Here is a 142217-nt window from a genome sequence, read left to right on the forward strand (position 1 = left end):
GCAAACTGGTAGGCGAATCCTTTTTGACCCATCATTAATTTGGTCCGATGAACTAATGAGATAGACGGACTAATGACTTGTCAATTTTTGACAAATCAAAATTTATTTTGTTATCCCTAATCAATGTGTACCTTAAAAACATTGTCAGAAATAGATAAAACACCAATAAAACTCTTTTAAAAAACAATTTTATATTTATGAATCAAACTTAAAATATAATTAAACTGAAATAATTTCATATTAGTAGAACCAATAAATAAAAAAAGAAAGAAGTAATATAAATCATTGCTAAATTATTAATCAGTGAATATTATTTATATTTAAAACAAAACTAATTAATAAATAAATTCATGCACTCCGTGAGAAATACTAATAATTTTTTAATATTTTTATTCTCATTGTAATATAATTTATACAATAAAAATATTTTTTCATATATTATAACTTTTAGTTATATATAAAATAAATATTTATATTTTGAATTGTTTAAGTTAAAATATTAATTATTTTTAATTTGATAAATAATAAAATAAATTGTCACAATGTAAGTCTAATAATAAATTAAGAAGCTATCAACCTCTAAATATGACTTATATTAAAAACATAAAAATGTCACAAACAATAATAACTATATTATAAATAAGAGTGAAACTAGGTCAAACTTTAAATACATAGGTTGAATATGTTCTATAAAATTAAGTTTTAAATCTAACTTATTATTTATCATAAGTTTTTTTTATAAACTTATTATGATTTTTTTAAAGTCTGATATGATCTATTAACATATTTAAAAATTTATTTTACATTAATAATTTTAAAGAGGCTAATAAGCTTAATTTAAAAAAAAATAACAAAATTATTTTTAAATATGTCATGGAGAATTATTTTTTTAATTTGTGCAATAAAATATAGTTTACTTAATATTATTAAAATTTAAATTTTGAAATATATACAATGTCACAAAGAGGAAAAAATGAATCATTTTCTATTATAGGCAATTAATGTGCAATCATGTATATTGATGTATACTCACGCATGAATTGTAACCCTAATCTATAATAAAAAGGATAATTGTATAAAAATATTTTAAATATTTCTTATATCTAATTTAGTATATTTTAAATAATCGACTCATATTTTAACAAATTAAAATTATTATGATAAAAATTTACAAACTAAAAAATACTTATTAAGCAAAAGGTGGTCTCAAAAGTACCAAATACATATACAATATCACAAAGAGAAAATAAATGATATTATTTTTTAAAATAAAATGACAAATTGCTTCTTTTCTACAATTCATATTTAAAGTCTAACTTATTATTATCCCTAATTACATATTTTTATAAGAATAAATAGATTAGACATCACTAGATAATTAATCTCTCCGTATCAATATCATTGATACTCATAATTCATTTTATAACTACAACATATAAGTAGTTATAGTTCATCATTAATAATATTTGTTCTTAACAGTACTAGTGATTCATAATTTAATATAATTAAATAATATTTAATATATATAAATATTATTATTATTGTTATTATTATATATTTGTTATGACTTACCATAAGATATTGAGATTTTATGCAAAAGGGTATAAAAAAAATTAATATAAGTATAAAATATCGTTCAATTTGATTTTAGTTTGGCTTTTATAACTAGAACCGAAATCTAGATATGCTCCAGGTAGTTTTAAGATTTTAAAAACTACAATTAAATTTACAATTTTATTTTATTGTTTTCTATCCATTTAAAATTAATTTAAATATTATAATGGGTTATTGTAATGGGTTCACTTCTACATCGGTTCTCCACATAACTAATGTAAATATACTTACATCTTCTATTTATTTACAAAATTGTCACTACGTTTTTTATTTACATCGATTCTATTAGAACCGATGTAAATATAGCGATGTTAAATAATCTTTTTCTAGTAGTGTAAGCACAAGTTTGTGTGGCAAGTAGCAACATGATAACCTCAATCAACAACCAGTCGAAAAATTTTTTACCATCTCATCTTTGTGGTCATTTACCATTTGGCGAGTTGACATATTCGGTCTATTTCTGTTAGTCAAAGGATAGTGTAAATTCCTCCTTATTGTGATTGATTTCTTCACAAAGTGGGTCGAGGCAGAAGAATCCTTAACAACCATCTCGATCCAAAATGTGAAAAATTCTTTTAGAAGAATATTATCACGTGGTTTAAAACTTATATGCCATCGTTATCGATAAGGGTCTCCAATTTGTCAATAAAAAATTCAATGAATTCTTGCAAGGTTTAGGAATGAAGCATCGATTTACATCTATAAAGTACCCTCAATCCAATGGATAGACCAAGTCAACGAATAAAGTCATTCTAAATGAACTTCAAAAATGTCTTAGCAACGCCAAATGAGCATGGGTTGAACAACTCCTAGGATACTACAGGTCTATAAGTGTAGCCCCTAATTAACCACACATGAAACACCTTTCTGCTTGACTTATAGAATCGATGTTATGCTTCCCATCGAGATTGGAGAACCATCTTTTCATTGACTTCACTTTTAATAAGAACAAAATGAAGATGTGTTAAGAGCTGAGTTAGATCAAACCGAAGAAAATTGTGAATGAGAACATATAATCATTGAAGCATGCAAACGACGGATGACTAAATGATTCAACTCCAAGTTAAAACCCCGAGAATTCTAGGAGGAAGATTTGGTGTGGAGAGCAAAGGAAGAAGCACCAAAGACTCAAAGGAAGGAAAACTAGCAGAAAACTAGGATTGTCTCTTCCATGTTTGGCAAAACCTAAACAACGGAGCCAATATGCTTGAAGAACTTTTGGGTATAATTAATCATTCCATGAAAATGGAATTTTACCCATCTAAAGGTGTATTACAACTAATTCATATATATATAGTGCATTGTTTTCCTCATTTGATCTTTTTTTCCTAAAAGAAAGTAAAGGGGTTTTGGTTTGGTGAGGTTTTTAATAAGGCATTTCAAACAATTTGCTAAAAATAATACAACTCTCATCTTTCCACTATTTTGTTGTTATGACTATTTTGATATTTTATTATCATAATAAGATTTCCTTACCGAATACCTACTCAGCCAAAGGCATAACTTCAAAAAATTTATAATAAGATTTTTCTCTTAAATACGTACTAAGCCAAGGACGTATTGTCAAACAAATTGTAACAAGATTTCCCTCTTAAGTATCCACTTAGTCAAGGACGTCTCTTCAAAAAATTCTTAACAAAGTTTCGCTCTTGAGTACCAACTTGGCCAAAGATGTACCTTCAAAAAATTTGTAACAAGGCTTTTCTCCCAATTTAACCAAGGTCGTACATTAGATAATCTTTCGCAAGGTTACGTTTGTTTTTGCAAGTCACCATTCGGTCAGCAATATGTCCTTGGTTTTCATTTTACCTAAATTAGTACAAAGTTCCATATCAAACTCTAGTCAACTACAAATCTTTATCTTCATCACCTTTGTTTGAAGGGGGCATCGACATCTAGCACAGCTTCTTTGGGTATATCGACAAATGACATAAAGGTTCCCTATAAAAGGCTTGTCCTAAGACAAACTCAAAGTCGTCTAACAAGTTGCAAAAATTATTCACTCAAAGTCCTCCCTTTCACATACTCCTTAAAAGTCACATAATCCACACGTAACCGGTTAGCCTCGCCCTCATTTTTCTTCTTATTCTCTTCACTGATCTACAAACTCAACTTTAGGTTGTCAACCTTTTGACGTAGCCTAGTCATTTCCCCCTTATATTTTTTATTTTCTTCCATAGAGGCATTATTTACAAATAAGGCCTCCATAACTTTTTCTGATTCCTCAAGCTTTTGGTGCACCTTGAACCCTTTAACAATTGGCTACAACACCATATTTTGTGCAAACACAATCAACCTAACTTGCAACACGTGGAAAATCTTCCACTTGGTCATCGAGTCAAGTTGATTAAGGTAGTCTTGACCTTGAGAGGACATCATCTCTTGTCAAATGATGTTCTTCGCATTAACCTCGATGTTGAGAAAGATATGACCACAGATGATCGGAGGAATGGTCAAGGTTCCTTAGGAGGCATCTTGGAGAGTTTGTTGCTTTAACCTTCTAGTTTTTTCCTCTTGACCTTATTCGTCATTTTTCCTCTTATGGTGGCCGTTTCGGTAGGACTCTTTTTCTTTGTGACCTTTTTTTCTCTCCTTGTGCTTTTTATGTGGCTTAGGAGATACCCTATTGTTTGTAATCAGCCTCAACACACTCACCACCCCCCAATTAGTAATAGTCCTCTGTTTTAGGCTTGTTGTGTTCATCCAACCAAGAAATTGTGAATATTTAGCTCATCTTCTCTACTTATTACCATTATTCCTATAAAGAAACAAAGTAAAAATCAATAGTATTTTCACTTAGCTAATACTAATGGAATGATACTTACATATCATATATCATATCATGTTCAATTTGCGATGATTCAAGCAAATTTATATGATGCCTTATAAGCAAGTGCCTAGGCAATTTCAGTAACAGATCGATGCCAATTTTTTCTTCAACTGAAAGGTCATCTCTCGGTAGTACGTCATAGCGCTGAGGAACACGCGTACAGTAAAATGGGAACAAACCCTTGTTGTTTTCCCTTAGAAGAATTGTCTCCCATTCAGCCTGATAGTTACTCTAAAAAACCTGACTTTAAGGTTCTTATATGTTGAAGTATAACTCATTGATAGACATTGTTCAAAAACATGTGCCAAACCCAAAGACACTCCATTTCGCCAACTCACTCAGTTGATAATAATAAAATAACAAACAGTTCTTCGAATAAATAAATATAGGTATTAGTACGTACATAATTTGTATCGGGCTTAGATCTGCAGAAGCATTAAACAATCAAAGCTTACTACTTATGCACCCTGTTACGAAGGTTTGACCAAATAATTAGAATTCATAATTATTACTTCTGATTACATAATCTTGAATCTTCCTTTTCTTTGAAAGAGCTATTCACTCAATTTCTAACATTTTTTTTATTATTATCGATAAAACTTATAATTTTGTAAGTTCTGCATTTTTAATGATTTTCTCTTTTGATTTAGCATAGAATTTATTAAAATTTATAATTTTAATTAATGATAAATAAAATACTAGTAAAAGAGTATTAGAGAAAATATTGTTAACATTTTTTTTATGTAATTACAAATTAGTTGATCGTAATTTACATTTTATTTCCTCATGTTACTACTTGCATTAAACATATGTTTAATGTTTCAGTCTTGAACGAATCAAGCATGTAGATATGTGTATCGATCTTTATAGGTATGTTATTTGGGATACTAAAAAATTTAGCAAGTTGTCGTGCGATATTTTAAAATTTAAATAGCTTATAAATAGAAATAATAGATATATAATACTACTATATCTACTATTATATTATAAATTTGAATCTTTGTTATTCTTAGCAATTTTAGCTTAGAATTTTTTTTAAAATGGAAGCGTTTTAAAGATTTACTACCTGCTGGCTCAAGGTTTTTATATTTGTGTTAGTTGGATAAACAAATAGGCAAGTCACATGGAAATCACAGAATACCATCTTCCACGATCTTCTAAGCACATCCAATAAAACAAAGCAGCAATAATATGCTCAAGTTGCCAAATAAACAATTATGTACATGCAGAATCCTACGCCAGATCAGTAAGTGAAATTAATAAATTTACGTGCACAATAATTATTGATGAATTGAGATTTTTTTTTTTTACATAGATGAGATAATTCTTTTTAAAAAATTTTTTAAATGAGTAAATCTTAAAAAATTTCTTACAAAAGTAATTCATGCATATTACTAAAAACACGATATATATATATATATATATATATATATATATATATATATATATATATATATATTAAGGTGTTGTTAAACATACTTGTGACTTCATAGATTTTAAAATTCAATTAATAGGAGTTGTGATTGAATTTTAGAAAAAATATAAAATCACAAGTCATGGTTTTAGATATGACTTCCTTTTACATATCTCATATTAAAATGTAACTTATTTCTTTTTCAATTTCTTTTAAGATTTATCTATATTGAATTTTTCTAAAAAAATCCTATTTGTGTAAGAGAAAGCCTTGAGAATAAATTATTACTTGATAATTGATGAATATATTTTTTTAATCAGTTATTGATTGATGTGCATGTTATTCATGGAAATTTTGATTGTAAAAATAGCTGATATGTTGTGATATAAGAAAAAAAAAATATATATATATATATATATATTTATATATATATATATATATATATATATATATATATATAATGGAAAGAAATATGAGAAGCATTTACTATTTTTACAGAAATCGCTTTTATCTTTTGTATTAAACAATTGGGTACAAATGCATGAACATATACGCTATTAGACATCTTGAGAGAGAAATATAGATATTACATGTTACAATATTATTTGATAGGAAAAGAAAAATAAAGAGGAAAAAAGTGTCATATAGGTGCTTGAGATATATGAGTTTCTATTGATCATTAACTGCACAATCATATCATAGTATAAAGAGAAAGATGAGGTTTTATTTTTAGAGACTTCCAAATTTTGAACCACTTATGATACCTAATATTTTTTTCTATATTTTGTTTTGCCATATCACACTGCCGATCATATCATCTCTTCTCTCTTTTTCTATCCTGCTCAAGATGTCTGCACCAAGTAGTGTTTAAAAATATTTTTATCGAGAAAGATGTACATATAAAAGAGTTACTCTAATTTTTTAATTACACACTACTCTTCCGTGGATACGAAAATGCCTAGTACAAAATGTACATATATGGTGAATAGTGAGGAATATTTAAATTTAAGCAAGAAAAGTGATTAAAAATATGTAAACCTTGTCCGCTTTGGCCGCAGCCCTCACGGTTTTGCTTCTGGCAATGGCACGCATGCCACCCCAAAACGCGTCTACACAAGGAAGGTCTACACAAGGAAGGTATCCACACCCATATATATGGCATGCTTCGTTCTCCTTCCTAACCGATGTGGGACTATATCCACCCCCCCTCAAGGGAGTCCAGCGCCCTCGCTGGCACACCGGCCCGGGAACCGGCTCTGATACCAATGTAACAGCCCAAGAACCCGCATGTAGATATTGTCCGCTTTGGCCGCAGCCCTCACGGATTTGTTTCTGGCAATGGCACGCATGCCACCCCAAAACGCGTCTACACAAGGAAGGTATCCACACCCATATATATGGCATGCTTCGTTCTCCTTCCTAACCGATGTGGAACTATATCAAATGTAACAGCCCGCGCAACCCGCATGAGGATATTGTCCGCTTTGGCCCACGGCCTCACGGCTTTGTTCTCGGGAATGGCCAACACCACCCCAAAACGCGTCCTCCAAGGCAAGTCCTGCCAACCCCATCAGAGTAGCACAGCGACCCCACATGGCCAGATATTGTCCCCTTTGCCCTAAGGCCTCAAGGTTTTGTTCTAGGCAATGCCCCACGGCATCCCTAAACGCGTCCTCAAGAGTAAGGTATCCACACCCATATATATGGCATGCTTCGTTCACCTTACTAGCCGATGTGGGACTTCACAATCCACCCCCCCTCGGGGAGCCCAGCGCCCTCGCTGGCACACCTGCCCGGGTCCCGGCTCTGATACCAAATGTAACAGCCCGCGCAACCCGCATGAGGATATTGTCCGCTTTGGCCCACGGCCTCACGGCTTTGTTCTCGGGAATGGCCAACACCACCCCAAAACGCGTCCTCAAGAGTAAGGTATCCACTTGGATGAATACAACTCGGTTTGTCAGGTAGATATATGCTATCATGATATTTTGAGTTGTTAGGCATAAAAATAGATTTAAACTAGATTGTCTAAGTATGAATTTGGATTGTATGAGGTGAGTATTTTAGACCATGAAATTTCTTGCGGAGGAAGATTTACCTAAGTTGTGCTTAAGTGAGAGATACTTGAGTCAATTAGTAAAATCAGGAGTCTTGTTTGATAGTTTATATGAAAATTCAGTGAGTAATTTTTTTTTAACAACTGTTCATGGTTTAAACTGCTCTCACTATAAAAATTGCTTTTGCCTTCGTTTCTTTGGTTATTAAGATGTTTCAGTTCACTAGGTTGTTTCTTGCCTACCCTTGGAATCAACCGTAAGGATAATCTATATCAGGAATTCTTGAACCTGTGTATATTTTTAACTACCCAAATCATTTTGTTGCTTACTTCTTTGAATTACTTACTATTACCTTTGACTGAATTGACTAGAAAGGAGTTACATTAGTATGGGATAACAATTGAGGAAGTAGTTTTCAAACTCTTAAGGAAAGATTGACTAGTGTTAATATTACTAGATTTTAGTAAGATTATTGTGATATATAAATATGTCTCTGAAAATAGGTTTAGGAAGAATATTGTGGCAAGAAGAAAAGATAGTAGCTTATGTTTCTAAGAAATTGAAAATTCATGAGAGAAATTGAAAAGATAGTGGCGCAAGGGAAGCGTGATGGTCTAATATGGAAAGCGAAGTAAAGAACTTGAATCAAGGTATGGAGAGTGAGTTTAAATTTGGAGTGGATGGAGTTTTGAGATTTAAGGATAAGTTGTGCATTCCTAGTGTGCTAGAATTTAATAAAGCAATCCTAGAAGAAGGTCATAAGAGTATCTTTAGTATCCATTCAGAAACTACTAAGATGTACCAAAATCTTAAGAAGATATTTTGTGACCTAAGATGAAGAGAGGAGTAAAGCAATTGTATATTTATGGCTAGCATACTAGAAGTTTTTAAGAATCTTGTAGCACTTAGATGCTCCATTTTGGAAGTAAGATGGTGAATAGATAGACCCTAGTGGAAGATTTGTCTAAGACGCTTAAGAAATTGATTTTGTTTGTGTTTAAGTGGATAAATTCGTCAAGATCTTTCCTTAAGCAAATCCTTTGAGGAAATTGATAAAAGTTGTACATCAACAAGGTAGTGATGTTGCATAAGAATTAGAAGTAAGAATGCAAAGAGTTTACCATTGCAAAAATTTCGGGGACGAAATTTCTAAAAGGAGGGGAGAATTGTAACATCCCAAATTTTATTTAATGAAAAGAAATATTTTTTTTTATGTATTTATTATGTGAATAAGTATTTTATTTATGTATTTTACTATTTACGTATACGTATTTTACTATTTATGTATACGTATTTTACTATTCATGAATAGTAATTTTGAAAAAAACGTAAGCACTTACGTCAAAACTCAAATTATTTGGATGAATAGTATTTTACTATTCATGAATAGTAATTTTGAAAAAAACGTAAGCACTTACGTCAAAACTCAAATTATTTGGATGAATAGTATTTTACTATTCATGAATAGTAATTATATTATTATTTTAATGAATAGTGCATAGTGCATAGTAACTTCAAAATTTCTATAAATAGGGACCTAAGGATTTTGAAAATTCATAACTAGAGAGAAGAAAAGTTTAGAGAGAAGGAATTCTAGAGAGATAGAAAGAGAAAATAAGAGAGAAGGTTCTGCCTAGGTTGTGAAAAGAGGAGGAGAATAGAGAAGGTTCTGCTCTAGTTCCGGTTCCGGTTTAAGGAGAAAGAGAGGAGATTCTGCCCAAATTCCTATTTATCCAGGTAAGGGGGGGAGTGGGAAACCTTGCTTGGGGGTATAGAAATAATTGTTAAATAGTCTGTTTGTTGGATTGGCTCCCGATCCCTTGCCTGTTGTTTATTTCTTTGAATATGTATTATTGATGTGTTTTGTTTTATATCTTATTTATTTACATATTAGAATCTGTTATTTGAATGGAAGGCTAAGCCTCCTAAGTATTTATAAATTTGTAATCTATTATTTAAATGGAAGGCTGAGCCTCTTTATTATCTTATATTACCTTTTAAGCTTCCTACTTTACTTAAAAGATCTTAATATATTATTATTGAAAAATATGATACCTAAGCAACCTCTGGACTGTTGGATTGTTGGACTGTTGGACTATTGGACTGTTTGGACTGTTGGACTGTTTGGACTGTTGGACTATTGGACTATTAAATTGGATTATTGAAATAATTCTTAATTATGAAATATGAATATGATATGTGTAACATGCTAAAGGTGGAGTCTGTGAATGTATGACATGCATCATATGCACATATTACTCCAGGTGTGTTGATTGTGAAGTCTCACATCGGCTAGTAAGGTGAACGAAGCATGCCATATATATGGGTGTGGATACCTTACTCTTGAGGACGCGTTTTGGGGTGGTGTTGGCCATTCCCGAGAACAAAGCCGTGAGGCCGTGGGCCAAAGCGGACAATATCCTCATGCGGGTTGCGCGGGCTGTTACATTTGGTATCAGAGCCGGGACCCGGGCAGGTGTGCCAGCGAGGGCGCTGGGCTCCCCGAGGGGGGGTGGATTGTGAAGTCTCACATCGGCTAGTAAGGTGAACGAAGCATGCCATATATATGGGTGTGGATACCTTACTCTTGAGGACGCGTTTTGGGGTGGTGTTGGCCATTCCCGAGAACAAAGCCGTGAGGCCGTGGGCCAAAGCGGACAATATCCTCATGCGGGTTGCGCGGGCTGTTACATTCACTAAATGTGACACCCTCTACCCCAACATCATTAATAAACATAAACTATATTTATAAAAGATTTTCTTAGAATGATATAAAATAATAAGTATCATAAGGTAGAAGATGCACATTCATAATTCATACACATAAATATTAAACTCAAGAAGTTATTATAAAACAAAGATTATAAATTAATCCCAGTAAAGGTGGCAGTGCCTCCTAGTTAGGAATCAACTTATAATTTATTAAATTACACAAGAAAAGAAAATATTTTTAGAACAAGAAAGACATAAGAGAAATCCTAGCTAAACCCGATGTCACATCCTATCAGAGCATGCCCCAAGAAGCCTTTAGGCCTCATCACCAACATCCTCATGATGATGATCACCTGCAACATAAATTTAAACATATACAAAAAAAATAACAAGGGAGTGAGAAACATCTCACTCAGTTGTAGATGAAGAAATAAAAGTTAAATAGCACACACACATAATCATTATCATATATAATAATTATTTATCATGCAATGATGTCATAGACTCAACTCATAAATATATGCATGTGGCGCCATACGGAAGTTCACATATCATCATTGGTGACCCTAAGGCACACCTAGTTAGCATATCGTGGGTGACCCAAAGGAACACCTGGTTACATCATTGGTGACCCAAAGGCACACCTTGTTAGCATATCATGGGTGACTCAAAGGTACACCTTGTTAGTCGTGGGTATGCGGCCTCAGCGGCACACCTGGAGTATATATGCATATGATGCATGTCATACAATCATAAACTTAACATTTAACATGTTACAGAATTTCCTATAATACACCATATCATAAGCATAATTCATACTTATATTATATTTTATTAATCCAATAGTCCAAAAGTCCAATAATTCAATAGTCCCATAGTCCAAAGGTTCAATAGTCCAATAGTTCATTGTCCATTGTCCAACAGTCCAACAGTTCAATTAAGTCAAGGGTCCAATAGTTCAAAGGTCTTTAGGGATCATATAATTTATATTTCATGGTATAATTAAATCCTTAAGTAAAATAGGAAGCTTAATGAAAATAAGGAGGCTCGGCCTTCCATTTAGATAATAAAGTCTAAATTTATAAGTTAATAGGAAGCTTAGTCTTCCATTCAATGAATATTTTAGAATAGTAAAAGTGAAGTTATCCATTAATTATAATTATTAATTACCGCAACAAGAAAATCAAGTAGTACAAACAAAACACAGTAACTTATAATATTATTTTAATGAATAGTGCATAGTGCATAGTAATTTATAATATTATTTTAATGAATAGTGCATAGTGCATAGTAACTTCAAAATTTCTATAAATAGGGACCTAAGGATTTTGAAAATTCATAACTACAGAGAAGAAAAGCCCAAGAGGAGTTTGGTTTCCAGCAAGAGGGTGTCCTCAAATTCCCATGCCAAGTCTGTGTTCGAGATAATATTGAACTTCATCATGCTCAAACGTGTACATAGATCTACACCACCCTTGCTTTCCTAGTTTTCTTTGTTTCTTAGAGGCTATGCATGCATCAATTACAAAGTAGTGCAAGTGCTAATTAGTTTTATAGCCAGACATTCAGATTTTGAGTTGAAGCTCAGCTAGCTTTTAATTATTTTGATAACATATATGTATATATGAACGTAAGTCATCGATTGATGTCTTCCCAACCGGAAACTATTCCGATTCTCAATGCTGCAATTTATCAATTAAAAAAACTTTTGTGATCGATCTAACCATTTCGATGCCTTATTTTCCTGTGGCAAATGGGGAATCAATTTTATTAATTTTGATTTGATTAATCCAACTTGCGTTAATTAACTAGTACGTAGCAGGTTTGGTCATATCATAATTGAAGATTTGATGACCAAGAATCCATGCATGAAAAAGAAAAGAAAAAAAATGGAAACTATAGATTATTGAATGTTGATGCTATGAATTAATATGTACATGTGAATGGGAAGTTATTAGGGAAAATGATCCGTTGTTTTTTTGTTTGAGAACAGGATGTCAAAATTTGCTGAAAATAATGTTCATCGCAGGGGATTTGAATGGCACCGTTGTGATCGCAACCATATTCATCAGCCACCGTTTCCATCAAAACCCTGAAGTCAGGCATGGCCAAGAAGCTTATTGGAATCACGAACCTCCGAAGGTGGGGGCCCACATAAACGGTTAGGAATCCTTTGGGAACCTTGATCCGTGTGTCGTCGGAAGATTCTCCTGCCACCAACAATGGCTTCTTTGCGCTTGACCTTGATGATGACTTTCTCGATACCAACTTCAGAGGGCTTGGAATCTTTTTTATGATTCTTGGAAGTTGTTTCATCTTGATCTCTTCACAACTCGATCATAAATCATAATCATGATGCCTATGCCATCTTTAATTAATCAATAATTATTTACAAGCGGAGACAAGAGAAGGAATAGTTTCTTTGGTCTAAGAAACTTTTCCTTTTTCCTCCAACTTAATTCATTATCGTTAACAAAGACTTTCAATTCCAAATTTGAATGCACTGTTTGAGCCATTAATTATCATCCTATATTGCACATTGCATTCTCTGCCTCACGATCTTACACTACCTCAATTTCAATAGTTCCCACGGAGATTAATTTACTTCACTATTACATATAACTATTTTTCTCATAACATATAATGAAATTGAAAATGATACAATTTAAAATAAACTAACACTTATATCTATAAAGAGATAATAGTATAAATAATATTTTCTTAATGAAAAGTTAACAACAAACTAAAAAATGAATAAAAGTGTCATCCACTATATATTAAGAGATGAGAGTGTATATTTTATCTTGAATGAAAACTATGATGTTCATACTTGGAATCAAAATTTGAATAACAATAAACATGTTATTAAAATACTTTAAAGTGAAAGAGAGTAATGTGGGTATGTACGCATAAAGAATTAGGGAAGAACAATTTGGGCAAAATCGATCCTCCCAAGAGATAAAAGAATGAAATAAGGAGGAACCTCAAAAATAATATTTATATGAACACAGTATTTAAAGTCAACATCATGATTTGCTTATCAAAGAATATCACAACATTGAACCTATTTGAGTGTAATTTTAACACATCCAATTTTTTTTATTAATTAAAAATTCATAAATTTATTAACTTTTTCTTATTTATAAAAAGTTTAAATGAGTTAAGTTTCATGACTCACCATCATTTTAAGGCTATGGCACAAATTAAAAAATACTCAATTGATATATTTAGATTAAAATACCCTTAGTTTCAACTATTTTATTATAGATTACCTATATTTCACATACTTTTAAACACCCACAATAATAGTGGGAGTAGAGTTGATTAGAATTATAATAATATGAAATTATTGAAGAGTAGAAGAAATTTATGGTTGGTGTCTCTGGTCAATACAACTATTAATTTAGATGGTCATTAACTTTTATCTTTTTCAATTTTTTAATTAAATTTATGAAAGTAGTAAAAATTCTGCAAATTATTCATTTTGTGACGGTTTCAATCTGTCATACATTAACTCTAAAAACTTAGTTATAAAAAATAGAATATAAAATATCTATTTACAATTATTTTTTATGGTGTATTTGGATGAGGAATTTTATAAATTCAAGGAATTTAAATTTTTTGGTATTTGAATTACTTTGATTTCAATTTCTATCATTTTTGAAATTTTGTTTGGATAAGTCAATTTTAAATTTTTTAAATTTTAAATTTTTAGTTTGAATATGAAATTTGATTTCACCATGGTAAAATTGATTTTAAAAATATATTTATTTATTGAGTTTTTAAAATTAAATTCTATAAAAAAAATATTAACCAATTTAAAAATATTTAATGATTTTAAAAATTAATATAAGATAATATTTAATAATTTAAAAATATTTTTAAATATTAAATAATAAAAAGGATGAAGAGATAAGACATAAGATAAAATACATAAGTAAAATAAGAAAACTAAATATGAGAAATTTTAAATTCTTATTTTTTTTTTGAAAATTTTTAAATTCTACTATTTTAAGAGATTTCACAAATTCTTGAATTTTAAATTCCTTGTAAATTCTCCATTTCACCTCAAGAAATTTGAAATTCATTTATTTTTAAATATAATAATGTATTAAATATATTCATCCTCTTAGTTATTGTACTACCTTGTAGGCCCAAAGCCAATTAAAATAAACTATTCTAATCAAACATATGCAAACGATTGTATTGGTAAGTGATTACCACTTACCAATTGACTTAGTCAAGATAAAAACCCTATAATTTAGCATCATAATTATATGTTTGGTAGTTAGGGTCAAAAGTATTATTTCAAGTTTGTTGGAAAATATCCCAAGAGAATATCATATATTAGTACACCCAAATACAACTATATAACCCCTCTCTTATGGTTAAGACCAAGCAGATTATTCACTTTAAATGCTATGATATTGAAAAATAATTATATCTTCTTTAGTGAATTTTTCATACTAGAACAATTATACTTTAGGGAGATAGTTGGAAAAAAATAACTTAAAAAAACTAAAATGACTAAACTTCTAAAAAAAATAATAAGTTAAAAAGACTGTTATGGAACAGAGAAGTTATAATTGAAGTTAATTTTTATATAATTTTTTACATCTTTGATAAAAAAAAATTATAAAAAAAAGAATCTCATTATAATCTGTCTAATAATAGATTTTAAGTAGTTTACATCAAATTTTGTATTTAGCTGCACACTCTTTAACACTTTATTTTTATTGTTCTCTCTATTATTAGTTGAAAAATTACAAAATTTGATAGGTCCTACTATTAAAGGGAGAGAGACTTATTAAATAAATTGTGAAATCCACAAGATTTATAATTTTTAATGAATTTCAACCAATAACAAAGGAAGTGTCAGAAATAAAGTGTTATATATCACTAACATTCATATATGTTCAAACATCATTGCCTTGTTAATCCAAAATAAATAAAGGGAAACCTTGCTTTAATTGTAAAACAACTCTAAAAAGTCTATAAAAAAAATGATCTTAAAGTTTTGTGCAATTGAGAAGTGCCTGGCCGTGTCAATGTACACCAAAAAAACGAGATTAAGGGTGTATTTTGAAACTAATTGAGCTCAACTGGAGTTAAAAAAAATTACATTTACAAATTTTTTATTTTTTTGTATTGGAACACATTATTTCCTTAAACTTAACTTTAAATTTTTATCTAATCATACACTAAATAATTATTCATTTGGCTCAAATGATAAATGAAAAAAAAAAACTTATCCACTTTTATTTTGGGTCTGATGAAGAATGCGATATGGTGCAGATGAAAGTCAACACTATAGATTAATGTTATATAGCATGCTTCACCTGCCGTTGCAGGACAGCTGCAGCAAGGAATTAGGATCATTGGAGTAAAATGAACGGTCATTTTGGGAATATGGTCTTACAATTACCAGGAAAATATATTATATTAAATTAAATTATGTACCGTTTGGCATTTCGAGATGAAATTAATGGCATAGCTGCTTCGTTTAATTCCTCATTAGCAATTACCAACAAGCAGCTCAATTTGGAAAAGTAAACGCAAAATGTGCATGTTATACGTGTTAGAATCAGAGTAGAAGATGGAAAGAAGATGTACCTTTCATTGAAAAAGCAAAAACCACCGAAAGGTGGCAGCTGTATGGCACCTAACAATACGTACCTTTCATTGAAAAAGAAACGTCAGAGAAGAAGATGCAAAGAAGATGTTTTAGTCAACTGAAAAGTATATGAATGCATTTCCTTCACTACTTAGTTTGTTTTCTTTTTTCTTTCACTTCATCTTCTAATGTGAGTACAAGCACGTTTAGCAACTGAAGTACGAAGCCATGCAAATGAAGACTGACTAAATGCATTTGTGAGAGATCCCTGCTTCTGGAAAATATAGATAAATATGCAGGATTCAACTCAACTGGGCATGTCGCAAACAAGGAAGATGGTGAGAAAAAATGACAAAAAAGAAGAGGTTCTAGGTAGAGGATTACTAGACCACGTGTTTTCTTGGTCTATCTCTGATATTCTTAATGAAAATCTCTATCAAAATCAGGTTCGATCACGGCACCCTTCAATACTTTCTTCTCCAGGCTTTGGAAATATTTTTAGATATATACAAGTGTACCTTTAGTGACATATAGCTATATATTGCAACGATCTCACAACCATACTATTTGATAGCATGCATGTGACTACATTTTAGTCAGTCACAATGCACATAAACTGTACAAGTAGCTAGACTTGTGAATGTGTTGGTTGTGAGATGCTTAACTTTTTATGGTGTATAGGCATACTACAAAAATGTTCTAAAATTGTGATTGTGCTTAACAAAGAACAGGGATTATATTAAAACCAGAATAAAGGGGGAATATTTTTTGTTGCTATCTTTTTTCGATCTTTCTTAGTAACTGCTTTGTACTCTTATTATGATATTTTAACTTAGATAGATGCCTATCTGCTCAAACACAAATCGTGATGTCCATAATAATAATTGCCTTACTTTTCTTGTTATATCTTCCAAACAATACTTTATAAATACCAAGTATCAAATAAAAAAATGTTTTAATATTTTAAAATTTATGTTTTCAATCCTTTAGTTTCTTCATTTAGTAATTAGGTGGGAAGATTTATAATTATTCATGGAAAAACTTGATCTTATCATAAGGCTTTTGAGTGTTTACTTAATAGGTGATGAAAATCCCGGAGACATATTCGTCGACGTCTATTTATTTGAGATCATTCATTTTACCGCTTGTTGAGGAAACGCATGCTGATTTGTTATCAAGCATAAGGACAGTGTCAAAGTCACCAATAAGTCAAATAAGCAGGATTAGAGAAACAAAGAATCATCAATCTCCGAGTGACCTTTTCTACCAAATTACTGTGTTGGAAAAGCGAGGAAGTGCATATGAGCCTGCAGTTGGAGACCTCATTGCTGTGACAAATGTACGACCAAAGCGAGCATGCGATCTTCTTCACTCTATCTCAACAACACTTCTCAGCTCGCAGAATGAGGGGATAAAACGAGAGTTGTATGGTTTTAAACATAATGAGAGGGAGGATGGATGCTTTTCAAGGCTGAGATTTGTAGGGCCCGCTAGTCCACCCGTTCCTCCACCATAGTATGATATTGTCCGCTTTTGGGCCCAAGCCCGCACGGTTTTGTTTTTGGGCTCCTTCCCAAAAGGCCTCATACTATGTGGAATGGTGGACACTTATAAACTAGCCAATGTTCATTCATTTTACCGATGTGGGACTTGGGATGAATCCCAACAAACCTCCCCTCAGACCAAGGACCACGTCTCGTGATCTCCTCCCCTCAAGCGATAATCCGTCACCATCTTGTACCGCCGTTAACTCTACGGGACACGCCGCCTGAACACCACAATATCAGGAAGACTTTCGACACAAGGCACCAAGTTCGAATCTCCATCGCGAGTCACCATCTTGTACCGCCGTTAACTCTACGGGACACGCCGCCTGAACACCACAATATCAGGAAGACTTTCGACACAAGGCACCAAGTTCGAATCTCCATCGCGAGGCACAACACTGAGGGTCTTCCCGCATCAAACCCAGACGAACCGTTGGCTCTGATACCACTTGTAGGGCCCGCTAGTCCACCCGTTCTCCACCTTCCCGCATCAAACCCAGACGAACCGTTGGCTCTGATACCACTTGTAGGGCCCGCTAGTCCACCCGTTCTCCACCTTCCCGCATCAAACCCAGACGAACCGTTGGCTCTGATACCACTTGTAGGGCCCGCTAGTCCACCCGTTCTCCACCATAGTATGATATTGTCCGCTTTTGGGCCCAAGCCCGCACGGTTTTGTTTTTGGGCTCCTTCCCAAAAGGCCTCATACTATGTGGAATGGTGGACACTTATAAACTAGCCAATGTTCCTTCATTTTACCGATGTGGGACTTGGGATGAATCCCAACAAGATTGGCTATAAAAGAGTGCCTTAATGTACTAAAGTTGCTTCCAAAGAAATTTTGTGTTGAAGGAACACTGAGAGACTTCTGCTTGGCAAATGCATGCTTGATCTTTTGTACTGTGTCAAGTTCAGCCAAGTTGCACTTAAAAGGAATGTCTCCAATTGAGTTATTGGTTATTGATGAAGCGGCACAGCTTAAAGAATGTGAAGCAACCATTCCTTTGCAGCTTCGTGGTGTACGCCACTCAATTCTCATAGGAGATGAAAGGCAACTTCCAGCAATGGTTCAAAGCAAGGTTTTAAATGTTATAAAGTACGCTGCGATTTTACTTTATTTAAATATTTTTTTATCATTGTTATTTATCACAAGTAGCTTTAACTTGTATAGATTTCTGAAAAAGCTGAATTTGGGAGAAGTCTGTTCGAAAGATTGGTACAGTTGGGCCTCCAGAAGCACCTTCTAAATGTGCAACACAGAATGCATCCATCAATTAGTTTGTTCCCTAATACGGAGTTTTATAATAGTGAAATTTTGGATGCTCAGAATGTGAAAGAGACAGGCTACGGCATAAGTTTGTTTCCTCAGATGATGTATAGTTCATATTCTTTCATAAATATGCCGCTCGGAAAAGAGGAATTCGATGACAATCATAGTCAGAGAAACATGATTGAGGCTTCCGTCGTGTCGGAAATAGTCAAACTCCTTCATGAAGGTACGTGAAATAGTTTATAGCATGAATGAAGTGTGGATACTTAATTATGTAACCTGCGTATACAAGATGGTGTGGTTTGATCACTGACTCGGTCATTTCTTGCTGTCTCAACCTTTGTTCTTTCATTTGATATTTAAAGAATATGTTAGGACAAATAAAAAGATAACGGTGGGTATTATATCGCCATACAAGGCCCAAGTATATGCCATTGAGGAAAAAGTGAAGAGACATATAGGAGTTTCACAGAATGGGGGCTTTGAAGTGAATGTTGGTTCAGTTGATGGGTTCCAAGGGGGCGAGGCAGATGTGATAATCATGTCAACAGTAAGGTGCAATAACAAGGGCTCTATTGGTTTTCTTTCCGACACACGGAGGGTGAATGTGGCATTGACACGTGCCAGGTACTTCAACCACTCAACCAACCAGTTTATGCAATTACCAACTGCTTCACTTTTGTCTTGTTTTACTCTGTAGGCATTGCCTTTGGATATTGGGGAGCGGAACAACGTTACTTAACAGTGAATCTGTTTGGAAGAAATTGGTCATAGATGCCAAAAAGCGCGGCTGTTTTTATAACGCTCAAGAAGACAAAAGCTTGGCAAAGGCTCTTTTATATTCTCTAATTGAGTTGAATGAAGTCAATGATTTGCAGAACGTGCATTCTTCATTGTTCAGCGATGCAATATGGAAGGTGAGCAGTGAGCTTGGATATCTATTTTCAATTAAATTAGAGAACTTCATGGCAATACCAAATAAGATGGGAATCATTTGATTTGTCAATGCTGATCAGCTGTGCCTTTATGACCGTAATGTCTATTATCGTGAAACACCTTTTTAGATTGTTTTCTGAATAACTACATTATTCATGTCCATGTTATAGTTTAACAAAACGTGATTTTCAATGGAGGGTGTATATATATATATATATTTAATTGATTTGTTGGCTGACTTAGATCTAGGATTCCCAGTCTTAAATTCCTTCCACGTTGCTCAGTACGTAGAAAGAATGTCAACATAGGTGTATTTTGGTAAAAAGACCTGCATTGCTATGATGGTTATCCAACCAAATTGCCTTTGTCTTAGTCTTTGTTTATTAAATTGTTGTTCTTTTGTTGTAGGTTCGTTTCAGTGATGAATTTTGGTACACCTTGAGAAGAGTTGGAAACAGGGAGACATGCGAACAAGTATTTTATATATTACAGAAGCTCTTGAATGGTTGGCGAGAGAATCACAAGAAGAAAATGTTTGTATATCAGGGGTTGTCCTCCCAACTTCTGGAGCAATATGAGGTTAATAGGTCGCTTAGTCTTTTCTGGACTGTGGATGTTATTCAGGAGAACTTGCACTGCATTCAGGTTATCATGGTCTGGGCTATTTTGCCTCATTCAGATATCTACAGTATAGCCAAACGCCTTGACATAGTGTATAGAAACTATACAACTCTTACAATAGACCAGTGCAAATACAAATGTGTCCAGGGGTAAGAAGCCATCGCATTTTGGTGTAAACTTGTTCTAGTAAATTGCGTAGAGTTAGGAAAAAATAATTGGTTCAGTTCTGTCATATATAGTCTCATTGTCGTCTACCATACAAATATAGATTCTACCTATGTCAGATATAGTCTCATTCTTAACTTTCAAATTGTTTATAGGAATGTTGTCATTCCAATGTGGTGGCCAGAGGAGGACTCATGCAAGTGTTCTGAAGTTGATGATGGGATGTTGTCCAAATCACTTGCTTGTCTCGAGATAGCAGATGACACCGAGGCAATGCCAAAAAATCCACTGTCGACGATGCAACAACTGAATCAATGGTTTCAGAAATTGTGGAGAGGCCGCAATTAAGGTTAATTTTTGAAGAATCGTGGAACACGAACAAAAGAAAGGGTCAAAGACTAACTTATTGCAGAGTTAAATATTAAACTATGAAATGTTCTATATGCTTAGTATTTTGTGAATTTCCCTAAATGTTTATGACTTCTTTAAAACATCAGAGAAATCATTGATTTTTTGCGTGAATCTGCAATATTTATTAAACAAGTGTTTTTGTCACCTAGTTAATTGCTTTGTTATATTTTCCTTACAGAACATACCTTCACGATTAATTTGGATACAAATTGTCATCTTGAATAACGGTCCACAAGTGCTTTTGCTTTATCTGGCGCAAAGAACCTAGCCTGCACAAAAAGGTGATCAGTGTTAAGAAATTGTGTACGATAAATCAATCATTGTTAACTAGTAATGATTCATAAACTTACTTGTATGAACATCCTTTCTGCATCACCAATATTTTTGTTTTCTTTCAGGATGATTCCCTTGAAAAATGAAAGGAAGTGTTATTTGATTAAGTAGCTTCTTTCATTACATGTCTTTTGTACCAAAATAGCATAATTGATGACAGAAATGTAATATCAAATTATCTGGGGGAAAAAATGGTAGAGAAGCATAAAAGTCATTGCGTTAACTGGCAAGTTCTAAAATAAGATTGTAATATATATTCAAAACAAATTTAAGTATAAAAATGGGATTTTGATTCAGAGCATAACTGACTTGAGACACTCAATTTAGGGGCCATCTAAATATACTGCCGAATTAAATCTTAGTGACAACGCAATATGAAATTCTTATCGCATTAGAATTCAGTTCACTAGGAGATTAAAGAAAGTTACATTAACTAGTCTTTTAAGTATAATTACACAATCAATTGATGGGTTTTAATTGGCCTTGTTTGGTCTTTTTTTTTTTCTTTTCAAAATTTATCCTATAAAACAAAATTCAAAACAATTTAGATTATTTATTAAAAAAAAAATCTGATTTTTGTTTTTCTTAATGCCTCCCCTAGATGAGCACAAGGATTTTTGAAAGATGCTTCCCTGTCTAACTAGAAGATTTGCGTATTTTAGTCTATTTGGCCCAATATCTTTAGAATTTAATTTATATGCTAGTGTAAATTTTTTTTACTAACACTCAATAATCATTTTACTTTTTACCATATCATTCTATTCATTAATATGATGTGGGCATAGGATGAATTCTTATTGAATGTTTGTGTAAAATCGTATATAAATTAAACTTAATTATGTATTAAAGATTTGTTAGGGTAAACTTCACCAAAAGTAATTCTAAGAGAGAAAAACAAGGAGAAAAATTAAATAAGTTTCTACGTTTGCTAAAATTAACTTAGAGCATCTAAAATGGAGTTGTTTATATGCAACTCTCATCCACTTTAAATGGATCTCACACTGTCATGTCACTCATAAGCAACTTAGATTACATTTTTATAATTTTTACTCTAATGAAAATTGCTTATAAGCACCTCCACTTTTTAATCACTCATACTTCATTTTTAATAAATTTTAAAATATTTAATTATTATAGTTGTTGGCATCATTGAAGGAAAGAAATATTAAATTATTTTTTTATTCTTAAGCAACCGTCTCTTATATAAGCAACGGTACTTAAATTTTAACAATTTGACCTGCCGTATTAGCATGCACGGTACTTAAATTTTAACAATTTGACCTGCCGTATTAGCATGCTCCAATGTAGATTTCTTATCAGCAATGAGAACTTAAACTTAAGAACCGGATAAGAACCTAACATTGGAGATGCTCTTATGCATACACTAATTTTAAAATTCCTCCCCTATTAGCTTCTCCAAAAAAAAAAATATTAACTCATGAATCAGCTAATTTTACTTATGGAGAAGCTTATATCTATTTTTTTTTTTCTTTCCCTATTTTTCTCTCCTAAAAGTGTGTCTAGAAAGATTTATCCAACGGGCCCTAGAACATATTTTATAAACATGTTTTTGAAAAACAAAATCCACATCACTTTTGCAATGTTAGCATTTGTTACCTATCATGATTTAATGGCCTAGTTAAAAGAAAGGAATTTGCTTGAACACAAATCCCAAAAAAAGGTAACAAATAGAAAAACTAAGAGTTCAGTAAATAATAAACTTGACAACCATATGTATTTTCCATAATGCTTGCTAATTATTTCTTCAATTAGATTTATAATGAACAAAAATGAGCATTTAGTAATTAAATGAGGGAAATTAGAAACCTTAGCCAAGTATCCACGAAAATCATTAGGGTGAGTAGATATGAGCTGATCATAAACAGCTACAGCATCACTGACATGGCCCCAATCTGAGTAGGCTTTCCCTAGAAGTAATTCAACCTGAGAATTGCATGAATAAATGTGGCTTAGGGTTCACAGAAGCGAAGTACCCAGGTGGGGGAGCTCTGATAAGTGTAATACCAACTTGAAATAAGTAAATAACTGAATATTAATTCTTATTACTTTTGTAAAGGGAGGGAGATTAGGAAAATACAGCCGACTAATTAATTCTAACATTTTAATTAGCTGAAAAAAATATGCTGAGTTGCTGTCCTAATTATAGAAATAAACTAATAAAGGAAACTAAATACAAGAAATACTTCTGAAATAAATCTGTAAAGAAATGGAAATAAGGAAATAAATATCTCAAGCTAGAACAGTGGAATTTACTTGGACCGGATCCAGATTCTGTGAATCTGAAGGTTTGCTATCAGAATTTTTGCTCAAGTTTTCAGAACTTGAATTCTCGCGATAGGCCAAAAGTAATTGAACAGCCTGTTGAATAAATAATAGAAAAATAAAATGTTAATTAATTCAACATACACCAGAACCACAAGGTGTCCAAATGAAAACCACCGTATTTTTGCACAATATAATGTTTGCTTTAAAGAAACATTTTTTGGTTCCATTTTATGATTTCTTTAATAATTAAAATATTGCACTATATTTTCTTTTTAAAGGTATGTACAGAAAATGGCAAAAACAACATTTGTGTAAATATAGTCCAACCGTGACTCAACAAAATTTTGTGTTGAGTTAGGGTTTCAAACGAATGGATTGGGTATATGTTGCATCGAATTATGATCCCTTAAAAATGCATTACAAAAAAAATCAATACATCATGACTCATTTTAAAACCATCCAACCCATCCATTAACCATTTTTATGGATATCCAACCCATTTAGAGTATGTTATATTTAATTTTAAAATTTTATAAAATAAAGTGCAAAATTCTTGTACACAAGGTCCCAAACATAATATAGTCCAAGATCCGTCCCTTAAAAAACCCATGCTCAACCAATGAACTTCAGACTACTTAACACAATGGATTACAAAATTATGTTGGATGGCCGTTATCAATGCAATAACAAATGGTGATTCAATCCAACCAATCCATTAATGATTATCTTTATAATCGGATGGATTGGTTGGATTTATATATGGATAGATAGGATGACTAGTGGATAAATGAATTGAGTTGTCGAATAAAAAGGAAAAACAAGATAGCACTTTTGTGATTATTAGGAAATACAAAAGTGAAAAAATAAAATGTTGTTTTGATAATCTTTTGTGCAAATCTTTGAAAAGAAGAAACAAAATGAAAATAAAGTGGTATATATGTCATTATTGGTGAAAACAAAATGAATCAAAAAAACATCTCCACAAACCCGAGGAACAAAAGGCATTTGAACCAGAATGGTCACATCATGAAACTGGGGCACTGTACACTAAAGCATAAGGTCAGATAAACAACTACACATTTTTTCTTTGGGAAGGGATTTCCTCCTAGGGAAAATAATTCTCTACTCTTGATAAAAAGCAATCAAACTTCTCATCTTGAAGAAGAAAAACAGTTACAGAAAATGTCAATTGACATCGCACATAGAGGAATTCCTGTATATTTTTACAAAGCATAATCAATGTTTATTGACATATAAGGACTAAGGACTTATCTTTCCAATGCATTAAACAAATTAATGTTTATGTGCAAATCATTGATCTAAGGAATAAGGAACAAAAAACTAACGTGAAGCAATCAACCTATATTTTGACCCAGTACTCCAGAAAGTTCCAAGTGTGAAATTAGTTATCTTCGATGGACAGACAGTAACTATCCCCAAAACCAGCATGAAAAAGTGTACTGGTTTGTACTTTGTAGAAGAACAAGTACAAATTAATCATCATCAAGCAAATTAATAGATTTAATTTGTGCAGCATATTCAATATTCATTGTAAGAATCCACCATCATGACAACAAACCTCCTCTGGCTTTTTGGCAGCAAGTAATGAATTGGAAAGGCCACGGAGAACTTCAAATTGGATATCTTTGGATACCTGTCAGAGATCAACCAAATTTATGGATAATGCCAGATGTAATTACTAAGTCTGCTATATTTGAGCGCTAAGAACGTGTAGCTATAGTATCTTCTGCCGCAAATTTCAAATTCTGGTTAAGTGGGTGTGGATATACATGTATTTACTAGTGCAACTAATAGGTGGACACAACATATATATTACGTTCATTAATATATATATATATATATATATATATATATATATATATAATTAAGCACATATTGTGAGAGGCAAGGAACAGAAAAGGAACAAAGGACCAGCAAATAAATCAGATCATAATTTTTCCCAAGTCCTAAAATAGTCATCTAGTTCCTGAATGGACAAAAGTCTTGTGATCCGTATTAGACATGAGCCGCAGCCTGCAAGCATATAGTTTTGATGGTGGTTTATGACATCCCTCCAAGAAAAATGTTGGAAAATGTTGAAAATACTGACCCTCACTGAGCTTCTATATGCCGCAACACTCCCTTCATAATCTTTGAGTTCGTACTTAACTTCTCCAAGCAGACGAAAAACATCAGCATCATTTGATTTTTCCTTGGAATAAAACCAACAAACTGTTCAGTTATTCAAAGATCAAATAGCTTGATATGCACAACATATTCGTTAAAGAGAGGAATTTTTTGGTCAATAAATATATAGCTACATGGATAGGAGATACCTTCCAATACATATAATATAACTGGAAAATTGCAGGGAATATCTATGGTCAAAACAATACCTTAGTCAAATCATCAAGTAGAGAAGCAGCTCTTGCATATTCCCCTAGTTCAGCCAAAGTTACTGCAGCTCCCTGAAAATCATTTAAAATGTATCTACATTCTACAAACAAAGAAATCAGAATAACAGAACTAGCATCCAAAACTTACTTCAAGAGCAGTTGGATCTCTTGGGGAATTGCTTAATGTTGCTTCAAATTCCTTGAGCCTACTCTGCCATATATCGCAAAGTATATTATAAATGATTCTGAAGTTTAGTCAAAATTTATAGAAAAGAATTTTAAAGGATTACATAAGATGGGAAAGGGTAACGGTGATAAATTTGAAATTGGATGAATAATTTACACATGATGAAAGTTAAATACTCCCTAATTTTGCTTGAAACTTAGCTTTTCTCATACCCTTTTATTGATCTTTCAATGGTTTTCTGTTTGATGTTTAATGATTGTGTTCAAAGGTTGCATTATCCAGGTTTAATTTATTGTTTTATTTGTAGAGAAATAAAGGTGCAGAATGGAGATAAACGATCATTTGTTAGGAGCTTGGAAGTGTTAAGAGAGAGCAAACTTGAAAATAGAAGAAAGGAATAGATTCTGTCCAGTGAATGTTTTAATGTGGAACTTCAAAAGTAGTTACTTGGTACAACTGGATACATTCTAAGTAGAAAGTGGCAACATTGGCTTGTGCTGGTCCATTGCATCCTCTCTCTATTAGCTATGGTTTCCTATTTCATTCCCCTTTTTATCCTTTTATACATACACCACCATAGTTACTATCAGGGTCCTATCTCTAGATAAATGGAAATTAGGATCCTAAAATCTGAGACAGCAATTCTTAAACAGAATCGATCACAATAACTACTGTTAATCTTGAAAAACATGTTATAAATTTCATCGTTGTGTTTGTGCATGTGCTTGCATGTGTTTATAGCAGAAGCTATTCAATGGTTACATTACCTGAAACAAAAACTGATTAGCCTTTTAATAGAATATCATGTTACAGTAAACATATTTAAATTCCCACCTTTCCACCAGTCCATGAAAATAAATAATATTAATTCAGAGAACATTTGCCTCACAAGGAAAGAAAGTAAGACTACAAGACTGAAAAATAATTAGGAAGAACATTAGTCCCAGACTGATTGCCAGAAGATAATAATAATTGGGTGGAAATCATACCTGAAGAGTAGCTTTATCCTCCTCGGACAACTTATTATTGACCACAGCACTCTCTTCAGTGGGACTAACACTGCAAGATATCCCAATTTAAACTGTACCCAAAACTAAAGGAAAATTAAATGAACATGATGTGGGAAGATATGAATAGCGTTCATAATCAACAGCAGCACAGAGCATAAACATGACTGTGGTTATTAAATGTGCATCACGCATACCTTCCTGATGGAAGAAAATCTCCAAAAGCAAAAACCAGACCGAAGACTACTACCGCTGCCCCTATTCCAATCTGTATCACGATGGTTACATTTCATGCATGGAGTTTTAATATAATAAAAAATAAATAAATAAATAAATAAGAGAGAGAGGCATTTATTTATGTGGTAGAAAGGAACAGTTGTACCTTAGTACCAAAGCCAATTGTCTTATTGTCGGATGAAATGGGTGCATCATAGTCAATTGCTCCAAATTCTTTTTCCTCCTCTGCCTTCTTCTGCTCGAGTGCTGACCTGAGTAGAGTGCAAAAAGAAGAATTGAAGATTGTTGGGTTTTATTTTGATTAGAAAGCAGGAAAAGGTGTACCTTTTGACTGCTTTTAGGCGTTCCTCAAAGTCAACATCCAAAAACTGGTTCCTAGATTTGCCGTCAACTTGTGAACTTAAACGGGGTGCCTCTGCCCATATTATATCATATCATATGAAATGGATTGAATTTGTGAATATGGGTTTGCAGAATTAATTGGACATACTTACGAGAAGATAGAGGGCGAGAGTGTTTAGTTGTTGATCCCTTGTCAGATTTGTTGGTCTGAAATAGAAAGAGAAAGAGAAATGAATAATGAAAATGAATTTGGAGAGCATTAAGAAACGGATACCTAACCAAACCAACCTTAATCCTGTTTTCTCCAAAACCACGGCCTTGCTTTGAATTTGAATCGGAGCAATTTATTTGAAACAAAAACAAAGCGCCGCTCCTGATTGACATTGCATTCCACAGAGTTGGCTTTTTTTTCCCTTTCCTTGCGCAGCAACAGTAGTGATAAGGTTGCGTCACATATCAGTTACTATAATAATAGCCAAGAACAAGGTAAAGAGGACAATTCTTTCATTTTTTGGTAGAGCATAATGTCAAACCAATTTTTCACCTTCTCATTATATTTAAGATACGTAAATAAATAGACAGGAATGAGTCATGAAAATAACTAGAAAATCATTGTATACTACAAATATATATATATATATATATATATATATATATAGTTTTTTAAAATTTTAGATATATATTTTTTTTTAATTTAAGACCAATTTAATCAGATAGTCCAGTTAGAGCAAAAATAATAGGAAGTAGAACATAATTCAAGTCTCAAAAGACGATATCGAACCAGAGGAAGTGAGTCGGATCCATATCAAGGCTCTACTTGTACTTGCTTAGAGTGAGTAATTGTTACATGGGACGGGACAATTCCTCCATCTTTCCATTCGAGGCTGCAAAGAAAGAAGAAAGAATAAATAAAAGTGAAAGTTGAATTGAAGTATAACCAAATCATTGAGAGCAATCGTTCAAGGAGAAGCACGATCATGTACCCGTAGCACTCTATTTTTCCTAACCATGCATTATTTTTCTGTCAATTTTTCAAATTCAAATCTATATAAACACAGATACTAATTCAAAATTACAAAATTCTCTCACATCCTATTTAATAAAATTTTCAATTAATTTTAACTAACAAAAATATATTATTAGCGCTTCTCTCTCACAAATTACTTCATTTACTTTACGTCATGATCAAACTATTACAATAACATATAATTTACTTGTGGAGATAAAAGAGCTTCTATTCAAGTATGCTACTTCCTCGCCTGAATTTTAATATTTTGCGAGAATAGTCTCTAATTCTTGGTATTCTGGAAAAAAAAATGAAATTAACTCTATAAATTAGTTGTTATTTTATATAATAGTTCATATATATTAAAATAAAATAATACAATAGTTAAATATTTTTATATTTGTTTGAAGATTATGTATACTTAATTTTAGATAAATTATACGTTTATAGTTAAATAATGTTATAATCAACATTCAATTATATATATATATATACACTATACTTACTATACGTTTAAATTGAACTTGGTTAATAAAATGATAATAATTTTTAAATTTTGTAAAAAATAAGTGTTTGTTTTATATATTAAATCAGAACTTTCAATTGACCAGTTGAATTAAAAAATATAAGGCAAAGTATATTAAGAATGTAAGTGAAAAGACAGATTTATACAAGAAAGCCGCAGCAGTAAATATTTGAACAGATTGGATTAATGTATGAGTGTCTTGTTCAAATGAGATGATTTTAGAGGGAAAAAACAACTAAAACTACCTTTCATTACATTTTAATTAACAAGAGCACAAGACATGCTAATCCTATACACTTGCAATAGCAAAAACACATGGGATACACAAGGCACGAAGCTTTCAAGAGCATCTTTTGCATAAAGCTATTTCTCTATTCTGGTTGATTATAGAATAAAGGAGATAGAAATGAAACAGACATTTATTTGATTATTTAGATGAGGGAAACTTGAAACATAAAGCAATGGTTGATAGTGCCATAGCAAATCTAGTAACATTCTATATTTATTTATCTTAGTTTCCAATATTTTCAGGCAAAAAAAAATGCATTCTTGTAAACATTAAATCGAATTTACGAACCAACAAGAATAATCCTTGACAACTGTTATATTGGGAGTTACACAACAACTTGGAAACTCACAATTTTGACAGAACAAGAATACATTTTAGATAACATAAAACCATTCTTGCTCTCATTGTCATACAGTATCCAGAATTCTTCCTAAGACATTCTTCTAAACCCATTTGGTGACATCTTCAAAACCAGCCGTTGTATTTGCAATCCAAGGAAAAAGAACTCTAGCAGCTATTTATCAGATATACACCACTGATACTAGCAAGGGAACAGGACAGGACATGGATCCCTCTCTAACCTATTATTTGATAAATCCAGTTTTTTTATCTTTTCTTCACACCAAAAAAGTTGTTCTCTAGTCATCCTCGTCATTCTCAGAACCCTTGATAGAATCTTCACGTCAATAAGGCCAAGCAAAAGCTGAATGTCCTCATGCTTTTGGGGCCAAGAATTCTTCTTCCAACCTTTTTTCTTTCGGCGCAGTTCCTTCAGCTTCACCACTTTCTGCATTTAGAAGAAAATACAGAAATTTTCTTAGATTCAGGGTAAATATCCACAAAACATTAGATGATCAGCACGCCGCAGGAATATATTATCAAGTTCCTTCATTCACCTATATGTCCTAATTCTATTTCATCAAAAAACAAGAAAAGCATGGAATAAGTTGACTCGCACTTGAATTAAAAGGCAGAAATAGCTTTGAAATCATTATGCTATAAACAATGGTTAACATATTTGCTAATGATATTGGTAACCCATGTTAGTATTTTTTCATTACAAGAAACATATTAAAAACAATTTGTAGAAAACATTGAAAGTCAACCACAGTGTTTCAAGTAGACAATGAGAATTGATGGATAAGATGGAGGGTACCATTCTAAGAATATACCGCTAACTTGTAGCAACTACCTAAGTACCAAGCCTACAACGCTTAAAATTGGGAGGAGGACTGATGGCCACAAGCTAAAATAGTTGTCTATGGGCTTCAAAAGTTTATTAGTACATTATAAAATTGCAAGGTAAAGGTTCTAAATTTACCTTTTCAAGAGTAGAATGAATCTGTTGTAAAGGAGTTGCAAGCTGGTTCTGATTTCCAAACAGGTTGGTAGCACCACTTGATTTTTTCTTGTCTCTTTTCAGGAAAAGGTGGAAAGTAAGGATAGAGCTTTCAATTATCCTGATAAGATCAGGAGCAAGAACTTTCGTCTCTGAATCATCAGTCAATACATGATCTGAACCTGAATAGATTCATAAAATTGAGCACTTTGTCAGACAGTTACAAACATAAAAGCAGAACTACAGTCAGTGACAAACAACCAAGTTTTTCTTAATTATTAACTTCATTGGTACCCATGACACTCCAATTGAATGTAAATGATTTATGTGAAATTACCTCGTATATTAGGAACCTGAAGCAATTTAGGCAAATTGTTTCTTGTGCGAGCATAAATTTCTGCTCGATGACCCTGCTCAAAAGGTTCATTTTCAATAAACCTTTGTAATAGAACCAGGAACTGTTGAAACTCTTGCACACTGTGGTTGTAACAGGTAGGATTATCATGTTGCCACGATATCTTCTGACTCATATGAGAGTACTGACAATGAAGTGCCTCCCATGTCAAGCAAATTTGACCGACATATGCTGTTTCAATATCATGGTAGGGGTCATTCTCAGGCTGTTGAAGATGTTCGGTCTCATCATCAGGTCCTTCAAATTTTTTCAAGGAAAGACAACGAAGGGGAGAAGCTAGCTTCTTTGATGCAGATCTTGGAGATGGTGTTGAAGTGTGCCGTAAACCTGACATAGCGAGGTTGCAGCATAATCACAAGATACGACAAAGACGAAGATAACGGAAAAACTATAACCCGGTCATCATTTTCTTAAACAAAGAACTTGTCGTTATACAATTAAATCAAGCACATTTACCGTTGAATAAAATTCCGTTAACTTTAATTCTATTTGGGTTTATGTTTGCATTGGGAAGAGTAATAAACTGAACTGAATCCAGACAGATTACCAAATCCAAGCTTACAAAAATGTTAGCTTTTCTTTGGTTTAATATTGCATTTTCCCAAAAAGAAATAATAACTATTATTGACCTAGTCACACATCATGTGGCAAGTCCACAGACAAAAACACCTAAATGAACCCAGAGCAAAAACCTAAATTAACATTCCCAACCTTTACTAGTATCTGCATATAAAGCATACAGAAATGGGACCATTGGATGACCAAAAACTATTTGATCATTCTCAATAACCAATATAAATCCCACTCCTAGATACTGTCTGTATTTTTGTTGTTTTCTTGAGTTGCTGGCTCATTTTTACTTCCTCGCTTACCCATCAAAAATCAAAGCAACAATAAAAATCTACCTTTGCCAACTTCACTAAGCTGTTGAGTGCTCATCCGATCAAAGAATAACATTCTTTCACAGTACTTTTCAAACACAGCATCAAAACCACGCCACCATTGCTGACCTTCTGCCTCCACATCCCTCCATTCATTTGAGCTTGTCTCTCCCTCTTCCTCTTCGTCCTCCCCATCCTCTGGGCAGGAATCTTCTTCAGGAATCAACACCATAAAACTGTTTCTTCTCAGTTCTTTCAGCCTCCTCTTTACCTCATTGGTAATAAAATCATCGTCATCCTCAGCTTCACCTGCAGAATCTGCATTTTCTGATTTACACTGATCAGAACCATCTGTGTTCAGCTTTGGCTCCTCAGGCTCTGGGGCTGCCTTGTCTGCCAAATCCTTGTCTCCATCTGCCTTATGAGATTTTCTGAACTTCTTGATTTTCAAAAACTCCATTTTTTACCACCTTACTTTCAAAAACAAACCATTTTTGGCTCAGCCCAATATTTTAAATGTTTTGATCATAATCCATAATCACATCAAAAGAGAATGAGAATACTAAAAAACAGACCAAAGTAATAGTAGCTTTGCTTTTCTTACAATTCACAACAAATCTGTGGGATAATTATACGGAAGAAAAGATTATTAAGCCAAAAGCAGGTGTTAAGGGCGAAGTAGAGCACATAACATGGTGGAAATGACATTCCTTTCAATTCGATTCATATAGATCACGGGAAACGATAAGTGCTAACATCCATTAGAAAACGGAGAAAAGAAAAGATACAAAAGTTGGAAGGCCCATTAAGAAAAAGGTGATAAAAGGAAAGTGTGTCATTATGAAGGGCAGCAAAGGAAGCAAAGATGCAAGATGGTGTGTACCTTTAGAAGGAAACTAGGATGGCATTGAGCATTTACAGAGACTAGCTCCACCGACAAGGCACCGTATCACCTACATTTAACTTGTCAAAAACAGTAGATCACTAAAAGCTCAGATTTTTAGTAACACAGTGATGAGTGATGAAGACTTAGATGCACTCTCACTATAACCATTACCATGCATGCAATGCAGCTATGAAAATAGAGAAACTGATCTCGCACTAACCTGAGGAGTTAAGTTGATAAGAAGATGAATGGGAAGCAGAAGCCGAGAGAAAGAGAAACCCTAGCTAGGCATAGAGAGTAGAGAGAACAGAGAAGAAGAGTGAAAATGAAAATAAATGTGTGTGTGAGAGAGAGAGAGAGAGAGAAGAGCAGTGTGTTTTGTTTGATTCTCTCTCTCACTTCCCCAAAAAATAAAACAGAGGAATTAATATGTTAAAAGAAAAACTGACAGAATAAATAGAAATAAATGCGTAATTTGCATTAATAAAGAAAAGAAAAATGTGAAGAGAGAGTCTCATATAAAGAAGACAGCATGGTCGTACACAGAATATTGTCAGAAAGACGCGCAAAAGTTGTTTTGATTTGTTTTCCTAAAAAGATACCAAATTTCTGTTTAACGCCTCTATCAATTTCCTTAATGCACTCGTGATCGTGACCCACCAAAATCAATTACTCTTTTTTTTCTGCATTACTTTCGACTAAACAATATGATCCAAAAACTTAATTACAATCAAATTATAAAAATTCTATTTAACTTGAATATGATTATTTATAAAATATTTATCATAAGAAAATTTTAAAAGTCACTAGAACACTATTAATAATATATTTAAATAAATTAATAAGTATTTTAAAAGTCATAAAAGTATTTTTAATTATTTAATTATACATATCTATCAAACCCATGAAATTATATATGTATATTTTTTATTTTTTATGGATAAAAATAGTAGATAGGGTAGAAAACATATATGTATATTGCGTGTGCAAAGGAAAACACAATGCTTGATTTATCCAGAATTTAGATTTCAACTTATTTTCAAAAATAGTAGTATTATATTTGTACATGGAAAAAAGGAGAAAGAAAACAAATCGGGTTGATTAATTTAATGGTTATGATATTTCCGTTATTTTTTTATTATGATTAATTTTTTATTACAAATTTACAATATTTTAATAAATTTAATTTAAATTTAATATTCTAATTATTATAATTAAGTTCTTTGATCACTTTTTATATGCGTATGATTTAATGATTGTTACTAATATCACTATAATAATAAAATTCAATTTGTTTTAAGTTTTATCACAAGTCTATTGTCGTTGATTATAAAGATTTTCCGATGAAAAGAAATAGAAGAGTTTTTTTTTTTTTTTTAAAGAAAAGAAGAAGCCAATAAATACAATTTGTTTATGGTAAAACTTACTATGAGTTTGAGGTACTTTTAACTTCAACAAACAGTTCTACATTCAATAACAGTTCTACATTCAATAACAGTGCTACATTCAATGTATAAAAACATATAGTTGTCAGGTTGTTAAACACTATTAATAAAAATAGTAATTCTCTATTCTTAAGATTCAATAAGGTTGGGAGACTTTTTGTTCATCATGCTATATCTCTTAATTTACATTTAACTACATCAATATTAGTAGAATGTGTTTTAGATGCACGTGGTTTCAAGTTAATGCAAGATTAAAATAAAAGATTTTGGTTATAATTTTCCTTGTAATAGTTTCCAACAAGGTGATAGTTTTTGGATGTTAAATTAAATATCAATTTGTCATTTATTTATTTTTACATTAGAAACACATTACACCATAGAATTTTCCATAATATTAACAATATGATTCATTACATCAATTTATTGATTTAGTCAAATTTTTCTTTTTCTAATCATGATATTAGTATAAAGTATTCATCAATAAAAATAATAATTAATATTAAAAATTATGAGTAATAATTAATATTAAAAATCACGAATGTACAGTTCTCCTCGTAATTTATTTCATATTTAAAGTTAGAATTCAAACTTTAAATAATTTAATTAAGTGACACATGTTACTACACTTGTGTTAACTAATTTTAGTAGTAAAACTCAATTAATTAATTTAGTTTTAGTGAATTTATTTTGTCTCTCCACTCATATAGGAACCTCCTTTTCAATTTGAGAAATTGTTATTTTAATAATTAGCAACTTAGGTTGTAGTTACTAGTTTCTTATGCAATAAAAAAAATGGTAACAACTTATATACTCTCATACGACATTTTCAAGTTGCTTAAAACTTTAAGCTTTTCACAAAGGGAAAAAAAATGTAAAGTGATGAAAAATATCTAAAACTAAAACCCATTGAAATTGCTTTCCAAGTTATAAGTTAGCAACTCAAAATCTAAAACTTTACAAACCTAATTAGTGAAGTTGAAAGTATTTGGATTATGCTGTCGGTGACCCTGTATAATATTTATAAAATAAATAAATAAATAAATAAAGAACTATATATTAACATTGTTAGTCAAAATTATGTATTTTGTTTTCTCTTCCTTGTCACTTGTCAGTACTGCACTACCAAAAACCACACTTGATTCTTGTTTGTTAGCCTTGATCCACGTTAGTTAGCCTCCAAGAAAGGCACTGCCTTTTTTGTTTATGATTCGGTCGAAATTAAACTTTTTGACCTCCATCATTAGTTTGGTCCTAGAATCAGGCCGTGGCTGTTGCACAGCGATCACACACACACACTCTCAATTTTTAAACTAAGCAAACATTATTATTCATCGTCATCGACAACGATGTTTTTTTTTTTTTTTTTTTTTAATTTTATACACTAATTACATCAAAATTCAGACTTAAAAATTCATATATATTATGTCAACTTCCACCACTAACCCAACTTTAATGACTAAGGGCCACAATAAATTTATCAACTTAGTAACCTCAAATAAAAAAAAAATAAAGAGTTTGTAGAAAACTTATATATACCTTACCTACAAAGATGAGCAGGGTAATAATAATAAATTTATATAATATTTTGCTTACAATATCAATGTTTTTTTTTTGGACAACTTTACAATATCAATATTAAAAATACTAGTACCATTATCGAAGTAGTTACATAGAATTGAGTAAGATCAGGGAAAAAACAACATCATTAAAATTAAATTATATTTCATTAGAACGGGTTTAAGTATATTATCGATGATTTTGCGAATAATGTTAATGACAAACATGAGAGCTTAATGTGACAAGGAATCATTAAAAATAAATTTTGTTTACTCCAATGTCCAATCCAATAGCACTAACCACATGAAAATTAACACCCTGCCGTCCAGTCCTTGCATTGCAATTGAAGGAAATTGGTATTTCAGTTTTCAGAGAGAGGGGGTTCATTTTAGTCATACATGAATAAAGGTTTACGGTTCATTAGACAGAGGTGGTTTAATGGAGGCCCTATATGCTAGTAACCTAACCAAGAAGATGGTATTGGCTGAAACCTGGCTTTGGCACATGCCAACATATCATAATAATCTACATGGTTGAAGCAATCACGGAAATCAGTAAACAGCTTCTCAAACACCCTCCATTGGACCTTCGCTGATCTGGTGTAAGGGTATGGAAGAAAAACCTGCTGAACACACAACATATAAACAGGGACATAATGATTGGTGAACTAATAACTAGCAAGAAAACATAGCTACTTTGCAATTCCAATGATGACACATTTGGAGACCAAACATCCACATGCCCCAAATAATAGCAGCAATGGAAAGTGTAGAAACATGTTTGCAGACAATTTATAGGGAAAATGTATGGAAGTCATGTTAGACCAGACCCAGTTAGAGCAACAGAATTACTTACATCCCCTTCTTGGGCAAGGCGTTTAAGTAAGGAAAATGTATCGTGGTTATCCTCCAAATTGTCGAGAAGAGCAAGCCAAATCCGAGAACCAAGTTCGTGGGCAACGTCTCTTGACTTGCCACAAGCAATGAACTGATCTGCTTAATAAATACTCAAACAATTGTTATGTCATGTCATGTCATCAACAACCATGAAAGTGGAATAATAATAATAATACTTACCAATAATTGTTCCATGAAGTATTCCACTATGAGGTGGCATAATGGAGAGTTGAAGTTGATCTTTCAAGAAGAGATAAGTGTGACCAACGATTTCGTCTACTTGAAGGTTGGAAGAGAAGATGTGTTGACTAATGTATAAGGCAATGAATCTCCTCTTGGAGTTGGGTTGAGGAGGAGGAGAAATAGGGCCAGGCCATGTTTGAGGCAGTGCAAGTGCTTGTGGATAATTATGGGCAAGAGCAGCTTGCCAGAACCATTCACACCGGAAAAGAGAAGCCCACTGCTTCTTCACACAGCATATCTGTGACCACTCCTTCACCCCTGCTCTCACCAATATCTCTATCAACACATCATCGGGAACCTTTCCAATCTCTTCATCACTCTTCCTTGAATTCTTATTCTCCATACTCTACCAAACAATTTCTCTTGCCCTGGGTTGTGTCGTACCGTAAACAATTACGTGTCCCATACTATTATTATATTATCTTTTCATTATTTCACCTAACCACCTAATATTTTTTCATTACATAACCAATCAAACGCCTCCACGTCAGGATTCGTAGAACGTAGTCCTTCACTGTGAATATGAAATATCTTATATCTAGGCAAAATTGACAAGACAAAAATTTACTATATTCACAGGTCCACAAGTTCTGTTCTGCCCATCCTATTCCCATCACCATCCTAAAAATAAAATGTATTTCACCGGGTCACTCTCACCATTAAATTCCAATTTATTTTCGCCTTTATATCTATTCTGGATCCATCTAATTTCCATTTGGGCCTCAGCTTAATCCTATCCTCCAAGGGAGGGGACTCAGTCCCATAAATGGATTCACTATATACAGAAAATAATACATGTTTTGTTTGAAACAAAACGAAGCTAATTATTTGAGATTAATTATTCTCCCTCTCCGGTTTCTAGTTATGTTTAAATGGTGCTTTCTTTGACTTGCTGTTTCAAAATGACAAAATTTATATACAATTAAATAATTTTTATACTCAATTAGACTTGAAATTTCACGCATACTTTTTTAATTAAAACCTTTATAGGCAAGATTGTCAAAATAAAACTAATTATAATTATAAAAATAAAAATAAAAAATAAAAACACCTATATATATAGAACTGTAGATAAATTTTGTCAAATTTGAATTTGAACATCTATTAGCTACGAAGCTGATTGATACACTCTCAAGAGTATCAACAACTGAAACAAGTTTTATTAATTTTCTTCTCCCAATAACATACCAACCTAATCTACAAATATTACTATCGATGAGTTAAAAATAACCTGATAAGATCCTAACAGAAGATATAATACTGTTTATCCTATGCTATATAAAAAGAATTATAAGACTCCTACACTGCATATCTCTTCCAACACGTTGTATGACTTATATTAACATCTACAATTCTACGCTGAACACATGCAGTCTCTTACTTTGCCAATATATTACGAAATCAATAGAAACTACGCAAACATACATAAACAACACCAAAAAAAAAAAAAAAAAAAAAAAAAAAAAAAAAAAAACACAGTTCAAATGAAATTAACACAACAATTGCATATAATAGCCTTCTTCAATAAGCTGAACTTCTTATGTGCTAATGCCTCTCATCAATTTCTTGCTCTCTCCATGGGGCCACTTCCATAAACAAGGGCTCGTTGAAACAGTACAAGTTTTAGCTACTGATCAATGGGATCGTCAGTAGAGAGATTGGGCTCTTGTGAAAACAAATACCCCTCCTCCACCAACAGCACGACCCAAAAGCATATTATCATCCAAATAACTAAGGTAATATAGTCCTCCTACTGATTCCCTACAATTAAAAAAATAAAGGCATCACATTCGTTTTTGTCCAAAAAAACACACGAACTACTTCAACAAAGTAGCCCATGACATACCTTCCTGGATCCCTCACAGGGATTTCAGCTTTGAAAGTTCTAAGAAATTGCAAAATCTGCAAGAGAAAAAGCACAGTTTTATTTAACTTATAAACAATGTGTGTGTGTGTCTCTCTCTAAAAACAAAATAAGTAAGCTAACCATTATGACATAAATAGCTGGTCAGCACTAGTTCATATTAGGTCATTCACATATAGTATGCCACTAAATTTTGGAGTAAAAACATAAGTTACTGGTTTCAATGGTATCCTCATATCCTATGCCGGTAATAGAGCGCATTCAAATTAACATCCAAATACAGCCATAACTTAAGGTTGAATTACCTGAAGACTTATAAAAGATCGCGGTAGTATTGCTGGAGCTATTAGAGCCTGCAGCTCTTCACTGATATTTATATCTTGAACTGTGATCTGTCAGGTATAAATTGCATGTTCATCTAATGCTACAGCAGCATCATACCAAATAAAGAAGGAAACATTAATAATACCAAGTAAACAGCAATCTTTTCTTGATATTAGATAATGCAGAAGTAGCCTAGCATTTCATTGAACTCTGGCACTTTCTTTAGGAATAAATAGTAATGCATAAATCACATAAAAAAATTATAAATGAAGCATGGAAAAATGTTTCAACTTATAGTGAAGACCATTGATGAAATTAAATGTGGGTGCTCAATCCAACCTTTGGAGTTTGGACCAATCTTTTTTCAACTATAAAGGAGAAATTATGTATTATGTCCTAAATAAACCCAGCATCTGTTTAGATAAATATTGCACCTCAACTATAGAAGAAAGGATGCTCATTTAAATGAAAATGATTACCTCTTGAAACTGAAGGTAGATATTACGGACAGATACAACAGTAAACTTGGCAGATACAAGCAGTGTAGCACCTTCTTCTTCCTATATGAAGAATGTCAAGAAGTTGTTCATTTTAGGTTCACGGACAGAGCAACAAAGCACGAGTTTAAATATTTCAATTTCATCAATTTTTATTTTTCCATCCAATTAACTTTGGGCTAGGTGTTAGCAAGAGAGCATTATATGCAATTCCTAGAAACAAAGAGACTAGCTCTAGACTAATAAGATTGCCTGTTTCCCACACATTTGAACACATCACGCACCATAATATTTAGAGTTTGCGTGCAAATCATGGGTCTTTAACTTACCCAATGGACCTACTGCACAAAGGTTAAAACCATTAATGCACGAGTCATGTTCAAAGAGAATGAGCAAAAAGCCAAAAAAAAAAAAAAAAAGTTCAGATGTTCTTAATCCATTTTTTAATTTTTCTTTTTCCCCCTGGCATGAATTATACCTTCATTGCACCCTCATTAAAAGAAATCCTTTCTGCAATGAATATTCTAGGAATAGTAAGTAAAATTTCCAATTATATAAAAGAAAGTAGCAGTAGTAGCAGGAATACAAAATACAAATTGTTTTTCCACCCTGAATTCCAAGAGAACATGTTCAAGAATCAGGTAAGTAGAATAATCTAGTTAATCTCTTTATAATATTGTAGAAATAGAAAGGAAATAAATTATTGACAAGTGAAGTGTGATCGGAATAAGTTAGTGAAACTGAAAAGAAAATTCAGAATTCAGTGTCTGAACTCTGAATGCAAGGAGTTAGGAGTTTCCTATGTATGTTTGATGAAGTTGGTTGCAGGGTCCTAAGAAGAAAGAAAGTTGGTTTACCTCTAGCAAAGTTGGAATACTCCATCGGACAACATTGCGGATAACACCTCCATTAGATTGATCAAGACATTCAAATTTCTGAAAGATCTGTCCAACCTATCTCAACATGGAAGCAAATGAAGTAATAAAATGGTAAGAGAAGAAGGGGAAAAAAGAATAATAATAATAGTTGTGGGTACTTGAGGAGGGAAGGTAAAGGTTGTCTTGTGAAGAAAGTATAAAGCGTAGTAGTACTTGAAAGAAAGGGAGTGTAGCAGCAGCTTGGAAGAGAATGAGGACATCAGGGGCAGAAGTATACTGAAGGCGCCATGTTCCATCCAGCTTGGCCAAATGGATTGGGTCACCATTATTGTAGCCTTCCACACTCACCTGCCATTTAGTAATTCTAAGTAATAAACTAATTAATTAAGTAAAGTGTGAAGTAGAAAAGCAGAGCAGACCAGAGCCTCCTCGATTGAAGAGCGTTGATCGGGAGTTGTTAAGAGGCCCCTTTGAGTGTCTCGGACAGAGGTCAACAATTGATGCTTTTTCTTCTCTAACTCAGAATCATATGCCTTAAATAGTTAAACAAAATAAAATTGCTTGGTAACCAATAACAGCTAACTTAACGCACGGATGGAAAGAGTAAGAGTAAGACGAACCAGAGCAGAAGGCAAAGAGAAGTTGGTGAAAGTGAAAGGCTTATGAGAATTGGACCTTCTCAGTCTCAGAGATGGTGATGGAAAAAAGGGTGAATGGAAAGCCAAGTCCATTCCCGCCCGCACTCCCATAAACAAATCTATCTTCACACAACACAATAATTTCCGAGTAAATCCAGAATCAATTACCTTACCCTTGTTACTTGTTACTTCTTAATTGCCCACTGCCTGCTTCGCCTCTCCTCGCCTTCCACATACCCGCACTCTTTCATTCATAGATAGGGAATGCAAGGTACAAAACAATTTTCTGTATTCCTTTCTCCTTTTCTATTTCTCACAAGACAAAATTGCTTCCCTTTTTTTTAATTTTCCCTTTTAACATATTTATTTCTATTTTAATATATTCCTTATTTTTATATTTAACGGTATAATTAACAAAATAATATTATTTTAAAATTTTAAAATGACTTAATAATTAGAGAAATAAAATTCTTATAATTATCAATATTTTAAAAATTAGACATGTTATTTGATTTAAATGGCTTTGGAAAATGCCCAACAAAATGAATCAAATTCTACCTAAATCATTGATTAAATTATTTGCCTAACCATATATGTTTAAATCAGGTTTGCGACTTAAAAGATAACAACAATGGAACCTTTGGGATTTAAGATAAATATATAAAGACTTTAAATTCAACCGAGTTATCATCGTTGTAATTTTCTTATTGATTAAAAGATAACGACAATGAGTAGAAAGTATAAACTTGATTCAGTTAAGATGATAATGATAACGATTCATGACTACTTATCAATTGGCTACAAAGGGTAAAAAGTATGGAGGCTCGCATAATTTTTCCAAGCAAATAAGACCCCGAAAATTGATCGGACATGCAAGCCTAACCTTCCCAGGTCAATTAAGAAAACATGTATGCTAAAAATAGAACCATAAATACCATAGCCACCCTGAACTGTCGAGTTTAACACAGATCATCCATGTCCAAAATACAGTCTACAAGGTGAGTAAGCTCTGGCTACCATAATTTTAGTCTTGTTAAAAAAAAATGCTTTTGACATAACATCCTTGTAGTGATTTTCACTAGTTTAGACTACGTTGTGATCTTTAATATAAATCCCTTTTAAAAGTACTCTATATAAATGCAGCGTGCAGTCCGAGGACACAGACAAAGAAGAAATCAACGGGAAAGAATCATGATTTGGTACATAACTTCGTCAACTTAATCAAAACAAAAGCCAGTGCCACTGTAAATTGAAACAACCCTAAGGCGTGTTCGCTGCCCATCTTTGCAGGACAATGTGCACCAGAAACATGAAATAAAAATTATTTCCACAACTTCCGCAATGACATGTTTTTTTCGGTCTCCTTTTTCATCACCTTGGCCACAGCCATCTCGAAATCCTCCTGAGTCACATGTACCCTCCTTTCCCTCAAAGCAAACATTCCAGCTTCAGTGCACACAGCCTGCATACGAGGAATAAAATTTGAGCATCAGTCAGGCTATGATACACTTAAATAATGCATTCATGCAAGCTAACAACATCCACGTTGTGGCTTACTTCTTTTATTACTTCATCAGTTCTACTAGCATTACAGAATTTGCTGATATTTTAATGGATTCTCTTTGTCAAATTGTAATAAAATCTCCTCACTGTTATATAAAGGCTCCATATCATGCGTCACACGTCAAATATCTAAACTAAGTATATTATTAACCCATTCATAAAAAAACTCCCAATCAGAATATAGTTCACTTTTGCTATACTGTGTTTCCTTGTATTGATATGTCCATCTGAGCACAGTTTACTCATTCTGTATTGTCTGTCTTGTTAGGCTCCACATTCTGAAATACACACTCTGATGAGACATTCAACGCTTGTTAATTGTTTCTGTTGCACCAATATATTAATTTTGTCTCTTGATAATAAAAAATTCAGAGCAGACTAAATTTGATCAAGCCATTCTAAGTAATATTATTGGGAAGTAAGCATGAACTAGTTTTCAGTGGCACAACTCCCCTCTTCATCATTTGCCTCCATTGCCAATGCTCTCTTGGAACTTAAATTTTATTTACTCCAACTCTCAAAGGAACTTACCTATATCACCCAATTACTGAGGTAGTTCTTTTACACTTTTTACTACCAAAACACTTTATTTGCCTTGTGACACAAAATAATTTCTTGAACAATAATCCAGATTTTAATGCTAACTTGGTAGTCAACCCAATTCATTACATTGTAGAATTTCTCTAAGGCCTTTCCCATAAAGAATGTGACACATTATATGAAAATGATGGCATCCATCATTTCGATAGTATAACCAGAGGGTAATAACTCATAAAAGCAAAGGAGTTCCACAATTCCACCACAAATTACTTCAATGAGGACAATTGCAAGTACAATTTCAGAGCAGATGGAAAAACTAAACATGATGCAAATGAAGAAAAATACCTTAAGTTCAGCACCAGATGCTCCATTCATCTTCTCAGCAATCTTCTTCAAATCTATGCCCCGCATTAAATTCATTCTTCTTGAATGGATTTTCAAAATATCTAGCCGAGACTGCATAAAAGATATTTATTTTCAGGAATGTCGGTTATGCAGGCATCAGATCATATGCATCTTCTGACCCAGTACAAATATATTAATGAGTAACATCAACGGAAACACACAAACCTCTTCATTAGGATTAGGAAATTCAATCTTCCTGTCAATCCGCCCAGGTCTAAGGAGAGCTTGATCCAGGATATCAATCCGATTTGTGGCCATCAAAACCTACAGTTGAAAATTTATCTTCAGAACCTCCACACAAAAAAAGAATGTGAACTGATCTCAAATGAGTTGGATAGAGAAATAATATCTGTTATGTGCAACTGTTACATATTTCTTCTTATAACTGTATAGCTTCATTACCTTGATCTTATTTGAAGCTTCAAATCCATCCAACTGGTTGAGAAGTTCCAGCATAGTACGTTGTACCTCACTATCACCATTGCCACTTCCAGATTCCATCCGGGCAGATCCAATACTGTCAATTTCATCCATGAAGATAATTGATGGAGCATGTTCCCTGTGAAGAAAAAAAGTATACCATAATAACATTTGTACATAATAATGGGTAGGAAAGTCCTCAGACAATATAAACATGGAAATTGACGAATCAAACAAGTTAAGCACAACTCCTTTAGGGGAATAAAAATCCCCATCTTTGCCTTTTCAAGTGCAATTAGTGGAAATTGCCAAAAGGACTTAACATTCACACCAAACTCCAGTCACACGTGATACATTGTATGCATCTAATACCAAAATTGACAATCGAAGTCTCAGAAACTACAGATATATGTTTGCCATATGTTGAGTTAACTCATAATCTCTTACAAAGATCTTCAACTCACAAAGTCATCTAGACATTGTTCTTATCTTTCTATTCTATTTTGGTATAGGGAAAACAGATAATGAACAGAGAAAGCTGAGTAAAGAGAACAAACCTGGCCATAACAAAAAGTTCCCTGACCATTCTAGAACCTTCTCCAATGTATTTCTGAACTAATTCAGAACCAGACACCCTGATGAATGTACAATCAGTATGATGTGCCACTGCCCTAGCCAACAATGTTTTTCCTGTACCAGGTGGCCCATAGAGCAGGACACCCTGTGATGTGTTCAAGAGATTCAGCAAACAGAAAAATAGCATCCAAGTATGCTGGTGGAATGAAAGAAAAATCTATAGACAACCCCAAAATGAGACACTACCTTTGGTTGTGCAATTCCAAGACTCTCAAAAAGCTCGGGATGTTTAATGGGAAGCTCAATGACCTGCACATTTATTTAATCACAAACATGAGGTCCAAAAATGATACTGGTGTTTTCTAATGTATTATACTACACTATAATATACATATACATTGATAAATATGTGCATACAAAAATGAACAGAAAGGAGTGATGCATGGACAGCCACAAGGATAGGTAGAAATATCTAAAGTCCTGACAGATAGTGAACTTTAAATGTTAATATTAAAAGAGTGTCAACCATTGTACCTCTTTAATTTCTTTGATTTGCTGGTCTAAACCACCAATCATGTCATATGTAGAATCAGGAACTTTCTCAACTTTCATCAGATTGACCAATGGATCCACTTTACTTGGCAGAATTAAATGAAGAACGTAGCTGTCATTTCTAAGGGCAACCCGGGTGGATGGAGTAATCTTTGTAATGTCAATATTTTTGTCAATATCAACAACATACTTTCCTTCTGGATGCACCTGAAGAAAAGTAAAGGAAAACTCAGTAATTGGCCTTGGTTTTTATCCTCTTTTATCAATGTCAGGTACAGATAAACATTCCAAAACATGACATGAAGTCTAGAGATTTTGACTAACAGGGGAAAATAATAATGGAATGTAGTTTGATACATCATCAGAATGGCGTGCTTTTTCATAGTTAAACATTGATTATTAAACCACCCAACACCCCTTGAGAGCAGAAAATGTTTGCAAGCAAGCAAGACTAGAATGCATAATCCAAACATACCAAATATTGTAATATATGCTAGAAAACAGGTAGTCGTATATATAGATCAATAAATAAAAATAGATGAAACACTGAAATGATTAGATCCGACTAAACACATGTGTCCTATACGCAGTATTCAGGTGCTTGAAGTAAATGAAATGATTTAATAAAATAGAGTGCAAAATAAAAGAATACTTATATCTACAGTCTACAGCAAAAGATTGCACATAATTGGAGTGTATTGAACAATGAGTAGCTGAAGTGAAAGAACAAGAGACATGTGAAGCCAAACAAGTGATTTTGAAAAAGTAAAGAGAATGGAGCAAGCGGTGACCTTGACGAGGACTTTGTTTTTCCCCATGACTTTTACGACTTCACCAACATAAGAGCCAGGCTCCTGAAGAAGCTGAAGTTCTTCACGGAGCATCCTCACTGTCGAAATTGAAGAATTGAATTGAATAAAGGCAGTGAAAAAAAGGAAACAGAAAGGTGGTTAGGGTTAGGGTTAGGGTTAGCGAACCCCTGGAATTAAGCTCGTTTCGCTGAGCCTCGAGACGGTTGAGATTATGCGTCTTTTGGCGGAGGAGGAGCTGATGCTCGTGGATGTGGAGAGCATAGTACTGGCGGAGCCCCTCGCCTTGCTTGGTAGGCTTGGCGGAGCAATTCTCCTCCGGTGCACTCTCTGCGTGCTTCAATTCTACTCCGACGGCCGCCATAGATTTGATCGATTTCAATTCAATTTCTCGATGGAGATCGATCTATCCCTTCCTTCTATTCTATATTCAATCAAAGCAGAAGCATCCCAAACCTCCCTCCTTTTGGGTTAGGTCGGTATATAAGGAGAACAAACTTGAAACTCCTAGGACTTGCCTTGCCCAACACTTTACTTCATCTGTTTTTTTTTTTGGACCCTCTTTTCTTCATGGGCTCTCAACCCCTTTTAGATGCAAAAACAATACGCTAGCCCAACAAGGCAACAACAATTAAGTGTCACCTATTCTATGTCATTTTTATTTTATTTTTTATTTATTTTTCTAAAATAAAAGGAGTAGGGTCGAAAAAGAATTCAACTCAATTCAACTTAATTTAAATTTGACATAAATTTATTTCTTTTAGTTCGAATTCAACTCAATTCAAACTTACTAACAGTTTATTAATTTAAATTACATAAATTAAGAGTCAAATTTTTTTAATCTTATATATTTTAAATTTTAAATTTAATAATAAAATTAAGATTAAATGATTGTTCATTTTTCTAAAGACAAAATATAATTCATTTTATTAATATATTTATATATCAAGTCGATTCATTTAATAAATTATATGTAACTCAAATTTAACTTATTTATTTATTACGTTCAATTTTTAGTTCAAGTTCAAATCATTGGATTCATAAATAAGTTTAAGAAATTAATTATCAAATAAAGTTTCAAACTATTTTTAATTTAGTTTGATTTATTATATAAAAGAGTGTATTTTAAAGAATAAAATATAGTCACAATTGTTGATTAAAAATTAATTGATAATCATGATAAAATCAGTGCATATATAATAAAATTTAAAATTAATTACAATATTCAATGTTGATTTTTTTAACTAATGTTTTTAAAAGCATTGATAAGTTTGTATCCAAACAAACATACTATTTCTGCTACCGCTAAGGTGGAAAATTTGTACTTGAATCAAAATTTGAACTCTTAATGGAGATTGAGTTTGAAATAGAAATATTTGATGTGACTGTCTATTAGTAATTTAGTTAGGTGAGATTTATGAAAATAATTTTCTTTTTTTTATTGAGTTTTTTTTTCCTATTATTTCTTTACTACAACCGTTTATAATCCATGTGATATTTATCTTATAATGATGAGTATGCTTAACCTAACTACAAGTTTACCATTTAGACATTATAACAAACTTAGCTAAAGATCCTATGCACATCTTTTCTCTTTAAGCTGTGATTATTTTGTAATCCTCATGAACATCTATCTTTGGTGTCTCTTAGTGCACCATATAGTGAGTTTGTTTGTACAATGAACTTTTTTTTTTTTATATATATTCTTATTTAGGCTGGATGATTTTAATAGCAAGGACAGTTATTATGTCTTATTTGTAACACTTCAAAATTTTATATTAATAATATTTATGTATTTATTTTTATAATTATTGGGTTGGTTATATTAAATGTTTTATTATATATATTTATACCTATATATAAAAGTGATTTTCTATTTTTGTGTGTACAATTTTTTACTATTTTACCCTTAAATTTTTAAATAATAAAAAATAATATTGAAAAATAACTATTTTTATAAAACTTGAACCCAAAACTTTGAAGTTTGGAGGCTGAGCACAACATCAATTAATTCAACAATCTTGATAATTTTTAAATATTTTTAAATAAATATAGAGACATATATATGTGTGTGTGTGTTGGGGGGAGGGGGGGAATTACAATTAATTATTTTATTTTATTATCTGATGGAAGGAATGTGTAATAGTTGAGTGTTTTAATTGTTGGGTTAAGTGATGGGTTAAATTAAGAAAGGGAGTTGAGTGAGTTTCACTTTTAAGCTTCTATAATTTTCTTTTCTCATAAAATTGCACTCTAAGATTTGGGAGAATCAGAGTTTGTGGGAAATCACCTTAGAGACACACGTCCTTTATCTAGTGTTCACTAAGGTAAGAGTGAGTAGTCTCACTCTGAATGAGAGGTATATATTGGATGATGAGATTGACTCTTAATATTTTTTTCTATTACATGTATTATAGGAAGGGAAAATTCTCAATTTATGTATATCTTGCGTTTTTGTCGTCTACATGATTCTTCAATGTTCTTTTCAATAATATCAACATGCATGTGTTTAATTTAGTGTTTTAGACTAATCTTGTGAATCTTGACTTGCTCTTGGACTTCTATGAGAACCCTAAAGAAATGCATTGAGTGATTGTATGAGTATATGACAATGTAATTTGTGCCTCTTATAAATGTTATGTGACCCTTAGAATGCTTTTACCGATTGTAATCAAAATCTGATGAATGATACTCATGACATGAGACTTGCGTTTTATGTAGGTATGCATTCTTTAATATGAAATTGAGTGCCACTTTGGACTCGCTAGGCGTCATTGAGGTTGAAAGCAAGGATTGTTCTTGAGACTATTCACGTTGGGCGTGGGGTGATCCATGTCAGGCATTGGAGCTCGAGGGGACCCCTTGTGATGCTTTTGTTGGGTGTGAGCTTCATCACACTAGACGTGGTTCAACCCATTAGTCATGTTGCTCTTTGGAGGTTTTGCACCGAGTGCAAGATGTGTGCCATCGGGCACCATTCTACAACGTATTTTCTTTGTTGGTGTTCAATGGATGTTAATGATTGGAATTTTTGTGTTGCATATTGTTAATGTCTAGTTGTTGTAAGTGAGTATGCTAATAACATGATTGAGAACCGTGAGTGAATTAAATGATGTGTTGTGTTTGGTATCATGATGTGATAAGAAGATTAAGCGAGACTTAGCCCCGATGTGAATATGAAATGAAGGGAATTGATGTACAATTACGTACGTGCATCGTTGTAATATGATACTACTCTGAGTCTTATTTGTCATACATCATATGCGTCTTGTTTTGGATGGGTATCATACAAAATATGTCATCAAGGAAAGTTCTCTTATGTAAAAATTTGGGGATCAGTCCGCGGGGATAATTGGGTTTGGGAAGCCCCGATCTCATTCATTGTGTGCATGAGACGAAACTTGCACAACACAACTGTTTTGATTTTATTGGCGTCACATGCATGAACATTTTGTAGTTCAAGTCCATTGCATCGAGCATGTGTATGATTCTATGTGTTGAATTTGTGATGTTTATGAGGAGATATGTATTACCAATTATATTGAATCTTGCCATTTTACGATAAATTGCATCATTACCATGTTACTACCATGATTTAGTTGCTTAGCATATGGTTGTGTTTGACTATATGATTATATTATACACCGAGTCAAAGTAAAATGTTTCTCATCCCTATTTCTTGTATTTGTTCTATTTGGATGTTGTTGCAGGTGAGATTATCATGATGTTGGCAACGAAGCTTATATATTGCTTTTGAGTTCATACTTTGATAGAATGTGATATCGAAACTTAATTAAAATTTTATTTCGATTTTGCCATGTTTAAAACATTTGTTAATTTCATTGCTGTGGTTTTTAGTTGACCTTCAGTTTGGTTGTTGTTTCTAGTTAGTCAAATGTAATGTCCTTTGTGATAGATTATATTATTCTATTAAATTATGGACTTTTTTTTATTCAGTATTACATATTGTGTTATTTATGATACGTGGGGTAAATAGTATCATATTATTAGTTAATTTAAGGGTTGTCTTGCAACTTCAAATATGTTTGTTTTTTTTCTTGATCTTACAATCTCTCATTTCTCTTCCTCACCGTGTGTGTTTCTATATTTTTTTCTCACTTTGTCATTTTTGTTACAACTTAACTAGTACTCTCTAGTTAGAGTATTGGGTATGGAGTTTTGTAAAAAAAATATTTGAAAGAAAAACTTTATCTTTTATAATAATCTCACCCCATTAAAACTGATTGACATATTTTTAAGTCAAAAGTCAAAATTTGAAATGAGGCCTTATTAATTTAAAGAATGTGTAAAAAATGAACAAAAAATAATAATTATTTTAATTTGGGGAGAATTGACATTTTAAGAGACAATTTATTTAATTAAAATTAACAATTAATTAATTTTTAAATTATCAAAAGTTGTTAGTTCAAAATTTTTTTATGCTTGTACTCCTTAATTAAGATTAAGATTTTATCCTTGCTTTGGTTATGGAATCACAAATGAAAGTACCATTTTACTCTATATGGATTAATGTGAAAAAAAATTATATCTTTTTATCAAATAAAAAGAATCAGTATAAATAACAAAACAAAAAATATAACTCTATAAAAAATAAAAATGAAAATAATTGAGAAACAAATTTTTCAAGACATAAAGAAAATGCTTGTCAAACCTTATGCTTGGGCGATGTTGACCTTGCCAAAAAAATAAGTCGAATGATTTAATATTGTTTTTCAATTTTTATATAAATTTAACACCCCTGTACATTTTATTAACAATTAGCATTTATTAGCATTTTAAATAACATATTATTTGCAGTACAATGAGGTAGCAAATATTTTTTATTTATATGAAATTTTATAAATATTATATATTGCATAATAACTTCCGGTTCGAAAATTTGATGTTTTGATTTTACAAATTGCACAAAGTTATTAAGTAATGTAAGTATAAACGTTGACAAGTTAGATGAAAAAAAAACATTAATAAGTTATATCTTAATGTTTGGTAGATGAAAATTTTTTAATTTCTGAAAATTTTAAATTGTGAATATTGATTTTTTTTTATACTTGATATCTATTTAATTTTTTTTATAGAAACTATTATTTTTTAAAAATAATTTTTATCTTACTTTTAAAAAAGAAATACTCTCATGAAAATGGTTGAGAATCTAACCTTTTCAATTTAGTGAAAAAATTTAATTATATAAAAGAATTATAATATATTTTTTTAAAATAAAAAAATACAGTTGAATTTTATATCTTTAAAATATTTATTTCGTTATTTTTCTCTCTTCTTCTATTTATTTCTCTTCTGTCTTTATTACTTTTTTTTAATGAAATAAAATAATATAATTTTTTTTGTTTATTTCTTTTGTTGAATTCTTTATTTAAATTATCAAAATTTAAAATAATTTAAATTTTATCAAATATAAAAATTATTATACACATAATTTATATATATATATATATATGTAATTATTTTTTTATTATCTACAAAAAATAATTAAATCATAAATAAAATTAATGTTATATTTATATCGACATTTGAATAAAGAAATATATCTAATAAAATTATTTTAATAAAAAATATTTATATATCCAATAAGATACTATTGTAATCAAATAAAGTTTTTAATTTAAGAATAATGATTTATAAGATTTGTAATTTTTAAAAGTAAAAAATTAAGATTATAATTTTAAAATAATTTTTCCAAATAAAGAAGTGTATATATAATACTAGTTTTAATATATAATCAAAGAACATCTTGCTAATTAATATATATAATGCATAAAATAAAGTGATATTCTTAATAATCCATAATTATTTTTTTATGTGTAATTTAATAGAGTGTGGTGACTATTTATATAATATTATAAAATATTATATTTTTTAATAATATCAATATTAATAAATAAGGACTAATAAAAAATTTGACAAGTGAAAGTTTTAATCCCATTACTCATATCGAAATTAATATTGATAGAGAGGATAAGATGAGTCTGAAGTCTCAAGTCCTCAACACACAGAATTTGTTTGTTTATTTTAAATATTTATTTGTTAAATTTAAGGGGACAGATACGGCATATTAATCACGTGAAGGTGAAAAGGGTGAATGGCATGGAAGTAATAAAGAAGGCTGGGTCCAATCTGGGAAGATGGATTTGTTTTTAATAAAAAATAATTAATGAGAGAAAAGGAAGAGTGAGTATTGTGTGGACAAATAGCGACGTGGGAGGAAGGAGGAGGCTACGTGTTGTGTTGTGTTAGAGTATATCTCTGGATCAAATCAAACAAATCACAGTTTCTTCCATATTCCCATCGCATACACAAACAACGAGTACACTTCCTTAGGGTTTTGATCCTTTCTCTCTTCGCATCGGATCTTCAAACTCCTCTCCGATCTCAAAATGCCCGCCGTTTATGGAGCTCGCTTGACCACCTTCGAGGACTCCGAGAAGGAAAGTGAATACGGTTACGTTCGCAAGGTTTGTTCCTAATCCACTGCTTCTTCTTCCATTTCCACCATCGGATCCAACTCCAATCAACTTTCTCCACTCTTGGATCTAATCGCGCACGTCCTCGCTCTGTTACTTATTTTTCATTTTATCAGCGCTTTCGTTTACAGGCATCGGATATGTGTTCATTCTCTATAATAACCGCTTGATCTATTATTATTATTATTATTTTTTTTTTTTTTTGCTTCTGTTATCGTAATTCGTTCATGCTAGTTTACTTTTGTTTCGTTGACGACTTGATCCACTTAATTCCGTGCGTTAACAACTCTTCGTTCTCCATAATTAAAGATCATTTTAACCTCCGTAAGTTTGGTCATGGATGCTAAACTATGTTTTCGCGATTAAAACAGGTATCTGGACCAGTGGTGGTTGCAGATGGCATGGCTGGTGCTGCTATGTATGAACTGGTGCGTGTTGGTCGTGATAATCTCATTGGTGAAATTATTCGTCTAGAAGGGGATTCTGCTACTATCCAAGGTGCAATTACATGCCTTCTATGATTTATAACTGTGCACTGCATTCAGATACCGGATTTTCCTCTTTTTATCATTTTGTTACTTTTCAATGAGAAACTTATCGCTACTCTGCAATTTTAGTTTATGAGGAAACCGCTGGCTTAATGGTTAATGATCCAGTGTTACGGACACACAAGGTTAGATTCTTTAATAAACCATTCTCTCGTGTTTAAATTCTTATTGCGTGCTTCGGCTGATAAGCGGCGTGTGTTCTATAACAGCCTTTGTCCGTGGAGTTGGGGCCTGGAATATTGGGGAATATTTTTGATGGAATTCAGGTGTGCCTTTTCTCTAAGCAGAATATTCAGTTCTATCTGTTTTCAGTTGCTGTGACCAATTTTCAGATGGTTAAATTTCACCTTCTTGGCCTGTTTTTTTTTCCCTCTTTTAAGTAATTCTTTATCCTGACAGAGGCCTTTGAAAACTATTGCTAAAAGATCGGGTGATGTCTATATTCCTCGTGGTGTCTCTGTTCCAGCACTTGACAAAGATACACTATGGGAATTTCAGCCCAAGAAAATTGGTACCGGAGAAATTATTGTTCTTTTTATTGTCAAGTTCTATACAGAAAAGAAGTGTTATGTGGTCCATTTTTTCTGAAAATTCTATTTTATGCACTGGTGACAGGTGAAGGCGACCTATTAACTGGTGGAGATCTATATGCTGTATGTTCTTTAGCCTTTTAGGTTAGCTTGCAAGTAGTTCCTTTTTTGTTAATCAGTTTTTTCTAAATCTCTGTGTGAATATATACCATTGCAGACTGTTTTTGAGAACAGTTTAATGCAACACCATATTGGACTTCCTCCTGATGCCATGGGAAAGATTACCTACATTGCTCCACCTGGCCAATATTCCATAACGGTTTGTTTTTTTGAACTTCTTTCTATTGGATATCCAGTTCTATTTTTGTTTGAAGATAATTTTTAAGTCCATTATTTATTGTCTGCTGTATATGATTTTGATTTTTCTATTATTTTCAGGATAATGTATTGGAGCTTGAGTTTCAAGGTGTCAAAAAGAGTTTCACCATGCTTCAGGTTGCTACCCATATCTTTTGTTCATTGTTGTTGCTTCATTGAAGTATATTGGTCTTTCTTATCATTATCCTGCATTACAACTTCCTTGCATGTACTTTACCCATTTTCAGACTTGGCCTGTACGTACACCAAGGCCTGTTGCATCAAAACTTGCAGCTGATACTCCTCTTCTAACTGGTCAGGTAAACTCAATTATTATCAAGTGTCTCATCCATGATTTAATTTTGATGCTTTTTATGCTAATGACTTCTGTTTTGTACAGCGTGTTCTGGATGCTCTTTTCCCCTCAGTTCTTGGCGGGACTTGTGCAATTCCAGGAGCTTTTGGTTGTGGTAAAACAGTCATTAGTCAGGCTCTTTCTAAGGTGAACTTAGTACACCCTATTGAGACAATGATTTTTAATTGTAAATATTTTCCTTAATTAATTTTTTTTCCTCTATGTCAGTATTCCAATTCTGATGCTGTTGTTTATGTCGGTTGTGGGGAACGTGGAAATGAAATGGCAGAGGTATGCTTTCTGTTTAGTTACTTTTATCAAATGCTGTGTTTTTTTTGTTTTTTTTTTATTTTTTATTTTGCAGTTGGTCATACTAAGTTAATGATTATTTAGGTTCTCATGGACTTCCCCCAACTTACAATGACATTACCTGATGGTCGTGAAGAATCTGTCATGAAGCGTACAACACTAGTGGCTAACACTTCAAACATGCCAGTGGCTGCTCGTGAAGCTTCAATTTATACAGGTGACTTGGTAGCTCTTAAATTCTTGAATGTTGAACTTCTATTTATTGTTGTGAATTAATATTTACTAATCCTCTCCTATTGTCAATTATAATTTATCTGGCTTATGAAAGCCTTGTAGGATTTCAATCAGTAGTATTTCTCGTGACCTTCCTTTGTTATGCTGTAAACTTTGTTGTCGATCTGTGCTTAGTGCCAAAATTAGGAAAAACCTATATTCTGCATATTGATGTGCCACTCTTTGTATTCCTACATTTTTCACTTTAGTTGAATGTTTGTTATATTTTCCCTTTTAATGAACTAGTTTGACCAGTGTGCTGCATGGGAGTTTTAACACTGATTTTGGTGATGTATTATTTTTTTGAATTGCAGGAATCACATTAGCCGAGTATTTTAGAGATATGGGTTATAATGTCAGTATGATGGCAGATTCTACATCTAGATGGGCAGAAGCATTGCGTGAAATCTCTGGACGACTGGTGAGAATTTTATTACAGTAATAGTAGTTCATCAGTCTTTTAGAAAGATTTTTATTTTATTTTTTGTGCTTAAAATACATAAATATTATTTTTTAGCTTCACTTCATGATGTTGAATTTTCTTTCTTGACTAGTGTAAAATAGACAATTTATATACTATTAGGCATGAGACATGAGAATGAACATTGATCAATATATTTTGATGATATTGTCTTCCACAGGCAGAAATGCCTGCAGATAGTGGATATCCTGCATACCTTGCAGCACGTTTAGCCTCTTTCTATGAACGGGCTGGGAAAGTGAAATGTCTTGGAGGCCCTGAACGTACAGGTAGTGTAACAATTGTTGGTGCTGTTTCACCACCTGGAGGAGATTTCTCAGATCCTGTGACATCTGCAACCCTCAGCATAGTTCAGGTAAAACTATACTTTCAAATATGGTTAAAAATGGGGAATTACCTGCAATGTAATGAGCATTAGGTTGTCTTGACCAATGTCCACAAATTATTAAAACCCTATTTAAGATTATAATATGACTATAAATATCCCTTTGGCTATTTCTTCTTCTACCTATCCTATAACTTTCAATTCATCATGAAGTTGATTTTCTGCTAATTGGTAGGTTTTCTGGGGTTTGGACAAGAAGCTTGCTCAGAGGAAGCACTTTCCTTCTGTGAACTGGCTTATTTCTTATTCAAAATACTCAACGGTATGTTCTAAAGTTGGTTACTATGTAACTCATCTCCAGCTTTCTATATTTGTATGCATATAATTCGTGTTTTGGTCCCATAATTTTTCATAATATTTTAATATTTTCTTTCTGGCATCTTTTAGGCACTTGAAACCTTTTATGAGCAATTTGATCCAGATTTTATCAACATTAGGACAAAGGCTCGTGAAGTTCTGCAAAGAGAAGATGACCTGAATGAAATTGTTCAGGTGCGTGTTTTTTTTATTTGTTCTATCATTTTCATTGTTTATTAAAGAGATGCCCCCATGCTTTCTCCTTGTATGGGATTAAGAATTGTTCAAGCCTCTTCCAAGAATACAGGTGGTATCATAAATAACTTGTGTACAGAATGCTATGTAGTCTAAACCTTGGTAACATGTGTTAAACACTACTAAATTATGGTGTTGTTTTTTAGTTCAGTCAAAATTTGTAATGATGCACATGCATTTGTTCTATTACTACTAAACATTACTGGATCATTTATTGACCTGCTTTACTCCAGCTTGTGGGCAAGGATGCTTTAGCTGAAGGAGATAAGATCACCTTAGAAACTGCCAAGCTTTTGAGAGAGGATTATCTTGCTCAAAATGCCTTTACACCGTAAGTGGCCTTGTATTTGGCTAACTTTAGCATGTATTATAATATTGTTTTTATTTGTTGTTCTTATGTTGGCCCCTTTTGTATGGCTGTGATAGATATGACAAATTCTGCCCCTTCTACAAGTCTGTTTGGATGATGCGCAACATTATCCATTTCTACAATTTGGCAAATCAGGTATGGTGGTGTAAGGAATCAGTCAGTGGTTTTTTGTTATTTATATTAGGAAAAAAAAGAGAGAAACATCCATGTGAACATAGGCATGTAGGTTCCAAGGTACTATTTCACCATGTCTACTATTTCACACACATTCGGAGACCAGAAATTGTTTGTGTTCTGCATTCTTCTTGATCATAGCTCAACCATAGTTTTATTACTTCGGCCTTAAAAAAAATCCAGTTAAGATGGCTAATAAATTGCATTCAAAGTATAGAACTTAACGTGGGGCTGGCTTACTTGTGCAGGCAGTAGAGAGGGGAGCTGGTTCAGATGGTCAGAAGATAAGTTATACCCTCATCAAGCATCGTTTGGGAGATCTCTTCTATCGATTAGTGTGAGTAATCTAGTGCTACACTACATGACTAATTTTGACACGTAAAGTAGGTCTTATTCTGTCGATCTGTTGTCATTGTAGGTCTCAGAAATTTGAGGATCCTGCCGAAGGTGAAGCTGCTTTGGTTGCCAAATTTCAGAAGTTACACGAGGACCTAACTAATGGTTTCCGCAACCTTGAGGACGAAACCCGATGATTGAAGATTGGTAGTTGGCTCAAATATGGTGCTATTCCAATTGTAAGAGGAGGCAATCTAGCATACCAGGGTTGCAGCGTCCCGAGTGTTTATTTGACTGTTTGATTCATTCATATCACATTTATTTCCTTTGTTGGTGCTGGTTTGGCTTTTGATCTAGTTTCATGTGTAGCTATAATCATGTGTTTTCAGTGATCCCCAGTTTGTTTATTGAGAATAAGAAACGAAACATGGTCTTTGAATATGTATTTAGGAGAATAAAATTATTTTAGAACATGAAGTGCCTGTGGGCATGTGGATTCTGGATTCATAGGTGAAATTTTTGGGGAAAGGGACTATCTTGAATCCTGTATTTCATAGATGTAGCAATGAGTATTTATTCAACAAATCTTTCATGTCAAGCTTTATCAGTCAGTAAAATTTAGCGGTCATGATATTTAAATTAGCGTCTTCTTTCTCCTGCTCCCCTTGAGGAATAAACTGCCGTTTGACTGCACCGAATGAGATGTAATTGCAGTACGGTTCCATTATGCGTTTTTTTTTGCCAGAATGTGTAGCCTGATTCATTCAGTAAGCACATCACTGAAATCATTAGTAAACTCAAGACAACAAGTTTGCTGACGCTGCATCCACGACCAAGTCTTTGGAAGCAGTGGTGAGTGGACAGCGGAGGACAGGCCCCTCTGGAACTGGAAGTGGAGCAGAGGAATTTGAATAATATAAAGTGCTACATGCCTACATTTAACATTACTTCCTCAGCGGCTCTGGAATTTGATAACCAAAGCAAGTCATGGGAATCGATGATACAATAATTTTGCTTTCAACTATATTTTTGAAAGGCGTCAGTATAAAAGTTTTCACTAAGTAAACCAATCAAAAGTTGTTTTTGAGGTGACAATTATAAAAGTGACTAAGCTTGTAATAGTTGATGAATGTTAAAAAACTTTACACTCTGCAAGTTTTACTTAATCATTTTTAAAATGCTCGTATAATCATTTAAATTTCAATTTTTTTCACCTAAAAGTAACTTAAAACTTTAAAAGACTCGGGGAGGATTTATTTATTTATTTATTGCTGAATACTGGGGGAGGGTCTCTTTTACGTGATTGATATAGCTCAACAGGAAACACATATTCAGTTTGTGAAGGAGTACTTCTTTTATCTTTAGTGCTCTTTTAAGTGTGACTGAAATTTGAACTAAAGATTAGTATAGTTAGCCCAAAGGAGTAAGGATCGAAGCTTGTGAAAATATTTTAGAGTCCTCATGAATTAAATGTCCTAATTACATTAGTTAAAAAAAAAACCTAGAGAAGTGTTTCATGTTAGTTACAAAAACTTGAACAATCTCTCTCTCTCACTCTTTTTTCAAGAAAAATAACTAGCAATATATCTTCTTACTCTTTTGAGTGTATTTTTTAATAATTGAAATAATAAAATTGTACAAGTCATATTTCTTATTTAATAAGTCTTATTTATAGTTGTATAGTTTTTAATAAATTTTATTCGTAGAGTATATTTAAAAAGTATATTAAAGGGTGTTATTAGTACTCGTTTTTATCAAATGTCAATTGAGATAATTTAAAAACTGTTATGAATAATAATTAGTGGCTTAATTAGTGGATGCCAATATTCATTATCAATCATTACCATTTATATGTCCGTTATGTATTATTCCCTTTATTGTGTAATTGTTCAGTTACCACATGTAGTTATAAATAGGTTACTCCTCTCCCAAAGATAATACACCAGTCAGAATCTTTTCTTTATCTCATACTGTCTTATTTATTCTCTCTACTTTTTCTCTCTTTTATAACACGTTATCATCACGATAGTCTTTTATCTATTGGTGTTGCAACTACAAGAGAAAGCTATGAAGAATTTTCTTGAAGAAAGTCATATTTTTCAAGACAAATATTTCAAGGTTAGCTATTCATTTTTCACAATAAGAATTTTATCAAATATTTGTATTGTTTACATTGTTACGAATCAAAGTACTCTTGAAGACATTATAGTAGTCCTGAAGACACTATTAAATAAATAAATTCTTCATAGATTTTTGAAATCTGTCTAGAAGACAATATCAAAGAAGAATGTTCAACCTCTTTTACTTTATTATTTTTTTTCTCACCAGAAGTGGGAAAATGATGAAAAAAAATAAAATTGAAGGAATAAATTTTCTCACTAGAAGTGAGAAAATAATATGAAAAGTGAAAAATAAAATAAATTTTACCAGAAGTGAAAATTTTGATATAAATATATTACATTGTATTTGATCATTTGATATAAATGAGGTCATCACCGGAAGTGGAATAATTTTGTAAATGTCATAATTGTAATGTTGAATGATATTTGAGGCACATATACAAATTATGACTAGCGAAGCGTGTCCTCAAGCCTATTTAGGTTTTGTGTGATGCCTTGAAAAGATTATGAGTTTTCCTACATCTGTAATTTGATATTTTTCATGATTAAATTAATTAAAATAAACAACTTATCATGTAATTGAATCATGTGTTACGTTATTGAATATTAAAGGGTTTGGTTTCAAATCTTATTGATATAATTGATATTATTTGTTTTCATAATGTTATGCGTCTATTATTTTAATTGATGGAGATATCATTGAATTATAATTTGATTGTGATTTGTACAAAAATATAGAATTTAATGAAATTATGATCAATGTTTATTTCCTTAATTTTTTGATACGACATTTATAAGGAGAATAATTTCCTTAATTTTTAGCATTATTTTTTATCTCCTTAAAGTCAACCTAGCAATGACATAAATATATTTTTATTAAATGATTTTTTTTAATAAGTATAATGAGAAAGATTCATTCATTTTTTATAACGAAAGACATAAACAAGTTATGATTTTTTTCTCAAATGAATATATGATTGTGTTGTATCATTCATTTCCTAAAATGATAAAATAAAGTGTTAGTGATATATTTCTTTTTTAAAATTTTATTTTGTGTGAAGCATTTATTTGTTGATAATATACATGAGATGATAAAAAAAATAAAATAAAATTAGTGTAGATTTTGACATTAAATTGATGTCTAAAGATACATAACAAGAATGTTATTTTTATAATGATTTCTCAATTTGAAAAATATTATATTTTTCATACATCTATTTTGCTCCAGAAGTAGCAATATTTTTTTTATATATATAAAAAAAGGATTAAGAAATATCCTTAGTTGGTTTATTGTCTCTTGAAGACAAACAAAATATTGAGATTTTTTTTATGCAAGAGACCATTTTAACTAGCATTATTTCATTTCCTGAAGTGAATGTTCTAATGTATTAATTTTTGTCTTCTCATATTCAATAATGCGAGAAATTAATGTTATATGATACTACAAATATAATTGAAGGCTCTAGAAGAGCTAATATATTATTGCTGAAAGACACGAAGTTGCATATTAAAAATGCATTATATTTTTCTGAGTCTTACAGAAACTTATTGAGGATATTCGTTTAAATGAGTTTCTTATTGAAACAAACAATGAAGGAAATGTAGAATATCTTTACATCACGAAACTCCACTTGAATAAAAATGAAGTATTGGAAAGATTATTTGTTTTTTCCTATGGACTGTATTGCACGTATATTAATACAGTTGAAACACATACTATTGTAAACCAGAAGTTTACAAATCAAAATAAATTTGAGGTTTGGCATGATCGATTGGGTCACCCTGGAACTATCATGATGTGAAAAATAATTGAAAACTCATGCAGACATTTATTGAAGAGCCGGAAGATTCTTCAATCAAATATTTTTTCATGTATTGCTTGTTCTCAAGGAAAGTTAATAATTAGACCATCACCAGCAAAAATTGGGCATGAATCTATCTTATTTTTAGAATGAATACAAGGTGATATTTGTGGACCAATACACCCCCCATGTAGACCATTTATATATTTTATGGTTTTAATTGATGCATCAATAAGATGGTCACATGTTTGTTTATTATCAACTCGCAACCAGACGTTTGCGAGATTATTAGCTCAACTAATTAGATTAAAAGTTCATTTTCTTGATTATCCAATTAAGAAAATTCGTTTGGATAATGCTGGTGAATTCACATCTCATGCTTTTAATGAGTATTGTATATCCATTGGAATTGATATTGAACATCCAGTAGCACATGTTCATACACAAAATGGACTTGTAGAATCATTTATCAAACGTTTAAAACTAATTGCAAGACCATTACTCATGAGATCAAAACTTCCAATGCCAACTTGGGGGCATGCAATCTTACATGCCGCAATATTATTTCGCATCAGGCCAACAAGTTATCACAAATTCTCTCCTTTACAGTTGGTTTTTGGTGAGCAACCTAATATTTCTCATTTGAGAATCTTTGGGTGTGCTGTATATGTTCCAATTGCCCCTCCTCAAAGAACCAAAATGGGTCCTCAAAGAAGGTTGGGAATATATGTTGGGTATGAATCCTCATCTATAATAAAATATCTTGAATCATTAACAGACGATTTATTTACGGCTAGGTTTGCCGATTGCCATTTTAATGAGTTGATTTTCCCAACATTAGGGGGAGAACAAAAATAGTTGGAAAAAGATATTAGTTGGAATGAATTATCACTATCTCATCTTAATCCTCGTACAAAACAATGTGAACTAGAAGTTCAAAAGATAATTCATTTGCAAAATCTAGCCAACCAATTACAAAATGTATTCACAGATCCAAAAATGGTGACTAAGTCATATGTACCAGCGGCTAATGCTCCAATAAGAGTCGAAGTCCCTGTTGGACAATTTAATACTACAAACGAATCACAAATACGCCTGAAGCGTGGTAGACCAATTGGTTCCAATGATAAGAATCCTCGAATAAAAAAGGGAGCTAAAGAGCAAAATGACAAAATTGAGGATGTAAAAACTAAAAAAGATTCCTCTGACATAACTCATATTCCAGTTCCAGAAGAAATTCAGGTACCTGAAACTATTGAAAATGAAGAGATCTCAATAAATTATGTCATGAATGGAATACGATAGAATCGAAACAATGTCAATATTGATGACGTGTTTGCATATAATATAGCGCTAAATGAAATAAATGATATTGAGGATCAAGATCCAAAATCCATTAACGATTGTCGACAAAGAAATGATTGGCCAAAATGGAAAGATGCAATTGAGGCAGAATTAGACTCGCTTGCTAAGCGAAAAGTTTTTGGACCAGTACTACGTACACCAAAAGGTGTAAAACCAATTGGATACAAATGGGTTTTTGTGCGAAAATGAAATGAAAATGGTGAAATTGTGAGATACAAAGCAAGACTAGTTGCTCAAGGTTTTTCACAAAGACCTGGTATTGATTTTGAAGAGACATATTTACCTGTAGTGGATGCAAACACTTTTCGATATTTAATTAGTTTGGTTGTACATGAAAAACTTAATTTACATCTAATGGATGTAGTTACAACATATTTATATGGCTCTCTTGATGCTGACATTTATATGAAACTCCCAGAAGGATTTAATTTGCCTGACGATGCAATTTCTAGAGAAGATTATTCGATTAAATTAAATAAGTCCCTATATGGGCTAAAGCAATCAGGTTGTATGTGGTATAATCGACTAAGTGAATACTTGTTACAAGAAGGATATAAAAATGATCCAATTTGTCCGTGTATGTGGTATAAACATTATTGGAACTCCTGAAGAGCTTTCAAAAGCAATAGATTGCTTAAAGAAAGAATTTGAAATGAAGGAACTAGGAAGGACAAAGTTTTGTCTAAGATTGCAAGTTGAATACTTAGAAAATGGAATTCTTGTGCATCAAGAAACTTATATAACAAAGGTGCTTAAAAGGTTTTATATGGACAAATCACATCCATTGTGCACTCCCATGGTTGTAAGATCTTTAGATGTTAATAAAGATCCATTTAGACCCCAAGAAAAGGATGAAGAAATACTTGGTCCTGAAGTACCATATCTTAGTGCTATAGGAGCACTAATGTACCTTGCTAATTACACACGACCTGATATAGTATTTACTGTTAATTTGTTAGCAAGATATAGTTCTTCACTTACACGAAGACATTGGATTGGAGTTAAATAAATACTTCGTTATCTTAGAGGTACAATGGATATGGGGTTATTATATTCAAATGTTTCTAAACCAGAACTAAATGGTTATGCAGACGCAGGTTATTTGTCAGATCCTCATAATGGTAAATCACAAACAAGATATTTGTTCACAAGTGGTGGTACAGCCATTTCATGGCGATCTGTAAAACAAACCATATCAGCCACTTCATCTAATCATGCTGAAATTTTAGCATTACATGAGGCAAGTCGTGAATTAATGTGTTTGGCTAAGATCTGTGATTCAACACATACGAGAAACTTGTGGTTTATCTTCTAGAAAAATGACATCGACAATTATATATGAAGATAATGCTGCATGTATTGCACAATTGAAAGATGGATACATAAAGGGAGATAGAATAAAGCATATTCTACCAAAATTCTTTTTTACTCATGATCTTCAAAGGAATGGTGATATAAATGTTCAACAAGTCCGCTCAAGTGACAACCTAACAGATCTCTTTACAAAGTCACTTCCAAGAAAAGTTTTTGAACAGTTGATACACAAGATTGGACTCCGTCGTCTTAAAGATTGTATGCATGAGGGGGAGAAATAAATATTTATGAATGATGTACTCTTTTTCTTTCATTAGATTTTTATCCCACACGGTTTTTCCTAGTAAGGTTTTAACGAGGCACATTCTAAATATTGGACATCCAAGGGGGAGTGTTATGAATAATAATTAGTGGCTTAATTAGTGGATGTCAATATTCATTATCAATCATTACCATTTACATGTCCGTTATGTATTATTCCCTTTATTGTGTAATTATTCAGTTACCACATATACTTATAAATAGGTTACTCCTCTCCCAAAAATAATATACCAGTCAGAATCTTTTCTCTATCTCATACTGTCTTATTTCTTCTTTCTACTTTTTCTTCCTTTTATAACAAAAATAAGTTATTTTATTAATTTTATAGTTTATTATCCCTATCTTTTGTAAACTCAACCTTAATTTTGCTTGCCATTGTGAGGGTGAGATGAGGAGAGTCAAACTCGCTTCCAACTTATACCATTGTCATGCCCAATATAAGGGTTTTGTAAGGTAAAAGATCACCGAATAATAATACAAGATAAAAGAAAAGGCTGAAAATTCTGTTACATTCTTAAAAAAACTTAATTTACTTAAATGTTCTAAATAAAATACTCCCTCTCCAAACTCTTGTGGACAACCATGTTTGGGAACCTATTTCGATTTCTATGGGAGGTATGGTTCTGTGTCATCTTTTTGCAGATGATGTCCTTTGGTTTGGTAGAGCAACTTCGGATCAAGCCCATGTGATACCCCACATATTGGTAAATACTTGGGTTTCAAAATTCTGGCCAACCAAACTTCAATATCATTATGGATAAAGTCAGCTCTAGATTGACTTCATGGAAAGGGCAAATGCTTAATAAAGCAGGCCGCCTTTGCCTCACGAAATCGATGTTGATTGTCTTGCCTACCTATATTATGCAAATGCTTTGGTTACCACAAACTGCCACTATCAATTAAGGCCTCTAAATCTATTATATGGTCTACCGAGATGAATTCTAGACGTTGGAATCTAGTCTCTTGAGATGTATTTACCAAACCAAAATACTTAGACGATTTAGGAGTTCAGGATGCTAGATATGCAAACGTTTCTCTCTTAGGCAAGCTTGTTTGGCAGCTCGTCAATTCACCCAATAAAACATGGGTAAGGACACTAAGTGAAACTAAGAAATGGCATATCTCCCAAGTCTGCTGCTTGGTGAGATCAAGCTATGAGGATTATATTCGTTTAAAGCCTGGCGTTTTAGAGAACTGAGATCTCATATGGCAACTCCCTCCACCCCCCTCCATTAAGCTCAATGTGGGATTTGGTGGTGTTGTTAGGGACCAACATGGTGCTTAGGTGATAGGTTTCTCCAACTTTTGCCATTGGAGACACCATGGGGTCATGAAGTGAAATCCATCATTTGCGAGACAGACTATAGAGAAGCGGTTACTGCTCCTGGACGTGGATCTCATCTGCATGCGAATGCCATTGAAGAGGTGTGTCAACTCCTGACACATAGAGGTACATGCGATATTTCGAGAGGTGAATCATGTTGCACACACATTGGCTACTTGGGGCACCTCCACATGTTCATGTTCTATGCAAAACTCGTGGTGGAGAGTATGAAGGGAAGCTTTAGAGTTCCCTGTGTTAAGAGAAAAATTTGCTTTATTAATTGCGACTATCAAACCCTAGGATTTCAGATGAAAGAATGAGTTAAGAGATTGGTTCTGTCAGATATTCATAAAAATGATGAGATGGAATAAGTGGAATCTCATGCAAACTGTGAGGGAGGTGGTTAACCGGTGCTTATTTACAAGCGATAGACCATGGGCATAATTAATAATTAAGTTTCGATTCAAACTAAATATAAAAACTAATAAATGACAAAAATTAAAAATAAAGTATAAAATCAATTATATTTAGTTAAATGCATAATTTAAAATTAATTATATTTAGTTAAATGTACAATTTGATATTTTATTTTTACCTTAAATGTGTTTTCAGTTCTTGTATTTTTCTTTAGTCTCTATAATCTTTTTATTTTATTTTATTTTATCTCTCTAAAATTTGAAATCATTGTAAAAGGTGGTAAAAAATAAGTAAATTCTAATTTTGGTCCCTAAAATTTTTATTTTATTCCTCTAAAACTTAAAGTTACTATTTTTAATGTTTAATATTTATTTTAAGGTAGATAAATAATATTTATTTTTATAAATTTATAGAAAAATTTAGAAATATTAGATACTAACATGATATCAAATATAATTGTAAATGTCATTAGGAATAATCACTTGACTATAAGATAAACATCAAAGTAGTTAAAAATAATCATATAATACAAATGACAAAAAATAACTTATTTACAAAGATTAAGAACATTTAATCTCAATAATTAAAATAATCGATTTTCAAATTGTAAAAATTGATAGTGCCGCAACAATTGAAGATCATCATTTCCTAATGTTGCATTCCAAATTTCAGTGTTCCGTCATTTTTTACACTGTTTGGATAGGAAACAAAATTGAAAGACAAGAAATAGAGAAGATATTAATAGTAGTGATTTTTAGTAAAATTTTGTATTGATTGGAGTAAAATCACAATCATATGATAAAGCTCCCTAAAAATATAACCACGCTTTATAAAAAAAATCTATTCTTAGTCACCAATTCTCTTTTTTCTTAGACCATAAAAACCCAAATTGAATTTTCAGTTTTCGAACAAAACATCAATAGGAATCTAAATTCAAATTGGATTTCGAATTATTAATTTCTATTTTTTTAAAAAGTAGTGACATACATCGAAATTGCTTTCAACGATTTAAAAACAATTTCATTAAACATAAGCAAACTGACATTTAACCTATTCTTGAACAATTAACAAAATAATGATGAAATTAAATTGAAGTCAATAACATACTTACCATCTGCAGGGGATGCAATAAAATATATCTATGATACGAAATTATGAAATATGGGCATAGCTTGGTCCAACACAGTATGAATATGCAGTGCCAATAAGCATTGTGCATACACACGGCATTAATATTAACTAACACATACAAGTGATGAGGATTGGTCTTCATACTTGTACAGCTGTATGAATCATCCAGGACCAACTTTAGGAATATCATAATGCTCGCTCATGTTTGCGAGATATTGGTTGAAATCCTGAATTCTATCACGGTGAGATTTATTAGCAATTTTAGCCAATCTATGAACATCAAGTTGTTCCCTCTGCTCTATGTATCGCCTCTCTGCCGGTGTAAGGTGATCATCATAATGTGCAGACTTCCCTTTACCGCTTAATTCGTTTGCATCATTTACATCTTGATCATTAGGATCTTTGGCTTGTTCTGTATTTCCACCTACATCAAACATACATTGCATAATTTATGGTGAATTAAAAATAAAAAGACTGCAGAAGATGAACAAAAACAGAACTGCGACTCTGAGCAGTCCCATAAATCATCAGTTTTGCGCAACAGTTACCTGCTTACTGAAACTTAAAAAATAGTTATAATATTTAAGTTCCATCTTTCATATTCTAATTTCCATAAACCATTGCCCATCATTTTTAACAACAATAAAAATCTATCTCTTCTAGGAAGTTCACACATAAATCTATGGGTTTACCACTACAAAGATTATTACTGTTATCATTCACCTTGACCACAGGCAAACCATTTTACATATCCAATTATTATAGTAACGTATTCACTAAAGTTCACGCCCTCATGTCAATTCCATGAACCGTTATTTACAAGTCTACAACATATTCAGCAGAACTATACGTGACATAAAATAGAACCATGTTACAGGATGATTGTACCATACATCATGAATCAAAGGAAAGGTTTTAACATTGCTGAAAGATCCAGCATTTTCAATAGCTAGGTTTAGTTACAACAAATTGTAATTTAACAACAGACCTCAGTTAATGAAAGAAGAATATGTTGCCTGAAAAAGATAGCAACCAACCTGCTGAAATTTCATCTTCGGTGACTTGTAGAAGTTGATCTTGATTTCTCTTGTTCTTCTTTTTCTTCTTCTTCACTCCACCAGCCACATCCAGTGCTTTTCCCTTCAGCTTCAATTTCCCACCAACAACATTGTCATACGCTGACATCTCTGTCAAAAAACAACGACGATTGAAGACAAAAGATTTTTCTTTTTCTTTTTAAATTGTAGAATGGTGTATCAGGTAATCCCAGATAAGTGGTGGGGCAGATGAATAATTGGGGGTAGTAACAAAAACCCTAACTAGTGAATGTGCATCGAAAGAACTAAAGCTGTTTAAGAACGTCGATTTGAATTAAGTATCAGAAAAAGCAAACATGAAATAGAGCAGAGCCCAAAAGAAAAAGAAAAAAGAAAAATTATTTCAGCAAACTATTCAACATCCCAATTCGCAAATTTCATATAAACAACCCAATAGAACGGAGAGAAAATCTATATTCACATTCAAATCGTTAAATCGCAAAGGATGAGAAAATGAAAGGACTCAAAATCGCACCGAAAACGAAAGCTTGAATGAAAGGGTGAACTCTCCGCGCCCGACCAGATCTTTATGCCTCAATTCGATTTCAATATTTTCATACTTTTTTCCTAAAAAGAAATTGCTTTCAATAGGGCACGCTTTTTGTAGAGAACAAAAACAACTTATCTTATCGTATTATTACTAAATTATTAAATACATGTATATCTATCCTTGTTCAAAAATCAAAATCCATATTAGACCAACTTTTTTTATCAGATAAATTAAAAAAAAATCAAATTTATGTATCATATTATTTGTGCAAAAATAGTTAAGCATCTATGTTTTTACACCTCTGACTGCGATCATGACTCTATATTCTTTACCCCAACTTATTCAGATTAGGTTAACTTCAGTGTTTTTTTTTTTACCTTAACATATTACAATTTAATTTTGCACGGGTAGGGGCGTTCAGCCACCTTCTTATCGGCCGAATGGTCGAACCAGGTGGCCGATTGCCAATCGATCACCTGGTTCGGCTTATCTTTATTAATTATTTTTAATAAATAATTAAGGGTTAATTAGCTGATTAAGAAGTATTACCTAATACGGTAAGTATGTTACAGAGCCCATAAGGTCCAGGGCCCACGATTGTCGGTATAAATAACTCAGGTCAAAAGGTAACGTCACTGTTCATTAATTACTCTAGATTTTCGTGCTTGTGCTGACTTGAGCATCGGAGTGTCTTTTACAGGTACAAACCCGTCTACTCACGTTGGATCGGAATACTCGTTCAGAACACTCGTTCGGCCTTCAGAATACAAGAAGATCATTGGTGTATCCTTATACAGGTACAAATTTGATTGATGTAATTTTTTTTTGGTGTACTGTTTCTGATAGTATTTTATTATATTTATAAATAAACATCTTATGAATTCACAATGTAACCTTAACATTTAATCATAAATTGTTATTTATGATTAGTTTATTTTCTTTTAAAAGTGATATCTATAATATATTATAAAAATAATTATCTCATTTAATGTAGACAATTTCATCTTTAAATTTTTAAATAATAAAAAATAGTATTTAAAATTATTATTTATTATATGGATAAAATTTGAATTTAAAATTATTAAATTTAAAAATTAAATTAAATATCAATTGATCAATTAAATATTCATAATTTTAAAATTTTTATTAAAATAAAATATAAAAATAATGGATCAATCAGTTAATAATAATTTTGATTCATTGACTAGATTTATTTAATTTTTCAATAACAGTCGTGCATGTCTTTTTAGTTTCAACTTTATCTGTTAAATATTGATTTTAGTTTAATTTTTAGTCTTCCTAAATACTATTAATTTTATATTTAATCCTTCTAAATATCATTTTTTTTTATTTCTTCCTTTATTTTTTAGAATCACGTATATATTTAACGGACCTAACAATTTCTTTTACAGGCAAACTACTTGAGAATTTTTTAAGAGTAAACAATAACGTATCAAGCTGAAAGATGAAATGGAAAAAATCGTGATATTTAGTGAAAACAAAAAAATATATAATTTAAGAGGTGTATTGGATTAAAATTTCACTTAATTTTAAAATACTCTTATTACAAAAACGTCTTATAATATTCAATCAAGATAATAAAAAAAATTTAAAAAATCAATTAAAATTTGATGATATTCAATTAAGACAATTAGATTTTTTTTAAATAGTTTATCAAAATTTAATGATATTTAATTATGATTTTTTTTTACTTTAAAATATCTGTTGACATAAAAAATATAAAAATTTCAATGAATTATTTTGAATACTGAATTTTGTGAGATTTTTTTAGTATAATTTAAAATCTCTAGCATTTAGAACTTTTTTCCCCTTTTATTTATACTATTTCTTTCTCTCTTTTTTTTTCCTCACTTTTCTTTCTTCTCTCTCATATTTTTTCTTCTTCTTCTCTCTCACCATTCTCTCACCATTCTGACTACTTTTTCTTTTCTTTTCTTCTCTATCTCATTTTTTATTTTATTTTTGTTCATCTCTCTAATTTGTCTCATTTTCTTTTTTTTTTCTCATATTCTTTTTTCTATCTTTCTGTCTAGCTTTTCTTTCTTTCTTTTCTATCTCTCTTTCTTTTTCTTATTCATCTCTTCTCTCATTTATCACTTCTTTTTCTCATATTTATTTTTTATTTATCAATGAATGTATAATTTATCAATATATTTTTTAATTATTAAATATTTAAAATAATTTTTGTATTATTAAATATTATATATTGTTAATTTTTTAAATTTATTAAAATTTAAGTATTTATTTTTAATAAAATTTAATATTGAAATATAAAATTTGGAAACATATACTGAAAAAACTTTGTACTTTGTAGGTCATGGTAATAATCCTTGAAATGAAAACCATAATTTTAAATTAGTGGATGAATATTTATTTTTAATATTACCAATTAATGAGGAACATAATTTTAAACATATTGTTTAGATTCAACTACATGAAAAAGAATATGTCAATACATTGAGTGCTAGTATAACTTTAGATACGTGAAAAAATATTAGTCAAAAGAACATTAAAATTAATTATCTGTCAAAAGATTAAAAAATTATGTTGATTTTATTTTTCTTTACTATTTATGTTATATTTTTTTATTAAATCTTATAGTATTGCAAATCCATTTTTTCTTATAAAATCCATAATTTTTTTTAAAATTTTATAATATAAATCCATTAAAATTTGAATTACAAAATTTTGATAAAAATTCAAGTTTTAAAAGTCTTTTAAAAAAATATTAAAAGTCACGATATCCTTACAAAATCTTTTAAAATTTATTAAATTCTACGAGACTTTTTCATACTAAAATTGTTATTTAAAATCTCAATCTAATACACTCCCTTCATTGATATTTTCAAGAAATATCATTTAATTTATTATATGAATTTAGTAAATAGATGTTGACGTAAGAAATAGATTACCCTATCTTTCCCCTAATATTTGACAATTTTTTACTTCTATTTAATTATATTATAAAATGAATTAATGGTAAATAGTAATGTATCAAAATATAAGGGAATAAGATTATAGACTTTACACTCATGTTACATTTTTATTAAATTAACGTCAAATATTAATTTCATTAGCATTAATTGAAATTGTATTTTTGCTATGCTTATGGGCACAATAAATTATAAATTTATATAATATTTATTGATGGACATGTTTAAAAAACTAATGATGGTAATGTTTGGTTTTAGGTTGAGAGGCAATAGACGCGGCAACTCGGTATTGCTTTTGCGTCATTTGGCCTCTTTGACATGAATTGTCTGTTATGCATCAGATAGAGATATCATTCCAAAGACGCACTTAATTCACTGCAGTAGCATTATTTATGTCTTATAGAAACCGTACTTTTTCCATGTTACTTTATATCACACAGCAGAAAGAATGTTTGGATCAGCTTTTTAATTTTGCCATTTATTAGAGGGACTGTTCCAGCTGTAAGGAATTTCACCCACAAGGAGAGGGACTTCTCAACTTCACAATACATTATGGTGGATACCTCTGTTTCTAGCTTCTACCCGGATTCAGTATCTTAAATATGTTATGTTGGCGTACATTGTCTATCATATCAGGCCATTACATAATACTAAGCAAACAGAGAGAAATAAAATAAAATAAAACAATGTATGAAAAATGAACTTTTCCTTTGTTCCGCATATAAAATCAACCTTAAACTTTCAAGCCTATATTTTGATATTTGTGCTGTGGAGTGTTACTACTTACTAGATACTATTAAGGCCGGTTTAGTGGTAGTAATGAAGGAAAGAATTGTTATAAATGCATAAAAAAATTGAATTATTGCTAGGAATCCTCTTTAAAATAAATCTAGGTCAAAGTGATGGTACCTACACAACTTTCCAGGAGTTTCATTTTGTGCTCATTTTTTCCCTCACCCTTTTCTTATTTCGAAAACTAATTTCCTAATTTGTTAAAATAGTTTTCAAAATGTAAAATAAAAAGGATAAAGAGAAGGAAAGAAAAAAGATTGCTAAAGGGAGAATAAATAACTCTCATGCGCTCCAATGTTTGAATGCATATTCGCTTCTTCCACTACAATTTCACTCAACAAACCTAAAGATCCCTCAACAACACTCAAGAACTAATTGAATAACTATAACTAGATAAAACTATCTGCAATTTAAACTTGTGTAATCTAAGTTTGAATAGACTTTTATTAACCCAAAAAAAAAAAATAGCCCTGTGCTCCATCTATTAAAATGTATATAAAATATGTTTACGCAACCTACCTTCACATGCTCCCGCAAAAGTAAAAAACTTAAATTGTACCAATACACCTTTCTCAGAAGTCATTAGCAGCCAGAAAGAGACGATTTTGACTTCATAGATAAAGAAATGAACACAGCTGAAGCCAAAATCGAGTGGCGACATTAGCTTAAAAAATCTGGTTCAATAATTAATTTGTTCTGGGCGAAAGTCTACGTAACCAAGCAAAAGCGGTAAATAACATAAAGCTACAGATGGCGTCCTTAGTTTTCAGATGGGCATAAAAGCCAAGACCAAGTGGTACTGGAATGATTCTTTAAGGTACATTGCCGCAATAATCATTCTTCAGTATATTCCAGACAAGCCATCGTCAGTACATTCCTGGAATGATTCTGTAAGGTACCTTGTCGCAATATAACTTCCAGAACTTGCCATACCTGCGTGCAATAGTGAAAATTTTCAACTTCGTTCTTCAACTGGAGCTGATCCAGAACTACAGAATATTCCAAACTTTTGGTAATGAAAAGTTCAACTCGATTCTATGATAAATAAAATATTGGCTTTGAAGAACTATTCTTTTTATTTTTCATAATCGTGCTGCTTTTAGAAAATATTTTTTATGGCAATACGAATTGGAAACATAAGACATTTTTTTGTTAAATTTCTGTTTTAGACTTTTAGTAGCACAGCACTACCATGCGAAGTTGAGATGGTCTCAATATTTTATTGCTGTATACTGTGATTTGCAAACATTAGAAGCAGTCTAATTGGGCTACCAGTATGTCGTTGATTTCATTTTGATTAAAAAAAAAATATGCCTATTTATCCGACCAATAAGTTGTAACTCAAAAGAAAACCGTTTGTAGCCATAGATGAAGCTTAAGAGGGCATGCTGAATAGAAAAATGCTCAACATCAATAGATAAAATCATAGAAATGAATGCTTACTTGGATCTGCATCGATCATCGTCTCGTTTTGCTCGATCAAAGAGAAGAATGGTAAGAAATATCACGTAGAAGTAAGGCAAAAACTGCAAGGGAAAAAAGATCAAGTTAACATTGCTCTCCAAACTTCAAATTGTACAAACTAAAAGGGACACTTACATGATTGAAAAGAGCCGGGACTGTCCAGAAGAAAGCAGCTAATATTTCAGGGACATAATGAAAATGACGAGATAATCCCCACCTGCAGGTACCACAGTAAAAGTGAATTGATTATTTTTAAGGCAGAATTTTTGTTCTAAGCAAACATTACGTCAGATTATGCCAATTTAGAAATTAAAAGCCACCTCTGGTTAACAAATAACATTCATATAAGAATCTAAACTACCAATATAAACTTTACAGAATTATGATATATTTTAAATCAAATTTCTGGAATCAAGCCCAACAAGTGGTGAGCACAAACTCCTCCCTTAATCAGGGAACAGGAGGCAGCCAGGAAAGTATGGTCTCAGCTTTTCAATAATCACTACTCTCTAGCATTAATTACCACAATTTTGTGTTTACATAAATTTAAATGAAGACTTACCATCCAGAGGTTAAAAGAAGGCTTCTTTTAGTTTCCCCAGCAGTAGTAGTATATGAGGCCTCTATCTGCAAATTTATTTTTATTATGTCTATAGCTTGTGCAAATCTACTAGCAAGTATTTTGGTTAGCATTCAAATCTGACATACATTCTATAGAATATAAACTCCAAATGAAAATTTACACAGAAAGTACTATGTATTTACACCTTTGATGGAGCTTTTCCCCAGACCGTGCATTTTCCATTTGTCCTACGAAATTCTTGCCTTTGCCTGTCACAGTCATAGTTGATGTATATGCAAAGAATGCCAGCTACTAAAATTGTGACTGCTAGCTGTAAGACAGGAATAGAAAATTTCAGAAAAATTGGGACATGAAAAAGATTAAAAATAAGAAAAACTCTGGTGGTCACTCCACTATCAGCTCTAACTTCATTCTTGTTCCTACACCACCACTGAACTACAACATGAGTCACACAAACAGGATGGGGATGGTACCTGGGTGCCAAGATATACAGGATGGTTGACAAGGTACATTCCAGGAGATGTATACACTGATGGAACCCACACCAAGCAACCCCAGCAAATATAAAATCCAGCTGCCAGATTTAAGTGCTATAAGATTTAGTAAGACAATAAAGAAGTTAAAAAGCAACATGTATAATGAATTTAGCAATAATGTATGCCATCAAAGATATAATATTAATAACCTATGCAAACTATTGAAGTCAAATTTTTTTCTTATCAGAAAAAGTCTTCAATGGATAGTTGCAACTTACAATACTCCCAAATATTGTTCTTTCTAATTTAGTAACCACACTTCAAAAGTACAAAACAGTCGAACAAAGGGAAAGAACAGGTACACACAACAGATACAATAATAGAGCTTCAAAAGTACAAAATAGTATGGCAAAGGAAAAGAACAGGTATGTCCAATAGAAACAAGAATAGAGCTTCAAAAGTACAAAATAATAGAACAAAGGGAAAGAATAGGTATGTCAAAATCCAATAGAAATAAGAATCGAACATATGCAAACCTCGATCATGTGCAATATCCATTGTGTTCCAATATCCAGCTTCCCACCAGAAAAACTTGGTAATGTATACCAGCATTAATGCAGTATTTACAAGCATTGAGTCAGCTACTTTTCCATTTTCTTCATACTGTTAAGACAAGAGAAGACAAACATTAGAAAGATTAACTGAGGGAGGAAGCATCACGAAATAAATTTATGGAAAAAAAATGTGTTCCTGATTCATCTAGTATTGAATCCATCAGGACCATCACAACATTCTCATGATGGTAGTAAGTCGGTACCATCAGGGCAACCAACCAAGTCCAACTACATAAAGATGAATATGTTACATATCAATATCATATATTGAACCACATCAAAAGACAACTATATTCAAAAGTAGAGATGGTTCTGAGCTTCTGTAAAGCTTGCTCTGCCAACTACCAAGGCCCCAGGCTCAAGCTATTTCTACAAGTGTCAGCAATTAATCCAGACTTGCTGAGTAAACCAACTAAATGTTGGACAGCACAATCACCAAACCTGCAGATGATATAAGCAGATACTTGGCTTCAACATTTATACAAAGAATAAATAGTTTGAGACTCAACCTGCTTTATGCAGTAGGTCAATGCAAGAACAGCCCATGACATCATTCCGAATCTGCAGTTTGTGAAAACTTTTATGTCAAAATATTTTCCTATGCGTGGATAGAGCTCCATACCCTGCAAGGATGACAAGATATTAATCCTCGAAAGGCATGAAACCATCAAGTGACATAGAATCAGTCCATGGAGATTTATCAAGTGACATATGCATACTTTTCTCATCATTCATTTTATTCTTTTACAATCTTTTGAATTTCAATGCAAAATAAACAATTAAACAGAGACCTTGGTGCAACACTGTTTAGCGAAAGTAAAAGGCAAAGATTAGTTTACCCAGTAAAAATCAATGATTATGTTTCCAGAAGAGCCTGAATCTGTGGAAGATGGTGCCAAATGACCCTAGCAAGTAGCAAACATAACCCAAGTGAGTAATTTGGTTGTAAATTAATACGAAAGAAATAGTTTATAATTTGGGGCATTTTTTGGTGTCTCACTTTTATGTATAAGAAAACACAGAAGACAAAGCTCCCGAAGATAAGCGCTGAAAATATTTCCCCCAAACGATCATAAACAATAGTGGGGTCGAAAATCTCAAACCTGAAAAATGCACAAGAGAAATCAGCATTGAGCCTGAGGTGTAAAAAATGGCAAACAAGTTGAAAGGCTTACCACCAAAGGGCAATATAAGTAACCAAGGTGACTAAATAAGCTGCGACACCATTTGCCTGAAGAATGGAAAGGAGAAAGTGTGTTATAATAAATAATAATAATAATAATAATAATAATAATAAAATGAAAGGCATGTGAGTTGAATTGACCTTGTAGACAGGGCGGTGGCCGGTTGGGGAAATAGGGCCGTAAACGGTGTTGCCGGGGAGAAGAAGCTGAAGCGCTGCTTCAAAAGCAGCGTAGATGGCGATGATTTTGCAAGCAGTGGCAGTGGGCTTGGGCCATATAAGTAGGAAGCCCTGTAGCCCGTTTTGGCTCAAGTAATCAAAGGTTTGGAGAAGAGATCCATGAGCAAGTGTCATGGTGTACCATCTGCATGCGTTTCGGATCAGAATAGATCTACAATGAAATCATAGGGTTCATCAGATTACTTACAAGAGAATGACAAATGGAGGACAGAGTGTGAGGAGAGAAATCATGGAAGCATAGGTGACGAGGGGAGAGTGAACTGTGTCAGTGTCTCTCTTGCTCGATTTCGACTTGGAACCACCAGGCTGCACCGCCATCTCTTTTCTCTCTGTCTGCAAATCACAATTCACAATTCACAATTCACAATTCAGAACTCAGAATTCAGAATCAGAATCAGATCCTCTCTCGCTCAGAGTCAGAGACGACCTTAACATGTACTATCTATCACTCACTCTTTGCCCTCCCACCACGCACACTCCCTTAGATTTTTTTTTTTTTCATTTTTTATGCCTTAACATTCAATAAAATCATGCAATAACATTTTAATTCAGGATAAATTTATTTTAGTTTTTTTTATTTTAATTTTTTTTTTTTTTAACGAACAGTGCTATATTTCTTTTTTCTCATATTTGATCACCCATAAATTCAGGTTTTGCCTGAAAAATTAATTGAGTTTTTTTTCTTCTTTATTTTGCATAAATTCAGTTTTTCTTTCTTTCTTTTGCCAAATTCAGGTTAGGTAATTAGTAATGGTAGTCAAACGCCCATTCTAATAAGATTGGGTGGTCAAACTTGATCAAAAATTTTAATAAACAAACTAGATTATCATATGAATATAAGCAAATGAGAAACAAATGTGCTCTTTTGAAAAAAGATTGGCAACTGTGGACAAACTCAAGGGAAAGAGTTGGATGGGATCATGTTTCACAGACTATTGCAGCAACTGAAGAGTGGTGACAACACAAGATTAATGTAATTTTATTTCAATTTTAAGTTATATATCCATTTTTTTTATTTATTTGATTTCTTAAATATTAAGGGAATTGAATTTTTAATTATAGGAATATCCTGAAGACACAAAGTTTAAAGTTTACCTGAGATGGAGATTCTTTTTAAGGATACTGTGGCTACTGGCCATAATGCATGGGCACCATCTGAAGACTTGAACAAGAAGGTGAAAGAATGTATATAATTGATTTTTCATATTTTATTATTAAATTTTTTTATAAATTAAAATTAGATAAATGGGGATTATATTTTTTTTATATTTATTATTATTATTATTATTATATATAATTCCATTTTAAAAAATATTTAATATTTTTAAAAAATTTATTTTATTTCCAATCAAGATTTAATTTTAATTTTTAAAATTAAATCACATTTTATAAGTATTTAAATAATAATACGTCTAAATACTTTAAAATAGTAATAGTGTTTGTCAACATATATATTTAAATATAGTAACTTATTAAACTTTAAACGGTTAAAATATTAATTATTATTATATAAGAATTTATTAAATAAAATTTTAATTAAGTTATTTGTCTAAGCGGACCGTTAGTCTAAATAGACTTCTTTTTTAAAAATCTACTTTTACTTACTAAACAAAAGAAGAAAAGAGTAGAAAAAAAAAGTCTGGAGTACAAGAAAATAAAATAAAAATAAAAATTGTTTGATAAAAGGAAAAAAGAGTGAAAATTGATTATTTTTACCAATAATTTTGTTTAAAAATAAATAAATATAATATTCATAATAAATTTAATTTAAAATATAAATGAAAATTGTTTTTATTATTATATTTATTTATTATTATTATTTTTACTTAATTATATATATAACATAATCACCTTTTTATTTAAAATATAATAAATAAAAATTATATTCGTTATTTATTATTTTTTGACTAACTTTTCAGAGAAAATTTTTTGATGTGGGTCCCACAACATTTCCACACTTCTCCTTTTAACTCTCTTTTATTAAACAACACTCATTTTTAACTTTCACTTGCTACTTTTCTCTTTCCTACTCTTCTCCTCTATTTTTCTTTTTCCAAACATACCCTTAATATTTATTTCTTCGTTATTAAATTTGTAATCTAATCATTGCTTAACATCCAATAAATGATGTATTAATTCATATTTAATAATTAAATAATAATTTGTTTTGTAAAATATTATTTGGTTCATTTATTATTATTAGTATTATTAAATGTAATAAATAATGTTTTTTGGTTCATTAAAAAATTAGGTAAATTGACCAAATCTGCAAGAAAATGAGGTTCATTAGTCCAACAATATCAATTCTTCACAACTAAACAATTTATACATCCTTTTAATATTCACAATATTTTTAGGATTAAAAATAATTTTTTCTTTTGAACCTAGCTAAATAAATGTAAAAAAAAAATTAAATTTTTTAGATAAAATTGACACTTATCAATACATACCTATCTTTATTATAGAATATATACTATTTTATAAAATATTTTTTAAAACTATGTCTAACAATTATACACCATAGTTTTAAAAATTACATTTTATAATTTGAAAGTAAACAAATTTGATCACAATCAATCATATATTGAAAAATCAACAAGTATTGATACATTAGAAAATCAACAAACATCTTTAAAAATTAACGGACACCTTCATAAAAATCAAAAACTTACAAATTAACAGACATTTTGACAAAATTTACAAAATTTTTTGTTTTAGGTGGCTAATTATCAAAGATACCAATTCATGTTAAGTATAAGTTGTATTAAATAAATTTTAAAAAATATTAATTTGTACCTTATATAATATAGAGAATGGCAAAGATAAAGTGAGAAAATAATATTTAAAGAATGCTAGAATTGGTAGTAGAACAATAAAGTTATCGATGAGTAGGAATGACAAATAAACTTGTATTCATGGGTAGTATCCGAATTCTTTTTGACTTTAAAGGGAAATACTCGATTTGATCAGATACGAATACGGATAAAACTCGAAATATTAAATCAGGAACAAGGATAAATATATACTTACCCATTCTCGGTTTAATACTTGTCTTCGATTTGATTATTTTAAAGAATTTTAATATTTAAGAATTAGTGTTTCTAAAGTTAAGATAAAAATATTGTGTTTTTTTTGCAAAAAATATTTAATTAATTTTTTACGAGTATAAGTACGAGTACTCGTATACCCTATATCTGACGGGGATGGAGATGAGATGAAAATTACATACTTATCAAGTATCGGAGGCAAGGATGTGGATGGGTTTGAATAACGGGGATGAGAACGGGTATTATGAAACTCGGACCCGTCCGGCCCTATTGTCATGCCTACGATAAGATGTAAATGCCTTAGTTATTGAAGGTAGGAATCAAGAAAGAAGAATTTTTAAAAAATTGATTAACAAAGAATGCTATAATAATATAAAGGTGTTCATTCATTTGAATATCATATTTACACATTATAAACTCTTAAATATGAGAATTGAGCTAAACATCTATCAAATTACATTTTATTATTGACTAATAATTACAAATTGTAAAAATTTAAAATAATAATGGCTAAAAACTTAATTTGGTCCCTTATAATATTTGTTTATTTCAATTTAGTCTTACTTTAATTTTTGGTTTTAATTTGGTCCCTAATAATTTAAATTATTGCAATGTCGGACTTCCGTCCAAATTATTTAGACGGAGTTAACTGTTGGTCACGTGGATGACACGTGGATGCATAGGTGGATGCAAATTTTTTTTAATGGACCGTTCTGATTCTAGAATGCCAAACACAAACGGTGGATGATTATAGTCAGTGACGGATCCAGAAATTTTAGATCGTGGAGACAGTACTTGTTCATATATTTGTAATATTAAAAATTTCATATAATTTTTAAAACTATATATATATATTACAATTATTTTTTACAAGTTTTTATATCTACAATTATGATTAAGGATGAAAATAAACTAGGTCAGATTATGATATATTATAATTTAACAGATTTAAACCTAATTTTCATTAAAAATACATGTTATAAATATGATATATTTATCTGTCATAGACATTTTTTAAAATGTTTGGTTAGAACTACAATCTTAAAAATCTACTTAATAATAATTTAACACTAATAAAAATATAAAAATAAATATGTTAAATCTTATAAAAATCAAGTTTAATTTATTTATCATATAAAGATGTTTTTTATATGTGATATAAATTTTTACAATTTTGATTTTTTTTATCAACATATACAATAAATAGAAAGCACAAAAGTTTGACAAATATGAGATAAATGAATAACTCCTCGAAATTTATATTTTATACATACGATAATTTAAATAAATATATATATATATATATATATATATATTAGATTATAATTTTTATTCTTTAAATATATTATTTTTTAGATAAAAAAATTTGTGTATGTGTAAATGGTTTTTTTGCAATCTTTGAACCACATTGTTGCATTGTGTGGAGTGGTTGGCGTTCTGGAACAACCTGTTCTGAACCCAGAATGACTCGTTTTGGGAACCAGAACGACCCGTTCTGATTTAAGAACGTCTCGTTCTGATTTCAGAACGTCTCGTTCTGATGCACTCGTTGGTGTTAAATATTGCAACTGAAACGGGCCATTCCAGATGCAAAATTTACACACCATGAGTGCAACCAGAACGGATAGTTCCGGTTTCAGAACGGGTCATTCTGGTTCCAGATGCATAAAAAAATTTGGCATCTACCTATGCATCTACGTGGCATCCACGTGACCAACAATTAACTCGGTCTAAATAATTTGGACGAAAGTCCGACATTGCAATAATTTAAATTATTAGGAACTAAATTGAAACCAAAAATTAAAATAGGACTAAATTGAAACAAACAAATATTATAAAGGACCAAATTAGATTTTTAGCCAATAATAATTGAACTTAGCTTATGTTGATCTAAGTTAGGAATAACAAATAAATTTGTACTCGTAGATAATGTTCAAACTCGTCCAAACTTTTATGAAAAATAGTCCATTTAATAAATTATTGAAATGAAAATGGATATATAGTTACTTTTCCTATACCTGTCTCATCTCCATATTCTCACTTTAAGTTTATAGAAACTTAATTTACTTTTTTTTATTTATAAAATTTACTTAAAACTTATGTAATTTTTAATCTATTTTAAATTTATACTGAATAAAATTTAATTAATATGATTTTATAATTATTACTCTGTATTAGAATTCTTATTTTCTAAACCTTTTACAATAAAATTATTTAATTAATTTTTAAATAAATATAGGATAGATACACATATACTCAATACTTAACAAAAATAAAAATAAAATACAAAACAAGTATTGAAAATGAAAATAAATATAAAGTACGTACTTAAAAGAGAAAGATATTGAAAATAGGCATCCACTTCGCTCGTTGACCCCTTCCTAATCTAAGTTCATGTAATTAAATTACCCTCGCATTCAATCTAAATTTATTAGAAGGTTAAATGCCTCAATTTAAATAGTTTTTCCTCGTTTGTAAAATTTTATCTGTTAATTATTATGTTTATAACATAAAATGTTTATTATTCTCTCTATTTTTTTTATTAATAAATTTTAGTTAAATCTGAAAATGGCTATACAACAATGCACCATAGGCTTATAAGTTATAACCAAGTAACTAAGCATTGATTTTTTTTGTATTTCTTTTATTTTTTTTTTATTTTGTAGATAGATGATAAGTTTATATCAGGACAAAGTTTGACTCATGTAAGGTCTGACCACCAGTCACCTTTTTTTTTAAGGTACTTAATAAATTTTAATAATAAACTTATGATTTAAGCTCTTTGTTTCTTTTTTGAGTTACTGTTAAAATATGTTTTTTATCTCAATTTATTTGTTACCTTATCGTAGTAATATCAATAATTGGCAAAAAAGTATACTAACAATATATATTTTTTCAATAATACCTTATTTATCGATATTTTAACTTACAATTCATTAATTAGTTTTTATTATTTATCTAACTACCATGTTAATAAATTGAATTGCTCCACTATTGTGATGTTTTATATTATTTTCACTTTCATTCAATTCTAACATCCATCTTATTTGTATGTTTTATTTTTATTTTTATATGATTATCGACACTAATAGATGCCCTGTATAATAATAGTATGTGTAATAATAGAATCATTTTGTCATCATTCCTCGGCGTTGCTGCCGATAAATACTTATATCGTAAAGTTTGCGAATCCAACGTGAAAGGAAGATCAAGAGTGATGGGAAAGTAAAATTTGACTAAAACAGACACATCTTATGTTATTAACAAGTGTTTGAACGTTGAAACAACTTGATACAGCTTGAGCTTGTTACAGATATTTATATTTATTATGAGCAATAGAAAGTATAAGAAATGAAGCAGCTAGTGTGGTTGCGGGTTAAGGATGAGAAGAGAATCAGAGCTCGTTTTGACGTTGTGTTTGTTTGTTCTGCGACAAGGTCCTCTCCTTCACATTGTGCACTGTTTCCGCTGCTGCTTTAGCGGCATCCCCGACGGTATCTATGCTTTTTGCCACAGCTTCCTTCACCACCTCTCCTCCTCTCACGCCTTGTCCTTCATTGCCTCTTCTAAAGCTTTTTCAAATAACATAACATGATTTCACATTATATATATACACACTACTTGTTTTAGCCTTAAATTGAAGCTAGTTTTACTTACTCTATATTTGGACGAAAGAAATGAGTGAGAAGGCCCTTAAAAGTGCGAGCAATATTTGAAGAAAAAAGTGCTGAATAGGCAGGGTAAGCAGTTCTGAGTTTCTCCCACTCCCACAAAGATGCTTTCTTCCTCTCCTCTTCTTCATCTCCATTAGTAACAGAGAAGCACATCAATACCAACACCAACACCATCATGGACACGCCGACTTTATCCATCTCATTACCATTCCAAAACCATGTGACATGAGATTTATTTGGGAGTATTGCGCTTCGCCAGGGTACACGTCACTCCACAAGCTACCCCTACTCAACACGTACCTTTTCTTTCTTACTCTGTCTTCTATGCATTACACGTTTCACTTACCCCATTTCCCCCCTTCTATTTTATATTAATAGCATACGTACATATCATCATAAATCATTAGGTAGTCTTATATATCATGAAAGTGTTGCTATCCCCTCGTACCCAATCCACACACATGGCGGTCCAAACCCATCTCCTTTTGGAATTTGGGTCATGCTAAAATATCTTATAGCTGCTCAAATGAATAAATAATTTTTGTTTTAATTTGATGATAACGCAAGAAACTAATGCCATATTATTTAGTCAATACCATATAATGAAAGTTACCAATACCGTGGGAAAGATAACCCATAAGTACAACATTCTTCGATGATTTTTCCTGATAAATTCATTTGAAAGAAAAGATAAAATTGAGAGAAAGCAAACCATGCACCTCATAGAACTCCTTTACTTTTAATATTCACTTTCAAATGCATTGCAAGATAGAAAAGGGATTAAATTCGTATGATGTCAGCAAATCAGTTATTGGTTAATTCAATCTTTTATCAGCAGTTTAGCACCACCTAATTAACAAATCGTGTATGATAGATTCCATTGACACATTCAAACAGCAAACGTTGTTTGGAATACACAAAACTTCTCACTATATGAAACCACGTCCATTAGAAAGGTATAAAATCCTTAGGAAAAATAAACGAATAAGAATTTTCATTAGCTATACAACAAACTAGAGTTGAGTGTGGGGGAAAAAGAAATCACCATGTCAATGGCAGAATCATCACACTTACCAACAACACGTATATGCTTACAAAATACAAACAACAACCACCACCACCATCATTTTTGGACATTTCTTTAAAGAAGAATACCTAGGAGGATGACTACACTGGAATGACATCAATCTTTGACGTATCTTCACATCTCAAAACAACACCCTCAAGGCTAGCAGGAAATATACATTTGGCCCATTGGCATCCTGTAGTCAAAGGCTCAGGCGGAGGGACAATCATAAGCACATTGTCATTTCTTTGAACAACTCCCATTACACTAACCGTGCTACCTTCTTTGATGTACCTACAAAAACATCAATGACAGTTTCACAAGGATATCCTCAAGTATCCCAACTTTATTTTCTAGAAGATAAAGTACATTACCCTTCTTTTAATTGCATTATGCGATCATCGCTAGAAAGTTTTCTCTCTGCCAACCATCGAAGAAACTCGGGGGACATGTCTTTGTTGGCCGGATTAACATCAATAACAATGGAATCATCGACATAAGGTGTCACCCTTGCACCATAGCCTGTTTTAACCAATGCTCTCAATCCAGATTGGAAATCAGATATGTAAAAGTCCACCACATGCCTCTGCATTAAAATGCAAGGTAAATGAATATAAAAACTTGAAGCTTCATATGTTATCCAAAACACATGATTAGCATGCTGATACAGTCTAGCCACATTAAGGAAGAGATAAATTGGAGCGAGAAGAGTGTTTGGGGGGAGGGGGGGGGGGGGGGGGTGGGGGGGTGAAAGGATCAAAACATTTTAACTTCTGAAAATTAAAAATCCAAACAGTTTGTAGTTTTGTCCTCTCAAAAGAATATAATTAGTATTTGATCCCCAACATGAAATTCTTGTGAAATCCCCCATCATGTAAAAACAGTTCGAACGAGGATAGCGAGAAGCTTAATTTGACTAATTTACAATCCAATCCATATAGGTATACGCACCAGCATGACGATATGCCTATTAAGAGTAATAGAATATTCTTAATAGTCAAAGTGAAGATAAATTCCATCGTAAATAGCCCACGCCACCAAATTCATCGATCAGAAGCAAGAAGGTACATTCAGTGTTAGAAGGGAACTGACAAAAAGTTTTTCTTCAGTCACTTACAATTACTGTTTATACTTTTTCTGGCTTCAAAAGAAGGCTAGATGGAACTATAGAGAAATAGTATCATAACAAAGTTTTTTCCTTTCAATAACTTCAAATAGATGGTGCAAGAAGCTCCAAGAAACCAAATTTTAGCATTACAAGAGTCATTTCAGCTTCAGGGTTTCCTTTCAGTTAGAGCTCAATTCCCACTGGACTCACCAATGTTTGATGAGTGTTATGGAGCATTAATTTGTTACCATCTCCATTGATAGTTTTATTACAACGCAAATAAGTTAGAGTCAAACCTCAAGCAAAGAGTTCTTTAGGTGCTTGTCGTGTTGTTCCCTTATTAAAATATGGCATGTACATCATTTTCACTGATCATTGCCATCTCCTCATCCCTCTTCTTCCCCTTTGCTACTATTCCAACTCTTTGTGAAAGCACTTGGAGTTTGAGACATAGCCCAACACCATAATGTTAAGGCTTACGCAACACAAATCTCTCACCTTGGTTCAACTGCTCTGAAGCACTTGAAAAACCTGGTTGATTCCCTTCACAATAGTAGGAGCCATAGGCTCTAATCCTTTTTGTGTTGGAGAACTAGTCAAAGAAGATGTTAGTATGTGTTATTGTCTTCAGCAATCATTAGTTGTGTCTCCTTCCTTTCCTGGCCCCTAATTAGAATGTATCATTTGTCATTGTCGCTAGACGAAATGGTCATATGGTTATCATCATAGTTATCAATCCCAGATAGAGGCATAAAGCAGTCAGTTCCAAAAATATTATTAGCAGGGTAGTGGCAAGCAAGATGATCGTTATTTTAAATATTATACTACAAACTATATAATATACACAACATATACAAAAGCTAAACCAAAAAAATGACCCAAAAAGAAATTCATGATAAATAATAAGTCACAGTTTACACACAATCACTATCAACCTAGGATCAATAAGAACATAGGAATGAAGTCAAAAAATGAAAAATAATAATGAAGTTAATAGAAAAAAAACAGAACACGTTAGTTAAAAATTAGGAGAAAAAGGGAACACAGACCTGTAAAGCACGAAGGTCAAAATGTAAAAAACAAAGGTGACTTTTGTCAGTTTTGGGTGAATGACAGGGGAGGAAGGGTTTTGAACCCTATAATATTTCTGAAGCAAAAACATTCTGGAAACTAGTTTTAAGAATGTTGTTAAAAGCTCTGGAAACTAGTTTCCGATACATCTGCAACAACCTACAATAAAAAAAGTGAAACACACTGGAGAAGACAACATTGGTGAAGGAGAGGAGCGAGGAAATGTTGAGAGAAAGGGAGAGGATGAGACAGGGGGGGTGTTCCAATGAGAGGGAATGAGGGAGGGATGTTCGTAAAGGGGAGGGAAGGAGAAGGGGGAGGAGCATTTTGAGTATTTTAAAACTTACAAAGGAGGGGTGTAATGAGAAAAAGGGGATGCAAAGAGAAACAGTCCTGCCTTAATTGGGTCACCCTAGCCCACTTTAATTGCAGCATCTTTGAGCTGCATCAATTATTGCCTTGATAGGGTGTGTTTAGTCCCACATCACCTAAAGACAACTTAAATAGTGCTTTTAAAGCTCAGATAATCCTCGCCTTACAAATCAAATTTGTGGGACTAAGTTAGACCCTAGACTCAAATCCCAAGAGGAAGTACAACTACTTCATGGGTTACCCATCCAAACATGCCTTTTTGCAGGGACAGTGGTTAGTCTATTCTTGTATTCTGCATGTGAAAGTCATTCATGTGTATCCTAAAGTATATTAACAGAGCTCCTACAAGAGGTTTACTTATGAAGGTGCATAGATAAAGAGATAATCATAAATTCCAATTAGGCGTGCTCTCCTACTTGTAAACAATCCTGTTTACTGGAATTGTGTACTCAATAGGGGTAATAATAGTATGATATAGCCAGGAAGAATAAGAAGCAAAATGCGGTCACAAGATCAAGCACAAAAGAAAAACACCAAGCCATGGCTTCATCTGCTTGCTAGCTCCTTTGAATGAAACAACTTTTGGGAGAACTTCAATTTAGAAAGGTTTTGCAAAATTCAAATGACACTTATATGTTACAATTAAGTTGCTTTTCATATCACCTTCCAATCTAATTTTTGTGACAGGACAAAACACATCAAGGTATACCATCACTTCATCAAGGAAAAAATATTATTAGGGGATATGATCACTAACCTTGTTATCTCCAAGGGATCAAATGGCCAATGTCTTACCAGATCCCTCTGTACTCAAATAAGTTACTTAGGTAGCAAGCTTGGTTCATATAAATGATATTATCTATATGCTCAAGCTTTTGGGTGGGGTTGGATATGTAATTTCGCTTATAATTTAGTTTGGTGTCCAGGTTCATTGTACATAACTACATATAATTAGTTAGGTCCTAAAATCATGGTATAGAAGTTAATCAGTTCATATAATGTAACAAGGGAAACTGTGATCCATGTATTTATTATTAGAGTAATATATTTTCAGTGCTTGTGTTGTAATTCTACATATGGTTTGGTATCTTTATTGTTTATCTCTCAGCAGTTCATTTAAGTAAAGTATATTCAATTAGAAAGCACACTATCTAATTCACCTCCATGCTAAATACATATCAAGAAATCCTGAATATTTTTAAAATTTGAAAACTTGTCAATCTGAAAAGGGAAGACCGTACAGATAAATGCAATTACCTCAGCTGATCTAAGCCCCCATGTAAAACGGCGATGTTTTGGGTTTGCTGCTTTTGAATCCCATCCTCGATATTCATATAAGCTGGTGGATGTATATACACATCTAGGAACTTTTTGAAAGGAGGACTCTAATGGAACATTACCACAGGTCACCACCTTCAAAAGGTAGAATAAATTATTGGTCTGTTTCCCACAGTTAGGAATATATAACAACATAGACAAGAGGCAAGATGATACAATTCCATACAAGAGACACGAGCCAGCCATTCATGTCACTCATGTCTGTCAGATAAAAAGCAATATCGACCAAGCAATGGATGAATGAAGAAATGAATAACCAAAGCATGGGTCGTTTGGTGTGAGTGTGTGTTTGCAGGACTGTGTTTTTCCCATGGTTATTTGCTTAATTAATTGTATTATACATGCATGTGACAGTATTAAGTTACATACCCCAGAAACCTTCACAAATTGCCCATTCTTGGCAGTTCTAAGCTCTGCATCTGGATAACGAGAAATGAAACCAACAATGGCTTTCCTTCCAAAACAACTATTCCAAGTGAATAATGCAGCAACCGTACCAAAAAGTACTACGACAACAATGAGGAGAATGGCATTGCGGACTGCTCCAAGAATAAAACCGCCAGCAATGAACCCCATTATAAAAATCAGAATCACAGACCACAATATTGGCTTTGGGAAGTTCCTCCTGAAGGAATACTCGTCATCTAGGCTAAGAGTGGTTACAGCAGGATTGTGGGCTACAAAGGAACTATATGATTTCAGTGATCCAGTAGAATCTAATGGACCAGACACTTTCCTTGGAGCCCCAGATGAATTTAATGGGCCAGATGTAATAAGACCGGTCGTAGGAAGAACTGGGGGAATTGGACCAGAGTTTTGGCGGGTAACTCCACCAGATTGAGGGCCAGATGACTTCTTGACCGGTTCCCCATGTTTATTCAATGGACCAGAGTTGGTCTTTTTCATTGAGGCTGAAGCAGACATGCCTCCAGCAGATACATTACCAGATGTGATATAAACAGAGCGAGCTGCAGCATTTTGCATGATAGGTCCAGAGTGTGAAGCAGCACCTGCAAATGATCCTGTCCTGGAAGGAGCATTATTTAAGGGACCGGATTTTCTAGATTTAGAGCCATCCATGGGGATATCGAACATTTTTCCTAATTCTCCAGACTTCTTGATGTCACCACCAGTATAGGGCATGGCAACTGAGCTCATCGTCGGAGTCTTTTCTTTCGGCTGTTCAGGCCGGCCTGATACATACAAGCCATTGCTGAGCTGATGAGATGGGAATCTCGAACCCATCAGACTTTTTCAAAGCAGCCCAAAAGAGGCGTTATTAAGAAACAGGACCGGTTTGTTGAAGCGTTACTCAAAGCAATACTGCAAAACAGAGGAATGAAAAAGACAATTAAAATAGAATTTTAGCCATAATTCAAGACTCCGATGGATAGATATCCACATTCATCGAGAGAAGAAGCATCGAGAAAAAAAAAAAAAAACTTATTGAAAATGTTACAAAGAAAACCCATATTTTTCCTTAGTTGATACTTGATAATGCAGTGAGATAATTAACCTTGTATTGAATGAATTGAGCATGTGACTAAAGCAATGTGAGTGAATCAAGAAAAGGCTACAATAATAAGACTATGAGGGCCAAGGAAATATGAGAAACAGGATGTTTATAGATATTTGCTTGATCCATTGGAAGCAAATTTACATAAGGAAGTAAAAAGGCAAGGGTTGCATTGAGCTGTGCTAGTGAAACAGTGGGTGCATTTGTTCGTTGTTAATGGGAATTCCAACAGAATCCAGTGAAAGTCATAATATCAGTGGAAGTTAAACATAAAAGCAGTGTAGGCACTGAGTGTGTTTGAAAGGAATGGTGAAAAAGGAAAATTGAAGATAGGGTTAGTGGATCTATAGGAAAGATAAAGAGGGGAGCAATGGATCTCCCTCAAAATGCAAACTTGTTGGGAGATCCATCCATCGAGGTTGGCGTGAGTGAAGAAAAACAAAGTGTTATTGCAATGTGAGAGTGTGAATGAGAGAAGATCTGAAGAAAGTAAGTACCTCAAGAAAGAAGAGAATCAAAGAGAGTGGTGAAGACGCTGCTGAGTTTGAGATCCCATCTTCATAGAAGCAGTATCCGTCTCTCTATCTCTCTCTCTCTCTCTCTCTCTCTCTCTCTCTCTCTCTCTCTCTCTCACTTCACACTTCAAAACTTCACTTTCTCTCTCTCTCAACCAAAGCAAGTAACCACTATTATTAAAAGTTAAAACTCTCTCTCTTCAACAACTGGTAGGTTGTCTCGTCCCGCAAAAACCACCAAACCAAGCAACGTATAATTTATTTCCCAAATATCATTATTAACCCATCAACACACATACCTACTCTCTCTTTTCATTTCTTTTTTCTTATTCAAATCCTTTCACACATGTTAATAACAAATCCAACCAATATATATCAATTTTATGCCACTTATCAAAATTTATTTCTCCTAAACAATATGAGATTAATGAATATGCATTTCTAGTAAGGATCTTCCTTTTTTTTTTATCTATCTCTTCTAGTTCTTAAGATTTAGCTAAATAAATAATAATGATAGATGGAGTATAACATGGTGAATTGTGCTTTTAAAAATTTAGTAACATATGAAATAGAGAAGATATTTTTCTCTACATATAGACGGTAAGCAAACAGAAATAAATTTAGTATGATTTTTAGAACGATGGTTATAGAAATTATCAAAGTTATTATACACAGTCATTTGTATTTAGATGACATTTTAATATTTTTTTACTCTATTACCGATTCTTTTACAAAAAATTAACTACCAATTTCGTACTAATTACTAAAATTATTACTTTCTCTTTTAAATAATTAATTTCTAAAGTATTGAATATCCGTAGGTTTAAATATATTTCAATAAAATTCAGGAATTCATTTGAATAAATTTTTAATAGTAAAGGTTTAATTAACATAATTTTTAATACTTTTGTGTTCTTACTTTAAAGAAATATTTAAGAAAGAAAATAATACTACAAGGATTTGTTTGGATTAACATATAAACTAACTTCTAAATACCTTTATTGTTAAAAAAAATTACTAGTAATAGTTGAGAAGAATCGAGCTATTTTGTTCATTACCTAATCCCAGACAAACAAAAAAATCCCTCCGCTCCATCTCAAAAGAAAAGGCCCCTTTAAATGAGAAAAATAAAGAGTTGAGGTAAACCCCACAAACAAATTAAGCGTTTTTTTTTAAATTTTAACATAAAACGTTTATTATTATTTGTTTTTCTGAAGTGTACTTTCGATTTTTGATTATATATATGTATATACTTCGTTCTCGTGGATTTACTTGAAATATTTGGTTTCGTGCCCACCAGGATATTAGCGTTTTTGGTCCCTCGAAAACGTTTATTACTCTCGTTTCTTTGTCTTATACACGATGTAAACCGTTTGTACCAAATTAGACAATAAAAAATTTGGATAATTTTACACTCATCGGTGGAGCTTTATTCTATAAAGGCTATCATTTGGCATAAACAATTCAATTTGAGAAATATTTCTTTGGATTCTATATGGGATTTTCTTTGATAGCCAATTTTTTCATCGTGAAGCATATGTTTAAGTCAATAACAAATTATCGGAATAATTTTTTAATAAATCGTAAACCTAATAAAAAATTGTTACACTTCTATTGAAGTAAATATAGAAATTATTTAAATACAAGCCTATAAATAGTTATTTTACCGAAAATAAATTTTTATTTTCAGTAAAAAATCTTTTAAAAAAGTTTTAAACTTTAAACAGCTTCACATTCGTCATAAGATGTATATGCAAGATTGAGAGGCTTGTTAGATTATTGACAATGATAAATTTTCCATCTTTTTCAATTCCGCATCCTGCGAATAAAATAATATATACGGTGAGATACATAAACGTTTCTTTACTTACATTTTACATATATGAATGTAATTTTTGCTTAAACCACAAGAAAAACATTTTCAACCCGTGACGTGTGTGCATGTATATGCACTCATAATTAATAGTAATTTTAATTTAGTTAAAACTGATTTTGAAGTCGAATGATTATTTTTTATATTTCTTTATTACATGCAAAATCTGACCAAAATTGCTTTAACTAAAATTCAACTTTAGACTCTTAATTATTTAACACAAAATCATCAGCTCTTATTCCAACGTGGTTTTAAACTATATAATGTAAATTCAAACACATAAGATTTCAAATTTCATTTTTTTTTTTCACTTGCTAGAAAATTCAGTGCAATAGCTTTGTTACCCCAAAAAGCAAAAGTTGTTTTCAAAGTAATGAACATTCGTGGTACTTCGAATATAATGAGAAGTGAATGAGTTCTGGTACATTAAATATATCAATTTAATATTATTTCCACATCTTTGTAGTACATACCAACTGTAATGCAGGTATATATGATCTGTTTGCCATTACTTGCGCGCAAATGGTCAACAGTAATACCTACTCGGCTTAACACAAGGTCAGGTCAAGTATATAGTTCCAGATCAAATTTCAGCAACTATAATTGGAATATGGAAGGCACTATCTTTATCCTTTTACATTTCTTCTGATATATTGTGATTTTGGAGCTTAATTAGCTGCTTTCATAATCCAAGTAGCAATAATAGTAATAATAATCGCTATCGATAGTTGGAGCGTTGTAAATTTTTCGAATGCAATTGAACCCAAGTTAGTGGTTGCTGAAATTGTTCGCATTAGATGTAGGAGAAGGCCTACAAACAAGTTTGCGTATATCCAAAGACAGAAGTTTTTTGATTCTCAAGACATCATTTGTGCTTCTTGTTAATTGTTGGAGCAGATGCTTTTACTTGCTTAAATTATATTTATGCGCAAGTTGCCATTAAAAATGGAGTTTCATTTCGATATATAGTTACAACAGTATTATCCGATCGTTACGCCAAATGGAGTAAGATTTCGAGCATTACCTGTAGGAAGGTGTTTTAAAAAATTAAAAGGAACATGTATTTCACACTCATAAACCAGCGATACTAATACCCAAAAAGAACGTAAGATACTAAATAATTTGACAGTGAAAAAAAAAATCACAGAAAGCTCTAGTTAAAAGAGGTAATTAAATTGAAGATAACTCTGATTACAAATCGATGAAAACCATTAAAAGCTTCAATTGAAAATATTGGAATGATTTTGCTGCTGTTAAAAAAATATATCGATTGGCACATTAAAAATACCAACATGTAAAAATATACAGGACATGATAATGCTAAGATTATGGAGTGTCAAAATAAAAATAGATTGACAATACTGATGTTAACAATTAACAATATTCAATTTGCCTTTATATTAGGAAAAGAAAAAAAAAAACTCACGAAATACACAACTGCGCACTGAACAATTAATAAAGATTTTGAAATCTTGTTGGCTGGTCGATTGTCACAAGTAATTTCAAAGTCATGAAATTTCAATCCAAAAGCAGAATTGCATCTAAATGGCCCCGATAAAGAACTGGCTTTCGATATAACACAAGGACCTCATTTGATGTATATAACAAATCTTTACCTAATGAGAAAAGACTTTAGTTGTTGTCTGTCACTATTGTATTATGACTATTATCTAATTATATATAGCCAGATTATAAAAAGAAAAAGTTTTACCATCATAAATACCACCATTGAAAAATTTTAAACATTTTTAATTAGTCTAAAAAAATTAAACTTGAATCAAATGATGTTTTATTGACCATTAGGATAAGCCTATTGGTTGGGATAAAGGAGTTACAAAGATATGCAGAAAGACCTAAGTTCAATCTTCATCTTCATCGCTGTCTTTTTACAATCTTTTTTATAGATTAAAAAAAAATGATGTTATAACTTTTAATGAGTATGACCATAATTGTAAAACTCATACCGAAGGTTAACCTTGAGAAGGCTAAGTCAGCCGTCCAACCATGAGTTAGGTAGTTATTAGTCTAACCCAAAAACAATTAAATGATTTTAATTTAAAAAAACACTATAAAAAGGCAACGTATATATTTGATCTACATAACGAAACGTGGAATGTTTTCACATTCTAAAATCCATGATACAATCAAACAAGCAGCAAAAACTTTTTCCAGTCAAATAAATTTGCCTAGCTGAGCAAAAGTGCCATAGTGACTAGTGAGGAGAAGAATGAAATGAAGTTATCCTAAACTTTAAGAGGAGCACACTACAAAAGGTGAGGAGAAACTTTAGCAAGTATAAAAACACACACACACACAGAACAAGACGTGTGAAACTCTATAAAAATTAACATATTTAATAACTTCATAAAGAATTAAATTTTACCGATTCCAAATTTCAAATATTGCATTCGAAGTTATGATAAAATAAATAAGTTGTAATGACATTTTCAATTTTGGTTAAACAATTCCCTTATTTCCTATAATTGTATCAGTTTTAAGTTTTAGTCCTTTTACGAAAAAAAGTCAGTTTAACTACACAGCTTTTTGTAGCAGTTTATCACTATCAGAATTGTTATTGCAATAGATATCATAACTTAACTTTTATACATATGTAGGGGCCAAAACTTACAGCTTTCTCATATAGAAACTAAAACTTAAAATAACGATAACTATAGGAACCAAGAGAATAGTTTAACCATAAATTTTTAAATATCAACCCGAAAATAATTTCTTTGAAAGACTAATATAATATTATCATGAATTTCATAATTTCCTCTAAATTAAACCACATAATGAAAAATCTAATGCTGTAGAACTGATCACCAGTAACAGGTTATGGGCTCATTGCAATTGCAGACTAAAAAAGTTAGTGCCAAATTAAGAGGTGATTATATATTTCCTTTTTCTCCTAAAGAAAAGAAACTGACAGTGTGCCTGACAGGCTTGAGGTTGACATACAAAACTATTGAATGACAACTTAGAACAATGGTGATTCAGAAGTGGTTAGTTGAAGCATATTAGAAGGCTGTTACATGGTTAGTTAGACAATGTTATCTGGTTAGGATAAACTTATTGTAAAAGAAAAAACAAGGAAAATTGAAATAAACTTTTCCATAAACTAAAAAAAAAAAAAAAATTAGATAAGGTAGCAAGAGTGAGTTTATTCAAATTATTTAGTCCATATAATATATAGAGAAGCTTATTTCATTTTTGGTTAGAATTAGTTGAGAGAGTGCATAAATAAGTAGTAGAATTGGAATGGAATTTGCGCAGAGGAGATATTGAAATAATATGAATGAAAACAGAAGTAGTTAACTCAAAACAGTGAACTGAAAATGAAAGGCGAGGAGCATAAGTAGGAAACAAACATTGTATTGTATAACCTAATAGGCGAGGAGGTATGAGCGGAGGCAGAAGAAGAAAAGAGAAGCATGGTCCTAAGCGATAGAAAAAGAGAAAATGAGATAAAGATTGAAAGAGAATAAAAAGAAAGGGTGAGAAATAGAGCAAGTACCTTTCACATAGCAGTTTGGAGAATAGAGCCGAGAGTGCCTAAGACGGCGAAAGCGAGAAGAGGACTAACGTCGAGGGTGTCGAAAACGGGGGGAATGATGTTACGGAAGAGGTTGAGATAGGGATCGCATAGGTCTCGAATTGCGGAGAGAGGCTGGCGTTCCCAGGGGATGTTTGGGAACCAACTCAGCAAAACCCTAACCATCAAAACCCCGCTATATATGTCCAGCCACTTCCCCAGCCCCGCCGCCACCACCGTCAGCGGCGTGTTCAGGGCGCCGCTCGGCCGGTCCCGCAAAGAAGCGAAGAACAACGCACCCATCGTTGAAATGCTATTGCTATTGCTATAGCCACTCATACTCACTGGAATCGCTTTCAGCAACAACGCCGCCATTCCCAACAGCGTCGTCACCGTGCGAGTGGAGCCGCGCAGGATATCGCTTTGTGTGGACGCGATGACAGGTGGCGCTGCTCCATTGCAGTGGGACTTGAGACACACAGCTTGAGATTTGTATTTGAGGCTGACGGTAGAAGGAGACGGAGTTCGCGTGTGGTGGAATGGGTGGAAAGCAAGAAGACGCGTGCAGAGGGAGCTCTGCGAAGCCACGCCCACGAATGACGCCATCGCCATTTCCAAAGGTACAAGAGTTAGGGATTTGATAAAGCCGCAAGCAGAGGCAATCGCTTCTTCTAGATACACACTTTTTAACTTTTTATATAAACAAACAAATACTATTTCATTTCAGAATTCTATTTTTTATATTATAATTGTTCAATTCATATTAATATATTTGCCTATTATAAGATAATATATTTACCTTAACTCATTTTATATTTAGAAATGTTATGATCAAAATTTTGCTAGAACGATTTGAAAAGAAAAAAAAACATATCAAAACCTAAAAAAATTAAGGGTGAATTTTTCTTTTTTATTTGTTCTTAGTTTACATGTCATTTGAACCATTGATCATAAGAAAATTGAGATAATATCCATAGAATTTTAGATATTCAAACTTTATTATTATAATTATAATTATAATTATAATTTCGATGCATAAAAAAAATCACATGTCATTTCATTTTAGTAAAAGTGAATCCCTAATTATTATTCCAAATATTTTCAAAAGTATTTTAATTTTAACAAAATAAAATTGGTGTCAAAAAGGAAAAAAAATTCTCGATTTCTACTTATTCGATTATAAAATAAATGGATCAAGTGAAAATAAATAAGTTTTAACAATATGTAAAAATAGTTAAATACTTATTGAATGAACCATTCCAAATCAATATATGAATTGGACAAAAATGTCCATTGACAAGCAAAATAAAGAATGAGAGGAAAATAAAATCAAATAAAAACTTTACAAATTAAAATATATATTTACAACATAGACAAAATAAATATTACGACATTAAACTGGCATTAATCTATCATTTTTTTTTCTTGAGTTGAAAATTATGACATTAAAGAACATTTATTTAGAATGAAAAATCTATCCATCTTTTCTACTTCTAAAATTTTACTTCCGAACACCTGTTAAGTGCCACAAATATTATATTTATGCAATCCCTCTTTATTGTTGGCTAATCCGGAGAACAGACAATTGCAATATACAAGCACCCAATCATCAACATGACAAATGGTTGGAATTAATTTGATTTATCTATCCATCGTTAATTTACAACATAGTTTAATTCAAAATCTTAATTTTCTTCACCTTTATATATCTCCTCACTTTAGGCGAGGATAAACCCTACTGTTAGACCTTTGATATTTCATCAGGAAATAAAAAATTTGAAATTCTTTCAAATAAACCGGATTCTAAAATCAATTGATGCAGTCCATTGTTTCGATGAAATATGGATAAATCCAAACTGTACCCGATATATTTTCCAAAACACATCTAAGTTTAAAAAAAATAACAAGAGGCCGAACAAAACTATGAATCGATGTATGTAGGTTAGAGATTTTTTTGGGTACATCAAAAAGAAGAACCAAAGCCGCAGCAGAGTCACCCCAAATGGCATCAGTTAGCAAATAAGGACTCAAGCTTGAGGTTGCGTTCCTAACTCCAAGCTTCGCCAGGAAAACAAATTAATGTAGTCTTCTGATTTAATCCTCAAAGTCTCCAGCATTTTCCAATAAGTAGTTGGCTGCCAATTGCTCATCACGATCACATGCCAAAAATGCCTCTATGACCAAGGATCTATCAAATCCCATAGCCTCAAGCTACAAATAATAAGTAAAAATCAACCAACGCATAATAAGATTACTCAGCAGTAATGAATGAAAGTGGCACGTATTAGACTAAAAAAAGGAGAGACATACCCTTCCAATTGCCTCCTGCTCAGCTGGAGTCACGTTGATGGCATGAGGCATGTCTTGCTCAGGCTGGTCAAATATATCTCTGACAGAAAAAAAAGAGGGATACGTTTCTAATTCAAAATTTACGTGAATATAAAACATCAAATTGAAGCAAGTAAAATCCTGATTCAATATTATATGAGAATGGGATTTTGAGCCAACAAATAGAAATGTTTCTTTCGTGTTGCATATATGGGAAAAAACTTGACAACCAACAATTGAAACAATATATGAAGATAATGGAACCTTTAAGTAATGGTTAGGATTAGGAAATGTAAAACGGATGACTAGATATACCATATATAGCCAAGCAATAAACTCACCCTTCAGAACCCTCGACAGGTTCATTTATCAACTGGAGAAACTCCCCATGATGCTCTTGAATCAGTCTTAAAAGACTGGGATTCTGCTTACCAAGTTCCTGAAGCACAGGCTGCAATGGAAAATGGCAATCATTAGACATCAGGAAATGACCAAATCAGGAAGGTAATTGAGAACATGAATACCTGTAGAATTTGTGGGTTGGATTGCACCATTGAACGCAAGGCTTGAAACTGACAATGCAGACAGAGAAATAGTCACATAAAAACTATGAAAATAAAGATTAAAACTGAAAATGCAGACAGACAGAGAAATGGTCACTTAAAAACTATGAAAATATTGATTAAATCTAGATACAACAACAATAACAAGAAGCCTTATCCCAATAGATGCATGTGGTTGGCTACATATAAAAGCTTGAAAGAAAGTAGTCAACAGCACATTGCGGGCTGATCCTACTCCTGGGGATGCCATCACAGTGCATCTTCAAATCATATAGCCGTCATGTCCAAAATTGCACCCTTTGCGACCACTCACAGTGTGACAGGGCAGAGGACCAATTTACCATCCTTTTAGTGTCATTTTATGCTTTTGAATGGGGGTAAATTTGGAAAACCCTATCCCTTTATATTATAAGCCCTTTCTTCTTTGTTTGACACTTTCTTCTTCAACACCCCAGCCTAGCTTCCACACTTCTCATTGCACGCTGTTCCAAGCTCCCATTGCCATTGCAGCTCCAATCAGCACTGCTCACCACAGCCCAGTGCTGACAGAGATCTTTTCTGGTCAACCTCCAACATCCACAACCTAGTTCTTGATTTTCCAGCAGTGACCCATCTTTTTTCCGGTGATTCTGCCAACCAAACTACAGTGTTTATGAAGACCCATCTTTTTCTTCTCTGTTCCTTTTCGGCTTTCAGCATATATACATTGTGTAACATAAATCTATCGTGGGGTTCAAAATAATAGTCATCCCACTATCTGCTATAGTGGTTTTGGGAGCGACTGCTCCGCCACTATTCCCTATTGATGCCTATGCTTGACACTAGAAAGAATAACATATGTTTTACAGTTTATTGACTAGGCAAATCTATCAAAGTATGTTTGCAATCACAATGCATTAAAAATAACAAAGTACTTCTAACAGACGAGCATGCTTCACAACATAATCTTTATACTTATGGAACTTCTATAAGATAAAGGATTGGAAAGAAGCTTTGGAATCATGTCTTCCTTTCAAGCAGAGCAGCAAAGTACATGAAATGTCAGTTCAGCAAAGAGCCACCAGGCTGGGAGGAGAAAATTAGAGATCACCCATACCACATCCTAAAGTTTAGATATCTTGGATCTAAAACACAAAGAAATGGTGAACAAATGGAGACCTAAATCAAAGGATTCAAGCTCGGTGAATGAATGTTTCAGGGGTATCTACGATAAAAAAGGTTCATCTTAAGCAAGAAGGAAAGTTTTATTTCACATAGTGATGCTTTATGGTGGCACTGAAAATGAGGTGTTAATGGCCCAAGATCATAAGTGATGTGGGAATGAGAACTTTCAATTGAATGAGAGTTGTGGTAACACAAGATAAGAAAAGATTAGCAAATATTATATTAGGCAAGTAACTCCTATTAAGAAAAAGATAGTAGATTTGTGCCTGAGATGGTTTAGACTCTGCACATGTGACAAAAGAATGAAGCTTCATTTAAAAGAGCACACCAAGCATAGGATAGCCATATATAATATAATTAAAGGTGGACCTGCCTACTTAAAATTTTGGTAAAAGTATACGGACCTATAGAGTAATATAACCAAAATCTCTTACAACTTGGATAGTTAAAAATATGTCTTCTAACATAAAGAGAATAACAATTGATAGGGCAACGAACTCACCTGGGGGTTATTTCGAAGAAAATCAAGCGATCCAAGTCCAGCACCAGTACTAGAAATCGTCTCCTGAAAGAGAGACGGCTTCAAATAAGGCACTAATAATAACAGAAAAGGATGCAAATAGCAAGATTATATTACTTTTGATGAACCATTCAGTATCATAAGTTTTACCTGTGGAAACATATTTAAGGGAGATGAATTGGGTCCAACAGGAACTGCTCCAGAAGAAATCCCAGCAGTTTCAGTTGTCTGACTACCTGGGTAGTGAGGAACTGGAACAGCAACTTCTGCTGCTTCAGGGATTCCCTGCCAAAAGCAAAAACACAAAAAATGAAGATTGTTAAATCTAAACATATACTACATAAAATTTAAGCAGCCAAGAAATACAAGCAGTTTAGACATACAGAATACAAGTAATCTATAGCACGCTCTGGGTTATTATAAGCCGCCCGAAGAGCACGACTGACAGTGTCTCTGTCCCAATTGCCACCACCCATGTCCATAATTTGTTGAATAGTCTGCTCAAGATTACTACCAGCAACTAAATTCGAAGCAGCTTGACCATAAGTATTGGCAGACACACTGCAAAAAGTGATGCAGAGGCATTTGTTAGAAGGCTTGATGACAGGAAAGGGAACAATGTCAACAAAAAACAACTCATCCCAACAATGCATACGAGCCAAAAATACAGAGGAATGAAGGTATGAAGGTTATGAATCTTATGATAAGCAGCCGCCAAACAACTTACATGACATAATAACTAGGATCAGTGACTAGCACAATAACCAAACGTATCTCAAAGAGCATTCAGTAAAAATATTTGAATTGAGAACTGTACTGCTTCTAGAATTACAATGTCAATCATAATAACTAATCTGGTTAAATGAGAACTATGGCTGTTGCAAAACTCACAGTTATAGAAAATGGATGATGATAAAGATTAAAACTCAAATTAAAACAACATTTTTCCTCTTGAATGTAGCACTAAATATCAAAATTCTAAAGGACAATTCACCATTCTTCACTCAGTAACTATTTTAGGGGAGTGCATTGTAGCTTCCTGAATAAAAAATTCAGTAGAACTTGTTAACATATCTCAAGAGAAATGTAGAGACAAACATACTTTGTAGTTGGGACATCTGTGCTAGTCGTACTGTTATTTTCAGCCCTGCAAAATCAGATAAAAATAATTAGGACAAAAACCAGCTGATATAGAAATCAACCTCGTCAAAGATAGACTCACAGAGTTTGTACTGGAGGATCAGAAGCAGGTGTGGTGATTGATGTTGGTACAGTCGTAGAAGGATTGGTGGCAGGCTGACATGCAGATTCACGATAGCTAATACAGAGAAGGAAAACTGGAAAATAAAGAAAACTTCCAAAAATGAGCAGCAATATATACCTGAGCAGATGAAGCTGAAGCAGAACCCAATGTTTTACTCTGTAAATAGAGAATAAATAAGGCAAATTATGGTTATTAGACGGCATCTCTTACAATATAAACAAATCATGCTGAAAGCTTAATGAACGGGAATATTGAAAGAAAATAGTATGGAGCTGACTTGCCTAAGCAATTGTTGGAAAGAGTATTCTTGAAAGAAGAAATATACCTTACTAAGCATAACAACAAGAAAGCCATCTTCAGAGACTTTGTTCTCTGCTAATGTAGTTTCATCTTTCAAAACCTTGCCATTGTGAATAAGCAGTTGCTGTCCACATGGGTAATTATCTTTGCCTTGTACATCTTCAATATTCTTCTTGACAGCCATAACCTGATGTGATAAAAAGCAGGAAACTTCAGCTAATAAACAACAAGTTGACAATTTGAGCTGATAATCAACAGGATTCAAAAATAGTACTTCTGAAACTTACCGAATACCACATAAAGCCTGGTGACAAATTCATATTCTAACTAGGAACTCACGTTAAAGTAAAATAGGCAACACGAAATCGAGATTATATTCAGTGTAATGTATAAAAAAGGGAGCAAAATACCTAAAACCCAGTTCATACAGTACCAACAATCTTTAATAAAAACAAAAACAGCATCACATATGAGGACAGAGTATCACACCCGGAACATACAAAATCCTTACAGTAATAAAAGTAATAATAGCATCCACGAAATACTAAATGAATTTGTACAATGTTGGTGGAGATAAAATGAACGTATGAGATACAGATACAAACAAAATCAACGGCGGATGAGTTTGAATAATACGTAATAACAATTACGATAATGATTTGGAGAAAAAGTTGGCTCCCAAAATTTTGAAAAATAAATCATATGAATCTAGAAAGTCGTACAGATATTTGACTCAGTTAAAATGGAAGGTTGGAAAATAACTATAACTAAGAAAGCAACTAGTGATACCGAAGAGTGGAACCAAAAGGGAAGAGAGAGAGAGAGAGAGAGAGAGCTGAATTGAGCAGGAGATTACTGACAGTGTCGGAGGGCTGAACCCTGATTTCGAAATGGCTCCCTTTCAAAGTCTTCACTGTGAGCTTCATGCCGCCGAATTATCGAAATGGTGCCGGAAACGGCAGCGATCCGATGAAAGTACGGTAGTGGAGAGGGAAACCCTAGAGAGAGAAACAACTTTGGTCTGTTGCAGTTGCAGAGGATGAACACGTCAACGACGCATATAATGCTCTCTTTTTTATTTTTAACTTTTAATTTTACTTTCTCCCTTAATTAAATATCACTAAACTAAATAATTTTTTATTTTTTTTTTACCTTTTTTACTTCTTTTTTGTAATAATTAATCTCTTATGTCTAATCTTAAATTTTTAAGTATTAAACATTAAACATGATTAGTTATAATTTATTAAACATTTACTTCATTTTATATTCATGTGTTTTTTATTTGTATTTATATTTATATTTAAGAGCCAGCTCTATCATTATTTAATTCAAAACGAATTCTAAATTTATTCAAATAATATTGAAAGTAAGATAAAATGTTGGGTGGGCATAGAAATGAAATAAGGTTCTCCTACCCTACAAAACTTCCCGATGGAATAGAAGGACAAGTGAACAACCCCATATCAAAGATTTCTTGGGGGCTAAATTATCAAGATATAGTTTTTTTATCAAACTAAAATAAAAAGTGAATTTGTTGATGAAAAGGTGGGCTAAAAATGGAGTTCGATCGTTAATTATAATCCCGTATAATCAAGATGCTTCGTCAATGAAAATATTTTTATAAGTTATATATAAGTTGTACTTAGGAAATTATTAGGGAAAACATTAAATTTTATATGGTATAAAATATGTTGAAGCCATTTAGATGATTTCAAGTGTTTGATGTGAGACATGATTTTCTATGTTGCTAGGTTTTATATAGCTTAAGATAAAAAAATAAAAATAAAAATTGTCATTTATGTCATTTCTTAAATGATATTTGATCGTTACCTTACAGTTTAGTTTCAAGATCCAAATTTTAGTTATTTTGAAGTCAATTTGATAATAATTTGGTATGGATACAATTTGTTAGCTTGGTATGGGGTATTAGGATAATAGTATTTTCGTAGCGTTAGTTGTTACAGTGATAATGTATATAAAGATTGATAATTGGACAATTGATGCCTCTAAATGAAAATTTGCTCATGTTGTATCAAAATTGTATTAAACCACCTAATAGTTATGTGAGTTTGATTTCATAATCAATCATTCAAGATTGAATACTAAGGCATTCATATATCGTGTAAACATTGCAAATTGGATGATCACACAGTTAGATATCATTCTCAAGGTTACACAAAGATAGTTACCCTTTTTACAGACGATACGACATGGGTTAGGCCATGAAGGTTGTTTACATGCAAACCCTGATGTTAATAATGAAATATATGGTCTTAGTTGGAAAGAATATTTGCATGTGAACGGATACGGTTACAAAAGGAAATAAGACACAAAAGGACAAAAACAAATGAGAGATACTAAAACTACAACAGTTAATGATGGTGATAAAAATAAAATGAGAGTTATGAAGGTTGAGGTAAAAGACACAATCCCCTCTTATGATAATGCTGAAAAAGAGATGAACAATCATATAATTTTAGGGACATATTAAGTGTGCGTTTGGTTTGACATTTACAACACTTAAGTCATGTAAAAAACGTGAAAATAAGAAATTATTATTTCTTGGTTCTCTGTCAAATTCATGAAAACGTGGATTAATAACGCGAATCTAAACAAGCACTAAAATAATTTAAACAAAAAATTACATAATCAATGAAGTTGACTCCTAAAACGCTAACAAGTATCCAAACTCAAATTTTAATTAGTGGAATGTTGTCTAGAACTATTCTCCAATTGTGAGATCCAAAACCTTCATTCAATTTTCTATTCCTTATACTTTTTCTTTCTCTTCCCGTTTTTTCTTTTCTTCCTTCACTCACTTACCTTCACTCGTTGTGTTGAAATTCACCAAGGTAATGAGCAATAGGGGAAGTTGAGGACTTTGAGCCTGGAGTCGGATTCCCATTTCATCTCCTTCTTCTTCTTCAACTTCAGAGTAGCTCAGAATTCATCGTTCACTCCGTTTCAAGGTAAGGAAAGTTAGAAATCTTAGATTTTTATGATTTGTGGAGTTGTTGATTGAGTTGATAACTCAAAATTTGTGTGAATTCTGAAAATCTGAACTGGGGAAAAGGAAATTGAAGTTATTTGCTTGCGAAAGATGAAACTTTGTTGTTCTTGATGATCTCTTGAAATCTTGGTGCATGCATGTGGTGTTTCTTGGGGTTTCTGAGTTGTATAAACAAAATGAGTGAAGATTATGAAGGTAGATTACGTTTAAGGGTAAAGATTGATGGATTTTGAGTGAAAATCGAAGGTGAAACCATGGAATTTAAAAAAATTCTAAAACTCATAGCCATGGCCGTGGGAAAAAGAATGAAGTGGAAGAAACTTGCAGCCATGTCCGTGGAAAGGAAACTAAGCTGGCAGAAATCCAGCACTAAAACGCTGATTTGAGCACTGCAGCGGTGAGAGTAAATGACCGAATTTGGTCTTGAGGTCTTTATGAAAGTTATAGCCTTTGATGTTAGCTTTCCAATGGCCAAAAAGGAGGTTTAGAGCTCTAGTTATGGCCTTTTTAGTGAGCAAAGGTCAAGTTGTCAATATTTAGCAAAATGGTTGCGGTTTTTTACAATTTTTAAAGTGGTAGATGAGGGAATCATAAACTGAGTTCTTCATGAAAGTTTTAGAAAATGTTCTTGTCTTTCATATGAGATAAGGATGAGAGTGATTGGAGTAGTAGAACTCCCTATGGGTTATTTTATGTGAAGGTTGTCAGTGTAGAAATATGTGATACATGTTGTATATGGGTGAAATTGATGAACATGAATAGAATGATTGTGTTTATTGCAAGTTGTGTGTTATAGGATGATGAGAATGAGCATTGAAATGTTATCTTTGTGTTCTTGAAATGATAATAAGCATTGGAATGCTATCCTTGTGCACTTGAAATGGTGAGAGCATTGGTATGCTTTTATATGTTTGATATGTTATGTTGAATTAATCGTGGAGCATTGATATGCTATTTTTGTATAAATTGTTAAGCATTGATATGTTGTTTTTGGTTGAGATGTTAAACATTGATATGCTATTGTTGTATAAATTGTTAAGCATTAGTATGTTGTTCTTGCTTGAGATGTTAAGCATTTATATGTTATTATTGTATAAATTGTTAAGCATCGGTATGATGTTTTTGGTTAAGATATTAAGCATTGGTATGTTGCACATGATTGATGGTATTAATCTCTATATGCAATGACTGGATGTAATGTATGTAGTAGATGTATGGAATGGTGTGGATGCTGAGAATGCGGTGTGGCATTATAACATGATGGCTAACTTAGGATTTGAGGAGAGAAAAATGATTTTGAAAATTGAAGATCCCACATAGGGTATCTTGGAGTGGTGCTCGGGTTGGTCACTGTATGGAAAACCCTCCTTGAGTAGTTGTGTCTCTTGGAGTAGGTTTTGAGGTGTGTTGAGCCTCCTCCAAATCCTTAGTTAGTGGTTGAGTAAGGTAGGAGCTCGAGGGCTACAATCCTTAACCAAGTACCTGGAAAGGTTGCGTGGTTCCTTGAGGATAATTAGTGGACGAATTCCATATGTGACTTGGTAATGCATGCCAAGGTTGAGGTAAGCATGTACCCAGCTGTACTACTCCTGACGGTGGAACCGGACTTTCATAGTGTAAGTGATGAGATCCGAGAAACTAGAGGAGGGATTGGTATCCCATTTTGCTATGATCGAGCTGACGCTTCGGGCATGAAAACGATTGGGTTGGTTCTGTAGGGTGGAAATCACTTAGACTGTTTTTGTTATTAGGAGATCTCCGAGTTGAAATGCGTGACGACGCATATGTGTTGATGAGTTGATATTGTGATGATATGAGTTGTTAAAGTGTTGTGCGTTGTATGTTGAACAAGTTGATGATGATGCTAACGTTGCTAAATTACCTGTGTTGTAAGTTGCTTTTAAATATGTGTTGTTGAGAGGTGTGTAATACGTGTATTGGTTGTTGTTGTGTTGAATATGGTAACTATTATGATGAGTTGTATAGTAGTTGTGTTGAGGTGTTGATACTGTGTTGATCAGTGTTGATATGCTGAATTAAGTTGAAATGATATTAAGATGTTGAATATGTGTTGATCAGTGTTGATATGTGTTGTTTGTTATTTGTGTTGGATATGAAGATGATTATATAGTTGTTATGTTGCATATTTAATTATTGAGTTGTTTATTTTTTCTAACTTATCCTTGCATGTTTCCATATAGTTTGGACTGCTATGATCATACGATGTATGAGAGTAGGGCAAGGATAGATTGGGAGATAACTGTTAGAGGCCACAGGAGGTCCCTGGAGTTAATGTTTTTTTTGTAAGCTACCTTATAGTAACAAATTTTGCTATTTATAGTTGGATTTTTTAGTTACTTGCCTAACAACTTATGTTGTAAATATTTTCATTTATTATTTTAGTATGTATTATAGTAGTGTGTTGTATTATTTTATAATGTAATGACCATGTCATTACACTAATCTATTAATGTTGTGATTGTAAATAATAGTAAAGATAAAATTTTAGAAGTTTTGCCCATGGAAATGAATGTTACTTCAATTAGCGAGGGTTATTCATGCATAGTATTATGACAACTATGATTGTGAAAATGGTTGTACCAAACATGTTACACTTTATAAATGATTTGAAACCACATGATTCATGTAATAAAATTATTTGAAGAAGTCATCTCCTATTAGTTTTTTTTTTTTGTATATTATACTTTTAACACATGTATAAGTTATTTTTAACTTATGAAAAAGTTAATTTTGTCTTTCTTCCATAGTTTTCTTTTCAATAAATATTTTTAAAAAAGACTTACCCAAACATGTCCATAATAGTTAAAATTCCAATGTTTTAGACTCAATAATAAAATTCATTGTCCCATTTTTTTCCCTAATGTTTTGGATTATTTCGTTCAGAGATTTAAAGATCATTGTTATTATTATTTTTTATCTCTAAGATATTTCTGTTATCATTTAAAGTCATGGTAATAATAAAAAATATTATTATGATAAAGATTAATGTAAATTACAATGGTACTAATTTATACTCAATAGTCAACATTCAAGACACCACATTCAAAATTATATTAATTTGGATTATATATTTTGTTATTTAAATTTTAGTTGACTTTTATTTTTAATCATTGAATAAAATTTTCATTAATTTTAGTTTCTAAACTTTTGTGAATTTTCAATTTTAGCCCATTAAATTTTCTTTCCATTAATATTTTGATCATTGATTTCAATATTTTTTTTCATAAAGAAAATTTTTTAAGAATAAAATTAAATAAAATTTATTTAAAGACTAAAAATAAATTTTAACAAAAATTTAAGTACTAATATATATTCCTATTAATTTTGAGTATTTTCATATCGACATAAATAAATGAAACGAATCAAATGAACCACATCACTTTATAAAATGATTCAAATCAAACATAACTATTTTATAAAGGTTTTTTATCTTCAAAATAGTTAAATTTTTTGGTTGATTCGGATTCATTTTACCTTTTTACACCTGTTAAAGTTTCAATTTTATTTCAATGAATCGAATCAAATCATTCCGTAAAATTGGTTTGATTAAAAAAAATATATGTCAAATATGTTTGCTAGTAAAATTAATAAAGTAAGAAAATTGTAATAATAACTATTAATTAAAAGATCAATAATATATATTATAATTAATTAATTTTATTTTTTATTTTTTATAAAAAATCAGTTTTATTATAAATTTTAATCATTAATTTTATAATCGATAATTGTATTATTTTAATTAAGTCAAAATTAAACCATGTTAAATTAGGTTAAATTGTATTATTTTGAATTTATAGATAACTAAGTTATTGGACAGTAAAATCGAAAATCAATAAAATTTAATTATATGACTTTTCTCTTGAACATCAATAGAATGTAATTTCGGGGCGCATAATTATTGATGAAAGTTTGAATCCACTCATACATTTTTACATCTAATTTTTTGAAGATAGAATGGTGCATTACTTCATTTCCATCGTTAATTCATGGAATCACATTTTTTTTAACATTTACTTTTACGAGATATCATATTAAATTAACCCGATATTTGTTTATTTTCAGCTGATTAACAAATCAAAGAAGATTTTTAACTTCCTTATTACATAAATAAATTTTTAATTACCATTATGTATAATAAGATATTTATGAACCATTAATAAAATTGTATCGCATTAAATAAGATATCTTCTAAAATATCAATAAAATTAAAAAAATTGAAGTGCATATACTTTTATAACTCACTGCCATATATAATAGAAATTTCGAAATAAAAAAGTTAATTTATACTTTTGATATTTTATCTTATTATAAAATTTATTTTGGTTTTTTATTTAATTTTTTAATTTTGTTTTGTCATTTAATATTATATTTGAATAATTTAATCATTTTAATATAATGATTATTTTTCATCTTGTAACATAATTTTAAATTAATTTTGAACCTTTTTAAGACATGAAATTTGTAACATTAAATTTACTTTTATGAAAATGATGAGATTCAATTGATGACTAAAAATTGTAGAAAAATATATTTTATGAACAACTATAAAATAATGAAAAAATTATAGCTTTTAAAATTTTTGATTAATTTTTAAATTTATTTTTATTCAATTTTTATTATGTTTATGATACTTTTTTTATTTAAATTTTAGTTGTGTTCAATAATTTTCATAAAAATGAATCTAACAAGATAAATTTCAAATATTGAATCAATAAAAAAATTTAAAATTAAGTTTTATAGTTAAAAATAATAATTATTTTAAAATAAGTAAATTAACTCAAATTTAAAAAATAAATAATCAAAATAAACATTTAAAAATTCTCCTTACTTTTTTTTAGCATATCATATTTTTTCTCTAATATAACATGATCATTCTTATCATGTGTATAAAGATAAAGTGATATTTTTTATCCTCATTCCAATTTGAATTATAAAATAAATTCGAAATTTCTTTGAGAGCATTTCATGTTATTATTAATATCAACATCTACCTTTGATATTTTACCTTCTCTCAAGGTGCAGACATTCTGGTGCTGAGATGTCCAATAATTATTCTCTATTAAAATAATATTTTATTCAATAAACATTTTTAAAATTAAAAGCTTCGTATAATATGGATAGAAAAAGCTTCATATAAATATAATTAAATATATTTTTAATCTTTTAAATTTAAAGTATTAAAAATTATATTTTTAGTTCTAAAAGTATATAAAAATACTATTTTAATTTATCTCTATTATTTATGATATGACATTAATGATTAAAAAAAATAAAATAATATTTTAGGAGTAAAAGCACAGATTTAAAGCTTATAATGTTATTATAATTGTAATTAAATTTGTGGTTAGAAGATGAAGATGAAGATGATGGTGATGTTATATTTAAGGAGGTGGAGAATTAGAAATTAGAATAGAATAGAAATAGCAGTGGGGGCGGGGGAGTTAGTTGCAGAAAGAGAGGTGGCGGGAGGGGAGATTTCCAAACCCAAACAGTGGCCATCCGATAAGGCCGCAACAAAGAAACTGATTAACAAAGAAAAAGAAAAAGAAAAAGAAAAAGAAAAAAAGAAAGAAAGAAAGCCCACTGGTTTCACGAGAAAGCTGCGGAACGGAACCCATCTTCACGTGACCTCACCTCACTCTCCTTCTTTGATTCAAAATCACTCACTCTTTCTATTTTCCTTCCAATCGGATCCACCATGAGGGACAAGGACAAAGAAAAAGAGACAGAGAAGAAGAAGTACCCTATCGGCGCCGAGCATTACCTTCTCTACGAGGAGATTGGGCAAGGCGTAAGCGCTTCCGTGCACCGCGCGCTATGCGTTCCCTTCAACGAGGTCGTCGCCATCAAAATCCTCGACTTCGAACGTGACAATTGCGATCTCGTAAGTTCCTTCCCATCTCTCTCAATTAATCACCATTCCACCAATAACGCAATGCAATATCATAACATTAATTAATCAAATGCCGATGCAGAACAACGTTTCTCGTGAGGCTCAGACGATGATCCTCGTCGATCACCCTAACGTGCTCAAATCGCACTGCTCCTTCGTCAGCGAGCACAATCTTTGGGTGGTTATGCCGTTCATGGCCGGCGGTTCATGCCTCCACATATTGAAAGCCGCGCATCCCGATGGTTTTGAAGAGGTTGTCATTGCAACCATTCTCAAAGAGGTATTGAAGGGTTTGGAGTATCTTCACCATCACGGACACATCCACCGTGACGTCAAAGCCGGTAACATTCTCATTGATTCGCGCGGCGCCGTTAAACTCGGCGATTTTGGTGTTTCTGCCTGCCTATTTGATTCCGGCGACCGCCAACGCACGAGGAATACCTTTGTTGGAACACCTTGCTGGTATATTAAATTAAATATTCCATTCACCTTTTTCATTGCAATAACTCATCCATGATCAATGTCATTTTGCTTAATTGGTTTCTTCACTATATTAATTATTACAGGATGGCACCCGAGGTCATGGAGCAACTCCACGGCTATAACTTCAAGTCTGTTTTCATTTCTCTCTTTATTTCATACTAATCATTCATTTTACTATTTTTTCTGCACATTGCATACCCACTTAATATATTATTCATTCCCAGAGCTGACATATGGTCATTCGGTATAACCGCGTTGGAGCTTGCTCATGGTCATGCTCCTTTCTCAAAGTTTCCACCGATGAAGGTGTGCATGTTATTACTAGTTAGTTAACTAATTAAATAAAGACCACAAACACATCATTCTTGTTAGTTACTTCCACTCTGATTTCATAACAGGTTCTGCTCATGACTCTTCAAAATGCACCCCCTGGCCTTGACTACGAAAGGGATGGCAAGTTCTCTAAGGTCACCTCACCTTACCATACTTAAATTTCAACATTCACTGATTGCTTCGTTATTTATTCTTAATCAATACGTTTCTTCTTTGTTTGCAGTCGTTTAAGCAAATGATTGCTAGTTGCTTGGTAAAAGATCCTACAAAGCGACCTTCTGCAAGCAAGTTGATAAAGCATTCCTTCTTTAAGCAGGCTCGCAGCAATGATTATATAGTTAAAAAGCTTTTGGATGGGCTGCCTGCTCTAGGTGATCGAATGGAGGCCCTAAAGGTTCCCATATTTTTACCATAAATTTCCTCCAGTCCTGGCTCCTGTAATGATGTATTATATTTTTTATAAACCGTTTTTTCTATCGCAGAGAAAAGAAGAAGATATGCTCGCACAAAAGAAAATGCCTGATGGAAAGATGGAGGAGTTGTCACAGGTAACAATTACTGAGTTCAATTGCTTAGAGTAACCGAGTTGCAAGTATCACAAAGCTTATAGCATCTTTGTGTTGATTCTCGATAGAGTGAATACAAACGAGGAATTAGTGGTTGGAATTTCAATCTTGAAGACATGAAGGCTCAGGCTTCCTTGGTACACACCATGTCCAATCTTTTCTCCCTCACAATTCACAACCAACATGTGACTTCTGCAGTTATAGAATTTCTAATTAGAGGTTTTACTTCTTCTAGATCCACGATTTCGACGATGTTATATCAGATATCAATCATATAGCAAGTTCAAGTTCTTTATCTACACTTGATTCACAAGATAAACAAATGCCAATCGCAAATCACCGCCCTTCTCAATCTGCTGATTTGGTATTTATAAGTTAATTTTCTACATGTTAGGATTATAGGCAGTATATTTGTAATAGCTGTATTTTTTTTTCTTTTGTTTTTCTTACATTTCTTATTAAAAAAAAATATTGCTTCACAGGAAGATAATGATGAGATGCGAAATCAATCAGCTTCTGTTCCGGTAGTTGATTCTGCAGTAAATGATGTCAAGTATGCTTCTAATATGCATATGATGTCAAATCTAGTAATTTATTCTTTTTGTGATACTCAAATTGTGAGGACTTGTGAGATTATAAGTTAATAACATCATGGGCTAATGTTTCTGTTTGGCTTGGGATCCTATATTTTGAAATAAATGATACCTGTCTCTACAGGTCTGAAAAGGATGGATCGAATTAATCCAATTGTTATCATGTCTTGCCATTTTCAGAACTAAGTTTGAAAAATCTGATGATGACTCTAGCATCACCAGTTCAAGCCATGAACCACAAACTTCTACATTCTGTCTTGATGATCACGTGGACAATAATTTGGCTGAAAAATCTGATATGGAAAATGGTGGAAGATCCGCGGAGGTTGTGTCTACCCATTATTATCATAGAAGAGGATGTTCATCAAGCATCTTACCTGAAGTTACCCTTCCACCTATTCGACCAGAAAGGTGAATACTAAAATTATGCATTGAGAGTTTGTTAATTTTTATTTAGTTTTTCTGGTATATTGCATTATGTTTATATTCAAAAACTGCTTTTGCATTTGTTGTTGAGAAATGTTAGCAACAAACTATTTTTAACACATTATATTATTAGCTAAAATTTATTGAAAATCACAATTTTGTTATTTAATAAATCTCACTCATGATTTTGTGGTTTTCAATAAATTTTAATAATTAGAAGAGAATGTGTTAGTTATTTTCATCATGGCAGAGCTTGTCATTTGGGCTGTTGTGATTGCCAAGCCTGCCCTGGCTGATGTGGTGTCCTTCTTCAACCCCTCATTCCCTCTGATGGGCCTGGATAGGCTTGATCATTCCAATCATAAATTTGGGCTTTCTTCATTAGCCCATCCTCTAGGAATGGCTGAACCTGGTTCTCAGGTCATTAAGCATATTTAATTTGAAGAGGATGGGCTTACTATATCTTTTTTACCTACATTAACAAAGTCCATTTCATTGCATGTCATGTATAATGAACTTTGGAACATTATACTTTATTCACTCATATTGAATATTTGGGCCAGACTATGCTTAATTGATGATATAGTGCCTTCCAAAGGATATATTTAGTAGCTTGTGGTGCAAGTTAAACTATATTAAGTTATTTCATAACTTAGATTAGGTTAACTTGAACTCAAGAATCCTAACTCTAGTCAAAATTCAAATTCAGCCAACACCTCCATATGTCACTATCTGAGTTTTATCATTCAACTTCAAGCTAGTTTCATCATTAATTCAGTATTTCAATCGTTGATATATCACATAATGGATTATTTGGTGTCTGTCATTGAGTTTTTCTAGTTGTTCTCATTCCTTGGTAGAACTTTGTTTCCTCATTCAGAAGAAAACCAATTTCAATGGTGTTTTTTTTTTTTGGATTATGTCAGTTTTTATATTGAAAAAGGAGTACATCTGTACATAAAAAAGAATGTGTGATTTGATAAATTACATTCACATGTCGAAGTGTTATAGGCCATTTAATTTTGCAAATGAGGTTTTCTTTTGGCTTGTAGTGTGGCTATGTCACCCTAATCTCTTCATAGGTAGCCATGTCTTTTGGTGGATACTTGGTTTTGTTATTTGTGGGGCTGTAACTTGTTCAGGTCTATTTTCTTGTATCTTTCACTCCTTGTTTCTAAATTTTGCGACACCTTGTGCTAAGTTTGGTTACAATTTATTTATATTCATTTGGCTTTTAAAAAAATTGCTAAGTTGATGAGATTAATTTGTAGCATGTTCTGGTTTATATCACTAATGGTAGTATAACTATCTTTTAGATATCAAATAATTACCAGTTGCTATATATTATTGAAGTTTTAAGTGTCTTGATCCAATTCAACGGATTGAATGAATACAATGCAAGTAGTAATTTATGACTACATTTTTTTTTCACTTCGTTTAGTTTTTATTCCACTATAGAAGTATAGAAAGTTAAGAATTTTTCTTTCCTTGCTTTCACTGTTAGGAAAGACAGTTTTTCTGTTTTTTTTAATATATTTTTTTTATTATTACCGAACTTTGACTAATTATGGAAGGTAGGATGTAATGGTGTATTTTTTTTTTCTTAAAGAACTTGACCAACTGATTTTGAAATCTGAAACCAATACTCTAATGTTGATAATTATAATAAGGGAGTCAAAGTAATTGCAGCTACCGACCCATGATGGATGATACTCTGTCACACAAGTTAAATTTCACATTCTCAAGAAGCATACAAATCCTATTTGTTTCGGTCAGTCTTTTATTTGTATTCAGGAATCTTAGAACTGTCTGAATTTTGAAAAGAATGTCTAAAGTTTCTCAAGGGGCTTCTTTTTCAAATAGTGTAAAGTAGGTTTATTTGTTTATAGACCATACCACTTTTCCCCTGTTTAAAATAGACATTAGACAATAAAATTTTATTGGATTTTAACATGAATTAATATTCGGGCATCGAGGTAAGTGGTTTTCGAATAACATAATTGAAAGCAAGTAATTGTATATTTATCATTGGTAGAGAGATAAATATACATTATTGTGATACTTGATATTTCTACCCATTTTTCAATTTTATATAAATTGTGTTTTTTTTTTTTTATCAATTGAACTACTAAATTATAACTATTAATTATCTTGATTGTTTGTATAAATTCTAGTAAAAAATAATAAGAAGAATATAATCAAATAATATTTTTATATTTCAATTAATGTTGTTGTATATTAACGACGTATTAAATAATTTTGGGTAAATAGAAATATGATAGTGAATTTTAAAATATTTAGTAAAAGAATGTTAAAAAAGTGTAAGTAATTCTAACTAACATTAATATCAGCGATCCCTTTTATTTTGATTATTATGAGGGCGAATAAATAACGGCAGATCGGCTTCCACAAATATAAGTCATAACAAATATGAGTAATTTTTGTTTTTTTTTTTTTGGGTGGACTTTAGGTATTTCTTAGTCGAGAGAAAAAAATGTATTTTTTAATAGATCGATTAACTTTATATTATTTAATAACTATATATAAAATGTTGTTTTTAATTAATTTAACTATTATATTATAACTATAAATACTTTAATTTGTTTGTTTTAAATCTTGTAAAAATCCCTTCGAATATAATGTTTTCTCTACAATGACACCCTTAAGTCATTCCCTTAACCCTTTGAGTATCATAATTTATCTGTGATCAGCATTAATATTTAGCGATATAAATGACAGTGATAAACCACAAAATCTGCCTCAGAACGTTTCGAGTTGCAGTGCAACTGCAGTTACACAGTCAGGAGAGGACGTGCTTACTGAACTTCCTTCTAGAGTCTCAAAATCATCGGGTACTTGCTCATATTAATTCATCCGTTCAATTGGTTTGTTGTCAACATCAAGGGATACTGCTGGTTTTTCTTTCTTTTAGAGAACAGACATATAGCTGAGTTCTTGAAGCCTGCAATGATTACTCCAGCATTTCCGACTAATATTTCGTTCTTGTGGCAGCTACTTCTGATGACACTGATGAGAAATCAAAGGTGCCAGTTGTACAGCAGAGAGGACGTTTTAAGGTTACATCCGAGAATGTTGACCCAGAAAAGGTGAGTAATAACTCTATTACTAATCATTCTCCTTTCTTGAAGACTGAATACTAAGTGAAGTTTTCTTTCAGGTGGCCCCTTCTCCTGTACTGCAAAAGAGTCACAGCATGCAGGTTTGTGGTTTTGAAGATTGTATAACTGTCCGTTTTCTTCCCTTGGGTATGGGAGAAACCCCAAAAATACATGTCTCGGTCTAAATCAGCCTTTTAATACCTCAATTGTAATTTCCACTGGTACATAGAATTTTTTTTTATTTATTAAGAACTGGTAGATAGATTTGAAACATGTGTTTACCGTATATTACAAAATATTACACCTGCATCCAACCCGACATTTCTGACTTCCTTTCACTTTACAGAGGATGCGTAAGTATTTTACCATGATGATGATCACCTTATTACTGTTGTTGCTGCTATTTCTTTTGTTATTCTTATTCTTATTGCATTGACTTGGGCATTGATGGCGTTTGATTTGCCACTAATCTTTCCAGAATGTGCTACTACCATTTTCTTTAAGAGAAAATGGAAGTGTCGCAATGTGTTTAGTATTATTGGGTTCATTTGGTTTGAAGAAGTGGGTCTATAAAATAATATGATGGTGCCATTAAATCATATAACTATATCAGACAGAGTCACATAGATGTAACTCCTAATTTACTGAACATGTCATGGAAATGACATGGGTTATGTAGGTTTTTAGCCAGCATAATGTCGCTTCTATGCATACAACTTCGCCATTACTACCAGCATCTGAAGCCACACCATCAAATCTTGCTGGCGGCTCTCTGTTTTCTGTGTTGCACTCTGTACTGCAGACAAATATTCTTCAAAGGGTATGTTCAGCCTTATGGCCTTGTGAATTATGGTGTCAGTCTCCTTCAGCTATTGTCCACAAGTAAATGTTTTTTGTTTATGACTTTTTAATAGGAGAGCATTTTAAGTTTAATGAAGCAAATAACTGCCAGTGACTCAACAGGTTCTACCAAAGAACTATTTTTGTTTAAATTTTTTGTTCAGGGCTTTTTTCATTGTTTTCTTTTATATGCCATTCTTTTCAAAAAAATTTGTCAACCGCGCAGCTGATGGCACATGTACCCCAGCACAGATAGCAGCAACTGAGAAATCTTTGGTAAGTATTTATAGGGTTTTTTTTTTAATTTTTATAATCATTGTAACTCATTGGAATTTATTTGAGGATGCCATCTGAAAACTATATACATTTTTGCTGCCGTATAGGAACGTTGAATTATAGTAATTTAATAATAATGCCAACTAAGTATATGAAGGTTGTGAAACAGAAAATTATTTAATATGAAGGACTTCTCAAAAGTAAATATGAGAGGTTAGCTTTATTACAATTGCAAGAAAGGTGTTCGATAAAGTTCTTAGGGTTCACTTCTAGTCTAGGTTGCTGGAAAACCTTTTGATCAAAGATGTTGGTTATGCATTACTGCAGCTTGAAACAGCTCACGAGAGGGAGAAGGAGTTACTTCATGAGATAACTGAGTTGCAGTGGAGGTATTGTATTATAAAAAATAGTTGGATTAAATTATATAGTGAAATATCGGTGTATCTTAGTCTTTGCTTTGTGACATGTAGGCTTATCTGTACCCAGGAGGAGCTTCAAAAATTGAAAACAGAAAACGCCCAGGTTAGTATCAAAATATATTGCACCCAATATTCTACGATCTTACTTTTGGATTATGGATTTGACGTTCTAACTTGTAAATCTTAGGTGTGATTGGCCTTGTGGAATGGATGCTTGTATTTGGACTTCAGAAGTGATTGGATTAAGTGGGTGCTTGGAATACTCAATTTTAAGTTCATTCATCATGGACTCTCAAAAAATTGAAGTGCTGGAAGAATGGAGAATAACGACCAATACGAAATCCTTAGACTAGATATAAGGCGGTATGCCACTTGTAGTTTTTTTTTTTAATCATTTAGTAGATAAAAACTTTACTCATAGTTTTCTCGTTAGAGCAGATTCATAGTTGATAATTGTTTTTGTAAATTATTTTAGCATTATTTCCTGCTTGTAAATTATTATGCACACGGTATTTTCGGGTCTTATATTCCTAGTCCTTAGATTTCATTCATTATTCTTTTGAGATTAAAATGCTGAGATTTCGATACTTGCTCTTCAATGGGAAAAATATGAAGTTGGTAATAATCGATTTTTACTTGTTTTTTTAAAAAGCGTTTTTTAATTGTTAAGCACTTTAAAAATGAACAACAAATATGGGGATTTTTTTTTTAATTTATCATTATAATAAAGTGACATGATATAATAAAATTTGAGTGAAAAATGGGATGCATGGTTGACTCGCTCCCACTCTCAACTTAGTTTTCGGCTTGGAAACCTCAACCACCAAAAACGGGTCAAAATACATACGAGGCTTTTTTAAATACAATATTTATGAACATAATGTTTTTCATATTAGTATCATATAGGAAGAGATAGTTACTAAAATTTTGTTTGGATATCATCTCAGTTCACATGCACTTTAAGTTAAATAAAATATAAAAAGTATTTACGGTATTATTACATTTTAATTAATTAATTCAAAAATATTATTTATCTCTTCACCATTGTTTATGACTCTCCAATCATTACAAAAAATTGTAATTACAATGATCCATAATAGATGACCACAAATCAAATTCACTATTTAAATCATTAGGATATCTATCTTTTTAAGTTAAAATGTGAACATTATATTATATATAATATTACTGTATGAATTTTTTTTAAAATTATCCAATATATTAAACCTAGTTTAAAATTAACAAATAAAAAATTAATAAGATGAAAAGAAAAATATTTTTTAGTAAATAAATTATATAATCTATTATTTAATATATTTTTATGCAATAAATATTTAGAATCATTTTTGCCTATCTAATCTTTTTTAAGTCTTTTTTTTTTCTCATTTTTGTAATACATCACTAACGCTAGTATTATTTATTTTAATATTATAAAATTTATATTATTTATAGTATAAACATATATTGAATAATAAATATAATTTCATTTTATTTTATGTATATAATATTGTGTATTTATATTTATTAGATGAGAAAACATATTGAATTAATAAATTATACGCATTGAGTGAAAAATATATTAAATAATATAACATATTTATTAGATGAAAAAATAGAGTAAATAATAGACTCTTTTTTCAGAGATCACAGGTATCTTTCATGGGAGATAAATGACAATATTGCTTGAGTCAATTAAAATCATTGGATAGAAAAATAAATAAAATAAACAATACAACTTTGATATATTTATTATTTAATATATTTTAATGTAATAAATAATATAAAATTGAAAATATTGAAATAAATTATAATGTTACTTTTGTATTAAAAGAAAAGGAAAAAAAAGAGTTAAAAAAAATATGAAAGAAAAAAGTCATTGTATATGTTATATTTATTGTATAAAAATATATTACATAATAAATTATACAATTTATTTACTATTTTTTATAAATTCATTATTTATTAATTTTAAATTAAATTTAGCATTAAATAAAAATTTGGAAAAATAATTAACCCATACAGTATAAATGACTCGCTTATTAAGACTTTTTTTATACATAAAAATAACATTCTTTTTAATAAAATAAACAAATTTATTATCTTTTGATGTGTTTGACTAACCTACTTATTTTTAAAAATAAGTAATTATTTTATTGTTTTTAAGAAACAACTTCTATTTGCTTTTTAATTTTTTTTCAAAAAACTTTTTTTTAATGACTTTTTTTTTAATTAAAACAAACTAATCCAGTATAGTACGTGTTCATATTGTTACTTAAAAATTAGATGATTTCATGATTTAAATAAGAAATTTGGTAGTAAACGTCATCGGTTCTAATTCTCATAGAGTCACTTTTATCATTTTCTAAAGAAAAGTTTATTTCATCATCTTTTTTTATTTCCAAAAATATGAATGTAAAAATATTTTTTTTTATGTTTGATAAAAGGTTACGCTACAAGATTCTCGCATATCTTTTAGTTTCAGAAAAATTACATTCTCATGTTCTAGGAGTTTTCATTCCCATGATGAAGGGGGTGAGAGTGATATTTTTATCTGAATATGAGAATTTATTTTATGACACATGTAAATTCTATTTTTAATTATTTAATTTATTTTGATACTCCTAGAAATATCAAAAAGTATTTAAACATTTTTTCATATATATCCAAAAATAAAATTCCTACTTGAATTATTTTTTGGGAATCTTATTCGTGGAAATACAAAATGATACCTTTAAATAAATTTTCCCTAAGTCTTATATTTTCTTACATGTAGTTCTACTAAAAACAAATGTAATTAATAAAAAAGGCAAAAAAAGTATAAAAAAAGACTGCTAAAATTAATAAAAGTACAACTAATAAGGATTAAAAGAAAGATATTATGAATAAAACATTGAAAGAGTTTTCATTAATTGTAGATTTTAATAAAATAATAATTATCTATTTAATAAAAACATGAAGTCAAAAACTAATATAGTTTTTGGCATAAAAAAACTAATATAGTTGTCATGCTCTGACTAAATGCTTAGATCGCATTATAACTCTTGTAAATGAAAAAAATCAAGTTGAGAAAGGATGTCTATTTACTCGATATCTGTCAAACTCTTGAAAAAATTAGTTCTTATGCTCGATGAAGGAATATCTTTAGTAACGAAAAAGACTTTAAATTTAAAAATATTTAATTACAATATTAGCAATTAAGAAGAGTGATAGTTATTAATTGTTAAAGACCGAGTCAAAATTCAAATAGTAAAATGCAACTTTATGTATTACTAGAGGAAAAATAATCTAATGTATCTATGTGTATTTGGTTTAAAAAAAATAATAAAAATAAAATAGAAGATAAAAATAATAGTTAATAGTTTGTAAAGTTATGGGATAAAATAGAATGGAAAAAATGTATCCACAAAATTTACATATTCTCTTTATATTATAATTAGAGAGGTTGGGGTATTTTGTACATCTAATAATTTACACAGATATATAAATATTAGAAGTTGTAGATAGTTATTCAGAGATGATATAAAATTTTTTTTTTTACATTCAAGAAGTATAATGGTCCACTAAAAAATGGAAATAAAAAAGATAATTACCAAAATATATCCTCTTTATATTATACTAGTGGGGTCGAGGTACTTTGTGCCTCTATTAAAGATAAAATAACAATAAAAAATAAAATAATAAAAGTATATTGGTTTAATCAATGTTATAATTAGTGCATTAATTTCAAGTTCTTGAATTTGATTAAAAATATCATTTTTATATATTTTTTAAAATAAAGGGTATAATGGTTAACAAAATGTGAAGATCAATGTGATTATTAAAAAGAATATCCTCTTTATATATATTAGTATAAATACAAGGAAAAAGAAGCACTTCGCATCTTTAAATATTTATAAAAGTAAAATAAACAAAAAATGATATATATATATATATATATATATATATATATATATAATAGTTTGAGCGATTATTTAGAATTGGTTAATGACAATTACTAAAAATATTTGTTTTTTCTTAAAAATTAAAGGTATATTCATCCACAATTGTTGGCATATATTGCTATAAATAATTTTACATTATTTATACGATTATTTTGATCATTATTATAATGAAGTGCATATTAATTGCATTGTAATATTGATAAATTTTAAATATATCAACTTTTTTTTTACTTTATATCTTTTTTGTTTTCTTTTCAATAAATACAATTTAGTTTTAGTTTATATTTATTTTATATATAACAATGGTTAAAATATATTATATATAAATAATAATAAGACATATCACCTTGGTATTTTTATTATAATATATTATTAAAAATAATAAAATATTTCTTATTAGGTTACATTTATAAATATATAAATTATTTAAGTTTAACTAAGTCGTATATTTAAACAAATATAAAATGCTTAACAATTAGAAAATAAAAATTAATGAATCTTTTGTAATATACATTTCGAATTAAATTATTTTAATAACACTTATATAATTGATAATACATATATATATATATAGCTCTTACTATTTATTAATTTATTAAACTTTTATTTTTTAATAATATTACTTATCTTCTACTAGCATAAAAAAAATAAAAGAAATTGATAATTTTGCAAAGGGCTTGAGCAAATGGGCAAAGTAATGATTTTTAGTAAAATAATAAATAAAGTAAATGAAACAAAAAGTCATGCGTTGAATAGATGGTCAATGTAATTTATTATATTATTATATTATATTAATATATATGCATGAATGCATAAAATGAATGATGAATAAATTATACTCCATGCCAACCCCAAACTCTTTTCTCTTTCTCTCTCCTAGCATGAAGATGAGGTGAGGTATATATAGTATAGGATCGGGAAAGGAGGACGTGAATCGTGAATCTGAAGCAAAAGAATAATGTCACGAGAAATGGTGTACGTGCAACAGTGCATGGGTATCAATGGCCTCGAGAAAATCATTCTTAGAGAAGTTCGCGGCTTCTCTGCAGAGGTTTCGTCCCATTCACAATTCTTCGATCTATCCTTTCATTATTGCCATTCTCAATTTTATTTTACGATCCATAAACATATCAATTTCCAATTACAACAATATATCGATTATCGCGTTCTATTCTACATTCTATTTTGTCTAGGTTTATCTATATGGTGGCCAAGTTACATCATGGAAGAATGAACTAGGGGAGGAATTGCTCTTTGTCAGTAGTAAGGTTCAAGTTTCATTTGCAAATATATCGTTATTAATTCCCCATTTCACATATACATGGAATTCATCTTTTTTTCCCTTTCGAGTATGGCTTTAATATTCTATGTCCTGGCAATCAATTTAATTTGTCCACTCTTTTATTTATTTATAATCATTTTTTCTTCTTCTATATTCTACATCAATTGTTGCAGACTAGTTTTAAGCCTCCGAAAGCCATACGTGGAGGTATTCCGATATGCTTTCCACAAGTATGTCTATCTTTTTCGGTTAATTAATTTCTTTCTTTTTATTGCATTTCGTTCTTTAAGTACTTCTTATCTACATATATGCAGTTTTCAAATCATGGTTCTCTCGAGAACCATGGATTTGCCAGGAATAGGTTTTGGACCTTAGATCCTAATCCTCCGCCATTTGCAACAACTAGCAACAACAAAGCTTTCATTGATTTGATTCTTAAGAACTCTGAAGAAGAAACAAAAAGTTGGCCCCATAGGTATACATATAACTTGGCTTAAATAATTACTGATGCAATTATAAAACAAATAAGTTAATTTTCTCGCATCCTTTTTTTTATGTTTTGGATTTAATAACTTGGATTAAAAGAATATTTCATAATAATTGCTTATAGATATGAGTTTCGCTTGAGGATAGCTTTGGGACCTGCAGGAGATCTGATGTTGACATCTCGCATTCGAAATACAAATACAGATGGAAAATCATTCACCTTCACATTTGCCTATAATACATACTTATATGTTACTGACGTCAGGTTCTATAATTGCCTTGAATACTAAGTGATATATATGCATGCTTCAATATACTTATTTTCTCATGCAATCATGCTTATAATACATGTTTACATTCTAAGTGATAAGAAGATTCTTGTTTCATTCTTTCTTTAAATGTTGTAACTCATTGCTTGTTCAAGTTGTGACTCTCCTTTAAAGCATGAGGTATACTTTAGATAATAAAATACACTTATAGTCATTATTAAAAAATTAACAACTATAATTGTATAAAAACTAAATACATGTACAACAAATTTTGAAGTTAATTACAATTTCAATTATTGATTTTTTGATAAACGTTTAGGGGAGTCAAAACTTTGTTATTAATGTTATTGTATCATGAGAAATGAATGTATCTTTGATGAATCATTTTCTCAATAATTAACAACTATAATAGTATAAAAACCAAATACATGTACAACAAATTTTGAAGTTAATTACAATTTCAATTATTAATCTTTTGATAAATGTCTAGGAGAGTCAAAACTTTGTTATTAATGCTATTGTACCATGAGAAATGAATGTAGCTTTGATGAATCATTTTCTTAATAATTAAAATTTTGATCACTAGTGAAACATATATATGTTTTTACCTTTTTATAAAGTTTTGGAAATTCAAATCTTAATTTATGACATGAACACAAATACAAAATGTGTAATCGATACATAAAAATGGTGCTCAAGTTTTGAAATGTTATTCAACAACATACAAAGGCACCAAATTTTAATCTATTATAATATGGAACTTTTATTTTTATAATTAATCTTCTGCTTAATTAATTCCAGAAACTTGCATATATGAGTATTGATATTTGCATTTAGTTTTGTCCAATAGCATAGAGTTGCATTGCTTTGAGATTTATGACTTGTGTTGTTTGAAGCTAATTGTCACCTTACTTGTGTCCAGTGAAGTGCGAATTGAAGGATTAGAGACACTAGATTATCTGGACAACTTGAAGAATAAAGAACGATTTACTGAACAAGGAGATGCTATAACATTTGAGTCTGAAGTTAATATTCATTATCAGTTCCAGTGTCTTATGTTATTTATATATTATGAGTTCAGCTATATATATAACTAATTTATTTTGCTTTCATTGATGCTAAAGGTGGACAAAGTATACTTAAGCACTCCGACAAAAATTGCTATCATAGATCACGAAAGGAAGAGAACCTTTGTATTGAGGAAAGATGGGCTTCCTGATGCAGGTTAGTTTACTAAGATTAATATCCTTCCTTATTATACACATGATCAAATGATATGTGAGATGATGAAGGTTTAGAAGAGAAAATGCATAAAAATGGATGATCAAGTAATTGTACAATTTTTTTTGGTTACCTCATGGCGTGAATATGTTTATTCCGCAAGGATTTGTCATGTCCCATAGTAGAACTACATGTTAATTTGATCAATTTATTTTAAAAGAATTATTGCTTATCTTTGCCAAATAATTATTTTTTCAAAAAAAACGTTATGGCAGATACTGGTTATAAAATGATTAATCCTTCAAGAAAAAATTGTTTCATTAAAGTTATACACTTTTCCATAATGAATAACCTTTAAGTTATGTGTTTGGTTTGACATAAGAGTTGGCTTACTTGTGTTTTAATTTTTTATTTTTTGATTTTATTTTCAATTTTAATTTACAGAATTGTCATCTTATGTTTACTTTGTTTTTTATTTTCAAATAGTTTTCCAAGAAACATTGAAAATATTTTATTTTATTTTTGTACGAACATAAGAAAACAGGAAATAAATTAAAAATAATGTGACAATTTTTTAAATTAAAAAGTGAGAACAAAAAAATGTAAGCATAAGTAAAGGGACCCTAATATCTTTCTCATCCCATTTTTTATTTCCTACAATATTGGAAGATTAAGTAGGTACGAGCAATTGTCTAGAATTTTTTTTATGTATTTTTCATCTCCTTTATTATTATTTTTTTTTTTTGAGACAAACACATTGTTAAGAATGATTTTCATGAGATTATACTTATATTATGTTGAAATGATATATATATATATATAGAAAGAGAGAAAGAGGAAAGGGAAGGGAGAGACAGATAAAGAGAGAATATCAAATTACTAACTCTAAATCATTTAATAATTTTAGTGAAATTACTTCATTCAATACTATATATAATATTTCAATGACCAAAAACTTAAATTAATTTTTTTTATTAAATAAGTTTATAAATTTTTACAAAATTATAAAACTATTTAATAAATTATAAAATATAAAATTATATTATATATAAATTTGAATTTTATAACAAATTATAAAATATTTTTAAAATTTTGTATACTTTAATTTTAATTATTGAATCGTTAAAATTTAATATATATTGTAAGTAATTCTACTAAAAATTTGTTATATGATAATTTGTTCCGTACCCAAAATATTGTTGTGGAAGCTTAGGACATGGTAACTGATGTGGTTTGTTATTTGTGGTATAGTGTTAAAAACAGTTTGCTTTGATGTTTAATTTTATTGTGTTTTTCTCTGTAGTGGTATGGAACCCGTGGGACAAGAAATCAAAAAGCATACCTGATTTAGGAGATGCTGATTATAAACATATGCTTTGTGTTCAAGCTGCTTGTGTAGAAAAAGCAATTACTCTTAAACCTGGTGAAGAGTGGAAAGGAAGGCAAGAAATTTCTGCAGTTCCTTCAAGTTATTGTAGTGGTCAACTTGACCCACGGAAAGTACTTTTTAGTTATTAGGAGAATGATCCAGTTCCAATATTCTTTGTAAAGGTACTTCATTATTTCTTGATGGATTACACAAGTTAATTATATCATATTAATATGAACCTTTTGAGATTATGTGTGCTGCAAATTTTACTCCAACTATGAAGTTAATTTTAATGGCGTAAGATTCATCTTGGTTGATGAAAACCCATTATATGAAAAATGAAATACACCAGTTTTGCTTTTATTCATGATTTATATGAAAAGTGAAATACACCAGATTTGCTTATGTTCATGATGACAGGTGGGGTCATCAATCTCTGATTTTTCCGTGTCTTAAATGTACTTGTCAATTCTAAGTTGTATCATGAATGTGCTTTGATTATTTTTTTAAAGCTAAATACTTATTCCTACTTGTTATATAAAGACAATTGTAAATATATCATAAAATTGTCTGACCATATGTATTCTTTTAGTGCGAGGAAATAAGCAATTTGTTTTAATCAAAAAGTTCATAATGACAAAAAGAAAATTACCCATTTATAATTACAAATTTCTCCGTCAATCCTTTTTTTTTTATATATAAAATTAAGTTTGAGATCCTCTTCCTTTAGACATTCCTACAACTTAGTTTTCGTAATATTCTTCATTTCTTTCCATTTAGAGCTATAATATTCGTGCTTTATGGTTCAAGTAAGTAGATTAATCCATTTCTTACAACAACAAAAGAAGAAGAAAAAAATTACCTGTTTGAATTTTGGGCATAAAAAGGGTATAAAAAAGATAATCTATAAGAAAATGATTCCTTTGTATTTTCCATACAATTATTTTGACATAAGGATCAATACCGAGATGAAACAAAAAGCGTTGAAGGTCCGAGTATAGGCCCAATGGGTATTGGAGTCTGGAGGGTCAAGTGGGGGAAATTGGGCCATGGGCTTACACTTAATCAATATTGCAGGATTACTTCTTTCGGCATGACACGAATCACACGATAGGTGAAGAGTCTAAACTAAAGTGGGAAACAGATCAATAACTCTAATTGTGGCCATTTGCCATAAGAAATAGTTCAGTGCCAGGTAAAATACTAACATTAATAGAAAAAAAGTAAATATATTTTTCCCCTTATTTGATTGAATAGAAAACGAAGGTAAAACGCATATTTATAAATAAAAAAAATACATAAATAACTTTAAATGAACTTATTTACAAAGCTAAAATAATGAAATAAAATTACTATTTTCAAGAGGATATAAAAAAAGTTAGCAATATAAATTAAAAATAGATTAAATGATAGGCAAAAAGAATAGTTAACTAGGCATTGTAAATCACAATGCAGAAAAAGGCCGACAAGCCTATCCAAAAGCTTTGTAGGGATAAACATTGTGGAATAGGTTAGAATACAATACATGCATCTAATCCTTCTTTTTCTAAACCATTATCCTCAACAGCAACTAGCTACGAACAAGTAACAAAGATTCATGCACAATAACTACATAGTAGAACAATAAAATTCCCGCAAAATAGTGTTCACACGTGCTTAGTGCTTAGTGACATTAGCCTAAACAAAACACAATGGAGTACGGGATACGAATACTTGCTTCTTTCACCACCTCAATTATGACTTCTATTTAGGTTTAATTATAATTTTGGTACCTCAATTATAATTAAATTGTAATTATAGTTTTTTTTTAAATCATTATAATCTACTTCTTTCATCACTTTTATTATATAAAACACCCAATTTATTTTACCTAATTAAATGAGAAGAAAAAGTTAAAAGGATCACAGACAAAAAAAATCATGAAATTTAAAAGATTTCGTAGCTCATAAGGCTAAGATTTTGAAAAAGAAAAATTGGCATTTATTAGTTTGCTAAAATTTTAGCAGGTGATAATGATATCCTAATCCAAGGCATGCAAAACCTCTATCTTACTTCACCTCATTAACACGTTGAGGTTGTAAAAAAAATGACATTTTTTTAATTTTGAAAAAAGCATGTTATAATTGTTGAGATTTTAGTAGGATGATAAAAAGATGAAGCTAACACATGTACTAACTCCACGTCATTAATTTATTCGATTTAATGAAATCTTACGTCTCCATGATGTTTAACATGTGCTTACTGCAATGGTTTAGTGAAAGAAAATTGTATTCATTAACCTACTTGGTATTGCTTTGGGTGGTTCACTGCGTAACTAAACATTGCAAGTAGATACCTACAAATTTTATGAATGTCTGCAAGTTTCCACAAATATCCATAAATATTTGTTAAAACATAAAAATTCAAAATAAAAATAAAAGAAAACCAAACCAAACCAAACCTAAACTATTTTATGGCTAATATTTATACTAGAAAAAACATATTTATGTTAAAACAAATTAAGGCAACTTACTTTATAAACAATTAGTTATATTTAAAATTATAAGCACCTGAATACATGAATAGCTTATTATTTGTTTTTGCCTCATTAATAAGTAAACAGAAAAAAATATATCCATAATTTTTTAAGTTATTCAAATTTTAGTCATGAAGTGTTTCATGCAATATCTAGGAGATACATGTTTAAATAAATATAAAAAAAAAAAAAAAAAAAAAAAAGGAGAGACTAAAACATCACAGTAATATTAAGTATAAGAATAAAAAAGATATGCACTAATCATATTGTTGATATTAACATAGAAAACTACCGCCAAAATATTAAGTGTGTCTAATTTTTCAAATGTAATGGTTGATAACTTTTATTCTCTTTCATGTTACTCTTACTATTTTGACCTCATCCCTAAAAAATTTAGACAATTTTGCTTCATTGTCTTTACATTAACATACCATAGATCAATTTTGCTTCATTAATATATCATAGATAACTCTTCAACTTAGTAAGCCTTTAGAGAACTAAATTTCACGTGCTTGTTTTATAATAGTATATTTTATTATTTTGTCTCCACCTAATTATTAAGTAAATAAAAATATTCTTAAAGACTAAAATAGTACGTTAATTACAAGAAGAAAAAAATCACTAATAATTTTGTTTCCTATTAACAAAAAACCTACCACAAGAGCATTCAATTAATAAGCAAATGGACAAAAAAAAATCTATACATTTTATCCATTAATATTCATTAAATTATTTAAATTATATTCATAAATTGTTTTACTCACGTGTATCTAACAAGTACAATAATACATGTTCAAAAAAAATTATTAAAGACTAAACCGACACATTAATTAATAAGAAAAAAAATACAAATGATATTGTCTCAATATTGACAGAGCAAACTACCACTACAACATTCAATTGATAAGAAAGTAGACAAAAAAATTAAAAGTATTCATAAGTTTGCGTTAAGTTATTCAAAAAAAAAATGCTTTACTCACAAGTATCTAGCGGTTTCGTGTTCAAACAAAAAAAATTATTAATGACTAAAACAACACATTAAATGTGTTTATCCTTATAAATATCCTACATAACTCTTTTATTCTCTTCCTGGTAGCTCAGCAAATAGACAAAAAAACAATATGCACACATTTTATCAACAAGTATCCGCTAAGTTATTCGATTTTTATTCATAAAGTGTTTTACTTAGAAGTATCAAGCAAGTACTTGTTCAAACAAAGATACTATTAAAGACTAAAACGGCAGGTTAACTATAAGAAAGAAAGAAAAAAATATATTAATGGTCTTATCCCATATTGACAAAAAAAAAAAAAAAAAAAAACTACACAAGAGCATTCAATTAAATAGACAAAAATATATATATATACATTTTATCTATAAGTATCCGTTAAGTTATACAAAAATAGACATCGATCGACTAATGACCCAGATAAATTCAGAGCTTTTCAACTTTTGAGCATGAAAACAATGAAAAAGATGAATACAATTAATATTGCTTCAACCATTTAATATTGATGATCTAGCTATAAAATATTTTTACTGTATTATTGAATCACAAACAAACTACTTTATACGGAAAATTTATTAACTTTTATAGTAATCGCACAAAACTTACACCAAAACTAATTTTTAATTGGTTGACTATATAATTTATTTTTTTTACTACATATCCGTTAAAGTATCATTATAATAAAAAGAAAACCAAAACAAAATCAAACAGTTTAGTCGAAGTACACCATGATTATCTCCCTGTTATTTTCGCATGATCCGGTGAGGGCGCACTAATAGCAAAATCAGCCTAATATAGGAGTACAATGACTACTTCAGTTTTATATCTTCACATGCACTTTTTGACCTTTATGTAGTTGGCGAAATGGTGAACGCACTTGCTACTCTTTCTCTCTCTAATAGCACTTCTCATTAGTTCTCATAGTCAACTAACTGTCTTGCGCTTTTGTCCACTTTGAGCTCAGCACATCGACCTGCTTCTTTCTTTGAATGAAAAACACAAATCTTGTGCCTTTGCAAAGAATGTTGCTCTTATTAATCAATTCTCTGACCTATGGTAATTATTTGAATATAGATCTTACTTCCAAATCAAATTATATTTTATTGCAATCTTTTCTTCCTTCTCTCTTTTTTGTTTTTTTAGGATGGTGGTTGTCATGACTTTTGAAATTGACTTTTAATTTTTCAGTTAACCTACTTCGCCATTAAATTTAGCTACATTCACAAACTTTTTTGGTAGAGGAAATTTTTACCACTAGTTGAGACACGTTTGACATTTTAGGACAAGATACATAAAGCCTAAACTCGCCCCTTACTTGTGATAGATAGAAGCCTAAACTCGCCCCTTACTTGTGATAGATAGCTCACTGGCGTCTTCGATCGATTCGAGATTCTTGCAGTAGCTAGCTGAATAGTAACCAAACCAGACCAACGCATGAACAAAAAATATATATATAAATCGGAATATGTTTGAACTCTTGATGATTGGTATGCCGTAAAAGTGGATACATATGTCTCTCCCCTTTACAGTTCTAACTTTTAATCTGTAGTAATGATGGCATCTCAACTCATGGCACTTTCCCCACCATCCACCCATCCACCTATTGGCAGGTTCCCGTAAATGGTACCTCCATTTTGAGTAATTCCCGGATTTGGAAAATACTGTAATGTTTTCCTGTAGATTTCGAATAACCATTCTGACTACTATGAAACCACACCCAATGGAGGAAGAGGGAAATGCATAACCAAATCCGGAATAAGGAAATTTGCAAAACCAGAATGGAGAAATATAGTGTCAAGTAACTCAAAAGTAAAACGTCTTCCTTTTGAAAAGGTTGCAGCACAGGTAAAAATGACAATTTCAATTCGCGAGCTTTCCTTCCTTTAAAACCATAAAGAATAACCAGGATACGATACACCCACAGAGTAAGCCTAACACTCCGATGCACTTGCCTACCTATTTTTGTACTAGCTAAGCTCTCTAATCAGAATTAAAATCTAGCAGCCTAGTTTGATCTTTGAAATGATTTTTTTTTCTCAAACTCCAATTCTTGTCAGGGAAATATAAGAAAACAAAGAGGTGCATATCTAAGTTTTAGTTTTGTCCCATTGAAAAAGAGATTAGCTAGTTGAAATTGGGAAACGTAAAGACAAGAATGGATGTTTAATTTTCAGAAACAGAAACGGGATCTTAAAGTGAGAAATGGGAAGAAGCCTGAATTACTGAACCATGAGATAAGAGCGAGAAAGATAGAAAAGGGAACCTAAGCCAAAGTGTCACAACCCAAGAAGAATATGTCCCTTGTTTCAGCAGCACTGTGTATGCAAGGTGAGAGGTAAAGTAACGCGAATTCGAGCTTGCTTTCTGCGAAACCAAGTAAGGATGCGCATTAGAATAGAATCGATTGAAATTTCAATGAAAACGGGGAGGCATAGATTAGAGAGTAAGCGGGTATGATTGTTTCGTTGATTATAAAGAGAGGGTGTTGAAGTGCATGATAAAAGGAAGTATGGGTGAAAATCCAATATGAGAAATTGATTGTATATGAAAGGAAAGTAAAGAAAAGAAAAGAAAAGAAAAGAAAAGAAAAGCAAAGCAAAGGAAAGCAAAGGAGCACACATAAAAAATGAGAAATTACAGGGGGGGGGGGGGGGGGGGGCTAAGACGAAAGAGGGCGGGGCGGGGGCGGCGGAGGGAGGAGCTGGTGGAGGTTGGGGGAGTGGGCGGAGAGAATGAAGGGATGGTCGAGGAGGCGGAGGGCGGACCAGCGGCGGGAGGGGTCGCGCTGGAGGCAGCGGGAGATGAAGTCTCGGAAGTGGATGGAAGCCTCGGGAGGGGCCTCGGGAGGCTGAGACATACAAATGGCGCACATGAGGCTGGCCCAGTCGCCCTGCCTCCCAACAGCAAAGGGGAACCTGCCCATGTAGAACTCGAGGATGCTAACTCCAAAGCTCCATATGTCCCCAGCGTACGCGTCGTACTGCCCGTCGTTGATGTCTGTGTTGATCCTCTCGGGGCTCATGTAGGCGATCGTCCCCACCGACGAGTTGCACGGATCCATCGTCTGGTTCAGAATCCTCCCCACCCCGAAGTCCGCGATCTTCACCTGCTTCCTCGAGTTTATCAGGAGGTTGGAGGGCTTGATGTCCCGGTGCACGATGTACCGCCGGTGCAGGTAGGCCAGCCCCCGGAGAATCTGCCTCGACAGATCCGCCAGCTGCTGCTCCTGCGGGATGTGTTTCCCCTCCAGAGACCCTCCGTCCATGAACTCCAGCAGCACCTGGATTTCGCTGTTCTGGTCGTACATCTCGTGGCACTTCACCACGTTCGGATCGTCCACGTCCCTCAGGATCTGGATTTCCCTGTGGATCTGCCTCCTCACCGCCTCCTCGTGGTGCCCGTATATCACCTTCAGCGCGTACACCCTCCCGCTCGTCCTGTGGACCACCTTGTACACCGTCCCCCCGCTCCCGCTCCCTATTCGGTTCAGCCGCTCCAGCTCCGAGAACGGGATCTCCAGCTGCTGCTGCTGCTGCTGCTGCTGCTTCTGGTTCTGCTTCTGGTTCTGGTTCTGATTCTGATTCTGATTCTGGTTCTGGTTCTGGTTCTGGTTCTGGTTCTGGTTCTGGTTCTTGTTCTGGTTGGCTCCCGTGTTCGTCGGCGGCAGCGGCAGCGGCACCGCCAAATTGGTATCCCTCTTGGGCAGCGGGAGCGTGAGGTCCCTCCGGCGACGCTGCGGACGGTCCCTGGTTGGCGGTGGGAGCTGCATCGGCCTCATCTCATCTCTCGAAAATTAAAAATGGTTGGATATTGAATATATACCCCTCTCTCTCTCTCTCTAATTAAAAATGATTTAAAATAATGAAACCGATAATGAGAGGGAGCTCATATAATCTCCATCACGATATATGCGTGGTTTTCACGGAAACAGAGATCATAGGGAATACAAGAGCAGAGAAGGTTCGAGGAAGTGTGATTTGTGAGAGGAAAAGAAAAATTAAAATAGACTAGGGACTTGGGGAGAGTGAGTTGAGAAATGAGAAATGAGAAATGAGAAATGAGAATTGAAAAATGAGAATTGAGAGGTAGCTATCGAAAGAGGGAATCCAGGTTTAAAAGGCATGGGGTCCACGCGCCTCCAGGGCCCGTGGGGAACGTGGACCAATTACGTTGCGTTGTGCGTAGACTGGGGTGTACCCTACATCTACATCTACATCTACATCTACATCTACATGGTTGGATCACACCACACATGTACAGTACAGAGTCCAAAGAAAAAAGAGAGAGGGCGGGTGTACCTTCTCTTCTTCTCTATTATTTTACTATTATATTTTACCCCCAATCTCAATCTCAATCCCAATCCCAATCCCAATCCCAATCCCATTCGCAACACGCAACAACTACAAATCTACTCTCTACGCACATCTGTCCTCTTCAAATCCTATACACGCCCTCTCCTTCTCACTTCTCCCCCAATTCCCTCACGCATACACCATACTCATAATATTCACATTCTTTTCTTTTTTTAATTTACAATTACATTCATCATTTCAATTCTAACTTCAGATTATATATAACATACAATAATTCTTTTTTCTCTCTCTCATTTTATCATTTATTTCTACTAATAAATAATAATTTCAATTTCAATATAAAATTGTTAAACTTTTATTATAATTTTTATGTTACAGAAAATTTAGATTGGGACAAGTAATTTTTTATTGTATAATTATGATTTACTTCGCTCACCATTTTTTTTTCATAAAGATCTCAATTATCTTTCCTGAAAAACAATTTTCGGGTAAATTCCATGAAATGGCTTTTTGGGGGGAAAATTCCATTATTAAATGGTTTTACTAATTAAATATACCGTAAGTGGTAAAAAATAAAATAAAATTGTGAACTTTCAATTATAAGAGCAAAAGTTCCCATCTTAATCATCGCATGCAATAATGACAAGTTTTTGGGGGTATAGGCAACAATGATATTCTAGTGCAATGAAAACTAATTAATTTAATAGCATATTTAGAAAGTGAAAGTGGTATCTTAATCTAAGGCAAGGAAAACCTTTAAACTCAGTATTCGGAGAAGAACTTGTATTTACATCACCTCAAGGATATTAGTGAAAGTTTGAACTTGCAATTTCTTAAAAGCAAGACTCTATCTTACTCCACTTGACCTTGACCAACACCTTGAGGTTATAAAAAATTGACACATTCTTTAATTTTAAAAGAAATATGTTTTAATTAGTGAGCTTTTAGTAGGATGGCAATAATATGAAGCTAACATGTACTAACTCCTCGTCATTTATTTCATTTAGTGAAATTTTTTTCGTATGTCTACGATATTTAACATGTGCTTAGTGTAGTGGTGCAGTGAAAGAAAATTCTGTCCATTTTTACATTGATTGTAAAGCAATTTGGTATTGTTTTGGGAGGTTCATCCCGTAACAAAATATATGGTAAGTACATACCTACAAATTTTATGAATATTTGTAAGGATTCACATATATCTATGAATATTTGTTAAAGTATAAAAACAAATATAAATATACATTTTGATTACCTATTCAACCTCCAACAAATTTACCATCTATTTTAAATTCACGAGGATTGTCTAATAATTTTTTTTCTACTACTCAAAATTTTTTTAGCTCAAAAAGTCGTTAGTATAATTGACTTGCAATTGGCTAACATGCACAAAATATCAACTAAAAAATATGTGAGTAAGACTTGCTTGCAACCGACTACCACATACAAAAAAAAAATAGGAATTAAGGTTAGGGACAAGCGAACCATTTCGAGATTATTTTAAGAGGTCTCTACTAATCAACAAAGAAAATGAACTACAACTTTTATGCACCTCATACTTAAGGCTAGAAGACAAGTGTTCTATCTTAGAAATATTCCAAAAGGTTTACTCATTGTATAATGTTTAAGTTAGTAGTCTGAAACTAAGAATTGTCAATTATTTCGAGTTGAGAGATTTAATACGAAAACCAACATCATTAATATATAGGTTGAATTTCATAATGTAATTCCAAAAATTTCAAAATTTCAAAATAAAAAATACAAAAATCATAAAATTGCTACAAACAAAAATCCTAGGCCTTAAAAGAAAACAAATTACATATTTTAAATGTTTTAGACTTAAATACCGATTAGGTCTTTTCTATTGTCCAAAACAATAGCTATCACCTAATATTCTCACATAGGCCCACCACCTACACTCCTATATGATTTAATTAATTCATTTAAAAAAAATTTATTCTATTTTTTATCTTAATTGCTTGTTTACTTCAAACACCTTTTCTTTTATAAAGATCACAGATATTTTTTATAAGAGATAATTTTTTTTAGTCAGTTAAAGGTACTATAAGGAACAATTTTTTATTTTCAATATTTGACTTATATTGTATACTCGTATTTAAACTTAAGATTATCGACCAAATTAAAATAATCTAGTACGTATTAATTGACTTTTTTCGCAATACTTCAAACATTCCTTATTATTATTATTATTATTTATTATGTTGATATTTTAAAAAAATTAACATGTGAAATAATATCCTTTCAAGGTAACGCAGAATCGAAAATAATGTTTTTTTAATGAATTTTGTTTGTTGGATACGATTTAAATTCCATTAAATGGTTTTACTTATTAAATATACCGTAAGTTGTAATTGTAACAATGTTATCTGCAAATTCAGAAAGTATAAAAAAAAAATGTGAACTTTCAATTATAAGCGCAGAGGTTCCCATCTTAATCATATCGCATGCAATAGTGATATACTAATTGTGAGTGAACTTGATCATTTTAATATGGAGAACTATTAAATTTAATAAATATTAATGAACTTATCATTTTCACTGCTCTTGTTTTGGTTATGATTAAAAATACATAATTTCTTCGACAAACCAAAAAAAAAAAAAAACGTAATTGGATTGTCATAAAAGAAAATTTCAAGATTGTCTCTTTCACTTCACTCTTATAAAATGTTATATAATTATTGAAATTCCAAAATGAACCCTATTTATATGATTTTATTTCATTTAAACAATTATTTAAAATGAAAATTCATTATCCCAATTTACAAGATAGTGATTTGTTAGAAATAAGTTGAAATATGAAAAACAATAATCATTTTAATATATATAACTTTATGTTATGGCTACATAACTAAATATATTTAATTATTTAGTCATCACTTAAAATTATCAATTATACATATACACAAATTATTAATTTTAACAAAAAAAAAATAATTATATGTTTGGGGCTTTAGGCCTTCCTTATATTTAAAAGAGAAAAAAAAAAGTTCTTTAAGGGCAAACTACATCTAAAAAAAGTTACAGTTTTTAGCCATTAGAAAATGCATTTTTATAGACACAAATAATTTTTTATGGGAAAAAACAAACTACTTAAATTGGTTGGAGATTTATCATATCGACTAATTATAGAATATCCAAAATAACTAACATTAATATTTTTGTACAAATATATTTTTCTTTCTTTTTTTAATCACATTCTCTATCACAATTGTCCCTTTATTTATTTTATTTATTTTTAGTACTTTTCTTCTTTCCGCTTAAGACTTAAGAGTATCAACAGTTCAAATTCAATGGATGTGAAATGATGATTTTTGTTCTCCAAACAATACATGGCCCTTATTTTCCGTCAATATTTTTTTGTTGAAAGTGTGGACTTTATTTATTTTTGGTTGCAAAATAAAGAAGCTTCATTTTATGGTTTGACGTTGAAGTTTACACTTGTTTAAAAGTCAACTAAGCAATGGGCTCTGAACCATCTTATGTATTTGTCTGTAACCGGAATGACGCTTTCAATCCGTAACTTGTCCTAGAAATAGAGTGGATGAACGATGCATGGTTTCCTGGTATCTTCGCCCAATGGGATTTGCATCATCGTCATTCGTAAGCATTATTGCCCGTCCAGGAAGCAAAAGTCCTACCCTGCAACAAAATTTAATTATTATACTTTTAGTTTTTCTTTATTTTTTTTACTTAAACTTTTTTTCTTCTAATCTTAATTTTTATAATTGATAAAATTGTTTTCGTATAATTAGTACTGTAAATGTAATGGAGAATAATGACATTTATAATTATAAAGCTTAATTATAATTTTAATTCTTATACTTTAATATGTATATGTTTTTGAAAAATGTTATATGAAAGATGCTTAACACTTATCTTGTAAAAAAAAAATAGTTAATCAAATTTTAAAATACATTATCTAAAGAAATTTTACTTAAAAATCACTATACATGTATTAAGAAATACTTTAAAGTACTCGGTGTAAAATTAAGCGGAAAAAAGTTTCAAAAAATGAAGAGACTTCGATACTAAAAAAAAATTTTAAAAATGAAAAACAAATATATAATACTAGTTAATTATATCATATATTAATTTATAGTAAATGTATGCAATTGATCCATTTAAATATTTAATGCTGTTTTTCACTTGATCATCTTTTAGAATGCATGAAAATCATCTAATAATAAGAAGAAGAAAAATGATACATATAAAGTAGAAAAACGTATTATTTTGATTAATAGAAATTAAAAGAAAAAAGTAAAAAAAAATATATGCTTATTTGAATGAGTGAAAAAGAGAGGAAAAAAATAAATTATATAAAAATATTTTTATACCCAAATAAAATATAAATTTTCAATTAATTATTTATTTAAACGTAACATTTTATTATTATTATTATTATTATTATTATTATTACAAAATATTAAAAAAATGAAAAGAAATAAATTATTTCTCTCCATTTTGTGCCAATTTTAGGAGGCGAGGGATGAAATACTTTCTAGGTACATTCACGAAAATAATTTTTTTCCTCTTATTTATCCTTTCAAACGAATACTACAAATTAATTTAATATTTTTACCATATTTTTATATATTCTTCATTACTTTCACTTCAATTTTTATCCTAGACCGAAAACAGGTTGAGTAATGTTAATGCATGTAATACTCATGTTTAAAAATAGTGTGTTTTAGTAGAGAGTTGCGATTAGTGAGTGATTCAATTTTGGGAATGAAGTTTTCTTGAGAGGAGACATATATTTTCAAAAAGCTTTTAGAGGGGAAGTCATATTTTTCTTCTCCTCTCTTCCTGAAATCTCCCTCCCTCTCCTTCTTATGGCTGGTCAATCTTGTAGAGCTCTGATTCAAAATCCCAGAGCCAAGCATTTCAAGTCGAAAGTTGTATAGAGTTGGCTTTTCTCTTCACCTCTTCTTGTTCTGGAATCGTCAAGAGGTAGGAGAAGTTAGAATTTAATCCTAGTAAATTATGGTGCTATATAGGTACATTGATTATTGTTGAATGTTTGTTGGTAATCTTGATTTTTGGGGTAAGCCTGATTTTTGTGGTGGGTGTTGTATTTTGTGGGGATTCTAAGTGTTCTTGGTGAAGAAGGGGAGGTTTAATGGTGGCAGATGGGTGGTTGTTGTTAGGGATGAGAATAAATTAGACTTGGCCAGACTTTGAATATATACGTTAAACTTGTTCTACAAAATGAAACTAAGTCTGACATGTTATTTATCATATGCTTTTTTTATAAGCTTGTTGATCTGACCTTTTTTAAAGTCTGACATGATCTATTAATCTATTTAAATTATTAATGTTAATTAGGTCAATAAACTTAATTTTTAAAAATCAAGATTATTTTTAAAATATAGTGGATTCAATATTATTAACATTTGAATTTAAAAGAAATATTATAAGAGAAAAATTGAATCATTTTCTATTGAAGGGACAATTCATGCGTAGCCATATATGTTGATATACATTCAGGCACAGGTCGTAAACAGGGACGGAGCCAGGATTTCAATACTGGGGGGCCGAGAATTGGAATGATCAAATGAGGCGCTACATTTTTTTAAAAAAAAAAAATTCCAAAGTGATACCACATAGCAGGCCGTACCAGAAGTCCAAAAGTTGAATAAAAAAATAAATTTGGGTTATTCATTTAATTATACATATGAGTTTATATTAAAAATAGGGGGTGCCATATAGTAATATATATGTATATAAAAAAAAATTAAAATTGTTGGGGGGGCCGTGGCACCCGTAGGTCCCCCCTTGGCTCCGTCCTTGGTCGTAAACCTATAAACCTTATAATGAGAAGAAAAATAATTGTATAAAAAATATTATAATTATTGATAATTTATTTTTTTTATAAATTTATTTGTTTATTTATATTTTTAATTATATATATATATATTAATTTATTATATTATATAAATAAATAGGTTGACCTACCATATCTAATCGACTTTTCTATAAGTCTAAACCTTACCTTTTATATAAATAAGTTTTTTTAAAAGCCTAAACTTAACCTTTTTATTAAAGGTCAGATCAGATTTTAAAGAGGTCAGATTATAGGTCTCTATTAAGGTCTGACCTATTCTCATCTCTAGTTGTTGTTGCGTGCCTTCTTTTCTTTTAATTTATAAGTTGCATGTTGTTATAATTAGAAGATTATGACTTTCCATACGTGCATTGTTGTATAAGTTGAGAAAATTTAAGGTTGTTCTTAAGTTGTTAGGTTTCCTCACAATCATATATGTTTTCGTTTAGCCACTTAGAACGCCCATGGAGGTTGCTCCAAGCAAGCTTGGGTGATTGTTCAAAGATACTCTTTGACTTGGTCACTTAGAATGAATTTTGGTCACTTTGAGTGAGTTTTGGATGCTCCGAGCAAATTTTAGTTACTCAAAGCGAGATGTTGGTTGCTCCAAGCAAGTTGACCTCGCTTAAGCGAATGATTGACTCGCTTAAGCAAGTACACAATCAAATTTTCTTTTGTGTTGCTTTCCAATGGTGTTGGAATCACCTAAAAATGAGGTATAAAGCTCAAATTATGACCTTTTTTATTCAGCAAAGGTTACACTATCAACATTAGTCATAAATGTTGTGATTTTCATAATTTTCAGTATAGCAGTTGATAGCATTAGAACTTGAAGCTTTCATAAGATCAGTTGTAGATAATATTTTTATCTTTCATTTGAGATAAGTTGAGATTTATAGGATTAGTACAACTCCTTATATGTTGATTTTCATGGAGGTCGTCATTGTTAAATAGTTGAATTTGTTGAAACAGGGCTCTCTTAGTGAGACCCTTATTTCAGAAATTAATTTTTTGTATTGTTTCTATTGAAATGTTGTAATGCACATGAGATGTGTGTTATTAATTATTGATATATGCTTCTAGGCTATATATTATGCATTGAATTATGATAATGAATATTAATGATTTAATTGTTAAAAGGTGTAAGTCAATGGATGTTTAAGTTGTAAAATATTGAGTTGTGACAAATATATGAAGCGTGTTGTGTGGTGTGTGGCGATATGCAAGAGGCATGTGATGTGTAGAGTTGTGTTTTAAATGTATGATGAGATGATATGTTGACAATCTCAATGTTTGTAAGTTGTTGTTAGACATGATGACGTTTGTGTTGTAAAGTTGTATGTTGATGGAATGTGTAA

At 31.5% G+C, this 142217-nt stretch overlaps 14 protein-coding genes across 24 annotated transcripts; 4 read left to right on the forward strand and 10 right to left on the reverse strand.

Annotated features, from left to right (window-relative positions):
* Window positions 1-16385: 16385 nt before the first annotated feature.
* LOC109808245 (putative helicase MAGATAMA 3) lies at window positions 16386-21631 on the forward strand. 3 transcript variants are annotated; one of them, XM_083074666.1, is made up of 8 exons: window positions 16386-16687; window positions 17323-18867; window positions 18960-19284; window positions 19424-19685; window positions 19759-19975; window positions 20403-20764; window positions 20936-21170; window positions 21370-21631. In XM_083074666.1, exons 2-7 carry the CDS (start codon window positions 18724-18726, stop codon window positions 21126-21128), a joined length of 1503 nt encoding a protein of 500 aa, XP_082930792.1. In that variant the 5' UTR covers window positions 16386-16687; window positions 17323-18723; the 3' UTR covers window positions 21129-21170; window positions 21370-21631. The 3 variants fall into 3 exon arrangements, with proteins under 3 accessions (XP_082930792.1, XP_082930793.1, XP_082930794.1); XM_083074667.1 differs by having other exon boundaries at window positions 20936-21129; XM_083074668.1 differs by lacking the exon at window positions 16386-16687 and having other exon boundaries at window positions 18726-18884.
* LOC109808693 (Tetratricopeptide repeat (TPR)-like superfamily protein) lies at window positions 20817-28858 on the reverse strand. 4 transcript variants are annotated; one of them, XM_020371801.3, is made up of 16 exons: window positions 28761-28858; window positions 28268-28442; window positions 28132-28186; window positions 27962-28052; window positions 27783-27888; window positions 27598-27668; window positions 27383-27452; window positions 26355-26417; window positions 26207-26278; window positions 25921-26022; window positions 25390-25464; window positions 23799-23903; window positions 23352-23468; window positions 21542-21598; window positions 21377-21460; window positions 20817-21068 (listed from the first exon to the last, which is right to left on the reverse strand). In XM_020371801.3, the coding sequence occupies exons 2-15, from the start codon at window positions 28361-28363 to the stop codon at window positions 21404-21406; spliced, it is 1137 nt and encodes a 378-aa protein (XP_020227390.2). In that variant the 5' UTR covers window positions 28364-28442; window positions 28761-28858; the 3' UTR covers window positions 20817-21068; window positions 21377-21403. The 4 variants fall into 4 exon arrangements, with proteins under 4 accessions (XP_020227390.2, XP_020227388.2, XP_020227391.2 ...); XM_020371799.3 differs by lacking the exon at window positions 28761-28858 and having other exon boundaries at window positions 28268-28512; XM_020371802.3 differs by lacking the exon at window positions 28761-28858 and having other exon boundaries at window positions 20817-21086; window positions 28268-28512.
* A 1118-nt stretch (window positions 28859-29976) lies between these two features.
* Window positions 29977-33747, reverse strand: LOC109809923 (DUF1666 family protein (DUF1666)). 4 transcript variants are annotated; one of them, XM_020373347.3, is made up of 6 exons: window positions 33542-33747; window positions 33319-33388; window positions 32460-32905; window positions 31477-31881; window positions 31122-31321; window positions 29977-30587 (listed from the first exon to the last, which is right to left on the reverse strand). In XM_020373347.3, exons 3-6 carry the CDS (start codon window positions 32893-32895, stop codon window positions 30342-30344), a joined length of 1287 nt encoding a protein of 428 aa, XP_020228936.2. In that variant the 5' UTR covers window positions 32896-32905; window positions 33319-33388; window positions 33542-33747; the 3' UTR covers window positions 29977-30341. The 4 variants fall into 4 exon arrangements, with proteins under 4 accessions (XP_020228936.2, XP_020228938.2, XP_020228937.2 ...); XM_020373349.3 differs by having other exon boundaries at window positions 32460-32909; XM_020373348.3 differs by having other exon boundaries at window positions 33319-33398.
* Window positions 33748-36575: 2828 nt separating this feature from the next.
* Window positions 36576-42001, reverse strand: LOC109809068 (putative plastid-lipid-associated protein 10, chloroplastic). Of its 2 annotated transcripts, XM_083074670.1 has the most exons (10): window positions 41646-42001; window positions 41445-41558; window positions 41239-41373; window positions 41005-41100; window positions 40130-40210; window positions 39632-39718; window positions 39309-39364; window positions 37400-39223; window positions 37179-37315; window positions 36576-36948 (listed from the first exon to the last, which is right to left on the reverse strand). In XM_083074670.1, exons 1-8 carry the CDS (start codon window positions 41772-41774, stop codon window positions 39109-39111), a joined length of 813 nt encoding a protein of 270 aa, XP_082930796.1. In that variant the 5' UTR covers window positions 41775-42001; the 3' UTR covers window positions 36576-36948; window positions 37179-37315; window positions 37400-39108. The 2 variants fall into 2 exon arrangements, with proteins under 2 accessions (XP_082930796.1, XP_082930797.1); XM_083074671.1 differs by lacking the exons at window positions 39309-39364; window positions 39632-39718; window positions 40130-40210; ... (2 more) ...; window positions 41445-41558; window positions 41646-42001 and having other exon boundaries at window positions 36576-36945; window positions 37400-38408.
* A 763-nt stretch (window positions 42002-42764) lies between these two features.
* On the reverse strand, window positions 42765-47014 carry LOC109808502 (26S proteasome regulatory subunit 8 homolog A). Its single transcript, XM_020371532.3, has 9 exons — window positions 46697-47014; window positions 46511-46608; window positions 45702-45926; window positions 45414-45476; window positions 45149-45312; window positions 44574-44730; window positions 44337-44435; window positions 44112-44222; window positions 42765-43125 (listed from the first exon to the last, which is right to left on the reverse strand). Exons 1-9 carry the CDS (start codon window positions 46890-46892, stop codon window positions 42985-42987), a joined length of 1254 nt encoding a protein of 417 aa, XP_020227121.1. The 5' UTR covers window positions 46893-47014; the 3' UTR covers window positions 42765-42984.
* A 5721-nt stretch (window positions 47015-52735) lies between these two features.
* Window positions 52736-58293, forward strand: LOC109807965 (V-type proton ATPase catalytic subunit A). Its single transcript, XM_020370724.3, has 20 exons — window positions 52736-53016; window positions 53397-53523; window positions 53643-53698; window positions 53783-53839; window positions 53973-54084; window positions 54189-54226; window positions 54321-54422; window positions 54542-54598; window positions 54709-54780; window positions 54861-54962; window positions 55044-55106; window positions 55209-55341; window positions 55712-55818; window positions 56039-56233; window positions 56439-56525; window positions 56651-56755; window positions 57049-57146; window positions 57242-57320; window positions 57608-57696; window positions 57778-58293. Exons 1-20 carry the CDS (start codon window positions 52939-52941, stop codon window positions 57890-57892), a joined length of 1872 nt encoding a protein of 623 aa, XP_020226313.1. The 5' UTR covers window positions 52736-52938; the 3' UTR covers window positions 57893-58293.
* A 9129-nt stretch (window positions 58294-67422) lies between these two features.
* Window positions 67423-69221, reverse strand: LOC109807986 (7-dehydrocholesterol reductase-like protein). Its single transcript, XM_020370762.3, has 3 exons — window positions 69062-69221; window positions 68527-68676; window positions 67423-67913 (listed from the first exon to the last, which is right to left on the reverse strand). Exons 2-3 carry the CDS (start codon window positions 68672-68674, stop codon window positions 67651-67653), a joined length of 411 nt encoding a protein of 136 aa, XP_020226351.1. The 5' UTR covers window positions 68675-68676; window positions 69062-69221; the 3' UTR covers window positions 67423-67650.
* A 4183-nt stretch (window positions 69222-73404) lies between these two features.
* On the reverse strand, window positions 73405-77954 carry DWF5 (Ergosterol biosynthesis ERG4/ERG24 family). Its single transcript, XM_020370761.2, has 14 exons — window positions 77810-77954; window positions 77570-77715; window positions 77284-77506; window positions 77135-77190; window positions 76960-77062; window positions 76799-76864; window positions 76469-76582; window positions 75882-76008; window positions 75343-75443; window positions 75054-75179; window positions 74849-74913; window positions 74422-74503; window positions 74266-74348; window positions 73405-73755 (listed from the first exon to the last, which is right to left on the reverse strand). Exons 2-14 carry the CDS (start codon window positions 77698-77700, stop codon window positions 73689-73691), a joined length of 1344 nt encoding a protein of 447 aa, XP_020226350.1. The 5' UTR covers window positions 77701-77715; window positions 77810-77954; the 3' UTR covers window positions 73405-73688.
* A 7116-nt stretch (window positions 77955-85070) lies between these two features.
* LOC109807859 (protein SHOU4) lies at window positions 85071-91302 on the reverse strand. Of its 2 annotated transcripts, none has more exons than XM_020370535.3 (5): window positions 91072-91302; window positions 89428-90381; window positions 88978-89133; window positions 85544-85755; window positions 85071-85463 (listed from the first exon to the last, which is right to left on the reverse strand). In XM_020370535.3, exons 2-5 carry the CDS (start codon window positions 90301-90303, stop codon window positions 85271-85273), a joined length of 1437 nt encoding a protein of 478 aa, XP_020226124.1. In that variant the 5' UTR covers window positions 90304-90381; window positions 91072-91302; the 3' UTR covers window positions 85071-85270. The 2 variants fall into 2 exon arrangements, with proteins under 2 accessions (XP_020226124.1, XP_082930798.1); XM_083074672.1 differs by lacking the exon at window positions 91072-91302 and adding an exon at window positions 90575-91002.
* Window positions 91303-96215: 4913 nt separating this feature from the next.
* On the reverse strand, window positions 96216-97174 carry LOC109809817 (ylmG homolog protein 1-2, chloroplastic). The gene is made up of 2 exons (XM_020373217.3): window positions 96477-97174; window positions 96216-96399 (listed from the first exon to the last, which is right to left on the reverse strand). The coding sequence occupies exon 1, from the start codon at window positions 97104-97106 to the stop codon at window positions 96480-96482; it is 627 nt and encodes a 208-aa protein (XP_020228806.1). The 5' UTR covers window positions 97107-97174; the 3' UTR covers window positions 96216-96399; window positions 96477-96479.
* A 1102-nt stretch (window positions 97175-98276) lies between these two features.
* On the reverse strand, window positions 98277-103685 carry LOC109808312 (ubiquitin receptor RAD23b). The gene is made up of 12 exons (XM_020371254.3): window positions 103494-103685; window positions 102659-102820; window positions 102451-102489; window positions 102292-102365; window positions 102172-102216; window positions 101453-101630; window positions 101220-101354; window positions 101052-101114; window positions 99347-99394; window positions 99164-99273; window positions 98805-98883; window positions 98277-98705 (listed from the first exon to the last, which is right to left on the reverse strand). Exons 1-12 carry the CDS (start codon window positions 103557-103559, stop codon window positions 98589-98591), a joined length of 1116 nt encoding a protein of 371 aa, XP_020226843.1. The 5' UTR covers window positions 103560-103685; the 3' UTR covers window positions 98277-98588.
* A 7407-nt stretch (window positions 103686-111092) lies between these two features.
* Window positions 111093-119163, forward strand: LOC109809684 (Protein kinase superfamily protein). The gene is made up of 20 exons (XM_020373059.3): window positions 111093-111548; window positions 111640-112019; window positions 112124-112168; window positions 112265-112346; window positions 112439-112507; window positions 112597-112767; window positions 112856-112921; window positions 113008-113076; window positions 113175-113303; window positions 113422-113492; window positions 113713-113943; window positions 116698-116810; window positions 116971-117065; window positions 117137-117178; window positions 117757-117897; window positions 117992-118040; window positions 118144-118193; window positions 118521-118582; window positions 118664-118715; window positions 118800-119163. Exons 1-20 carry the CDS (start codon window positions 111363-111365, stop codon window positions 118803-118805), a joined length of 2109 nt encoding a protein of 702 aa, XP_020228648.2. The 5' UTR covers window positions 111093-111362; the 3' UTR covers window positions 118806-119163.
* Window positions 119164-123388: 4225 nt separating this feature from the next.
* LOC109809511 (putative glucose-6-phosphate 1-epimerase) lies at window positions 123389-127426 on the forward strand. Its single transcript, XM_020372845.3, has 8 exons — window positions 123389-123604; window positions 123747-123821; window positions 124009-124065; window positions 124150-124310; window positions 124446-124586; window positions 125513-125615; window positions 125715-125814; window positions 127115-127426. The coding sequence occupies exons 1-8, from the start codon at window positions 123512-123514 to the stop codon at window positions 127327-127329; spliced, it is 945 nt and encodes a 314-aa protein (XP_020228434.1). The 5' UTR covers window positions 123389-123511; the 3' UTR covers window positions 127330-127426.
* A 5792-nt stretch (window positions 127427-133218) lies between these two features.
* Window positions 133219-134781, reverse strand: LOC109808252 (mitogen-activated protein kinase kinase 5-like). Its single transcript, XM_020371155.3, has one exon. It carries the CDS (start codon window positions 134480-134482, stop codon window positions 133364-133366), a length of 1119 nt encoding a protein of 372 aa, XP_020226744.2. The 5' UTR covers window positions 134483-134781; the 3' UTR covers window positions 133219-133363.
* Window positions 134782-142217: the final 7436 nt, after the last annotated feature.

Source organism: Cajanus cajan, chromosome 5 (genome assembly GCF_000230855.2).
Source record: "Cajanus cajan strain Asha chromosome 5, NIPB_CcT2T_4, whole genome shotgun sequence".
NCBI lineage: Eukaryota > Viridiplantae > Streptophyta > Magnoliopsida > Fabales > Fabaceae > Cajanus > Cajanus cajan.

Bases quoted from the DNA above. Each gene is read 5' to 3' on its own strand.
- LOC109807986 (XM_020370762.3), bottom strand. From the start codon at position 68,674: ATGTCAGCGTATGACAATGTTGTTGGTGGGAAATTGAAGCTGAAGGGA. The intron at 67,914-68,526 runs GTTGGTTGCTAT...TGTTTGATGTAG, and splicing joins CGAAGATGAAATTTCAGCAG to GTGGAAATACAGAACAAGCC.
- LOC109809684 (XM_020373059.3), top strand. From the start codon at position 111,363: ATGAGGGACAAGGACAAAGAAAAAGAGACAGAGAAGAAGAAGTACCCT. The intron at 113,304-113,421 runs GTATTTATAAGT...ATTGCTTCACAG, and splicing joins CTTCTCAATCTGCTGATTTG to GAAGATAATGATGAGATGCG. The intron at 117,898-117,991 runs GTATGTTCAGCC...ACTTTTTAATAG, and splicing joins AGACAAATATTCTTCAAAGG to GAGAGCATTTTAAGTTTAAT.
- LOC109807965 (XM_020370724.3), top strand. From the start codon at position 52,939: ATGCCCGCCGTTTATGGAGCTCGCTTGACCACCTTCGAGGACTCCGAG. The intron at 54,599-54,708 runs GTTGCTACCCAT...ACCCATTTTCAG, and splicing joins AGAGTTTCACCATGCTTCAG to ACTTGGCCTGTACGTACACC. The intron at 57,697-57,777 runs GTGAGTAATCTA...TTGTCATTGTAG, and splicing joins GATCTCTTCTATCGATTAGT to GTCTCAGAAATTTGAGGATC.
- LOC109809068 (XM_083074670.1), bottom strand. From the start codon at position 41,774: ATGGGAGTGCGGGCGGGAATGGACTTGGCTTTCCATTCACCCTTTTTT. The intron at 41,559-41,645 runs GTTCGTCTTACT...TAACTATTTAAG, and splicing joins TCTCTTTGCCTTCTGCTCTG to GCATATGATTCTGAGTTAGA. The intron at 41,101-41,238 runs GTACTACTACGC...ATGTTGAGATAG, and splicing joins CTACACTCCCTTTCTTTCAA to GTTGGACAGATCTTTCAGAA.
- LOC109809923 (XM_020373347.3), bottom strand. From the start codon at position 32,895: ATGGAGTTTTTGAAAATCAAGAAGTTCAGAAAATCTCATAAGGCAGAT. The intron at 31,882-32,459 runs GTAGATTTTTAT...TCGCTATGTCAG, and splicing joins GCTTAGTGAAGTTGGCAAAG to GTTTACGGCACACTTCAACA. The intron at 31,322-31,476 runs GTAATTTCACAT...GAATCTATTCAG, and splicing joins TCAGGTTCCTAATATACGAG to GTTCAGATCATGTATTGACT.
- LOC109808693 (XM_020371801.3), bottom strand. From the start codon at position 28,363: ATGTCAATCAGGAGCGGCGCTTTGTTTTTGTTTCAAATAAATTGCTCC. The intron at 26,418-27,382 runs GTATGATTTCCA...GATATATGGCAG, and splicing joins AGGATAAAGCTACTCTTCAG to AGTAGGCTCAAGGAATTTGA. The intron at 23,469-23,798 runs GTAAATTCCACT...TGCAATTCTCAG, and splicing joins AGAATCTGGATCCGGTCCAA to GTTGAATTACTTCTAGGGAA.
- LOC109808245 (XM_083074666.1), top strand. From the start codon at position 18,724: ATGTCTCCAATTGAGTTATTGGTTATTGATGAAGCGGCACAGCTTAAA. The intron at 19,285-19,423 runs GTACGTGAAATA...TGATATTTAAAG, and splicing joins AGTCAAACTCCTTCATGAAG to AATATGTTAGGACAAATAAA. The intron at 19,686-19,758 runs GTACTTCAACCA...TTTACTCTGTAG, and splicing joins GTGGCATTGACACGTGCCAG to GCATTGCCTTTGGATATTGG.
- LOC109809817 (XM_020373217.3), bottom strand. From the start codon at position 97,106: ATGGCGATGGCGTCATTCGTGGGCGTGGCTTCGCAGAGCTCCCTCTGC.
- LOC109809511 (XM_020372845.3), top strand. From the start codon at position 123,512: ATGTCACGAGAAATGGTGTACGTGCAACAGTGCATGGGTATCAATGGC. The intron at 123,822-124,008 runs GTTCAAGTTTCA...CAATTGTTGCAG, and splicing joins TGCTCTTTGTCAGTAGTAAG to ACTAGTTTTAAGCCTCCGAA. The intron at 124,066-124,149 runs GTATGTCTATCT...ACATATATGCAG, and splicing joins TTCCGATATGCTTTCCACAA to TTTTCAAATCATGGTTCTCT.
- LOC109808312 (XM_020371254.3), bottom strand. From the start codon at position 103,559: ATGAAGCTCACAGTGAAGACTTTGAAAGGGAGCCATTTCGAAATCAGG. The intron at 102,366-102,450 runs GTATATATTGCT...TCTGCATGTCAG, and splicing joins CTTCAGCTTCATCTGCTCAG to CCTGCCACCAATCCTTCTAC. The intron at 101,355-101,452 runs GTATGTCTAAAC...TGCTTTTGGCAG, and splicing joins CTATAGATTACTTGTATTCT to GGAATCCCTGAAGCAGCAGA.
- DWF5 (XM_020370761.2), bottom strand. From the start codon at position 77,700: ATGGCGGTGCAGCCTGGTGGTTCCAAGTCGAAATCGAGCAAGAGAGAC. The intron at 76,865-76,959 runs GTGAGACACCAA...GCTACTTGCTAG, and splicing joins GTGTTTTCTTATACATAAAA to GGTCATTTGGCACCATCTTC. The intron at 75,444-75,881 runs GTTTGCATATGT...TAAATCTGGCAG, and splicing joins GGATATTGCACATGATCGAG to CTGGATTTTATATTTGCTGG.
- LOC109808252 (XM_020371155.3), bottom strand. From the start codon at position 134,482: ATGAGGCCGATGCAGCTCCCACCGCCAACCAGGGACCGTCCGCAGCGT.
- LOC109808502 (XM_020371532.3), bottom strand. From the start codon at position 46,892: ATGGCGGCCGTCGGAGTAGAATTGAAGCACGCAGAGAGTGCACCGGAG. The intron at 46,609-46,696 runs GTTCGCTAACCC...CAATTTCGACAG, and splicing joins AAACGAGCTTAATTCCAGGG to TGAGGATGCTCCGTGAAGAA. The intron at 43,126-44,111 runs GTATTTTTCTTC...CCTCGTATGCAG, and splicing joins CATCTGGTGCTGAACTTAAG to GCTGTGTGCACTGAAGCTGG.
- LOC109807859 (XM_020370535.3), bottom strand. From the start codon at position 90,303: ATGGGTTCGAGATTCCCATCTCATCAGCTCAGCAATGGCTTGTATGTA. The intron at 85,756-88,977 runs GTAATTGCATTT...ATTTTAATGCAG, and splicing joins GGGGGCTTAGATCAGCTGAG to AGGCATGTGGTGGACTTTTA. The intron at 85,464-85,543 runs GTAATGTACTTT...ATGTTTTTGTAG, and splicing joins ATAATGCAATTAAAAGAAGG to GTACATCAAAGAAGGTAGCA.